Consider the following 131,069-nt stretch of genomic DNA (forward strand, 5'->3'; position numbering starts at 1 on the left):
AGCTTGTATGCCGGGCGGAACGGCTGGAGCTCGCATTATGCTGTCGGCAGGTAACACACTGCTGCATCACCGTTTTGGCAACGGCTGACAAATGCGAGACGTAGAAATACCGGCCTAACAACTTTTCCAGTGACTCCTGACCTAGATGGCATTCCAAACACGAGTATACAGAGGTCTTTGGAAATTCAGGATCACTGATGATTAAAACAAGATAGGAGTTGAAGCTTATCTTTGTTTAAAAAATCCTTTGGTCTTGGGATAACAAGATAATGTAAATATGGCTTAAAGGAGAATCATTTCAAAAACAAAACAAAACAAGGAAATGAAAAATAAAATTTATGGCCTGGCACAGTGCCTCACGCCTGTAGTCCCAGCACTTTGGGAGGCCAAGGCAGATCACGAGGTCAGGAGTTCGAGACCAGCCTGGCCAACATAGTGAAACCACGTCTCTACTAAAAAAAAATGGTGGCTCACACCTGTAATCCCAGCACTTTGGGAAGCCAAGGCTAGCGGATCACGAGGTTAGGAGATCAAGACCAGCCTGACCAACATGGTGAAACCCTGTCTCTACTAAAAATACAAAAATTAGCTGGGTGTGGTGGCAAGGGCCTATAATGCCAGCTACGTGGGAGCCTGAGGCAGGAGAATTGCTTGAACCCGGGAGGCAGTGGTTGCAGTGAGCTCAGATCGCCCCACTGCACTCCAGCCTGTGCAGCGGAGTGAGACTCCACCTGGAAAAAAAAAAATACAAGAAATTATCTGGGCCTGGTGGCGGGTGCCTGTAACCCCATCTACTCGGGAGGCTGAGCCAGGAGAATGGCTTGAACCGGGGAGGCAGAGGTTGCAGTGAGATGAGGTTGTGCCACTGCACTCCAGCCTGGGTGACAGAGCGAGACTCCGTCTCAAAAAAGAAAAAGAAAATTTAAAAATCCTTAAGTGTGACAAGCTTCAAAAACAGAAAAAGGGTAGAAAATTTAAAAAAGGAATCTTTGTATAAATAGAAAAAATGATTTTCGGAGGGCTTTGAAAATTTTTTTTCTAAATCTTATATTGCTTTTAGGATTATCTTTCCTCATTGAAAATCTTTTTTTAAAAAAATATATAACTAGCGAAACTGTCCCCCAGGGTTAACAAGAATTCATACCTGGTTCTGGACAGAAATATAGTTCTAACTGTGAAAGGAAAGTCAATCACAGGACCCCACACTGCCTCAGGCAAACCTGCCTCTCACTTTATTCCTAAGCAAGATTGCTACGAAGATAACAGGAAGCTACCTACCTTCCTCACCATTTCCCCCACAGGGAAATTCCTTGAGGGCCTCAAGATCTTTACCTTAAAACAGTTCTTTTGAATTTCACCTGGCAAGGTAAATTGGTAGCTCATCTTCACAGGTATGGGACAAAGGACAGAATTCAGTCAGCCCTCTGCTGACCTGCGACAAATGTATATCTGATTGCTTCCTCTGCCTTATTGTTTATTTATTTATTTATTTTTGGCTTATTTCTGCAAGACAAATGCCCTATTTTTTATGCAAAAATGTAGATTCACTGAGCCAGACTAAGGCATAAGTGACTATTCCTCTACCCGCCTCTCACATGTAAATTGTGTATTCACTGAAAGGCTGTTCAAGGACTCAAAAGAATGCAACCTTTTGACCAGGCACAGTGGCTACTGTCTGCAATCCCAGCAATTTGGGAAGCCCAGGTGGGTGGATCCCTTCAGGCCAGAAATTCAAGACCAGCCTGGCCAACATGGCGAAACCCTGTCTCTACTAAAAATACAAAATTAGCCGGGTGTGGTGGCACATGCCTGTAATCCCAGCTACTGGGGAGGCTGAGGCAGGAGAATCCCTTGGACCCAGGAGGCCGAGGTTGCAGTGAGCAAAGATAGCACCATTGCACTCCAGCCCAGGCAACAGAGAGAGACTCCGTCTTAAAAAAAAAAAAAAAAAAAAAAAAGAATACAACGTTGTGCCTCGTTTCCTATGACCTGGAAGCCCCCACTTTGAGTTCTGCCTTTCTAGACCAAACCAATGTACATCTTACAGATATTGATTGACGTTTCACATCTGTCTTTTTCTTTTTTGTTTCTTTTCTATTGTTTCTAACCCTCAGTATTCATATCATGTCTCTCTAAAATGTAAACACCAAGCTATGCCCTGATCACGTGGGGCACATATCCTCAGGACCTCGTGAGGCTGTGTCTCAGGCACGTCCTTAAGTCTTGGCAAAATATCCAGCCTGGCCAACATGGCGAAACCCTGTCTCTACTACAAATACAAAAATTAGCCGGGCGTGGTGGTGCACGCCTGTAATCCTACCTAATCAGGAGGCTGAGGCAGGAGAATCGCTTGAGCTCGGGAGAAGGAGGTTGCAGTGAGCTGAGACAGTGCCTCTGCACTCCAGCCTGGGCGACAGAGAGAGATCTGTCTTTAAAAAAACAGAAAAGAAAACCTTGGCAAAATAAACTTTCTAAATTAGTTGAGACCTGCCTCAGATACTTTTGGGTTCTTGTAACTAAGCATTCATCAGGCTGCACTTTAGCCCGCTTCCTAGTAACTGAAAGTCCCGTAGCCGTAGATACTGACCATTTGCACCCCTATTGTTCCCACAGATAGGATCTCTGACGTTAGAATCATAAGGCTTTCGTTTAAGACTTGCTTAAGATGTAGGCCGTGTGTGGTGGCTCATGCCTGTACTCCCAGCACTTTGGGAGAATGAAGCGGGTGGGTCACTTGAGGCCAGGAGTTTGAGACCAGCCTGGCCAATATGGTGAAACCCTGTCTCTCCTAAAAATGCAAGGCCGGGCGTGGTTGCTCACGCCTGTGATCCCAGCACTTTGAGAGGCCGAGGTGGGCGGATCACCTGAGGTCAGGAGTTTGAGACCAGCCTGACCAACATGGAGAAACCCCGTCTCTACTGAAAATAGAAAATGAGCTGGGTGTGGTGGCACGTGCGTGTAATCCTAGCTACTCATGAGGCTGAGGCAGGAGAATCAATTGAACCTGGGAGGAGGAGGTTGTAGTGAGCCAAGATTGCACCATTGCACTCCAGCCTGGGCAACAAGAGCAAAACTCTGTCTCAAAAAAAAAAGGGGGGGGTTGAGGCTGGGCGCGGTGGCTCACGCCTGTAATCCCAGCACTTTGGGGGGCCAAGGCGGGCGGATCACGAGGTCAGGAGATCGAGACCATCCTGGCTAACACGGTGAAACCCCATCTCTACTAAAATACAAAAAAAAATTAGCCAGGTGTGGTGGCGGGCGCCTGTAGTCCCAGCTACTCGGGAGGCTGAGGCAGGAGAATGGCATGAACCCGGGAGGCGGAGCTTGGAGTGAGCCACTGCACTTCAGCCTGGGAGACAGAGCAACACTCCATCTCAAAAAAAAAAAAGAATTGCTTAAGATGTTTTCCAGATTCTGAATTCCAGCAGAATGGCTGACACTAGACAGTTTAAAGCCCCTTTGCAGAGTAACCAAGTCAACATGAGAATCCAGGTGTCTGTCTCCAACCTGCGTTTTTTGACCAATCATTGATGCCCACACCTTGGTCCACTTCAAACCTCTTAAGATCCCCAGCCCCAGACTCCTGAGGGAAGCAGCTTTGAGGTGTCCTCTCCTCTCCGCATTCCGCAGCATTAGGACGACGCCTCTCTCTCTCTGCTGGAACCCTCCATCAGTGTTTGGACTTGTGCATCAGGCAACTGACCTGTTAAGGTCACACCAGCAAAAGCTGAGCTAATGGTGTTATTTCCATCAAGCTGTTAAGCCTCTAACGATTTTTATCAGGCAAGACTTTGTGGTCCTGTCATACCGAAAGTAGTGCAAGGGTACACCCCTCTGTAGCCGACCAGAATATGCCACTCCAAATGCGCCTCTTGGCATAGGATTATTATTATTATTATTTTTATGAGATGGAGTCTTACTCTGTATGCCCAGGCTGGAGTGCAATGGCGTGATCTCGGCTCACCGCAATCTCCACCTCCTGGGTTCAAGCGATTCTCCTGTCTCAGCCTCCCGAGTAGCTGGGATTACAGGCATGCACCACCACGCCCAGCTATTTTATATTTTTAGTAGAGACAGGGTTTCTGCATGTTGATCAGGCTGGTCTCGAACTCCTGATCTCAGGTGATCCACCTGCCTCGGCCTCCCAAAGTGCTGGGATTACAGGCGTGAGCCACCATGCCTGGCCCGGCATAGGATTATTTTGAGCTGATTATTTTGACAGCCAGCAGACACAGGAGTCCTGGATACAGTGTATAAATTACCCTTTTGTAAGGGAAATCTACATTTATAAAGGAATCTCCATTGGTCCCAGCATCTTCCTCTTCGTATCAGGAGGAGGAGGATTCTAAATCACAAGAGACATCATCTGCATAACAAACCCTGCCCTTGTTGACTCCACTGTTCTCCTGAGGGTCACTTTCCCATACCCTGCCTCCTCCTTATCTTCTTCTTTTGTTTTAGCAGAAGATGGTATTTAAGCCCAAATTCTTTTTTTTTTTCTTTTGAGACATTGTCTTGTCTCTGTCACCAGGCTGGAGTGCAGTGGTGTGATCTTGGCTCATCGCAACCACCACCTCCCAGGTTCAAGCGATTCTCCTGCCTCAGCCTCTCGAGTAGCTGGGATTACAGGCATGTGCCACCACACCCGGTTAATTTTTGTATTTTTAGTAGAAACGGGGTTTCACCATGTTGGCCAGGCTGGTCTCGAACTCCTGACCTCAGGTGATCCGTCCACCTCGGCCTCCTGAAGTGCTGGGATTATAGGCATGAGCCACCGCGCCCAGCCTCAAAATTCTTTTTTTGAGACAGGGTCTCACTTTGTCGCCCAGGCTGGAGTGCAGTGACCCGAACACAGCTCACTGCAGCCTCCCAGGCTCAAGCAGTCCTCCTACCTCAGCATCCCTAGTAGCTGAGACTACAGGTGTGCACCACCACGCCCCACTAACTTTCTTTTTGTATTTTTTATAGAGACGGAGTTTTGCCATGTTGCCCAGGCTGGTCTGGAACTCCTCAACTCAAGCGATCCACTTGCCTCAGCCTCCCAAAGTATAACCACCCAATGAGTTCACCTTGCCTGCTATCTAGACAGCTGATTTATCAACACGGGGGAACTGAAATAGAGGAAGAGTAATTTACCAGGGCCAGCTATGCGGGAGACCAGAGTTTTATTATTACTCAGATTACTCAAAATTACCCAAGAATTTCGGGATCAGAGATTTTTTTGTTTGTTTGTTTGGGACAGAGTTTCACTCTGTCACCCAGGCTGGAGTGCAATGGTTCGATCTCGGCAACCTCTGCCTCCTGGGTTCAAGCAATTCTCCCGCCTCAGCCTCCTAAGTAGCTGGGATTACAGGCACACCACTACCATGCCTGGCTAATTTTTGTATTTTTGTAGAGACAGAGTTTCGCCATGTTGGCCAGGCTGGTCTTGAATTCCTGATTTCAGGTGATCCACCCACCTCGGCCTCCCAAAGTGCTGGGATTACAGGCATGAGCCACTGTGCCTGGCCTTTTTTTTTTTTTTTTTTTTTGAGACAGAGTGTTGCTCTGTCCCCCAGGCTGGAGTGCAATGGTGTGATCTTGGCTCACTGGAACCTCCACCTCCCAGCTTCAAGTGATTCTCCTGCCTCAGCCTCCCGAGTAGTTGGGATTACAGGCACCCACCAGCATGCCCAGCTAATTTTTGTATTTTTGGTAGAGACAGGGTTTCGCCATATTGGGCAGGCTGATAATTTTTGTATTTTTAGTTGAGACGGGGTTTCACCATGTTGGCCAGGCTAGTCTTGAACTCCTGACCTCAAGTGATCTACATGCCTCGGCCTCCCAAAGTGTTGGGATTACAGGCATGAGCCACCGCACCTGGCTGGAGATCAGAGTTTTTGTTTTTTCTTTTTTTGAGACAGAGTCTCGCTCTGTCCCCCAGGCTGGAGTGCAGTGGCACGATCTCAGCTCACTGCAAACTCTGCCTCCTGGGTTCACACCATTCTCCTGCCTCAGTCTCCAGAGTGGCTGGGACTACAGACGCCCACCACCACGCCCGGCTAATTTTTTGTATTTTTAGTAGAGACGGGGTTTCACCATGTTAGCCAGGATGGTCTCGATCTCCTGACCTCGTGATCTGCCCGCCTCAGCCTCCCGAAGTGCTGGGATTACAGGCATGAGCCACCGTGCCTGGCCCAGAGTTTTTAAGGATAATTTGGTGGGTAGGGAGCCATTGGGTCAGCAATGCTGATTTCTCAGGTCGGAGATGAAATTACAGGAAGTTGAGGCTGTCCTCTTGGGCTGAGTTGGTTCCTGGGAGGGGGTCAGAAGACCCCATGAGCCAGTTTACTGATATGAGTGGTGTCAGCTGATCCATTGAGTGCAGGCTCTGCAAAATATCTCGAGCTCTGATCTGACGTTTGACAGTAGTGATGTTATCCCCAGGAGCAATTTTTGCAGCCTCCAGCTGCAAGACTCCTAAACAATAATTTCTAATCTTGTGGCTAATTTGTTAGTCCTGCAAAGGCAATCTAGTCCACAGGTGGGAAGGGGATGTGTTTAGGGAAAGGGCTCTATTGTCTTTGTTTCAAAGCTAAACCATAAACTAAGTTCCTCCCAGAGTTAGTTCGGCCTCCACCCAGGAACAAACAAGGACAGCTTGGAGGTTAGAAGCAAGATGGACTTAGTTAGGCCAGATGTCTTTCACTGTAACGATTGCCTCACTTATAATTTTTGCAAAGGTGGTTTCAAAAGGGCTGGGATTACGGGTGTGAGCCAACACCCCCAGCAGAAGCCCAAATTCTATGTCACCTCTTTAAATTTACTCATCCCTGAGTTTCTCCATTATCCCTGAGAGATACATGCTAATAAACATCCATCTTTCTCCTGTTAATTTGTCTTTTGTAGCAGGGTCCCCAGTGAGAACCTGGAAGGGGAGAAGAAAATGAGGAATTTTCCTTCCCCGACACAGTTAAAAGAGAAGAGCTCTGGCGGGATGAAGACCTGGGCCTGGAGCGTGTCTTGAACATGCCCAGCGGTTTTCTCCCATGTGAAAGGAGCTGGAGAGATTTCTCCCATCTCTAGAATTCCATGAACACATTCTGTTCCTTAATCTTTCCACTGATCCTGACTGATAATTGCACATACACAAAAGTGCACTTACTTGTAGATGCTAGGATATGTGGAGGTAGGGACAGTATTCCTAGTATATGTAAGAAGGGTATATATATCCAGTATCCTAGTATATATATCTAGTCACACATGCAGGAAGCAAGAGAGGCAGCTGACGCGGCCACCAAGGGAGGGGCCCCGTCCAGACCAAGCCCACAAGCTTCTCTTTCTTTTCTTTTCTTTTCTCCTTCCTTCCTTCCTTTCCTTCCCTTCCCTTTCCTTCCTTCCTTCTTTCTTTCTTTTTCTTTCCCTCTTCTCTTCTCTTTGACGGAGTCTTGCTCTGTCGCCCAGGCTGGAGTGCAGTGGTGCCATCTTGGCTCACTGCAAAATCCGCCTCCCAGTTTCAAGCAATTTTCTGCCTCAGCCTCCAGAGTAGCTCGTGCTTGTCACCATGCCCGGCTAATTTTTGTGTAAAAATTGGCCCCACGAGCTTCTTTCTATCCTCAATGAAAATACGTTGTGGCCGGGAGTGGTGGCTCACGCCTGTAATCCCAGCCCTTTGGGAGGCTGAGGTGGGCGGATCACCTGAGGTCAGGAGTTCAAGACCAGCCTAGCCAACATGGTGAAACCCCATCTCTACTAAAAATACAAAAATTAGCCGGCTGTGATGGTGCATGCCTGTAATCCTAGCTCTTCAGGATGCTGAGGCAGGAGAATAGCTTGAACCTGGGAGGTGGAGGTTGCAGTGAGCAGAGATGACGACATTGCACTCCACCCTGGGTGACAAGATCAAAACTCCGTCTTAAAAAAAAAAAAAAGAAAGAAAGAAAGAAAAGAAAATATGTAGTAGAAACAGCAACTGTGTTGGCTGGACACAGTGGCACATACCTGTAATCCTAGCACTCTGGGAGGCTGAGGCAGGCAGATTGCCTGAGCTCAGGAGTTGGAGACCAGCCTGGGCAACATGGCAAAACCCATCTCTTTTAAAAATAGAAAGGAGAGGGCCGGGCGTGGTGCATCACTCCTGTAGTCCTAGCACTTTGGTAGGCCAAGGCTGGTGGATCACCTGAGGTCAGGAGTTTGAGACCAGCCTAAGCAACATGGTAAAACCCCATCTCTACTAAAAATACCAAAATTATCTGGGTGTGGTGGCATGTGCCTGTAATCCCAGCTACTTAGGAGGCTGAGACAGAAGAATCGCTTGAACCTGGGAGGCAGAGGTTGCAGTGAGCTGAGATTATGCCTCTGCACGCCAACCTGGGTGACAGAGGGATACTCCGTCTCAAAAAAAAAAAAAAAAAAGAAAGAAAGAAAGAAAAAAAAAGGAATAGTAACTGTGTTCTCAAATATCTCACGAGATGGTAAACGTTCATTTCAGCACAATTAGGAAAACAGCCAAGAATGAGGTGGCAAGAAGAGAAAGGAATTTTTTCAGCTTGATGCTCCTTTTCGTGCTAACTGTGCACTGCCCGGGCACAGGAGGCAGGGCGCCAGCTCGCCTCCCTTCCCTCCGAGCATTCCTCTGTAGCCTAGAGAGGGGCCCACCATCCCTCCCGTCCCTCCCTCTAGTCTCCCCTACCCCACTCCTCATCCAAGCTGAGAGGGGGCACATTCCCTCCAGTGAGGGTCCAGGCCCGGGGGGCCTGTGCAGGCAGGAAGGCAACCTGCCCACATAGCACTGCTGTGAGCAGGTAGGAAGCAGGACCGCGGGGATTAGGAGGCACCTTCTCTGTGCCTGATTTAAGCTGCACAGTCCCTCCAGGAAGCGCCAAGGGTGAGAGGTCATTGGGACCATGGGCCTTCCAGGATTGTCCTACTGTGGCCTTGGTGTCCACAGTGGGAAAGCAGGCAACGGTGCCATGTGTGGGTAAATGTCACTAAAGCATACGCCATGGTGAGGGTCCAGAGACAGGAATGCATCCTGCATTAGTCAGGGTTCTCCAGAGAAACAGAACCGATAGGATGGAGATAGATGTACATAGACAGACAGTGAGAGAGGGAGAGATTTATTTTAAGAATTGAGACTGGCAAGTCTGAAATTTGCAGGGCAGTCTGGAAATTCTAGCAAGAGATGATGATGCGGTGCAGCGTGAGTCCCAATTCAAAGGCAGTGTGGGGGCAGAATTCCTTCCTTCTTAGGGAACCTCAGTCTTTTCTCTGAAGGCCTTAAATGGATGCATGAGGCCCACGCACATTATGGAGGGTAACCTGCTTCACTCAAATCTACTTAGTAAAATGTTAATCCCATCTAAAAACATCTTCACAGACACATCTAGGGTGCTCTGTGACCACTGAGCCAGGCACCATAGCCTAGCCACATTGACACATAAAATTAACCAGCCCAGGTCCCAAAGCTCAGGAAGTATCATCTTGTCCCAGGGCAGATAACCCCACGTCCAGTGCCACCCGCACACCCCATGGTATTGGAGTTCCTGCTCATCGAGCTTCCTCACCTGTCTGAGCACACCTGGCTCAGGTGCAGCCGTTGTCCATCAGAGACCCGGAGCCTTCTCTTGCTCTCTCCATCTGGGCTCCCCAAGGCTTTGGTCTCTTCCATTGCTGACTTGCCCTGTTGAGCTGCGGCTCATCATATTTCTCTATTGTTGCCGTAGTTTTTGTGTGTGGAATTTTTTTGTTTTTATTTTTGTAGAGACGGGTCTTACTATGTTGTCCAGGCTGGTCCCAAACTCCTGGCCTCAAGCAGTCTTCCTGCCTTGGCCTCCCAAAGTGCTAGGACTATAAGTGTGAGCCATGGAGCCCAGCCAGTTAATCATGTTTCAACTGTTCATTGACTTCATTGAGAAATTACATATTTTGGCTGGGCACAGTGGCTCATGCCTGTAATCCCTACATTTTGGGAGGCCAAGATAGGAGGATCCCCTGAACCCAGGAGTTGAAGACCAACCTGGGCAACATGGTGATATCCTGTCTCTACAAAAAAATACAAAAATTAGCTGGGCATGGTGGCACACATCTGTAGTCCCAGCTACTCTTGAGGCTAAGGTGGGAGGATCACGTGAGTGCGGGGAGGATGAGGCTGCAGTGAGCAGAGATCCTGCTACTGCACTGCAGTCTGGGCAACAAAGTGAGACCCTGTCTCAAAAAAGAAAAAAAAATCTAATTTCAATTAAAATACAATTAAAAAGAAGGCCAGGCTCGATGGCTCATGCCTGTAATCCCAGCACTTTGGGAAGCTGAGGCAGGTGGATCATTTGAGATCAGGAGTTCAAGACCAGCCTGGCCAACATGGTGAAACCCCATCTCTACAAAAAATGCAAAAATTAGTCCATTGGTAGTGGCATATGCCTGTAATCCCAGGTACTCGGGAGGCTGAGGCAGGAGAATCATTTGAGCCTGGGAGGCAGAGGTTGCAGTGAGCTGAGATCATGCCACTGCACTCCATTCTGGGTGACAGAGTGAGACCCTGTTTCAAAAAAAAAGAAAATTATAGCTTTGAAGAATTGGCTTTTTTTTTTTTTTTCCTGAGACAGAGTCTCGCTCTGTCGCCCAGGCTGGAGTGCAGTGGCGTGATCTCGGCTCACTGCAAGCTCTGCCTCCCGGGTTCACGCCATTCTCCTGCCTCAGCCTCCCGAGTAGCTGGGACTACAAGCGCCCGCCACCACGCCCGGCTAATTTTTTTTCTTTTTTTTTGTATTTTTAGTAGAGACGGGTTTCACCGTGTTAGCCAGGATGGTTTTGATCTCCTGACCTTGTGATCCGCCTGTCTCGGCCTCCCAAAGTGCTGGGATTACAGGCGTGAGCCACCGCACCCCGCTCGGCTTTTTTTTTTTTTTTGAGACAGGGTCTCAGCTTTTTAGTCTGTCACCCAGGCAGGAGTGCAGTGGTGTGATCTGCGCTCACTACAACCTGTGCCCCCCAGGGCTCAAGCAATCCTCCCATCTCAGCCTCCCAAGTGGCTGGGACCACAGGTATACACCACCACACCCAGCTTTTTTTTAAATTTTGTTTTGTTTTGTTTTGAGACAGAGTGTCTCTCTGTCACCCAGGCTGGAGTGCAGTGGTGAGATCTCGGCTCACTGCAACCTCCGCCTCCTGGGTTCAAGTAATTTTCCTGCCTTGGCCTCCCCAGTAGCTGGAGCTGGGAATACAGGTATGTGCTACCATACCTGGCTAATTTTTTTTTTTTTTTTTTCTGAGACGGAGTCTTGCTTTGTTGCCTAGGCTGGAATGCAATGGCATGATCTCAGCTCACTGCAACCTCCACCTCCCAGGTTCAAGTGATTCTCCTGCCTCAGTCTCCCGAGTAGCTGGGACTACAGGTGTGTGCCAACACTCCTGGCTAATTTTTGTTTTTGTTTTTGTTTTTCTTGAGACAGAGTCTCACTCTGTTGCCCAGGCTAGAGTGCAGTGGCGTGATCTCGGCTCACTGCAACCTCCGTCTCCCAGGTTCAAGCAATTCTCCTGCCTCAGCCTCCTGAGTAGCTGGGATTATAGGCATATGCCACCACGCCCAGCTAATTTTTGTATTTTTATAAACATGGGGCTTCACTCCTGACCTCATGATCTGTCTGCCTCAGCCTCCCAAAGTGTTGGAATTACAGGCGTGAGCCACCGTGCCTGGCCAATTTTTGTATTTTTAGTAGAGATGGGGTTTCACCATGTTGGCCAGGCTGGTCTCGAACTTCTGACCTCAGGTGATCCACCCGCCTCAGCCTCCCAAAGTGCTGGGATTACAGGAGTGAGCCACTGTGCCCGGCCCTAGAATTGGCTTTTATCAGTTAATAAACTTGAATGATTTGGAGACTAATTAGAGTGCACACTAATACAATATTTGAACAGTTCCAGCTGGGTGCAATGGCTTATGCCTATAATCCCAGCACTTTGGGAGGCCGAGGTGGGCGGATCACCTAAGGTCAGGAGTTCAAGATCAGCCTGACCAACATGGAGAAATTCCGTCTCTACTAAAAATACAAAATTACCCGAGTGTGGTGGCACATGCTTGTAATCCCAGCTACTCGGGAGGCTGAGGCAGGAGAATCGCTTGAACCCAGGAGGCGGAGGTTGTGGTGAGCTAAGATCGCGCCATTGCACTCCAGCCTGGACAACAAGAGGGAAACTCTGTTTCAAAAAAGAAAAAAAAATTGAACAGTTCCTGGCATGAGATGTATGAGATATTGGAGCAGTGTGTGAGAATGAACTCCACGCAAAATCAAAAGCAGGTGAGGGCCAGGCACGGTGGCCCAGGCCTGTAATCCCCGCACTTTGGGAGGCCGAGGCGAGTGGATCACCTGAGGTCAGTCAGGAGTTCAAGACCAGCCTGGCTAACATGGCAAAACCCTGTCTCTACTAAAAATGCAAAAATTAGCTGGGTGTGGTGGTGGGCACCTGTAATCCCAGCTACTCGGGAGGCTGAGTCAGGAGAATTGCTTGAACCCAGGAGGCGGAGGCTACAGCGAGCCGAAATCAGTGCCTTAGTTTTCAGTGCTTCTCGTTCATTTTTCTCAGTGAAGCCTCTCAGATCCTAACCATCCTTTAAGAACAACTCAAGTTCCTCCAATGTCATTTTCAAATACTCCCCCATGTACCATAGCTCTGGTGTGTGCTGTGCCCCATCTGGTTTACTGCTATCTTTATTTCCTGTGCCCCACAAGTGAGTGCTGGGATTACAGGCATGTGCCACCACGCCTGGCTAATTTTTTGTATTTTTAGTAGAGATGGGGTTTCACCATCTTGGCCAGGCTGGTCTTGAACTCCTGACCTCATGATCCACCTGCCTCCGCCTCCCAAAGTGCTGGGATTACAGGCGTGAGCCACCGCGCCCGGCCTACTGCAACCTGTTTTATTAGCAAGGTCTTTATGACCTCTATTGTATCTTGTCCTGACCTCTTATATCATCCTATGACTTTGAATGCCTTAACTGTCTGGGAATGCAGCCCAGTAGGTTTCAGCCTCATTTCACCCAGCTCCTATTCAAGATGGAGTTGCTCTTCTTCATACGCCTCACATATTTTTCCTTTTTTTTTTTTTTTTTGAGACAGGGTCTTACTCTGTTGCCCAGGCTTCAGTGCAGTGGCATGCTCTCAGCCTACTGCAGCCTCGAACTCCTGGGTTCAAGCGATCCTCCCACTTCAGCCTTCCAAGTAGCTGGGACTACTGGTGTGCACTATCACACATGCTAGTTAAAAATTTTTTTTCTTCTTTTGTAGAGACCGGGGTGGGGGTGTGTAGAGGGTAGTGGGGGATCTCACTATATTGCCCACACCGGTCTCAAACTCCTGGCCTCAAGCCTCCCGAAGTGCTGGGATTGCAGGAATGAGCCACCGCACCCAGTCTGGTCATGTCTTTCTTTTTCTTTTTTTGAGACAGAGTCTCGCTCTATACCCCAGGCTGGAGTGCAGTGGCATGATCTCGGCTGACGGCAATCTCCGTCTCCTGGATTCAAGCAATTCTCATGCCTCTGTGATACCCTACCTTGTTTTAACCTGAGTGACCCTCTCCTAGGAGACAGAGAGCTGGACAGACTCCACTTCAGTTTCTTCACTGGCAGCCCCATTTCACCTCCCTCCCTTAAGGCATAGCTAGTGTAAACTCAAAGCACATCTGGGAATGCACCTACTGATAAGATATTGAGGCAAGCCGCACTAGCAGCTCCTGGGGACAAGCGCGGTGGATGGCACCCAAAACCCCTGCATTTATCTCTTTGTGATAGTTTAAGCCCCCGCACCTGGAACTGTTTATTTTTTTAACCGCATTTGTAACCAATTAATTTTTTAACTTTTTGCCAGTTCTGCTTCTGTAAAAATTATTTCAGCTAAAATCCCCCCTCCCCTATTTAGACCATGGTATAAAAACAGAACTAGCTCCTTCCTCGGGGCCGACAGAATTTTGAGCATTAGCTGCGTCTTGGTTGCTGGCTAATAAAGGACGCTTTAATTTGTCTCAAAGTGTGGCATTTCTCTATAACTCGCTTGGTCACAACACCTCAGCCTCCCAAGTAGCTGGGATTATAGGCGCCTGCCACCATACCCAGCTAATTTTTGTATTTTTTTTTTTTGAGACAGAGTTTTGCTCTTGTTGCCCAGAATAGAATGCAGTGGCCCAATCTCTGCTCACTGCAACCTCCGCCTTCCGATTTCAAGTGATTCTCCTGCCTCAGCCTACCAAGTAGCTGGGATTACAGGTGCCTGCCACCACGCCCAGCTAATTTTTTTGTATTTTTAGTAGAGACGAGGTTTTACCATGTTGGTCAGGCTGGTCTCAAACTGCTGACCTCGTGATCCACCCGCCTCGGCCTTCCAAAGTGCTGGGATTACAGGCGTGAGCAATTTTTGTATTTTTAGTAGAGTTGGGGTTTCACCATGTTGCCGGGGCTGGTCTTGAACTCCTGATCTCAGATGATTTGCCTGCCTTGGCCTCCCAACATGCTGGGATTACAGGTGTGAGCCACTGCGCCCAGCCTAGTCATGTATTTCTATAAACAATTATATGTGCCTTTTTACTTCATGTATCTATTTTCCCAAGAAAAATGTTAATAAATCTGGCCGGGTGTGGTGGCTCATGCCTGTAATCCCAGCACTTTGGGAGGTCAAGGCGGGCGGGTCACCTGAGGTCAGGAGTTTGAGACCAGCCTGGCCAGCAAGGTGAAATCCCGCCTCTACTAAAAATACAAAAATTAGCTGGGCATGGTGGCAGGCACCTGTAATCTGAGCTACTTGGGAGGCTGAGGTAGAAGAACCGCTTGAACCCAGGAGGCAGAGGCTGCAGTGAGCCAAGATCATGCCAGTGCACTTCAGCCTGGGTGATAGAGCAAGACTCCATCTCAAAAAAAAAAATTAACAAATATTATAGGAAACATGTTGTAAAGAAAATAGACAGAATGGCTGCTTATTTGAATTAAAATGTACCTGTTTTTTTTTTTTTCTTTTTTTTTGAGACGGAGTCTTGCTCTTTCGCCCAGGCTGGAGTGCAGTGGCGCAATCTCTGCTTACTGCAAGCTCTGCCTCCTGGGTTCATGCCATTCTCCTGCCTCAGCCTCCCGAGTAGCTGGGACTACAGGCGTCTGCCACCACATCCGGCTAATTTTTTATATTTTTAGTAGAGAGGGGGTTTCACCCTCTTAGCCAGGATGGTCTCGATCTCCTGACCTCGTGATCCGCCCGCCTCGGCCTCCCAAAGTGCTGGAATTGCAGGCGTCAGCCACCGAGCCCAGTTTGTTTTTTTTTCTTTAGAAACCACTTTGGTGCTCAACACTGGGAGAAGGCCCCCTGTGGCCACACAGGTGTGGTTGGAGGCAAAGGTGGATTCACAGGGAAGCAAATGAGTCTTCGCCCCCTGTAAAGCCCCATACCTACCTCACTTTGAATTATTTTCCTAAGGACTCCTCACAGTATGCAAGTTTCAGGGCCCAGCAAACTTGGCCCATCCCTCTAGGAGAAGACCACTGATGGTGCATCTGTCAGGGGCACTTGAACCAAAGCGACTCCATCTTGAATAGGGACTGGTTAAAGTAAGACTGAGACCTACTGGGCTGCACTTCCAGGAGGTGAAGGCATTCTTAGTCACAGGGAGAGATAGGAGGTCGGCACAAGACACAGGTCACAAAGACCTTGCTGATAAAACAGGTAAAGAGGCCGGCCAAATCCCACCAAAACCAAGATGAGGATGAAAGTGACTGCTGGTCGTCCTCACTGCTCATTATATGCTAATTATAACACATTAGCATGCTAAAAGACACTCCCACCAGTGCCAGGACAGTTTACAAATGCCACGGCAATGGCAGGAAGTTACCCTATATGGTCTAAAAAGGGGAGGAACCCTCAGTTCCCACCCCTGTTCAGGAAACCTCATGAATAACCCACCCTGTGTTTAGCATATAATCAAGCGCTAACAATATATGTATAAGCTGCTGGGGGAGGAAGGCAGGGCAGGAAAGAAAAACAAGCAAACAAACAAACAAGTATAAGCAACTGAGCAGCCACACCGCTGGTGAGCCTGTGGAGTAGCCGTTCTTTTATTCCTTTGCTTTCTTAGTAAACTTGCTTTCACTTTATGGACTTGCCCTGAATTCTTTCTTGCTCAAGATCCAAGAACCCCCTCTTGGGGTCTGGATCAGGACCCCCTTTCTGGCAACACATCCCAGCCTTTCCCCTTTTTCTGAAGACAGACTTCAGAAATGAAGAAAAAGAAGGGTGGCTGCTCACGGTGGGTGAAAGGGCAAAGCAGCTGGCAGAGAAGGAACCTAGCTGATGACCCCAGAGCCTTCTGGGCCCAGAGTGGGATGGCAGAGCCTGGGCTTCTGTCTGCCCTGGACTTGCTGCAGCTGCTTCCTGGGCTCTGGGTGACCATGCACTCAGGTCCTCCTGTGGAACTCCTGCTGTCTTACAGGCCAGATGCAAATAAATGAAAGCTTCAGACTGGGGGCAGGTCTAGGTGTGGCCAGAGAGCCCCGGGCTGCTTCCTGGGGCCTGAACAGCATGTCACAGGGCCCCTGCCCTGCTGAGAAGGGCCCAGGCTGGGGGTAAGGTTCTGCTGTCGCTGCCTTGAAATTCTTCACTGTAATTTCTGAGCCAGGGACTTTGTCTTACTGGAATGGGGTCTCAATCCAGATCCCAAGAGAGGGTTCTTGGAGTTTACACAAGAAAGAATTCAGGGAGAATCCACAGAGTAAAGTGAAAGTGAGTTTATTAGAGAAGTAAATAAACCAAAGAATGGCTACTCCATAGGCAGAGCAGCCCCAAGAGCTGCTGGTTGGCTATTTTTATGGTCCTTTTTTTTTTTTCCCCCTAGAATCCGTTCCTGAATTATTTTGGTTATTTCTTGATCATGTGCTAAACAAGGGGTGGATTATTCATGAGTTTTCTGGGAAAGTGGTGGGGAATTCCCAGAACTTAGGATTCCTCTTCCATTTATTTATTTATCTATTGGAGATGGAGTCTTGCTCTGTCACCCAGGCTGGAGTGCAATGGCGTGATTTCGGCTCACTGCAACCTCTGCTTCCCAGGTTCAAGAGATTCTCCTGCCTCAGCCTCCCAAGTAGCTGGGACTACAGGCGTATGCCACCACACCTGCCTAATTTTTTGGTATTTTTAGCAGAGATGGTGTTTCACTATATTGGCCATGCTGGTCTCCACTCCTGACCTCAAGTGATCCGCCCACCTTGGCCTCCCCAAAGTGCTGGGATTACTGGCGTGAGCCACTGCGCCCGACCCCTTTTAGACAATGTAGGGTATCTTCCAAACGTTGCCATGGCATTTGAAAACTGCCATGGCGCTGGCGGGAGTGTGTTTTACCAAGCTAATATATTATAATTAGTGTATAATCAGCAGTGAGGAAGCCCACAGGTCACTTTCCCCGCCATCTTGGTTTTGGTGGGATTTGGCCGGTTTCTTTACTGCATCATGTTTTATCAGCAGGATCCTTGTGACCTGTGTCTTGTTCCGACCTCCTATCTCATCCTATTACTAAGAATGCCTTAACCTCCTGGGGGTGCCGCCCAGCAGGTCTCAGCTTCAGTTTACCCAGCCCCTATGGAGTCTCTCTGTTCCAACACCTCTTGACACTTGCGTCTGCATCTTGCAGTAGGCTCTGCAGATATGCTCAGTCTTGAATACTGAGCTTTTTTTGTCCCCTTGAACTTCCCTCCTTCGGCAAGTATCTCAGGGCCTCCCTCTTGTCCACCCTGCGGCCCACCATCTTTCTGAAAGAGGCGGCTCTGCAGCTGCACAGCACTTGGCCAAGACCTCCTGGCGGTGTGGACCTCTGAAGACACAGGAGGGATGTCCTCCGAGCTGTTCATGCCTAGACTTACCCCAGGCTCCCTCCAGCAATCAGCTCCAGTCCCGGGCCTGCCTGCCTTCCGGGAGGAGTGGGGGCCCACAGAGCTGCCCTTCCCCCGCTGTGTATGGACTCAAGGCACTGACGGCACTCGGTGGGCCACTGCGTAAACGGATGTTTCTGCAGTATTGAAGTCCAGTCAGGCAAACCGTGTGCATTCCTACGCACTGGGGAATGTGTCGCCCTTTCCTTACATCTTGGAGACCAAAGCCACCATCTGCACTTGTGGGTACATTGTGGCAGTGGTCGGTTAGGGTGGTCTTTCAAAGCACAGTCTGAAATGCAGACACTTGTGGGCGTCCCCTAAGGCAGGTGCCCTTTACCCGGAGGCCGCATTGGTCGCCTAGACCCGCAAGGCTCACCTGGGCCGAAGGTGTGGTCAAGCGAGGCCAAGTAGCCCAGAGGCCACCCCGAAGCACCTGTGGACATCATGAGTCCTTGCTGGGGTCCTCACACCGAGGGAAGACAGCGCCCAGGGTAAAGCCTCAGTTGCTAAGCACTCGCGCTGCAGCAGGGGGGGAGGCACGTGAGCATCCACTGTGCCGCCCAGGCCCGTGCCCACCCGGGCTCCGGAACCTGGGGAGGAAGGCTGCGAGGCTCCCGCGGGCTTACATTCAAACCGGGCACACACAGAATGGGGGCCTTCGGCTACGGGACGCCCGGCGGTGGGGTTACGGATGGTACAGCTCTCCCTCCCTGCGTGCTCGAGGCAGATGGTTTCGCCCGGCTCCACACACCTCTTCTGGGCGGCAACCGAGGGCGCGCAGGGGGCGAGACATGCGCTGAGGCCACGCCCCTACTGCATAGTCATAAGGCGGGAGGCTCTGCCTTCGGGGCGGGGCAGACAGCTCCTCGCGCTCGGGCGCGGCCGTTTGGGGGCACGGCCTAGCTCCTAGAGCGGGCGGGGCTGGAGGCGGGGCCGGCCACCGCCCGGTTCCCGCCCTCGCTCTCCTCCCACAGCGATTAGGCCCCGCCCCGCGCCCGCCGCCGCGCAGGGAGGGGCGGGGCCCGTCTCCGGCAGGCCCCGCCCCCTCTCTGAATATTGATGCGGCGCGCGTCGGCGTCGCCCTCCTCCCATTGAGCGAGGCTGTGTCGCGTGGCCCAGCGTCGGCGTGACGGTTGGACGCGGGCGCGGCACTGCGGGTCCCGATTGCTGCAGCCGCTTGTCAGTGTGATGAAGATTGGCACCCAGGTAAGCTGTCACTCAACCGCTCCGCCGCCGCCGCCGCCGCTCTCGCCGCCGCCGTCCCTATCAATCACACCGACCCGCGGCCGCCGCCCGCCGCCGCCGCTGCCGCCCGGGTCTGGAGGGCTGGCGCTGCCCCGGAGGGCCCGCATTTGACCCGCCGCCCGGGGCAGGGGGCGGGGAGGGGGCGCGGGTGGGGGAGGGGAGCGGGCACCCTCGGGGGAGGGGGCGCCTTCCGCCCAACCGGCGCGGGGGCGCGCCCAGTTGGTTTCTCAGTGTGGGTTGAGGGACGCGGAAATTTCTGGAAGGCGCCGCCGCCGCCGCGCTGGGCCCGATCGAAGCGCGCGCTCCTAACCGTCCCTTTCGGAGTGCGGCGCGCGCCCCGGCGCGGGGCGGGGGCGGGGGCGCGCGGAGCCTGGCGCGGGCGGGGCGACGGGCGTGAGGGCCGGGGGCGCGCGGCGGGGCGGGGTCGGGGCGGGCGGCGCGCGTGGGGCCGGTCGGGTCCGCGGCCTCGCGGGGTTCTCAGGGCCGGCGGGGCTGCTCGGAGGGTGCGGGGCGCGCGGCGGCGCAGGCGGGAAGATGGCGGCCGCGACCCCGGCCCCGGCCTCGGCCTCGGCCGTGGCGAGCGCGTGGGTCGGGGTCCTCGGGGCGGTGGGCGCGATGGGGCTCGTGGCCCTCAGCCGGGCGCCGGCGCGGGAGCAGCCCGGGGCTGCTCACTGACTGCAGTGTTTGGGGCCGGGTGCTGGGGAAGCGGTTCCGGCGTCCCGGGAATTGGTGGGAAGAGCCGCTTGTGTCACACGGGTCGTGGAAATGGATGACAGGAAGTGCCGGGCAGGGTCTGGGCGCCCTGTGGGTTTGCACCTTCCTTGTGAGGGAAATCGTGTCACTTAACGAAGAATGAAGAAACGCAGAGTCTGCTTTATGTCATCCTCGTGGCTCTCGAAATGCCTTATTTGGACAGTGGCTCTGCGACCGGACCAGTTAGGGCCTCCGTTCCGATGGCCGATTCCTGACGGGAGGCCCGAGGGTCCGGGAATGGCGGCCTCCTGAGGTCGGGCCCAGGGCAGGCCAGGCTGAGCGCGACGGCGGGGCTGCAGCCCTGGGGGGTGTTCCACCTGTGTGAGGGGTTCTCTTCCAACTCTACAGGAGTTTGCTTTTCAAAACAGTAGATGGTTTTTCCTTAGGAAGTGGTTCCTCTTCAGGATGAAAGAAACCCCCAGCTTTAGTTAGGTCTACTTTCATGATTTTTCCTGGCATACTGAAAAATAGGCTTTCTCTAAACATAAAGAAGAATCGAGGTGAAATGTGAACCTCTTTGCCAGTATAGTTATTGGTGATGCTCTTGCATTTAGTCATAATTTGGAAGATGGCAGGCTGACTGAAATGAGCCTTTCATCACTCTGCTTAATTTAGAGTGATTTGTGAATCCTTTCCTTGTACACAGGCGTACCTCAGATAATTCGAGTTCTAATCCAGACCACCGCAGTAAAATAAGTATTGCAGTAAAGCAAGTGACACAACAGTTTTAGGTTTTTCAGTGCATATAAAAGTTGTAATTACGGTATACTACTTAAAGTGTGCAGTAGCAAGCGTATCTATAAAAATGTGCTTACCTTAATTTAAAAATATTTTAGTGCTAAAAATACTAATGATCATTTGAGCGTTTAGTGAGTCCTGCTCGTTTTGTACTTGGACAATCTTGCCTCAGTGTGGATGGCTGCTGACTGATCAGGGTGGTGGTGGCTGTGTCAGTTACTTAAAATAAGGCAACAGTGAAATTTGCTGATTGATGGACTCCTTTAATGAAAGACTTCTTTGTAGCATGTGATGCTGTTTTCATAGCATTTTAACCACAGGGGAAATTCTTTCAAAGTTGGAGGCTATTCTCAAACTCTATCACTGCTATCCACTAAGTTGATGTGATATTCCAAATGTTTTGTTGTCATTTCCACAATGCACAGCGTCTTCACTAGGAATAGATTCCATTTCAAGAAACCACTTTCTTTGCTCATCCGTAAGAAGCAACTCTTCATTGTTTCCACCACATCTGCAGTTCCTTCCTCCACTGAAGTCTTGAACTCCTCCAAGTCATCACCAGGGTTAGAATCAACTTCTTCCAAACTCCTGTTAGTGTTGATATTTGACTTCCTTCCATGAGTCATGAATGGCATCTAGAATGGCAGATTCTTTCCAGAAGGTTTTCAGTTTACTTTGCCCAGATTCATCCGAGGAATCACTACCACAGCTATAGCCTTACAAAATGTATTTCTTAAATAATTAAGACTTGAAAGTCAAGATTACTCCTTGGATCCATAGCTGCAGAATGGATGTGGTGTTAGCAGACATGAAGACAGCATTCATCTCCTTGTGTACATCTCCATCAGAGCCCTTGGGTGACTAGGTGCGTTGTCAGTGAGCAGTAATATTTTGAAAGAAATCTTTTTCTGAGTAGTGGATCTCAACAGTGGGCTTAAAATATTCAGTAATGTGTTATTCCATTTCCAGAGCACAGGCAAGAGTAGATGTAACATAATTCTTCAGGACCCTAGGATTTTCAGAATGGTCAAAGACCATTGGCTTCAGCTTAAAGTCACCAGTGACATTTGCCCCTAACAAGAGAGCCAGGTTGCCCTTTGAAGCTAAGCACTGAGTTCTCTCTAGGTATGAAAGTCCTAGATGTCATCTCCTTCCAAAGGAAGTCTGTTTTGTCTATATTGAAAATCTGCTTTTTCGTCTCGCTGCCTTCATCAATGGTCTTAGCTAGACCTGGATAACCTGTTGTTGCATTTGTGTTAGTTAGCACTTGCTACTTTACCTTGTACTTCCGTGTTATGGGGACAGCTTCTTTACTTAAACCTCATGAACCAGCCTCTGCTGCTTCCAACTTTTTTTTTTTTTTTTTTGAGATGGATTTTCACTCTTGTTGCCCAAGCTGGAGTGCAATGGCGTGATCTTGGCTCACTGCAACCTCCACCTCCCGGGTTCAGCAATTCTCGTGCCTCAGCCTCTGTAGTAGCTGGGAGTACAGGCAGCTGCCACCACATCCAGCTAATTTTTTGTATCTTTAGTAGAGACGGGCTCTACTAAATGTTAGCTAGGCTGGGACTTCTGACCTCAGGTGATCCACCTGCCTCAGTCTCCCAAAGTGCTGGGATTACAGGGGTGAGCCGCCATGCCTGGCCCCCAACTTTTCTTCTGCATTTTCCTCATCTCTCTCAGCCTTCATAGGATTGAAGAAAACTTGGGCCTGGTTCTCGATTAGGCTTCAGTTTAAGGGAATGTTGTGGCTGGTTTGATCTAATCAGACCACTCATACTTTCCCCATATCACCAATAAGGCTGTTTAACCTTCTTTCCCTCCCTCTCTTTCTTTTTTTGAGACTATTGCCCAGGTTGTAGTACAGTGATATGATCATGGCTCACTGCAACCTCTGCCTCCTGGGTGCAAGCAATTCTTCTGCCTCAGCCTCTCAAGTAGCTGGGATAACAGGTGTGCAGCATGTGTGCAGCTAATTTTTGTATTATTAGTAGAGGTAGAGTTTCACCATGTTGGCCAGGCTGGTCTCGAACTCCTGACCTCAAGTGATCCGCCCGCCTTGGCCTCCCAAAGTGTTGGGATTACAGGTGTGAGCCAACGGACCTGGCCATTTTCTTATTCATGTGTTCAGTGGAGTAGCACTTTTAATTGCCTTTAAGTTTTCCTTTGTTCTGAGAGGCGATTTAAAATTTCAAAAATTTGTATATATATTTTTTTAATTTCAAAAATTGAAAAGAAACTTACTTTGCATTTACAACTTGGCTAAATTTTTTTCTTTTCTTTTTTTTTTTTTTCTTTTTGAGATGGAGTCGCTCTGTTGCCCAGGCTAGAGTGCAGTGGCGCGATCTTGGCTCACTGCAACCTCTGCCTCCCGGGTTCAAGTGATTCTCCTGCCTCAGCCTACCAAGTAGTTGGGACTATAGACGTGAGTCACCATGCCTGGCTAATTTTTGTATTTTTAGTAGAGACAGGGTTTCGCTGTATTGGCCAGGCTGGTCTTGAACTCCTGACATCAAATGATCCACTCGCCTTGGCCTCACAGAGTACTGGGATTACAGGCATGAGCCACCGCACCCAGCCCTTTTTTGTTTTTTTTAAAGAGATGAAGTCTCCCTATGTTGTCCAGGCAGGTCTCGAACTCCTGGCCTCAAGTGGTCCTCCTGCCTCAGGCATGATCCACTGTTCCTGGCCTTGGCTGTGTTTTTGAGAGATAGGGTCTCATTCTGTTGCTCAGGTTGGGATGCAGCGGTGAGATCATAGCTCACTGCACTCTTGACCTCTTGGGCTAAAGTGGTTCTCCCACCTCAGCCCCCTGAGTAACTGGGACTACAGGGATGTGCCACCATGCCCAGCTAATTTTGAAAAATTTTTGTAGAAGTGAGGTCTCATTATGTTGCCTAGGCTATCTCTTAAGTTCCTTTCCAGAATGGTGAATCCTTTCAAGCAGCCTTCCTGCCTTGTCTTTCCAAAGTGTTGGGATTACCCGTATGAATCACTGTTCCTGACCTGGCTAACTTTTTGATTCAAGAGTCCTAGCTTTTGGCCCGTCTTGTTTTTGGCATTTTTTTTTTTTTTTTTAGTTGGAGTTTTGCTCTTGTTGCCCAGGTTGGAGTGCAATGGCATGATCTTAGCTCACCGTAACCTCCGCCTCCCGGGTTCAAGCAATTCTCCTGCCTCAGCCTCCTGAGTAGCTGGGATTACAGGCATGTGCCACCATGCCAGGCTAATTTTTTTGTATTTTTAATAGAGATGGGATTTCTCCATGTTGGTCGGGCTGGTCTCGAACTCTGGACCTCAGGTGATCCACCCGCCTCGGCCTCCCAAAGTGCTGGGATTACAGGTGTGAGCCCCTGCGTCCAGTGACATGACTTTCTAACCAAGCTGGGTTTTGATTTTAAGTGGGAGGTGGTGTTTCTGTTCCTTTCACCTGAACACTTAGAGGCCATTGAAAGCTTATTAATTGGCCTAATTTCAATATTGTGGTGTCTCACAGAATAGGGGGGCCCACGGAGAGGGAGAGAGATGGGCAGAACAGCTGGTCAGTAGAGCAGTCAGAACACATAGCATTTATCCATTAAGTTCTCTGTCTAATATGGGTTTGTGACACGCCAATAAAATTACAGTGTGAACGTCAAAGATCACTGATCACAGATCCCCGTAACAGACATAATAATGACAAAGTTTGAAATAGTGAAGAATTACCAAAATGTAACACAGAGACAAAGTGAGCTCCTGTTTTTGGAAAATTGGCACCAATAGGCTTGCTTTCTCCATACAGGGTTGCCACAAATCTTCAACTTGTGAAAAACATAATATCTGCTGAGTGCGATAAAGCAAAACACAATAAAATGTAAAATGAGGTGCTTATAGCCGGGCGCGGTGGCTCACGCCTGTAATCCCAGCACTTTGGGAGGCCGAGGCGGGTGGATCACGAGGTCAGGAGATCGAGAACATCTTGGCTAACCTGTGAAACCCCGTCTTTACTAAATATACAAAAAATTAGCCGGGCATAGTGGCGGACGCCTGTGTTCCTAGCCACTTGGGAGGCTGAGGCAGGAGAATGGCATGAACCCAGGGGGTGGAGCTTGCAGTGAGCCGAGATCGCGCCACCGCACTCCAGCCTGGGCGACACAGCGAGACTCCGTCTCAGAAAAAAAGAAAAAAGAAAAATGAGGTGCTTATAGTCTATTGAATCTAAAATGCAGCAGTGTGTTATACCACTACAGATGCTCCCAGGGCCTCCTGGCACGCTGCTTTCTTACCCCATCAGTGAAGGATGCTTTTCACTTCAGACATTTAAAAGTGTGCCTTAGAACTGATGAAACATGGTCAGTGAAGTATGACTTGTTTCAAAGATTAACCTTCTGCGCTTATGATCTAAGTGTCAGCAGGTTCTGTGGTAATGATACTGGGTACAATGCATTTTGTTGGGATTCCTGTATTCTAGTTTATATGTAGTTAACGTTTCTCTGGCAGTAACTTTAGAAAAGTACTACTTGTGAGGCCAGGTGTGGTGGCTCACACCTGTAATCCTAGCACTTTGGGAGGCCGAGGTGGGTGGATTGCCTGAGGTCAGGAGTTTGAGACCAGCCTGGCCAAGATGGGGCAACCCCTGTCTCTACTAAAAATACAAAATTAGCTGGGTGTGGTGGCAGGAGCCTGTATTCCGAGCTACTCGGGAGGCTGAAGCAGGAGGTGGAGGTTGCAGTGAGCTGAGATTGCGCCAGTGCACTTCAGGCTGGGCGACAGAGCAAGACTCCATGTCCGAAAATAGAGAAAAAAAAATACTACTTGTAAATAGCAGAAATAGAAAGGTGCTACTTATGAGAAGTAACATCCTATTTGCGGCTTACACTTTTGTTGCAAATTGTTAAAACTGTCTGAAACTGTTTAGAAGGACAGCCTGAAACTGCTAAAGTGATGCAAAGCATAGACTCTGGTGGGGGAGGGGGCGTCTTAAATTTTCATGTCTGCTTGGCCTCTGGGGGCCTCTTAACAACATTTTAAAGGAAATAAATAGATTAAGAAGAGAACAAATTATTTTGAAATACAGTTATCAAAATACTATATTGAACCAAATTGGTGATAGTCCCATTTATTAGCTTAGTAACCGGATTGAGCTGTGGTTCTGGTAATTCATTTGGGAGTAGTGATGAGATTTCTGTGACGCTCTAATGCTTTGGAAAATACCTGTCGCTGTTCCTGCTAAAACTCCAGGGCTTATTGTCTGCCTTTATAATTGAAGGAGTGCTACATTTCAGCTAGAAGTTTTTGCCTTTTATCATTCGTGTTCACAAATACCAAGTTGATTTGCTCTCAGCCTATCCATTTGTAGGAATATATGTGTGTCCTTTCTTTACTTCCTCAAGTGATTATATTGATAACAAAAGAGACAAGGAAATAAAAACAGCACAGATAGGGGAACGCAAAGCCTAACAGTGTGCGCCCTTGGAGGTGAGGGTGAAGAAAGTGGCTGCAGGCCCTGGGAAGTGCCATCTTGCATCTGTGTGCAGCACTGAGTGGATAGCTGATGGTTCTGTCTTGTGTACACTGTTCAGGAGGACATGTAGAGTGGACATATCACATAGAAAAAGGTCAGTCTGGAAACTGTTAGGAGAAGCACTCAAGGGCTGAGAGGCGTGGTCCTTGGTGGAAAGAGGCAGCAGGCCTGGTGCTGGTGATGCCCTGCTCATGAGAGTGTGCAAAGTCTGGAGCCTGGCCTGTTCCTGCCCTTGGCAGATGGTAGCTCCTTGTTTTGGATTGTTAGCCCCTGCAAGTTTAGTTACTGTTTCTGAAGATTCACATAGAAGGCAGTGTGGTAATTCAGTCAATGTGTTGTCTGGCATGTGGTATAAAACTCCTGTTTAAAGCTCTGGTTCTAAGGCCATGCCTCAGGGACTTCAGAAGGGGACAGAGCAGCTTATTTTATTTTCTTACTTATTTTATTTAATTTTAATTTTATTTTATTTTGAGATAGGGTCTCACTTTTTCACCCAGGCTGGAGTGCAGTGGCGCGATCTCGGCCCACTGTAGCCGGGAGCTTCTGGGCTCAAGTAATCTTCCCGCCACAGCCCCCAAAGTAGCTGGGATTACAGGCACGTGCCATCACGCCCAGCTAATTGTACTGTTTACTGTCTGTGATTGACGCTGGAATGATTGGCTGTTTTAGTCGGGTTCTCAGGGTGGCAGGGAGCAGGCTGACTTCAATTTGGGTGGGTGGTGGGATAGGTGGTTCAGGATCATGCAGGGATAAAGAAAACAGGAGTCTATGGGATCCTTGGGACCACTGTATTGTTGCTGGGCCTCTGGGCAAATGGAACCATGGTTTGCGCTCTGGCAGGATCCAGTTCTGCACCAGGGCTCTTGGCCTTCGGCTTCAATTAGGTGGTTGCCCTCCACTGTCTGTTCCGTCTGCACACTCCTCTCACAGCGGGGGCTCACCCAGCCTTACCTGCCCTGTACTCTCCCTTTCTCAGCACCCACCTCAGAGAGAGTGCCTGAGCTCTTTCCCCTCACACTACCTCCCAGGCGCTGACCTTTGGGCTGGGGGCTGGCCTTGGGTGTTGCGGGGCTGCCTGGCCCAGGGAGTGGTGCTTGGGGAGGAATGAGCTTCTGACACCTGCACAAGGAAGGCCCCGTTTGAGCAGGGCCTGCCAGTGGGGTTGGGTCACTCAAAGGGGCTGTGGATTGGTAGGTACTATGATTGCAGTTTCCAGAACATAATGCCTGAGTGAGAGCATGTGTTTACATGTTCTCTCAGACATTTTATGAAGGTTTGTACATTTTTTTGCATTAAAAATGTTAGGAATTTAACTTGACAAGAAAAAGGAGCATAAGGCCGGGTGCAATGGCTCACGCCTATAATCCCAACACTTTGGGAGGCCACGGTGGGTTGATCACCTGAGGTCGGGAGTTCGAGTCCAGCCTGAACAACATGGAGAAACCCTGTCTCTACTAAAAATACAAAAAATTAGCCGGGTATGGTGGTGCATGCCTGTAATCCCAGCTACTCGGGAGGCTGAGGCAGGAGAATCACTTGAACCCAGGAGGTGGAGGTTACGGTGAGCTGAGATCGTGCCATTGAACTCCAGCCTGGGCAACAAGAGTGAAACTCCATCTCAAAAAAAAAAAAAAAAAAAAAGAAGTTTAATAAACATTAAATTGCTAAACTTTACATTTTTCTAAATTTAGTTACGTATTTGAGCATACTTTTTTTTCCCCCTACAAAACAGGGGCTTGCTCTGTTGCCCAGGCTGGAGTGCAGTGGTGCAGTCTTGGCTCCCTGCAACCTCTGCCTCCCGGGTTCAAGCAATTCTCCTGCCTCAGCCTACCAAGTAGCTGGGATTACAGGTGCCCACCACCATGCCTGGCTAATTTTTGTATTTTTAGTAGAGATGGAGTTTTACCATGTTGGCCAGGCTGGTCTCGAACTCCTGACCTCAGATGATCTGCCCGCCATTGCCTTTCAAAGTTCCAGGATTACAGGCGAGAACCACTGTGGCTGGCCTTTTTTTCCAGTTTTTTGTTATGGTAAAATACACGTAACAAAATTTACCATCTTAACCATTTTCAGTGTGCAGTTCAGTGGTGGTAAGTTCATTCATACTGTTGTACAGCCATCACCACCATCTGTCTCCAGAACACTTCATCTTGTAAAACTGAAACTCTATACCCTTTAAACACTGCCTCCCCATTTCCCCTCCCTGAAGCCCCTGGCAACCACCATCCTACTTCCTGTCTCTGAATTTCACTACTATAGGGACTTCATATAAGTGGAATTATGTAGTATTTGTCTTTTTGTGACCAGCTTAGCTCATTTACCATAATGTCCTTAAGGTTCATCCATGTTGTAGCGTGTGCCAGAATTTCCTTCCTTTTTAAGGCTGAATAATACCCCATTGTATGGATATACTGAATTTGGTTTATCTATCCATCCCTCAACAGACACTTGAATTCCTTCTACCTTTTGACTATTTTGAATAATAAAACTGTGAACCTGAGTGTGTAAATACTTCTCTGAGATCCTACTTTCAATTTTTTTGGATATAGATCTAGAAGTGGGATTGCTGGATCATACTGGAATTCTGTTTTTAATTTTTTAGGGAACCTCCATCCGATTTTTCACGACAGCTGTACTGTTTTATATTCCTTTTAATTTAACTTATTTTTTATTTTTCCAAGGACCCAATAAGGAGGGAGTATCAGTTTACATTCCTACCAACAGTACAAAGGTTCCAGTTTCTCCGTATCTTCGCCAACACTTAATTTTCTTATGTGTTGTTGCTTTTTTTTAATAGCAGCCATCCTAATGGATATGAGGTGGTATCTTATTGTCATTTTGATTTGCATTTCCGTAATAATTAGTGATGTTGAGCATCTTTTCACATGTTCATCGGCCATTTACATGTCTTTGGAGAAATATCTCTTCAAGTCCTTTGCCCATTTTTGAATTGGGTTTCTTACATGCATGCATGTGTGTGTGTGTGTGTGTGTGTGTGTGTGTGTGTGTGTATGTTTTAAAGAGACAGGGTCTCACGATGTTGTCCAGGCTGGTCTCCAACTCCTGGGCTCAAGTAATCCAGTAATACTCCTGCCTCAGCCTCCCAAGGAGCTGGGACTTAAATACATGTGCCCCTGTGCGTGGCTATGTTCATACATTTTTACATATTTATTAAGCTATATTGTGTTATGCTTTTAGTTGGCATTTTAGTGATTTTTAAAACATTTATATAATCCACACATTTCTCGTTTTAAAAATTTAAGGTCTCATACACTTTTGTGAGTCCAGTTTTTTTTTTGAGACAGAGTTTCGCTCTTGTTGCTCAGGCTGGGGTATGATGGCACGATCTTGGCTCACCACAACCTCCACCTCCCGGGTTCAAGCAATTCTCCTGCCTCAGCCTCCCGAGTAGCTGGGATTACAGGCATGTGCCACCCCGCCTGGCTAATTTTGTATTTTTAGTAGAGACAGGGTCTCTCCATGTTGGTCAGGCTGGTCTCGAACTCCCGACCTTAGGTGATCTGTCTGCCTTGGCCTCCCAAAGTGCTGGGATTATAGGCGTGAGCCACCATGCCCGGCCAGTTCCAGTTTTTTGTATTATTTTATGGCCATGTTCTATGTTGTGGAGCCTTTTGAGTATTTAGGTTTTGATGCTTTCTGTGTTTTGCCATCCGAAAGCTGGAGTCCCTCTGACCCCCACCAAGCTTAGTGCTGACAGGGAGAGTAGAGGGGGTGGCTGCTGTGCAGGGAGGGAGTGCAGGTGCCATTTCCACAGTGCCGTGTGCCCAGTGCAGGCAGTGCCTGAGAGAGAGGCTGTCCGTGGGAAAGGGGTCCTTGCCTCCAAGGGTTAGGGTTCCTCATTTTCTTTCTTTCTTTTTTTTTTTTTTGGAGATGGAGTCTCACTTGCTCTGTCGCCCAGGCTGGAGTGCAATGGCACGATCTCGGCTCACTGCAACCTCTGTCTCCCGGGTTTGAGCAATTCTCCTGCCTCAGCCTCCCGAGTAGCTGGGACTACAGGCGTTCACCACCATGCCTGGCTAATTTTTGTACTTGTAGTAGAGACAGGTTTCACCATGTTGGTCAGGCTGATCTCGAACTCCTCACCTCAGGTGATCCACCCGCCTCGGCCTCTCAAAAAGTGCTGAGATTACAGGCGTGAGCCACTGTGCCTGGCCCCTTATTTTCTTTTCTTTTCTTTTTTTTTTTTGGGGGGGGTTTTTTTGTTTGTTTGTTTTGAGACGGAGTCTCACTCTGTCATCCAGGTTGGAGTACAGGGGAGTGACCTTGGCTCACTGCAGTCTCCACCTCCTGGGTTCAAGTGATTCTCTGACCTCAGCCTCCTGAGTAGCTGGGATTACAGGTGCAAGGCACCACACCTGGCTCATTTTTGTATTTTTAGTAGAAATGGGGTTTTGCCATGTTGGCCAGGCTGGTCTTGAACTCCTGACCTCAAATAAGTTGCCTGCCTTGACCTCCCACAATGCTGGGGATTACAGGAGTGAGCCACCACGTCTGGCCAGGATCTTAAAACTTTGATGCAAATTTAAATTTACCAGCTGTAACAGACCATCCAGCTCAGAGTCTGTTAAAACAAATTGCAGGTCGGGCGTGGTGGCTCACGCCTGTAATCCTAGCACTTTGGGAGGCTGAGGTGGGTGGATGACTTGAGACCAGGAGTTTGGGATCAGCGTGGTCAACATAGCAAAACCCCATCTCTCCTAAAAATACAAAAAAATTAGCTGGTCATGGTGGCGGGTGCCTATAATTCCAGCTACTCAGGAGACTTAGGCAGGAGAATTGCTTGAACCTGGGAGGTAGAGATTGCAGTGAGCTGAAATCGTGCCATTGCAGTCCAGCCTGGGCAACAGAGCGAGGCTCTGTCTCAGGAAAACAAAACAAAAAAAAAATTTAAAAAAAAAATTGCAAAACCATTAAAATGTAAAATACCTTTGATACTAGAATTTTGTTTTGTATTTAGGGGACATATGTGGGCCTTTGGGTTAGAAATACTTTCTGATACAGATTTTAACAGGATTTACGATCTATGATTTTATTTGAATATTACACTTCAAATGATACCTCGCCAAACCTTGTTTGAAAAATAAAGTGATGGCTGGGCGCAGTGGCTCATGCCTATAATTCCAGCACTTTGGGAGGCCAAGGCGGGTGGATCATGAAGTCAGGAGTTAAAGACCGTCTTGGCTAAGATGGTGAAACTCCATCTCTACTAGAAATACAAAAATTAGCCAGGCATGGTGGCAGGTGCCCGTAATCGCAGCTACTGGGGAGGCTGAGATAGGAGAATCCCTTGAACCTGGGGGATGAAGAGTGCAGTGAGCCGAGATCATTCCATTGCACTCCAGCCTGGGTGACAGAGTGAGACTCAGTCTCAAAAAAAAAGAGTGATTTCTTGACAAATGTTTTCCTCAGAATGAGTCATTTATTGACTGACATCTCTTTGGAATAGGAGCTGTGGAAGCCAGGGTAGAAGACAGATGGACAACTGGCTTGTGCTTTCTGAACCACAGGTGCCCTAAAACTTCTCACACACAAAATGAAAGCTCACTCAACTGTCATGATGTATAGTTAGTGTCCTAAAAGGTGTCCTGGAGAAGGTATTTGGGGAGGACTGGTAACAAACACAACACCTAGAGATGCGGTCTCTGGATCTGACTGTTGTGTTGTCTTCAGTTGTTTTCTGGCTTTATAAATGCCTCAGTGTTACTGTTTGCTAGAACTGGAATTACCCTAGAATTTCCAGTGGAATTGTGGCTGCTCCTTCGTCAACACTGCTCTGGGTAGCAGCTAGGAGGTGGCACTGTGGGAGATGGTCCTCTGCTAGGTGTGGCACCTGGTGAGGGGGATGGGGCTGTGTGGACTCCTCCAGCAAGGCAGCGTCTAGTATATTACATTACAGTACACAGGATAGTGTCACCAAACTGAGTTAGAGAGCACATTTTAGGTGGATTTAAAGAAGTATACTCAGGCCAGGTGCGGTGGCTCACACCTGCAATCCCAGCACTTTGGGAGGCCAAAGTGGGCAGATCACCTGAGGCCAGGAGTTCAAGACCAGCCTGACCAACATGGAGAAACTCTGTCTGTACTAAAAATACAAAACTAGCTGGGCGTGGTGGCGGGCGCCTGTAATCCCAGCTACTCGGGAGGCTGAGGCAGGAGAATCGCTTGAACCTGGGAGGCGGAGGTTGCAGTGAGCTGAGATCGTGCCATTACACTCCAGCCTGGGCAACAAGAGCTAAACTCTCTCTCAAAAAAGAAAAGTATACTCTGATTTTCTGACTCCTCTGGGTACTAGAAAGAGGAAAAGAAAGTCTAGTAAGTTTTTTAAAAAGTATCACATCTCTTTGAACAGCTATAATTTTGGTCAGGGATTGGCTAACCACAGGCCTATGGGCCAGATCCCACTGACCTTTTTTTGTATGGCCCTAGGGCTGAGAATGACTACTTTTTTTTTTTTTTTTTTTTTTTGAGATGGAGTCCCGCTCTTTCACCTGGGCTGGAGTGCAGTGGCACGATCTCAGCTCACTGCAAGCTCTGCCTCCCGGGTTCACGCCATTCTCCTGCCTCAGCCTACAGAGTAGCTGGGACTACAGGTGCCCACCACCACGCCTGGCTAATTTTTTGTATTTTTAGTAGAGACAGGGTTTCACCGTGTTAGCCAGGATGGTCTCAATCTGACCTCGTGATCCACCCGCCTCGGCCTCCCAAAGTGCTGGGATTACAGGCGTGAGCCACCACACCCAGCCTCTACATTTGTAAAGAGCTGTAAAGAAAGCATATGTAATACAGACAGTATGTGACCCACAAACCTGAAATATTTACCCTCTGGCCCTTTACAGAAAATGTTTGCTGGTCACACCTCCCACATCTTCAGTTTTTCTTTGTTTGTTTGTTTTTTGTTTTTTGTTTTTTTTGAGATGGAGTCTCACTCTGACACCCAGGCTGGAGTGCAATGGCCTAGTCTCAGCTCACTGCAACCTCTGCCTCCTGGGTTCAAGCAATTCTCCCTCCTCAGCCTCTTGAGTAGCTGAAACTACAGGCGCATGCCACCACACCCAGCTAATTTTTGTATTTTTAGTAGAGATGGGGGTTCACTATGTTGGCCAGGCTGGTCTCAAACTCCTGACCTCGTGATCCGCCTGCCTCGGCCTCCCAAAGTGCTGGGATTACAGGAGTGAGCCACCATGCCTGGCCAGCCCTCAGTTCTTACTTGGACCAAATCAAAGTTGGTCTGGATCTAAATGGAATCAAATAGCAGAACTGTTGAGAGATATGAAAAACACATGGGGATTTGGTGAGCTGCTCTCCTTCAGCTGACTCATGCTTTGCTGTGATTGCTATACGGTGTTGTCTATGTAAAAGTCGACCCTAAAGAAATAGCTCTTAAATCACATTAGAATTATAAAGGAATATATGTGAGTAGTTCTAACAGCTGAAGTCTAGAACTCTGCTTCAGTGACTAGTTCTCATTGAGCGCTGGGACACGCTTTGCTGAGAGTCACTGTGGAGGGTCAGATTCTTTCCGGTGGCTCCCATGCTTCACCGAGAGCAGTTGTGCTGCTGACCCCTGAGGCCACCGGGACAGCAGGGCAGGCTCCTTGGTCAGGGCTGGCCCAGGAGCAGAGTGGGTTGATGAGAGGGAGCCTGGTACCTGGGACACTGGTCAGGGTCTACAGGCTGGGGACCCTGCGGGCTGGGTGAGAACCCCTCACTGGTCTTTGGCTTCTCTGGCTGGGGACCCTGCGGGCTGGATGAGGACCCCCTCATTGGTCTTGGGCTTCTCAGGACTTCTTTCTTTGTAGAATCTTCCTCATCCCTTCCTTTTTCTGTTTGATGTCTCTTTCCTCATTTCTTCTGTAAAATAAATTTTAAAAGGGACTGAATAATTTCCAACTCTTTTTTTTTTTTTTTTTTTTTGATAAAGGGTCTCACTATGTTGCTGGTTTTGAACTCCTGGACTCAAGGAATATTCCCACCTTGAGCTTCCAAAGTGCTGGGCTTACAGATGTAAGCCACTGGGCCCGGTCTACCCCGACCTGTTTTTTTCAGTTTTTTTCAGCTTTTGTGACAGTTTTCTTATGGACCTTTTGACTGGTCAGGATAACATTGCCTGGGGATGTATTTTACTTGATTGCTTAAATTATGTTTCTGTTTCAATTTTTTTTTTTTTTTTTTTTTTTTTTGAGTCAGTCTCGCTCTGTCAACCTGGCTGGAGTGCAGTGATGTGATCTCGATTCACTGCAACCTCCACCTCCAGGGTTCAAGCGATTCTCTCAAGTCTCAGCCTCCTGAGTAGCTGGGATTACAGGCACGTGCCACCATGCCTGGCTAATTTTTGCATTTTTAGTAGAGATAGGGTTTCACCACGTTGGCCAGGCTGGTCTCGAACTCCTGACCTCAAGTAATTTGCCTGCCTCAGCCTCCCAAAATGCTAGGATTACAGTCGTGAGCCACCGCCCCCAGCCAAAAAGCAGATTTAAAATGTTAGACAAGCTGAACTCAAGGTGGAAGCATCAGATAGAGTAATATTAACATATCATTTACAGGTATAGTTAATAATCATGGGCAGGCATGGTGGCTAACACCTGTAATCCTAGCACTTTGGAAGGCTGAGGAGGGCAGATTGCTTGAGCTCAGGAGTTTGAGGCTAACCTGGGCAACATAGCAAAAAACGCTGTCTCTACAAAAAATACAAAAATAAGCCGGGTGTGGTGGTGCATGCCTGTGGTTCCAGCTACTCCGGGACTGAGGTGGGAGGATTGCTTGAGTGAGGGAGGTCGAGGCTGCAGTGAGCCACATGGTGCCACTGCACTCCAGCCTGGGCGACAGAGCCAGACCCTGTCTCAAAAAAAAAAAAGAAAAAAAATAAGCGGACACAGTGTGCCTGTAATCCCAGCCACTCGGGAGGCTGAGGCAGGAGAATTGCTTGAAATTGGAAGGTGGTGGTTGCAGTGAACCGAGATCACGCCACTGCACTCCAGCCCGGGTGACAGAGCAAGACTCCGTCATAAATAAATAAATAAAAGTAATAAATAAATGATTAAGTAAGTAAGTAACGATCCATTGTGGTTTTGTGGAAACATCCATGTTCACAGCTGGGGTCTGGTCAGTCTGCATAGTGGAGCACACTGCTAGGACGCATCCTTAGCAAGTGAAAAAAGTGAGGCTCAGAACTGTAGAGTATAGCCTTTTATCTAAGGAAGGCAGATGAAGACTGGCTTATGATAAAGGTGCTAACCCCCAGACTAGTAAAAATGGGGTTCCCTGTGGAGTAGGGAAGGGGCAGTGTTATAAGTTGGATTTCTGGCCGTATCTGCTATAGTATTGATCGTGGAACTCTAGGGGAGGAAAGATGTTTTCCTTCTACCCATCTTAGGTTCATTGGCTGGGGCTCCTGGAACAGAAGACAGATTTACAAAAGAGAAAGGCACACAAATTTATGTAATATAAGTTTTACATGACATGGGAGCCTTTATGAGGAAATGACCCAAGGAAATGGTTAAACCTGAGTGGTTTTGTGTTAGGTTTGATGAGCAATGAAAAGCTATGGAGAACTATGATAGGAGGAGTGTGAGCTAAACGCAGTGAACTGGGGGAAACTTAGCAAGGTCTGTTCAGATTTCTCTCTGTATCCTTCTTTGGAGGTCAGCATGTTTCCTTCCCCCATAGATAGGGAGGGCACTTCTCACATGAGGGTCTTACCACCTGCTTCGGGGGAGGGTCAGAAAGTCCTTCCTAGGTTTCGTGACCTGCCTTAGGAGAGAAGGGTCAGGGAAGGTCAGAGAGACGTTCCTGCACAAGCTGCTTCTCAAATTCTTTCAGCTTCAAATATTCAGTGTGCCCAGGTGCCACGTTTTGGGGTAGCATGTCCTGAACCTTGTCAAAACTATATGAATGTTTTAATATAGTTTTAAAATAAAATGAAGTCAAAAGTTGGGGGGAAGTAGTCTTTAAAAATTGAAAGCAGCCAGGCACTGTGACTCACACCTGTAATCCCAGCATTTCGGGAGGCCACTGTGACTCACACCTGTAATCCCAGCATTTCGGGAGGCCAAGGTGGGAGGATCGCTTGAAGCCAAGAGTTCGATACCAGCCTGTGAAACAGCCAGACCCCGTCTCTACAAAAAAAGAAAAAAAAAAAAACCTGAAAGCAAAATGAATAAAAATAACCAAACCAGAAATTGAGTTGGTGGCTTAACTATACAGAGAGGAATTATTTCAAGTGACTTCAAAACAAATTGTATTGGCCAGGCGTGGTGGCTCACGCCTGTAGTCCCAGCACTTTGGGAGATCGAGGCAGTCGGATCACGAGGTCAGGAGATTGAGACCATCCTGGCTAACACGGTGAAATCCCGTCTCTACTAAAAATACAAAAAAAATTAGCCGGGCATGGTGGCGGGTGCCTGTAGTTCCAAATACTCGGGAGGCTGCGGCAGGAGAATGGCGGAGAATGGCGTGAACCCCAGAGGTGGAGGCGGAGCTTGCAGTGAGCCGAGATCATGCCACTGCACTCCAGCATGGGTGACAGAGCGAGACTCCATCTCAAAAAAAAAAAAAAAAAACCAAAGAAACAAATTGTATTGTACATCCTAGCAGGGTAAATCCTAAAGACAAAATAACTAAAAAGACACCCTGGGCAGTTTTTAGTACGTGAATTGTTGGTAATAACATTTTAACTTATTTATTTATTTATGTACTTACTGACTTACACTTACTTTTTGAGGTGGGATCTCGCTCTATCAGCCAAGCTGGATTGTGCCACTGCACTCAGCTTCCAAACCTTCGCTATTGCTGGGAGATGCACTACTACAAATAAGCCACAGGACATCGCTTTCTTCAGACCCTGCAGAGCATGTTACACTCGTGTGGCTTTGGAAGCTGCATTCTGGTCACAGCTGAGCGTCTTTCGTGGTGCTTGCCTCATGAGCCACCTGCTTCATCAGCTCACTCTGTGTTTCCCATTTTGAATAATGCTGTAATTCATAGGTTGAATTGATGTAATTCACTGTTGCAGGCACCAGAGTTGTACAGATTGTTGACAGGTGTCCTGTCCTTGTGAGTTCGACCTTATCTTAGAAGCACAATTATTTTATCGTCAGAGGTCAGGTTGCGTAGAAGAAATAGCAGGGCTTTGGAGCTGGACAGATTGAAGTTACCCAACCTCTGGTACATCTGTCCCCTCAACAGCGAAAGAAGGACAATTAACCTATCTGCGTTTTCTAGAGTAGTCTGGTCACGACTAGTGTGAACCCCCCGGTCACACTGTTAGTGGCAAAAAACCATTTTATTATGTGGACAAATTCTGTGGACCCGGAATATGGAGAGGAAGTGGCCGTCTCTCCTCCAGGATGTCTGAGTCATCAGCTGGGACGACTCAGCGGCTGGGGGTGACGTAATGACTGAGGAATGGCATCTTCTGGAGGCGCTTTCTGAAATTTGTCAGCTGGAACATGAGCTGGGGATACCGACCAGAGCACACATGTGCAGACTCCATAGGACCTGGGCTTCCTCACAGATTAGAGGAGGTCTTCACAGCACTGGGGGCTTCCTCACAGCATTGGGGGGTTTCCTCACAGCACTGGGGGGTTCCCTCACAGCACTGGGGGGTTCCCTCATAGCACTGGGGGGTTCCTCACAGCACTGGGGTGCTCCCTTACAGCACTGGGGGGGTTCTCTTCACAGCACTGGGGGGTTCCTTTATATCGTTGGGGAGGGCTCTCAAGCATTGAGGGGTTTCCTTTGTATCACTGGGGGGCTCCCTCACAGCAATGGGGGCTTCCTTACAGTATCGGGGGCTCCCTAATAGCATTGGGGGGCTTCCTCACAGCACTGGGGGGCTTCCTCACAGCACTGGGGGGCTTCCTCACAGCACTGGGGGGCTTCCTCAGCATTGGGGGTCTCCTTTATATCATTAGGGGGCTTTCTCATAGCAGTGTTGGAGGGGGCATTCCTCACAGCAGGAGGCTTCCTGGTAGTCGGACTTCTCACATGGGTGCTCAGGGCTCCAGAAGGGAGTGTCGCTATGAGCAAGATGGAAGCCTCCTCGCCTTTTCTGACCCCGCTCTGGAGTCACCATCATTTCCACTGCATTCTCTTGTTCTCAAGTGAGTCACTCAGGTCAGTCTAGATCGCAGAGGAAGGGACAAAGACCTTGTGTCTGGATGGGAGAAATGCCAGAGAGTTGGGGGAAGCACTGGCCTTGGCATGTGGTAGACATGGCTCTGTCTGTCCTCACTGCCCCTTTCTTCCCCTCACGAAGCCCCATTCTTCTCCTGACACTCAAAACGCTGACTGAACGAATGTCCGTCTCGCCTCCGCGGGGCCTACATCAACAGGACTCGCAGGCCGAGCTTCCAGGCGCCTTGAGTGGCTGGGCCGGGCCTCCACGCGGCCCTGCTGCGGGGTTAGGTGGGAGCGAGACTGGCCCCACTCCTGTTGACTGTTCCACCAGCACCTTCAGTTTGTGGAAGTGGTTGTGTTCAAGGAGATTTTTGTAAAAACATCACAATTCTAAAACTTTATGCATTTTTGGCATTTAAAAAGCCCTAGCAAGTCTACTGCCTTATTTCTCCTGCTCCCTTGGCCTGTGGGTCTGTTCCTGTATGTTTACCCACTTTTTTTTTTTTTTTTTTTTTTTTTTTTTGCTGTTACTGTGGCTTTGTAGTATATTTTAAAATTTGGTATTCCCTAACTCTTTTTTTTCTTTTTGAGACAGAGTCTCATTCTGTTGCCCAGGCTGGAGTGCAGTGGTGCAATCTGGGCTCACTGCAGCCTCCGCTTCTGGGGTTCAAGTGATTCTCCTGGCTCAGCCTCCAGAGTAGCTGGGATTACAGGCATGCGCCACCATGCCTGGCTAATTTTTGTATTTTTAGTAGACACGAGGTTTCACCATGTTGGCCAGGCTGGTCTCAGACTCCCAACCTCAGGTGATCCACCGGACTCAGCCTCTCAAAGTGCTGGGATTACAGGCGTGAGCCACTGCACTCAGCCTTTTTTTTTTTTTTTTTAAGGCAAGGCAGGGTCTCCCTTTGTCACCCAGGCTGTAGTACAGTGGTATAATCATGGCCCACTGCAGCCTCGACCTCCCAGACTCAAGTGATCCCCCTGCCTCAGCCTCTCAAGCAGCTGGGACTACAGATATGTGCCACCACACCCAGCTAAATTTTTTGATTTTTAGTAGAGATAGGGTCTCACTGTGTTGCCCAGGCTAGTCTTGAACTCCTGAGCTCAAACGATCCTCCCACCTCAGCCTCCCAAAGTGCTGGGATTACAGGCAGGAGCCACTGCACCCGTCCTCTTAGCTCTTTTAAGGGTAACCTAGCTACTCACAGACCCTTTATTTCTGCATTTACATTTGAGAGCAGTTTTATTTTATTTTATTTTATTTATTTTATTTACTTTTGAGGAAGTTTGACTGAGATTATATCTGCATGATTTATTATTTATTTATTTGAGACAGAGTCTTGCTCTGCTGCCCAGGCTGGAGGGCAGTGGCATGATCTTGGCTCACTGCAACCTCCACCTCCCGGATTCACGCAATTCTCCTGTCTCAGCCTCCTGAGTAGCTGGGATTTACAGGCATGCACCTCCACGCCTGGCTAATTTTTTTTGTATTTTTAAGTAGAAATGGGATTTCACCATGTTGGCCAGGCTGGTTTCGAACTCCAGACCACGCCCGCCTCAGCCTTCCAAAGTGTTAGGATTACAGGTGTGAACCACTGAGCCCGACCATATCTGCATGATTTATAGATAATAACATTTACTGAGAAAACCAGTGAAATCTCTGTAAACTGTTAGAACCACAGGAGGATCCAGAACAGTTGCCAGATAGAAGTTCAGTCTACACAAACCAGTGATACTTCTACTGGCAACCCACCATAAAGTGTAACTGCTTTTGAGACAGTGATCAGAAAACCCATAAAGTGTTTAGGAATTAATCTAAGAAGACCGTCCAGAAAGAAGACCATCAGACTTAATCATGGATGAAGGTACGGGTCTGATAAATGAAGAAGATCTCGTGCTCATGGAGGGGGATGATCTGTTGTTATAATGATGTCTCTTTTCCCCAGATGAGTCCGTAAATACATTTAAAAAGTGTTATAAAGTTGATCAAGCATGGCGGCTCATGCCTGTAATCCCAGCACTTTAGGAAGCTGAGGCAGGAGGAGCGCTTGAGCCCAGGAGTTTGAGGCCAGCCTGGGCAGCATAGTGAGACACCGTCTCTGTAAAAAATACAAAAATTAGCTGGGCTTGGTGACACACGCCTGTAGTCCTAGCTACTAAGGAGGCTGAGGTGGGAGGATCGCCTGAGCCTGGGAAGTTGTGGCTACAGTGAGCCATGAATGTACCACTGCATTCCAGCATGGGTGACAGAGTGAGACCCTGTCTCAGAATAAAATAAATAGTTTCTTGACAGCAGAGACATTGTTTTGTTTGCTGCTCTATCCTCAGCACTTAGAACAGCCAGGCATAAGGAAGACATTCAGTAAATATGTGTGGAATGAGTGAGGGGCTCGGTGAAGTGTGTGTAGAGTTGTATGCCCTGCCTTCTCACTGGACAGTGACCTCAAACTCTTTCCCACTCTGCCTCGTGTGTTGTGATCGCACGATGGATGAGTGCAGCTGACTTCCCTGTTCCTTGTCGATGGATGGGTAGATTTGTTTCCAATTTTTGTTATTGTGAATAAAAACAAACCTTTAGCATCTAGATTTTCTTGCTAAAAGTTTTTAATGCCCTTTAAAATGAGGCTTTGACACAGAAAAGATTATTTAAGATTATTTTAAAATCAACATTTATTAATGTAGAGAGTTACAGGCTTGGTTTTCCTCTATTTTATATAGAAGTTGCTAATTTTATTCTCTTTATAAAGTTTAGAAAATTTATTTTGAGGCAGAGTCTTGCTCCGTCACCCATGCTGGCGTGCAGTGGCCTGATCTCAGCTTACTGCAACTTCCGCCTCTCTGGCTCAAGCCTTCCTCCCTCCTCAGCCCCCCAAGTAGCTGGGACTATAGGCACAACACCACACCCGGCTAATTTTTGTATTTTAATAGCAATGGGGTCTCACCATGTTGGCCAGGCTGGTCTCAAACTCCTGGCCTCAAGTGATCTGCCTGCCTCAGCCTCCCAAAGTGCTGGGATTACATGTGTGAGCCACCATACCCAGCCAAATTTAGTAAGTTTTAACTTTCACCTTTAAGACAGCCTTTGAACAACTTAAATTATCAGGCCATATATATATATATGGTCTGATTTTATATATATATATATATATATATATATATATATATATTTTTTTTTTTTTTTTGAGACGGAGTCTTGCTCTGTCACCCAGGCTGGAGTGCAGTGACACAGTCTCAGCTCACTGCAGCCTCCGCCTCGCCTCCGGGGTTGAAGCAGTTCTCCTGCCTCAGCCTCCTGAGTAGCTGGGATTAGACACCCACCACCATGCCCTGCTAATTTTTGTATTTTTTTTTTTAGTAGAGATGGATGGGGTTTCACCATGTTGGCCAGGCTGGTCTCTAACTCCTGACCTTGTGATCTGCCCACCTCGGCCTCCCAAAGTGCTGGGATTACAGGCGTGAGCCACTGCACCCAGCCAATTTTTGTATTTTTAGTAGAGATGGGGTTTCACCATGTTGGCCAGGCTGGTCTCTAACTCCTGACCTCAAGTGATCCACCTGCTTCGGCCTCCCAAAGTGCTGGGATTACAGGCGTGAGCCACCATGCCCAGCACAAATATAAAATTTTTAATGATACTTCCATTTACAACTTAAATACCCTTATACATTATAAGCACTGTATATATCCGACCGTACAAGTAAAACCTTCTTAAGTAAATCTGATGATTTAAAATTATTGGCCAGGAGCAGTGGCTTACGCCTGTAATCCCAGCACTTTGGGAGGCCAAGGTGGGCGGATCACTTTAGGTTAGGAGTTCGAGATCAGCCTGGCCAATATGGCGAAACCCCGGCTCTACTAAAAACATAAAAATTAGGCCAGGCCTGGTGGCTTACACCTGTAATCCCAGCACTTTGGGAGGCCAAGGCAGGCAGATCACGAGGTCAGGAGTTCAAGACCATCCTGGCCAGCATGGTGAAACCCCATCTCTACTAAAAATACAAAAATTAGCTGGGCGTGGTGGCAGACGCCTATAATCCCAGCTACTCGGGAAGCTGAGGCAGGAGAATTGCTTGAACCCAGGAGGTAGAGGTTGCGGTGAGTTGAGATCATGCCATTGCACTCCAGCGTGGGGAACAGAGTGAGACTCTGTCTCAAAAAAACAAACAAAAAACACCCACAAAAATTAGCCGGGCGAGGTGGTGGGTGCCAGTAATCCCAGCTACTCGGGAGATTGAGGCAGGAGAATCACTTGAACCCGGGAAGCGGAGGTTGCAGTGAGCTGAGATCATGCTACTGTACTCCAGTCTGGGCGACAGAGTGAGATTCTGTCTCAAAACAAAAAAAACAAAACAAATTATTTACATAGTGCATCTCAAGTTCTCAGACTTTGCTCTCAGACCTGGGGTCACTACCTGGTTCTTGTCACTGCTGTGTTCCCAGTGCTAAGAAGTTTGCAATCTGCAAACTCGAATACATGAGGGAGTATTCACCATCTTAGTAAATTTCTCTCTGGTACTTTTTAACTAAAAAAGAAATGTCTATAATCAGTAACTTAATTACACATAAATTGGAATCAAGGTCAGAATCTAAGATTAATTGGCCATTTTCTTAAATACTACCAACACCTTTAAATGCCAAAGGCATAGATTATTTTGAAGCTAAAGACGAAAATATTAAAACCTAAGCCATTCATAGGGGCTAAAGACACTAAGGCAATAATGAAATTGTCTCCGATGAGTAGGGCTTCCCTTCCAGGGCCTCCCCCAGCCCCTCTACCGTACCTGCTTTCTCATTCTCCCTGGACTGCATGGCCGCTGGCTTCCCTTCCCACTCATTCCTCTGATCTGAGCAAAGGAAAACACCACCACCTGGTGGGATTCAGCCAGTCTGTTAATATCAGCTTCCTTTCTGAAAAACTTTCCCTATTCCTACAGAATGCTTAAAAATATTAAGATGCCAGCCTGTTAAGTTCTGTCTATTTTTCATGTTTTTGTCGGCCTTTAAAGTCACAACACTAAAGCTTATATTCTTAGAGTGGTTTTGAGACGAGCGTAAGTTTTTTTTATGGCTGAGGTACATATGGTCAGACTGCTCTCCAAACCTGTTACGCCACGTGGTCAGACTGCTCTCCAAACCTGTTACACCACCTTGTGACCCATAGCGCTGACTCCTGTGGAGTTCCAGATTTGACTTCATCTTTGCTAGCAAAGAGCATTACTTTTGTTTTAAATTTAATAATTGCTACATGGAAAAGGATATATTATTTTAATTTTTTAATTTCTTCAATTACTAGCAAGTTCTATTTCTGTAAGTGAAGGTTGGACAGTTGTGTCTTCCTCATTTTAGTCTGGACAGAGCTCTTAAGGTGACAAGGAACTTTAATAAATGGTGTGTCTTCTTTTATTGGGTGAAACTGTAGAAATGAAGTAAACAAACTATAGAAATAAAGTCAACAAACTGTAGAAATAAAATAACTGTGTCTGATGCTTAAACACTGTGGTATTATAGTACATTGGATTGGTAATTCTTTGGGAATTTAGAACCTCGTGTTATGTTAAGAAGTTAAGACACTGTTGTTTGAGTTTGAAGATCAAAGAAACTTATTTTTTTGTGTGGAAGCGGGGAAAGAAATAGAGATCAATTGATTGTCTCTAAATCTCAGGTCAGCCTTTGGTTTTTATATAATGCCGAGAAAAGCAGTTTTTGATCAAGATGAACCTGCTGAGCCGTCATCCTTCAGTTAGATGCTTTTAGTTCTTTCCCCATTAATGATAGATTTCACTTAGTCAGATGCTGTCCTGGGCCTGCCTGTATCTGAGTTGGTTGACAGAGGTCCTGCCCTCAGCACAAGATTGTCACCCGAAGCCTCAGAAGTTGTGCTGGGATGAACCTTGTAAATTCTACTGGAAACCATTTGCCTGATTGCAGGAACCAGTTGGTTTTACTACCAAAATGTGGTTTATCCTTTTGCTGGAGAGTGGAATTTAGCAAGGAGCTCCACAAATTATAGTAATGAATTTACAAATGGCTCTTCCACATGAATAGCGCCTTCTTGAGCGGGCAGAGCCATCTACGGCAGCTCCTCTCCGGCCTCTTTGGTGTCTGGTAGGAGGGCCGGCCACCTGTTTTTACCAACATATGTTAGTCCTAAAGAGTTGCCTTTTTCTCTTTTAATTCCTTGCATAGAATTTCCCTGATCTGTTGTAGGGAAAACACATTTTCAAAGCTTTTGAAGCAAATGTGAAGGTTTTTCTTTAGAGTGATTATACCAATATATATCAGATAAAGAAGTTTTAATTTTTTAATTTTATTTATTTTTTTGAGACAGAGTCTTGCTCTGTTGCCTAGGCTGTGCAGTGGTGTCATCTCGGCTCACTGCAGCCCCCGCCTCCTGGGTTCAAGCTACCCTCCTGCCTTAGCCTTCTGAGTAGCTGGGATTACAGGTGCCTGCCACCACACCCAGCTACTTTTTTTTGTATTTTTAGTAGATACGGGGTTTCACCATGTTGGCCAGACTGGTCTTGAACTCCTGGCCTCAAGTGATCCACCCATATTGGCTTCCCAAAATGCTAGGATTACAGGCAAGTGCCATTGTACCTGACTGTTTTAACCAGTTTTGTTAGAGAGAAGGACTACCAATCTATACATTTTGAAATTCTGACTTTTCCCTCATATTATGAACATTTTGAAAGACAATCTGAGAGTAGAATCTTGATTATCTGCCATCTAGATTCAACAGTTGTTATTTATGTTTATATTTTTGTTGACCCATTTGAAAGTAACTTTTGGATATCATGGTCATACAACTAACTATTGTAGCACGTACTTCTCAAAATAATGATATTTATGCTGTGAGCTTATAGCTTTATCACACCATCAAAATAACCCTCAGTCTCTAATAGTATATAATACTATATATTCACATCTTAAATTTCCTTAAGTTGTCTTTTACAGTGTTTGTTTTTGAAACCAAGATCACATACCACATTTGGTTGTTGTTTCTTTTCTTTTCTTTTTCTTTTTTCTTTTTTTTTTTTTTTTTTTTTTTGAGATGGAGTCTTGCTGTGTCGCCCAGGCTGGAGTGCAGTGGCGCGATCTTGACTCACTGCAGCCTCCACCTCCCGGGTTCAAGCGATTCTTCTGCCTCAGCCTCCCCAGTAGCTGGGATTACAGGTTCCTGCCACCATACCCGGCTGATTTTTATATTTTTAGTAGAGACAGGGTTTTACTATGTTGGCCAGGCTGGTCTCGAACTCCTGACCTCAGGTAATCCACCTGCCTCAGCTTCCCAAAGTGCTGAGATTACAGGTGTGAACCACCACACCTGGCCGTTTACTTTTATTTTTGCCAGTTTCTTTATAGAGTGTCTCTCAGTTTGGGTTCCTGGATGTGTCCTGAGGATTGGACTCACAGCTTGCATTTTAGGAAGGACCGCACAGAAGCCAGTACAGTGTATCCTTTTTATCGCATCATTGTTTTCCCTTTGTAATTAATAAGTGTCCTGAGCCTGGTGCTGTGGCACATGCCTATAATTCCAGCACTTTGGGAGGCGGAGGTAGGAGGATGACTTGAGCCCAAGAGTTCAAGACCAGCCTGGGCAACAGAGTGAGATCCCTGTCTACAAAAAAATGCAAAAATTAGCCAGGTATGGTGGCATGTGCCTGTAGTTCTAGCTACTCAAGAGACTGAAGTGTGAGGATTGCTTTAACCTGGGAGGTTGAGGCTGCAGTGAGCCAGAGTCTTGCCACTGCATTCCAGCCTGGGAATAGAGCAAGAACCCATCTCAAAAAAATAAAAAATGAAATGTATCTTGTGGCAGGTACTTTGAGATTATGTACATTTCCTGTTTCTCATACTTTCACAAACTAGTGTTAGCATCCATTGATGATTCCTGTCTGAAACGGCTTACTGTGGTGGTTGCCGAATGGTGATGTTTGAAAGCTGTCGTCATCCTCTACACATTAGATAACTTTTGTATTTTAGAGCTTTTCCTTCTCCCCATCTATTCATTTATGTATTTATATTTTTAAAGAAAAACTTATTCTGACCCTTATTAAAGATGGCAAGGCACTTAGTGCTTTGGGAGGCAAGGCAGGACGATAGCTTGAGGCCAGGAGCTTGAGACCAGCCTGGGCAACATAGTGAAACCTCATGTCTACAGAAAATTTTAAAAATTAGCCAAGTGCAGTGGTGGTGTGAGCCTGTAGTCCTAGCTCCGTGGGAGGCTGAGGCAGGAGGATCACTTGAGTCCAGGGGTTCGAGGCTGCAGTCAGTGCACCATGATTGCACCGCTGTACTCCAGCCTAGGTGACAGAGCAAGACCTTGTCTCAGAAAAGCAAGACAAAGGGCAGGCTGTTCAGGATGATCATGGTAGGTATAGGGACTGCTGCAATGGGATTGTGCAGTGGGGGAAACCTAGGAGCAGGAATGGGGGCCGTGGATGGAAAATTACTAAGAGGAAACATCAGGGTGAAGGGGGTTCTGGCTGAACTGACCTAACAGGATTCTTGTGGAAGGCAGGCCAGGGAAGGCCGCTAGCGTCACTCCTCTGGACCATAAACACTCGGGGAGTCGCGATCTCTCCTGAGCAGTGCACTGGTGCCAGCTTTCCAGATGTGTGTGTAAGTCCATCATCCTTTAACCAAGTTTGCTTAGAAAGCCTAGATGGTGAGACTTAAAAATGGAGTCTCACCATGGACAATTCTCATAAAGAATTGTCTCCCAAAAAAGTGGCTGACTGTGTTGTGGCTGTATTGTTATAGACCTTCTCAGATGTGTTTGCTGCAAGTTTTGTTTAGTTGGAACTCTTTGGAAGCTAGCACAACTACATAGAAACCCATATTTCTATGGTTTCTATGGGTCATAGCCACCATGCTCAGCTAATTTTTTTAAAAATTTTTTGTAGAGATGGGGTCTCGTTCTGTTGCCCAGGCTGGTCTTGAACTCCTGGGCTCAAGTGATCCTCCCACCTCGGCCTCCCAAAGTACTGGGATTACAGGTGTGAGCCTCTGTACTCAGCTAATTTAGCTAGTTTTTGTATTTGATTTTTTTTTTTTTTTTTTTTTTTTTGATATAGAGTCTCTGTCATCCCGGCTGGAGTGTAGTGGCACGATCTTGGCTCACTGCAACCTTTGCCTCCCAGGTTCAAGCGATTTTCTTGCCTCAGCCTCCCAAGTAGCTGGGACTACAGGCATGTGCCACCATGCCCAGCTAATTTTTGTATTTTTAGTAGAGATGGGGTTTCGCCCTTTTGGTCAGGCTGGTCTCGAATTCCTGACCTCAGGTGATCCTCCCACCTCAGCCTCCCAAAGAGCTGGAATTACAGGCATGAGCCATAATGCCTGGCCCCATATGCTGTTTATTTCATTTTTCCCAAGCAAACTAGGACTTAGAGATGGTTTCACAAAGCCCTGCTGACTCATTTTCAACACCTCTCCACAGGACTAGTGCTATGCGTCAGCAGACGCTGCCTCTGTGGGGATGGAGGTTGACTCAGACACAGAGCATGGCCTTGGGAGCCTTACGTTCCAGCAACCACTTGACTAACATCATAAAAATAAAAATTGTAAAATATTTTGTCAACTGTGCATCAGCCAAACAAAAAAAAATTAAAATTGCCTAAAGTGGAACAAGGAAATATGGGACGAAGTCAAGCAAATTATGTGTCCAAAAATGTTTAATGTCAGTGATTAGCTTCAGGAAGCATTTGTATTTAGTGCCTATTGACATCAGAGACAGCGCTAGTAGTTGGGGATGCAGCAAGACGGGCCCCTGGCCCTTAAGGAACTTGTAGTCCAAATAAACAACTGAAATACTGTGGGGCTGAGCAGAGGGTGCTGTGTGAGGGCCCAGCAGGGACAAACTTAACCCCAGTGTGGGTGAGATTCATCAGGAAGGCTCTCTGGAGAAGGTGATGTGGGCGATGCATGTTCCCCACCTAGCCATGCCGAGAGGGAAGTGTGTCTGGGCAGAACTATCAGGCTGGGGAGGACCCAGGGGCGGGAGAGAACCTGGCATGTTGGGGAAGCTAAATGTGGTGATTGGTTTGTTTATACAACTTGGAGTGTGGAAGGGGGTCAGTGAGGGGATGCTGATGCCTGAGGGTGAGGGTTGGGCAGAGGCAATTTTAAGCATGTGAGTCACATGATCAGATTTCCACTTTAGAAAGCTTGGAGAATGGGTCTACTCAGGTAGCTCACACCTTGTGTTGTCCATTTTCACATTGCTGATAAAGATGTACCCAAGACTGGGCATTTTACAAAAGAAAGAGGTTTAATTGGACTTACAGTTCCACATAGCTGGGGAAGCCTCACAATCATGGTGAAAGGCAAGGAAGAGCAAGTCATGTCTTACATGGATTGCAGCAGGCAAAGAGAGGAGCATGTGTGTAGGGGAACTCCTCTTTTTAAAACCATCAGATCTTGTGGGACTTATTCACTATCATGAGAACAGCACAGAAAAGACTTGCCCCCATGATTCAACTACCTCCCACCAGCTCCCTTCCATAGTGTGGGAATTCAAGATGAGATTTGGGTGGGGACACAGCCAACCATATCATTGTGCCCCTGCCCCCTCCCAAATCTCACAATCACATTTCAAAACCAATCATGCCTTCCCAACAGTCCCCCAAAGTCTTAACTCATTTCAGCATTAACTCAAAAGTCCACAGTCCAAAGTCTCATCTGAGACAAGGCAAGTCCCTTTTATGTATGAGCCTGTAAAATCAAAAGCAGGTTAGTTACTTCCTAAATACAGTGGGGGTACAGGCATTGGATAAATACAGCCATTTCAAATAGGAGAAATTGGCCAAAACAAAGAGGCTACAGGCTCCCATGCAAGTCTGAAATCCAGCAGGGCAGTCAAATCTTAAAGCTCCAAAATGATTTCCTTTGACTGCATGTCTCACATCTAGGTCATGCTGATGGAAGAGGTGGGTTCCCATGGTCCTGGGCATCTCCACCCCTGTGGCTTTGCAGGATACAGCCTCCCTCCCAGCTGCTTTCATGGGCTGGCATTTAGTGTCTGCAGCTTTTCCAGGTGCATGGTGCAAGCTGTCAGTAGATCTACCATTCTGGGGTCTGGAGGACAGTGGCCCTCTTCTCACAGTTCCACTAGGCAATGCCCCAATAGGGACTCTGTGTGAGGCCTCTAGTGCCACATTTCCCTTCCATACTGTCCTAGCAGGGGTTGTCCATGAGAGCCCCGCCCTTGCAGCCAGCATCTGCCTGGACATCCAGGCATTTCTGTGTATTTTCTGAAATCTAAACGCAGGTTCCCAAACCTCAATTCTTGACTTCTGTGCACTCGCAGGCCCAATGCCACGTGGAAGCTGCCAAGGCTTGAGGTACCCTCTGAAGCCAGGGCCCGAGTCTACATTGGCCCCCCTTTCAGCCATGGCTGGAGCAGCTGGGATAAAGGGCACCAAGTCCCTAGGCTGCACACAGCACAAGGACCCTGAGCCTGGCCCATAAAACCAGTTTTTCCTTCTAGGCCTCTGGGCCTGTGATGGGAGGGGCTGCCATGAGGACTTCTGACATGCCCTGGAGACATTTTCCCCATTGTCTTGGGGATTAACATTAGGCTCCTCATTACTTATGCAAATTTCTGCAGCCAGCTTGAATTCTCCTCAGAAATGGGATTTTCTTTTCTTTTTCTTTTTCTTTTCTTTTTTTTTCTTTTGAAACAGAGTCTCACTCTGTTGCCCAGGCTGGAGTGTAGTGGCGCAATCTTGGTTCACTGCAACCTCTGCCTCCCAGGTTCAAACAATTCTCCTGCCTCAGCCTCCTGAGTAGCTGGGATTACAGGCGTGCACCACCACGCCCGGCTAATTTTTGTAATTTTAGTAGAGATGGGGTTTCTCCATGTTGGTCAGGCTGGTCTCAAACTCCTGACCTCATGATCCTCCTGCCTCAGACTCCCAAAGTGCTGGGATTACAGGCATGAGCCACTGCTCCCAGCTGGGATTTTCTTTTCTATCACATTGTCAGGCTGCAAATTTTCCAAACTTTCATTCTCTGCTTACTTTATAAAACCAAATGCTTTCAACAGCACCCAAGTCACCTCTTGAATGCTTTGCTACTTAGAAATTTCTTCCACCAGATACCCTAAATCATCTCTCAAGCTCAGAGTCCCACAGGTCTCTAGGGCAGGGGCAAAATGCTGCCAGTCTCTTTGCTAAAACATAACAAGTCACCTTTGCTCCAGTTCCCAACAAGTTCCTCATCTCCGAGACCTCCTCAGCCTGGACTTTACTGTTCATATAATTATCACCATTTTTGTCAAAGCCATTCAACAAGTCTCTAGGAAGTTCCAAACTTTCCCACATTTTCCTGTCTTCTTGTGAGCCCTCCAAACTGTTGCACCCTCTGCCTCTTACCCAGTTTCAAAGTCACTTCTACATTTTTGGGTATCTTTTCAGCAACACCTCACTCGTGGTACCAATTTACAGTGTTAGTCCATTTTCATGCTGCTGATAAAGACATACCCAAGACTGGGCAGTTTTCAAAAGAAGGAGGTTTAATGGAGTTAAAGTTCCACATGGCTGGGGAAGCCTCACAATCATGGCGGAAGGCAAGGAAAAGCAAATTATGTCTTACATGGATGGCAGCAGGCAAAGAGAGGAGCGCATGTACAGGAGAATTCCTCTTTTTAAAACCATCAGATCTCATGTGAGACTTATTCACTATCACGAGAACAACATGGGAAAGACTTGCCCCCATGATTCAATTACCTCCCACTGGGTCCCTCCCACAATACGTGGGAATTCAAGATGAGATTTGGGTGGGGACACAGCTAAACCATATCATGACTGTAATCCAGCATTTTGGCAGGCTGAGGCAGGAGAATTGCTTGAGCCCAGGAATTCAAGACCAGCCTGAGCAACATTGTGAGACTTCATCTCTCACAAAATAGAAAAAGTTAGCCAGCATGGTGGTGTGGGCCTGTAGTTCTGCTATTTAGGGGGCTGTGGTGGGAGCATCTCTTGAGTTCAGGAAGTCGGGGCCACAGTGAGCTATGATTGCACCACTGCAGTCCAGCCTAGGTGACAGAACAAGAACCTGTCTCTAAAAAAGGGAGAAAAAAAGAAAGCTTGGAGAATGGACTGGAAGAAGGAAGACTAGCGGCTCATACAACCAGGTAGGAGCCTACCACCATCAAGGTGTGAGGTGATGGCACTAAACTGGAGCCACTGCACTGGGGTGCAGGGGAGCAGATGGAAGGGAAATTGGAGAGAAAGCGGAGATTTGGAGGAGAGCCAGGTTATGGTCAAGGCAGAGACCTGTTAGGAGAGGTTCAGTGACAAGTTTGCAGATGTGTAGGGTCTCTGTAGAACAGTGGTCTTGGGGAAGAGTTCGTGAAGTGTTTTCCTCATATTTTAATTGCATGTATTCCATTTCATGGGTCGCCGTTATCTGTTATACCAGGCTTCTGTTGAAAGTGGTTTCCAGCCTTTTCTGTTACCAGTGGCTCCCATGCCATGTTGCAAGGGTGTACCTGTGTTGATAGGATTGCCCCGGGCTGTGAGATTGCTCGGTCACAGCCTTCTCCTTGCAGGCTCTCCCGCTCATCGGCAGCACCCTCAGCCCCGCTCTTCCTTGGCAGTCAGCCTCCTCTTCCTTGGCACTCAGCTGTCCTTGCTGTGGCTGGCGCTCCCACATCCTTGGTCCTCCTTCTCCACGTGGCTTTGGGGGCACCACCTGGTTCTTTTGTTGTCCCATGGCAGTTCTTCATCCTGTGCTGTGTCCTCCTGTCTCCCTGAGCTCCAGACTGTCTTCTGGCACAGGCTGTTCTCTCTCTTCCTGGATGGTCTCATAAAGTCTTAAGGCTTTAAACACATTAAATATCTAAAAATAAAGTTGGCCAGGCTCAGTGGCTCATGCCTGTAATCCCAGCACTTTGGGAGGCTGAGGCAGGTGGATCACGATGTCAGGAGATCGAGACCATCCTGGCTAACACGGTGAAACCCCATCTCTACTAAAAATACAAAAAATTAGCCGGACGTAGTGGCGGGCGCTTGTAGTCCCAGCTACTCGGGAGGCTGAGGCAGGAGAATGGCGTGAACTCGGGAGGCAGAGCTTGCAGTGATCTGAGATCATGCCACTGCACTCCAGCCTGGGTGACAGAGCAAGACTCCGTCTCTAAATAAATAAATAAATAAATAAATAAATAAATAAAAATAAAGTTTTAGCCACCCACCCTGGCAGATTTATTTTTAGTATTGTAGGGACAGGGTCTTGCTATGTTGCCCAGGCTGGTCTTGAACTCCTGAACTCAAGTGGTCCTTCCACATCAGCTCTCAAAGTGCTGGGATTACAGGCGTGAACCGCCATGTCCAGTTAGACATAACTTTTTGGAGGACACAGTTACCCTCTACATGTACTAACTATACTTTGATGGTGGCCAAATCTGTGTTTCTAGGCCAGACTCTCTTGCTCAGAGTTTTAATGTGGGTGTCTGAGAAGCATCTCAAACTTAAAATGTCCCCAACATGCCCTCCCCTCCCAGGCCACAGAAGCTGCTCCCATTGACTGTGGCCCCACTCTTGTACCCATTGACTGTACCTCCTCTCTTGTACTCATTGACTGTGCCCCTCCCTTGTAGCCATAACTTTGCCCCCTCCCTTTTACCGCATTGACTGTGCCTCCTGTGCCCTTTGATTGCACCCCCTTAATGGCTCCAGGATGATGCTGTTGAGGGTGAGTCCCAGCTCAGCCTCTGGCCATCGTGGTGGGTGAGGCCACGTTGCTCAGGCTTCTCAGGTGTAACTGACATCACAGCAGTGCCTCCCCCGGATGTTGTGAGGGCAGATTGCACTAAGATGGCTCAATGTGCTCAGGAGGCGACCTGGCTGCTGCCACGGCTGCTGCTGTTCGCACTGGAGTCCTTGTTCCTTTTTCTTTCATTTGTTTGTTTTTGGAGATGGAGGCTCACTCTGTCACCCAGGCTGGAGTGCAGTGGCACGATCTTGGCTCACTGCAACCTCTGCCTCCTGGGTTCAAGCGATTCTACTGCCTCAGCCTCCCGAGTAGCTGGGACTATAGGCGCATGCCACCATGCCCGGCTAATTTTTGTATTTTTAGTAGAGACAGGGTTTCACTGTGTTGGCCAGGCTGGTCTCAAACTCCTGACCTTGTGATCCACCCGCCTCGGCCTCCCAAAGTGTTGGGATTACAGGCGTGAGCCACTGCCCGGCTCCTTGTTCCTTTGAACTGTCTCGCTCGGGACAGGATGGTAGTCCTTCCACATCCTGCAAGGCTTGGACAGGATTTCTTCCCATTGAACACTGTCTCCTAAAGTGCTGCTTTCCTTGGGGAACTTTGCTGTTCTTGCTAGCGCAGAACAAGTGGCACAACCGCCCTTGACCTCCACATGACCTTCTCAGGGCAGCCCAGACTCTAAATGTCTGTGACCTGCACCAGCAGTGGCGAGGCCGTGCCGGCCGTGGTCCAGCCCAGCTGCTCTCCCCTACTCCGCAGTGCTTTTCCATACCCACGCTGCAGGTGCTGGTCACGTTCCTGCTCCATCCTTCCAGCGCAGAAGTGGCATTTTGTGGCTTTCTGTTGTCATGAAGCAAGTGCGCCACCACTTATGTGCGTGTGTTTATGAGCATGCCCATCTCAGTCTCCCTGAGCGCCTCTTTTCCACCCCTGTCTCAGGCCTCTGTGTTAGCCGTTCCCTCTCTTTGAAACACCAAACTCCCTGATCTCAGCGTGTCTCTCCAGTCTCGGCGTAACAGCATCTTCCCAGCGAGGCCTGCTCCGACCACACAGCCCAGGAAAGCAGCCCAGGCCCCCTCTCACTTCACCCTGTGCCCATTCTTGACCCTGTGTATTGTGTCTCCCCCTTGCCTGGTTTGTGTCAGGAAGGCAGAGGCCCTGCCTGTCCTGCTCATTGCCGCACCCCAGGCCCAGCATGCTGCCTGGCATGGGCAGGCATTGACTTGATATTAGCTGGGCAATGAATGACAGTGACTGAAAATGTAATAGCAAGTCAGGGCCTAGCACAGGAAAATAAGTGATTGCTATGTAAGTGAAGAGTTGCTAAGTAGGATTTGGGTCATAACATACTGTTAAGGATAATTTTTTTGTTCTCTACATGTGAAAATATGTATTTTAAAAAATTAGATGTTATGGGCCGGGCACGGTGGCTCATGCCTGTAATCCCAGCACTTTGGGAGGCCGAGGTGGGCGGATCTCCTGAGGTCGGGAGTTCGAGACCAGCCTGACCAACATGGAGAAACCCCGTCTCCACTAAAAATACAAAATTATCCGGGCATGGTGGCACATGACTGTAATCCCAGCTACTAGGGAGGCTGAGGCAGGAGAATCGCTTGAACCTGGGAGGCGGAGGTTGATGTGAGCCGAGATTGCGCCATTGCACTCCAGCCTGGGCAATAAGAGTGAAACTCGGTCTCAAAAAAAAAAAAAAAAAAAGGATGTTATGGAATGAGGGAGACAAAAAATGCTCTACGACTATTAACTGATGCTTTTCTGGTTTTCTTCTCCAGACACCATTTGCTTTTCACTCAAGATGATTTGATGTCTTATAAAACTCTGGTGAACCATGATGGCTACACAGACATTAAGTATAGACAGCTATCAAGATGGGCAACAGGTGAGCTTGAACTTGATTCTGCATTCTAATTACAAATCAACCTGGTACTCAAGCATGGACATTGCTTTGTATACTTGCAATTCAATTGCCATGAGGTTGCATGCTAAATGTTAGTGTATTATGCATTTATTGTACATTCGTGTTCAGAAAAAAAAGTCATAGAATAATACTATTTCCTTAACTGATACCAAGATTGCCAGGAATCTTGACTTCCCTAAGTCATATGCCAGTTTCTTGGGAATTTACCTTTTTAATGTCAGTGTTAATTAGCACTGTTACTTTGAAAGAAAACCCGGTTGATTTTCATGATGACAGATTCCCATGTTGACTGGTGGCTCTTCTGAGTGTCTAACTGGATCAGCTTTTGAATGGGAATCTTGTAGCCTCGTCTCCCCCGTTGTAGGCATGAGAGGGGCTGTCCCAGTAATGAATTTGCAGGGCCCCAGTGCTTCATCTTTGTACCTTGCTCATGCTTGGATGGTTGTGCCATACACGGGCAGCTCTCCATTGCCCTCTCACCATAGATGAGACTTTGTTCTCCTGGAAGCTGTGGTGTTTTGTGCTTTTGAGTATCTGAGTGTTTTGTGTTCTGTGACCTGAATGAATTGAGGAGCAGGTGGATCGAGGCTTGGCTGAGGCCCTTGCGGTCTTTCTTGGCCTGCGATCTTGTTAAACACTGTGTTCTGAACCCACTGGCATTTGGCTCATCATCCCACTGACTCTGGAGCCAGTGAAGGGATTTGGCCCTGCCCTTTACTTTCCTGCCCAGCAGGCAGGGGCAGTGCAATGCCCCCCCTCGGCTCTCCTCCCCACCTCGAGGACTTCGGTGGCAAGGATCAGGCTCCGGATAACTCACTGGAGCCATACTGGTGAGGTCTGAGGAGGGGTTAGGAGCTGAGGCGCTGGGTCCCTCTTTCCCTGGTGGTTAGTTTTACCAACCAGTCCTTGTTCAGTTCCTGTGGCAGAGATTTTTGTTGGTGGTGGTGGTGGTGGTAGTGTTTTTTTTTTTGCTTTGTATAGCAATTAAAGGAGGGAAATTCTGTGATGTAGTCAGCCTGCTTCCTTAGCCTAGAAGTCCTTAGTCCTTTGGTATTTCCAATTGACTTTTTTTTTTTCTAAAATACAAATCTAATAATGTCCCGCCTGAGCTCTCCAGTGGCTCCCTGTGGATTCCTGTGGGTTTCATGCAAAAACTGAGCTGCCCTGTGGCCCGAATCGCCTGGCGCCTCTGGACCCCAGGCCACCCCCAGCATCTCTGCCTGGCATATCTTGGGCACCTCTCTGCCTGCCCTGGAGCACCGGTCCTCACTGCTCCCATCACTCTTCTCCCTCCTGCCTGCCAGGTCTTTGCTCCGACCCCACTGCTGCCTGCTGTGCACCAAGGCACGGTGACCACCTCCAACACAGCCTGGCTGCTACCAGCCACCTCCTCCCAGGCAGCTGTGCCAGGTGCAGATGACACCTGGAGCACTGCCCTTTTCATACCCGAGTGTTTCCCAGGGCCTGGGAAGTGTTTAATCAGCATTATTTTAAATAAACATTGAAATATATCTGCAGCGTAGGCCTATCATAATTATTTTGCCGTTTTTCCAAGGTTGAACATTTAGGTTTCTCTCTTTTCACAATCATTTTTTTTTTTTTCAAATACTGAAATGAATCTTTTAAGGCTTCTTGTTTATTATTATTTATTTATTTACGTATTTATTTATTTTGAGATGGAGTCTTGCTCTGTTGCCCCGGCTGGAGTGCAGTGGTGTGATCTCAGCTCACTGCAACCTCCGTCTCCCAGGTTCAAGCAATTCTCCTGTCTCAGCCTCCTGAGTACCTGGGATTACAGGTGTGTGCCACCATGCCCAGCTAATTTTTTTGTATTTTTTGTAGAGACAGGGTTTCACCATGTTGGCCAGGCTGATCTTGAACCCCTGACCTCAGGTGATCCGCCCACCTTGGCCTCCCAAAGTGCTGGGATCACAGGCTTGAGCCACTGTGCCTGGCCTTTTTAAGGCTTTTTATACATGCTGACAGATCGCCTTACACAAATACTGTGTGCACTTAGGCTTTATTGCTTTTATTTTTTTTTTTTAAGAGAAACAAAAACAGTTTTCCTAATATGTGGTACCATTTAAAGGCAGCAGAATAGAAGTCATCTTATTCCAAAAACAAGACGTTGGAGGGAAGAGAGCACAGGGCTGGAGGATGTGAGAGGCGTCCTGTGGGGGTGGGCGTTCATGGCTGGCCCCCAGCCTGTCTGGACAGTGGGGATGGCCCCACTCCCATGAGGTCTCCCTGCTCCCGCTGCCCCAAGCTGCTTCCTCAAGGGGCAGAAGCATGGCCAAATCCACTGCGGGAGAAATGGCCCGTCCTGGTCCTGAGGAAGCTGAGGTCAGGACAGTCTAATCTGCTGCTCACAGATAACTAGAAGTTTAATTTCACGAAATTTTGTTTTTGTAAACTGATTTTTTTTAACTGTTTAAATATTTTTTACCTAAATGACAAAGGCATTGCTTGTTTAAAGCAGTTTAAATGATAGTATCTTTTAAGGCTTTAAGTAAACACAGCTGGCCTTTTCCTTTCTGAATGCAGTGACATTTTTATGGCTATGTATTGCTGAGGTTTGAGGGTAGATATGGGAGAAGTTCAGCCCTGTCCCAAATATGTAGCATATGGGGTTAGGTTGTGTCTGTGACATGGTAAGAAGACCTTGGACTATTTGTCTATGCTTCTCTGACTATAATATTACTACGCGTGAGGAGATATACCAATAGATGAAGGAGTAGATTGCATGTGTGCTGTTCTCTTCATTAGGCCATCGCCAGTGTTATTTTAAAATCATGAGCATTTCACAGACATTGGTTATCTCAGTTCTTAAGCAGTTTGGAAATTTTACCTTTATTTTAAAGTGCATTAAATTCAAAGCTGTTTTGTTGGTAGTATTCTTTACATATGATTGCAGTCATACTGCTATCTGGCAATCCCCCACTCCGACTGCATTCCTGTTGGAGCATGGACTACCTCGTAGTAGTTTGTGTTTGCTAATAAGAATTATCTTCCTCCTTTTACAGATGCAAGTAGTAACAGAGTTAAAGACAGAACAAGATCCAAACTGCTCTGAACCCGATGCAGAAGGAGTGAGCCCTCCCCCTGTGGAGTCTCAGACCCCGATGGATGTGGACAAGCAGGCCATTTATAGGTAGTGCCTGGGGTGCCGGCTGTGGGGGCCTCAGAGGAGTGAGGAGCGTCCACAAGTTTGTTAAAAGGAACACTAGAACTAGTAGCGAGGCAGAGTTGTGAGGTACCATTATGATGTGATAACTGCTCAGCTGAAAATTTTCTCAGATTAAGATGTTATTTCTGGCCAGGTGTGGTGGCTCACGCCTGTAATCCCAGCACTTTGGGAGGCTGACGTGGGCGGATCACTTGAGGTTAAGAGTTCCGAGACCAGCCTGGCCAACATGGGGAAACTCCATCTCTACTAAAAATACAAAAATTAGCCAGACATGATGGCACATGTCTGTAATCCCAGCTACTTGGGAGGCTGAGGCAGGAGAATCACTTGAACCGGGGAGGCGGAGGTTGCATTGAGTTGAGATCGCGCTATTGCACTCCGGCCTGGGCAACAAGAGCGAAACTCTGTCTCTCTCTCACACACACACACACACACACACACACACACACACAAAGATGTTATTTCTAATACCTATAAAATTTTAGAATATAAATCTATAAATTTTGTGTAACCTTCCGAAAAGAAATATTCAGATACAGATTATTTTATGGAGAATTCTACCAAACATATAAAGAAGAAAAGAGCAGCAAGTCTGCATAGTCTCTTTCAGGAAGTAGAGGAGGAGGGAAGGCTTCCCAACTCACTTTATAATTTACATCACTCTGACACTAAGACCAAAGACAATACCAAATAAGGAAAATACAGGCCAATATCCTTCATGAACTTAGATGTAAAAATCATCAATAAAATATTAACAAATCAATTCTAGCAATATGTAAAAAGAATAATACGTAGCGACCAAGTCAAGTTTTTCCTGGGAATGTCAGACTGGTTTAGTATTTAAAAGTCAATCAGGCCGGGTTCAGTGGCTCACACCTGTAATCCCAGAACTTTGGAAGGCCAAGGCAGGTGGATCACCTGAGGTCAGGAGTTCAAGACCAGACTGGCCAACATGGCGAAACCCTGTCTCTACCAAAAAATACAAATATTAGCCGGGTGTGGTGGCGCATGCCTGTAGTCCCAGCTACTCTGGAGGCTGAGGTGGGAGAATCACTTGAACCCAGTAGGCGGAGGTTGCAGTGAGCTGAGATCATGCCACTGTACTCCAGTCTGGGTGACAGAGAGTGAGACCCTATCTTAAAAAAAAAAAAAAATTTTTTTTAAGTTCAGCATAGAATTATATATAACTCAGCAATTCTATGCATATATGTATACCTAAGACAAATGACAAAAGTCCACACAAAAACGTGTACGTGAATCTTCATAGCAGCACAGCCTATCATGGCCAAAAGCTGGAAACAGTGCCCATGAACAGACACATTATGGCATCTCCATGCAATGCAAGAATATTTAGCAGTAAAAGGAATGAAGTGGCAGGCGCGGTGGCTCATGCCTCTAATCCCAGGACTTTGAGAGGCCAAGTCGGGCAGATCACTTTAGGTCAGGAGTTCGAGACCAGCCTGGCCAAAATGGCGAAATCTTCTCTCTACTAAAACAAAAACTAGGCCGGGTGTGGTGGCTCACGCCTGTAATCCCAGCACTTTGGGAGGCTGAGGCGGGTGGATCATCTGAGGTCAGGAGTTTGAGACCAGCCTGACCAACATGGAGAAACCCCGTCTCTACTAAAAATACAAAATTAGCCGAGTCATGGTGGTGCATGCCTGTAGTCCCAGCTACTTGGGAGGCTGAGGCAGGAGTATCGCTTGAACCCGAGAGGCGGAGGTTGTGGTGAACCGAGTTCATGCCATTGCACTCTAGCCTGGGCAACAAGAGCGAAACTCCATCTCAAAAAATTTAAAAAAATTAGCTGGGCATCATGGTGTGTGCCTGTAGTCCCAGCTACTTGGGGAGGCTGAGTAGGAGAATCGCTTAAACTCCGGGGGACAGAGGTTGCAGTGACCCGAAATCGTGCCACTGCACTCCAGCCTGGGCGACAGAGTGAGACTCTGTCTCAAAAAAAAAAGGAATAAAGTACTGCTGATACCTGTTAAAACACTGGTAAGCCTTGGACACATTATGTTGAGGGAAACAATCCAGACACCACGGTCACATGTTAGACGATTCCCATTTAGACAAAATGTCTAGAAGAGGCAAATATATAGAGATAGCAAGTAGGTTCTAATAGGCTGGGGTCTGGGAAAAAATGGAGAATGACTGCTACTGGATACAGGGTTTCTTTGCGGGGATCATGGAAATGTTCCAAAGTTGATGGTGGCAATGGCTGTGCAACTGTAAAAACCGTTGAATTGCATACTTTAAATGGATGAACTGTGTGGTATGTGAATTTTCACCCAACAGAGGTGTTACGTGAAGTAGTGCAGGCGTACATGCGAAGACATTCTCATGGAGATGTAGAATGTAAATGGATTCTTTTTTTTTTCTTTTCTCCTCAGGCATCCACTATTTCCATTATTAGCTTTGTTGTTTGAAAAATGTGAACAATCTACACAGGGCTCTGAAGGCACAACTTCTGCCAGTTTTGATGTAGACATTGAAAATTTTGTAAGAAAGCAAGAGAAGGAAGGGAAACCTTTCTTTTGTGAAGATCCAGAAACTGACAATTTAGTAAGTAAAATAAATTTTATTTTTAGTTTTCAAAATGTGAAATCTATTCATGAAATTTTAGGCTTCTAAGTAGAACTTTAGACTACTTGTAGTTCTGCTAAAGGGAGAGACTCATACAACTCTAAAAGAATTAATTTTTATGGTGTGTGTAATGTGGATATCCCCAAGTCTTCCAGCCTTCTCTAGGTATCTTTTATTTATTTAGTTTTTATTTTTAAATTTATTTTATTTTTGTAGACACATCTTACTGTGTTCCCCCAGATGGTCTCAAACTCCTGGCCTCAAGCAGTCTTCCCTCCTCAGTCTCTCAAGGACCAACCTACCCTTTCCTTTAAAAATCAAATAAAATAGGCCAGGCATGGTGGCTCACACCTGTAATCCCGGCATTTGGGGAGGCCGAGGTGGGCGGATCACAAGGTCAGGAGTTTGAGACCAGCCTGGCCAACATGGCAAAATCCCATCTCTACTAAAAATACAAAATTAGCCATGCATGTTGGCACATGCCTGTAGTCCCAGCTACTTAGGAGGCTGAGGCAGGAGAATCACTAGAACCCAGGAGGCAGAGGTTGCAGTGAGCCGAGATTGTGCCACTGCACTCCAGCCTGGATGACAGAGCGAGACTCTGTCTCAAAAAATAAAAAAATAAAATAAAATAATTTGAGCCTCCATGCCAAATGGACACGGGCATTCAGTTCTCTGCACAGTGTTTGTAAAGGTCCGTGGGACTGGGGTGTTCGGGCGGCATGTCTGTGACCTGCGTCTGTCCTTGGTTTATCATGGACATGGACATGGACACAGACTTGAGCTGTATTCTCCAAGACAGCTTTTTTTTTTTTTTTTTTTTTTTTTGAGACGGAGTCTTGCTCTGTTGCCCAGGCTGGAATGCAGTGGCGTGATCTCAGCTCACCGCAAGCTCCGCCTCCCAGGTTCAAGCCGTTCTCCTGCCTCAGCCTCCCGAGTAGCTGGGACTACAGGCGCCCGCCACCACGCCCGGCTAATATTTTTTGTATTTTTAGTAGAGACGGGGTTTCACCGTGTTAGCCAGGATAGTCTCGATTTCCTGACCTCATGATCTGCCTGCCTCAGCCTCCCAAAGTGCTGGGATTACAGGCGTGAGCCACCACGCCCGGCGACAGCTCTGTCTTGAGGCTGACAGTGATTTGTGATGCTCTCCTCCCAGGGCCAGGGCTCCAAAATCCAGCGTTTTCTGTGCTCTCCAGAGGCAATGGAGAACGTCTTGGTTCCATCATCACTGGATTGCTCTGAACGAGCTGCACCTGAGGCACCTGTACAGCGCTGTCAGCTTGGTCTGGGCAGGCCACACTCTCTGGGTCTGCTCTCCTGCCAGAGTGTAACCACGTGTTTACTTCTCGAGCTGGGTACACAAAGATCCGGCATCAGGGAACCTTCACTGGATTCCCTTCGAGCCATCTTGGTCCCATATCAAAACCCTGGTTAGGGCCTTCACAGAAAAGATTTTTGGAAAACTCATTTTTCCTGAATAAATTGCTGAGGTCTTAGTTTTTAAGAAAATTCTCATTATATACTTGATGCTTCCCACCAAATAGATTTTGTGGGTGAGTTATCTGACTTGGATCTGTCTCCTCCTCTCTGAGATGAGACTAACAGTGCATGCTCTTTGGGTGAGGATCCGACGCTCTCTCCACCCCTGAGTCTGTGGTCCGCATCCATCTTCCCATTGGCCCACACCTGGCTTGGCCCAGTGAGTAGAGCACAGGTGTCCTCTGCACCCCACCAGGCTGGCAGGGACCAAGGTTCCCCTGACTGGTGAGGGTTTAGCACAGGGCCTAGCTGAGTTTGACACTCCATCGTTTTTGTTATTAATTGATTCATTTATTCACTGCATAGATACCTACGAATTATTACCACCAGATTTACAGGCGAAGGAGATGGGCTTCGGAGCTACTGATTCATAGGCAGCTGGTGCTTATGATAATGGCTGCGTTATTGATATTAGTTATCTATTGCTGTGGGACAAATTACCCCAAAATGTAGTTACTTAATATAAAACTATACAACTTTGGCCAGGCGTGGTGGCTCACACCTGTAATCCCAGCACTTTGGGAGGCTGAGGCAGGTGGATCACCTGAGGTCAGGAGTTCGTGAACAGCCTGACCAACATGGTGAAACCCCATCTCTACTAAAAATACAAAAATTAGCTGGGCGTGGTGGTGCACGCCTGTAATCCCAGCTACTCAGGAGGCTGAGGCAGGAGAATCACTTGAACCCGGGAGGCAGAGGTTGTAGTGAGCTGAGATCGCACCACTGCAGTTCAGCCTCCAGCTTGGGCAACAAGAGTGAAACCCTGTCTCAAAAAAACAAAACAAAACAAAACAAAAAAGATGTAACTTTTAGAAAAATCGCAAGAGAAAATCTTGAGGATCTAGGACTAGGCAAAGACACCAAAATGGAACTTCATGAAAATGTAGCACTAGCCTAGGGTGAGTGTGGATGTAGAAACAGGAGTAGATGAGGGTGAGTCACTTGTCCTGCCTGCCACAGAGCGAGTCAGTGGAAGGGTTAGGCTTCGGCTCACAGCCCACACACCTAGCACTGGGATGTGCCGAGGTCACCACCATGCGCCTTTGTCTTCCCTGCACACCAGATGCAGCCAAATACCAAAGCCCAGGTCAGTGGCACTGGAACAACACATCAGTTTAGAGGATTTCTGATGTTATTCCACTTTGGTTATTGGCAATAGAGATGGTTCCATCTAATGACTAAGAACTGGTATGTAGGATCATGATAACTTAACAATAATGCTACCTTTTTCTCTGAAAGTCTTCATTTTCTCTGCTCTAGATGGTAAAAGCAATCCAGGTTTTGCGCATTCATCTTCTTGAGCTGGAAAAGGTTAATGAACTCTGCAAAGATTTCTGCAGTCGATATATTGCTTGTCTAAAAACAAAAATGAACAGTGAAACTCTGCTGAGTGGAGAGCCTGGAAGCCCGTACTCACCGGTGCAGTCCCAGGTACTTACGTTTGGGGGTCTCGCTTTCCCTCTCTGCCACTGTGAACATCTGCATTGAGTCATGAGACCACCAGCTCTTTCAGAGTTCACTGGGTCGTCTTAATGACTTTCTACAAGAAGGACCCTCTAGGTCTCTGACCCCAGCCTGGTTTGGGAATGAACTCCCTCAGATTATGAAGTGAGTCCTCAATCTGCATACTGGGCCCCTGGTCCCATGTTTATGGAAGGCACAATTCCATTCATTTCTTTCTTTTACTTCTTCTTAAAATATTTTACTTATTCTTTTGAAAAATTGTGTAAAATATATATAATATAAAATTTACCATCTTAGCTATTTTAAAATGTACAGTTCAATGGTGTTAAGTTTATTCACATTGTTGGGCAACCATCAACACCATCCATCTCCAGAACTTTCTCATCTTCTCAAACTCAAACTCTGACCCCATTAAACACTCATTCCGGATTCCCCCTCCCCTAGCCCCTGGAACCCACCATTCTACTGTCTGTCTCTGTGAATTCGATAACTCCACGTCTCTCATGTTAAACGGAATCGTACAGTGTTTGTCCTTCTGGGTCCTTTGCTTGTTTCATTGCGCAGAATGCCTGTAAGGTTCATCCATGAGGAAGCACTATTGTGTTTTAGCCATTCTGATGATGTGTAGTGATATTAATATTTCTTTGTGGTTTTAATTTTCATTTCCCTGATGGTTAATAATGTTGAACATTATTATACCCTCTGTGTATTTTCTTTGATAAAATGTCTGCTGCTTATGTCTTTTGCCTTTTTTTTTTTTTTTTTTTTTGAGACGGAGTCTCGCTCCGTCACCAGGCTCGAGTGCGGTGGCGCGATCTCGGCTCACTGCAAACTCCGTCTCCTGAGTTCACGCCATTCTCCTGCCTCACCCTCCCGAGTAGCTGGGACTACAGGTGCCCGCCACCACGCCCGGCTAATTTTTTGTATTTTTAGTAGAGATGGGGTTTCACCGTGTTAGCCAGGATGGTCTCGATCTCCTGACCTCGTGATCCGCCTGCCTCAGCCTCCCAAAGTGCTGGGATTACAGGCATGAGCTACCGCGCCTGGCCGTCTTTTGCCCATTTTTTAATTGGATTTTTTTTTAACTTCTGAGTGTTGAGAGTTCTTTGCTTATTGTAGATACTAGTTCTCTGTTGGATATATGGTTTGCAAGTGTTTTCTCCAAGTCTATAGTAGCTAAGTATTTTTTTCATCCTCTTAACAGGCCTTTTTCAGAGCCAACCTTTTTAATTTTAATAAAGTTAAATTTATTAGGTTTTCCTTTTATGGATCATTCTTTTGGTGTCAAGTCTAATAACTCTTTGCCTAGCCCTAGATCCCAAAGACTTTGTCTTAAGTTTTTTCCTAAAAGTTTTTAAATAGAGACAAGGTCTCACTATGTTGCCCAGGCTGGTCCCAAACTCCTGGGCTCAAGTGTGAACCAGCATGCCTGGCCTCAAAAGTTTTATAGTTTTACATTTTGCATTTAAATCCGTGATCCATTTTGAGTTGATTTTTCTATAGAATAACTTTCAAAACTGAGCACATTGTTTCCTCCCACCCTGTGATTCCTTTTCAGAATTGTTTTCGCTGCTCTGGTTCCTTTGCCTGTCCACATAGATTTTAGACTGCCCGTGTCTAGAGCTACGAAAACATCTGTCCACATAGATTTTAGACTGCCCTTGTCTAGAGCTACGAAAACATCTGTCCACATAGATTTTAGACTGCCCTTGTCTAGAGCTACGAAAACATCTGTCCACATAGATTTTAGACTGCCCTTGTCTAGAGCTACGAAAACATCTGTCCACATAGATTTTAGACTGCCCTTGTCTAGAGCTACGAAAACATCTGTCCACATAGATTTTAGACTGCCCTTGTCTAGAGCTACGAAAACATCTGTCCACATAGATTTTAGACTGCCCTTGTCTAGAGCTACGAAAACATCTGTCCACATAGATTTTAGACTGCCCTTGTCTAGAGCTACGAAAACATCTGTCCACATAGATTTTAGACTGCCCTTGTCTAGAGCTACGAAAACATCTGTCCACATAGATTTTAGACTGCCCTTGTCTAGAGCTACGAAAACATCTGTCCACATAGATTTTAGACTGCCCTTGTCTAGAGCTACGAAAACATCTGTCCACATAGATTTTAGACTGCCCGTGTCTAGAGCTACGAAAACATCTGTCCACATAGATTTTAGACTGCCCGTGTCTAGAGCTACGAAAACATCTGTCCACATAGATTTTAGACTGCCCGTGTCTAGAGCTACGAAAACATCTGTCCACATAGATTTTAGACTGCCCGTGTCTAGAGCTACGAAAACATCTGTCCACATAGATTTTAGACTGCCCTCGTCTAGAGCTACGAAAACATCTGTCCACATAGATTTTAGACTGCCCTCGTCTAGAGCTACGAAAACATCTGTCCACATAGATTTTAGACTGCCCTTGTCTAGAGCTACGAAAACATCTGTCCACATAGATTTTAGACTGCCCTTGTCTAGAGCTACGAAAACATCTGTCCACATAGATTTTAGACTGCCCTTGTCTAGAGCTACGAAAACATCTGTCCACATAGATTTTAGACTGCCCTTGTCTAGAGCTACGAAAACATCTGTCCACATAGATTTTAGACTGCTCTTGTCTAGAGCTACAAAAACATCTCACTTAGCATTTGATAGGAACTGCATTATACCTGTATATCAGTCTAGGGAGAATTGACATCTTTACTGTGTTGAGTCTTCCAATCCACAGGTATGGCATGTCTCTCCATTGATTGACAACTCTGATTTCTTTCATCAGTGCTTTGTAGTTTTTGACACATAAGTTGTGTACATGCGTTTTTAGAATTATACCCAAGCATTTCCTGTCCTGGCCTGTGCCATCTTGAATAAGAGTGGCAAGAACAGACATCCTTGCCTTGTCACCGCCTTAGGGGATACCTTTCAGTCACTCACTCACTGTTGATGATGTTGGTTGCAGGTTTCTTTCTAGATGCTCTTTATCAAGTTAAGGAGGTTCTCCTATATTGCTTTTTTTCTGAGAGATTTTATTTTGTTCAATTTTGTTAAATGCTTTTCCAGCATTGATTGATATGATTATGTGATTTTTCTTCTTTAGCCTGTTAATAATAGACATTACATGGATTGGTTTTTTGAATATTGAACAAGCCTTCTATTCCTGGAATAAACTCCACTTGGCCATGGCACATAATTCTTTTCATATGTATTCTTGAATTATATTGGCTAATATTTTGTTCAGCATTTTTGTCTATATTTGTAAGGGATATTGGTGTATAGTTTTCTTTTTCATACTGTCTTTGGTTTTGGTATCAAGATACACAAACTTACATAAAATAGATTGGGAAGTATTCCCTCTGCTTATTTTTTTCTGGAGATTATGTAGACTTGGTGTTAGTTCTTAAATGGTTGAGAAATAGAATTGATCTATTTCACCTAAGATGTTAAATTTAGGAGTTTTGAGTTGGTCTAGTATTCTCTTCATAGCCTTTTGGTGTTAGCAGGGTCTGTAGTGATCTCTTCCTGTTTTATTTCTGATATTGATCTTTTGTGTCTCTTTTTTTTTTTTTTTTTAGTCTTTCTAGAGGTTTATGTAATTTTCAAAGAACAGTATTTTGTTTTATTGATTTTTTTTTTGGTTTTTCTGTTTTCAGTTTCATTGATTTCACCTTGATCTTTATTATTTCCTTTCTTCTGCTTTGGGTTCATGATGTTCCTCTTTTTCTAAGATCTTAAGGTGGGAGCTGGGATGACTGATTTGACTAGCTTAACTTTTATTACAACCTAATTAATGTGGCAGGCTTTAAGTGTAGCCGCTAAGCTTACACATCCGCTTGATGGTGGCCCACAGAGTCACCGCCTTAGGGTGGTGTCCCCTTATGCTATTTAACTGCTCACATGTGAGGGCACGTGAGTGTGCCAGGCCCGGCACTGGAGGCCCCTCTCCCTTGCCAGCTGCCCACCCAGGCTCACAGTCAGTGGATAAAGTGGCCCATGTGGATCTAACCCCAGATGCGTGGAGTCCTTCGTGGGGCATGGACGAACATTTGCATGGGGCTCGCTGTAGGCCGGGCACAGTTCCAAGCACTGTACAAGCCAGAACACCGGGGAAAGCCAAGATCACACTTAGTCTGTGCCGGGGTCAAGAGCCAAGGTGGGTGCCAGGGGCTGACTCCCCAGCACAGCTTGGAATACCTCAGCCCTGGTCACTTCCAGTGCCTCCCAGGCCTGTGCTATAATCTCTTGAATGTTCTTATCGGTCACGGAGAGCTTGGTTCATGGAAAACTCAAGAGTCCACCAAGTCAAGTCTAATGAAAAAGATGTGTGATCAGAAAGCAGGGTCTTCCTCGTCATACTCCTGGGCTGTAAGGCACGTGGAATATGGCAGTGAGATGAAGATAATCTTTTGGGAGCCACAGTGCAGGCTGACGTTGCAGGCTGGCTTGTTGTGTTTAATACACAGTTGTACATCTCTTGCTTTCCGTGTGTGCTGCGTGCATTCTGAAGCCACGTCATCTGAGGATGCTCTTTCCCTCAAGCTTCTCTTTCCTTTTTTAATGGTGTCATTATGCTACTTATTTTAAAGTTTTAAACATGGGTTTTCCATTTTCTAGTAATTCCTTCAACATGTGTGTTCTGACTTGCAGCAGATTCAAAGTGCCATTACAGGCACCATCAGCCCTCAAGGAATTGTGGTGCCGGCGTCTGCACTACAGCAGGGAAACGTAGCCATGGCGACAGTGGCAGGTACGATGACAGAAAAATGGACACACTCTCCATGAGTTTTTGCAGAAAATGGTCCTGTGTGTTAGAATGACAGTATAAATATAATTTCAAGTTAATGCCATTTTCTAATATAGCAATGTTAGAAGCTAGAGGTCTCTGAATACCTCCTTCTTGTTAATACTCAATAACAGATATTTTATGCAGATTGTGTTTCTTTGTTTCTCTACCAAAAATATATTGGAAAGAAAAAAGGTTTTATGTAGGAGTTGAAAATATACACCAAAAACCAGTTGTCATTTTCAGATAACATAGTTTTTTATTGTACTTTTAATAGCACCATGAAAATCTTAAGTTTTATAATTAATTGATGACAAATAAAAATGCAGTCTTAGCATTGGTATTACTTGTAGAACAAAAACCATTATAGGAAAGGACAGATTCCAGAGTTCCCTGGTGCGTAGAGAACATTGAAAACACAAAGCATCATGGAAATGGGACACAGCGACGAGGGAGGGGTAGAAATTTACACCAAAGACCTCACATAATAGCACAAAGGGAAACCTCAGTGGGGAAAAAAAACCACCGTTGATCCAAAAATGTAACTAGAATAAAATAGTTATTATTTGGTACCCTTGGCCAAATCCTTAACGTGCTAATTTTAGGAAAAAGTAGAAAGCAGAGGCTAGCAAAAGGAAGGGAGCCCTCACACCCCAGGTCAGTTAGTGGTGTCTGAGCCGGGCTGTGTGGGCTGCCAGGCACATAATGCCTGCCCACCTGCCCACCAACTGCTGCAGGTGCCCGAGTAGCCCACCCAGGGAGTTTGTTTTGATACTTTATAGTGACAAGTCAACTGGCAAAGGATTGTTGATCTTTTGAAATGATCGAAAATCTCATCAAACTAGGGATTTTATTCCTTTTGTAAGTATATCAAGAAGAGGGCTAGTCGCAGTGCCTCACATCTGTAATCCCAGCACTTTGGGAGGCCAAAGTGGGAGGATCAGTTGAAGCCAGGAGTTAGAGACCAGCCTGGGCAACAAAGCAATGTCCCTGTCTCTACAAAAAAAAAAAAAAAAAAAAAAAAAGAAGAAGAAGAATGGTTTAAATCATTGAGACTTAAAAGCAGCCTCATATTTTTATTCTCCCTTTCGAGGTGGCACAGTGTATCAGCCTGTCACGGTCGTCACTCCCCAAGGCCAAGTGGTCACACAGACATTGTCGCCTGGGACAATTAGGATCCAGAACTCCCAGGTGCGTGCGCCATTTTATGGAAGGCTTTGGGGGCGAGTGCTGCCTACATAGGGGCACAGGTAGAACAAGCATGAGCCCTTCCCTCTGCCTGAAGAGCTTTGTCTTGTGTAGCAATTTCTGGTTTCTCTGAATGTCAGTGTTTTGTTTCTTTGTACTCTTATCTCTCGCATTGTAGAGAATTTGTAAAGTTCAGAAAATTCTGAAAGAACAGGAAAAAAGTCACTCATAACCACCGCCCCCCCACCCAACACACACACACACAGTTATCCAGTGCTAACACTGGATCATGTGCGCGTCCACCAGGGGCAGAGGTCTTGTAGGCACACACTCCCCAGGGTCCCCACAAAGGGCACAGCAGAACTGCCAGGCAAGCTTTTCAGACCAGTGAGCCTGGCCCACACCCCCATCATGACAATGTTGTCGGGCCAGGGCTTTCAGGCCTCTCTGTCGCCCAGGCTGGAGTGCAGTGGCGCTATCTCTGCGGCTACCGAGCCTTGCCTGTCTTTGGTGTGTGTTATCAGTTCTTACTTTAAGAACATTGATTCTGGGCCGGGCACGGTGACGTCTGTAATCCCAGTACTTTGGGAGGCCAAGGCGGGCAGATCACGAGGTCAGGAGTTCAAGACTAGCCTGGCCAATATGGTGAAACCCTGTCCCTAAAAATACAAAAATTAGCTGAGTGCAGTGGTGCATGCCTGTAATCCCAGCTACTCGGGAGGCTGAGGCTGGAGAATCTCTCGAACCCGGGAAGCAGAGGTTGCAGTGAGCCGAGATCGTGCCACTGCACTCCAGCCTGGGCGACAGAGTGAGACTCCATCTCAAAAAAAAAAAAAAAAAAAAAAAACATTGATTCTGGCCAGGTGCAGTGGCTCTCGCCTGTAATCCCAGCACTTTGGGAGGCCGAGATGGGTGGATCTCTTGACGTTAGGAGTTTGAGACCAGCCTGTCCAACATAGTGAAACCCCGTCTCTACTAAAAATGCAAAAATTAGCTGGACGTCGGGTGCATGTCTGTAATCCCAGCTGCTCGGGAGGCCGAGGCAGGAGAATCGCTTGACCTGGGAGGCGGAGGTTGCAGTGAGCCAAGATCGTGCCACAGCACTCCAGCCTGGGCAACAAGAGCGAAACTCCATCTCAAAATAAAATAAACCAAAAAAAAACCACATTTTTTTGAGACTTTGCAAACCTAAAAATGAGTTTATTTTGATCTCATATTTGATATGCAGTCTGTTTACTTGTAGAATTCCGGGTTGAAAATCCTTTCTACCCAACGTCGAGAAAGCATTACTTTTGTGTTTTGTTTTTCTGAGACAAAGTCTCGCTCGGTTGCCCAGGCTGGAGTATAGTGGTATGATCTCAGCTCACTGCAACCTCCACCTCCCAAGTTCAAGTGATTCTCCTGCCTCAGCCTCCCAAGTAGCTGGGATTACAGGTGTGTGCCACTATGCCTGGCTAATTTTTGTGTTTTTAGTAGAAATGGGTTTCACCACGTTGGCCAGTCTGGTCTCAAAATCCTGGGCTCAAGCAGTCCGCCTGCCTCAGCCTCCCAAAGTGCTGGGATTACAGGCGTGAGCTACCGCACCCGGCTCTCAAGAAGGTTGGTGTTCTTTTTTCCAATCTTTTGTGTTTTTCTCATCTTTTAGAAGCTTCTCCTTTTTTGCAGGTGCTCTGATTTTTTTTTTTTTTTTTTTAAGAGACAGGGTCTCGCTCTGTTACCCAGGCTGGAGTATAGTGGCACAAACACAGCTCACTGAAGCATTGACCTCCCAGGCTCAAGCAATCCTCCCACCTCCGCCTTCTGAGCAGTGGGACTACAGGCATGTGCCACCTTGCCCAGTTAATTTTTAAATGTTTTTGTAAAGACGGGGTCTCACTGTGTTGCCCATGCTGCTCTTGAACTCCTGGGCTCAAATAGTCCTCCTGCCTTGGCCTCCCAAAGTGCTGGGATTACAGGTGTGAGCCACTGTGCCTGGACTAAAGTTAGGTTTATATGTGAGCTCTTAGAACAGGCTGACCTATCCATGCTGCGGACCCTACGGAGCGATTTTGCTTCCTTCCTTCCTTCCCTGGTCTGTGCAGTGCGCAGTGGCAGCATCGTCTCAGTAGGGCACCTGGGGAGGGAGATGCTGTGTGAGGGAGGCCGTGCCAGGGCCTGGAGCACGGCCTTGTAACGAGCAGATCTTCTCTCGTGTTTTGTGAGAAGGAATTTAACAAAGAAATGCCATTCACATCTTTTTCTTTTAAAATCAGGTTGGCAGAGTAGCCTACCCTTTCCTGGGTGACAGAAGGGAAGGTCCGTATCTCTAGTGCCTGTGGAGGCGTCGGGAACAAGGAGTCAGCCTGTGCCCTCCCGTTCTGTAGCCTCTCTTTCTGTGTCTGTTTCTGTTTCTTTCCCCTCTGCTCCCCTGGCATGTCCTGCTCTTGAGAGTTGGATTTTCTGGTGTCCCTGTTCATTCTCATTGGTTCTTGACATCCCTTTTCGGCTGGGAGGTCACATGTTCTCACTGACCTCGCTGCAGGAAGCACAGGTGGGAACAGGTGGTAAGTCAGAGGACCATAGCATTCCTGCCTGCAGAGGATGGGCTCTGAGCCTCCCTGCCTGAGAGGCCTCTGCAGAGCCAAGTCACTAGTGCAAAGACTTATCATGTGCCAGCCTGGGCAACAGGGCGAGACCCTGCCTCTACAAAAAGTAGAAGAAATTAGCTGGGTGTGGTGATGCGTGGCTGTGGTCCCAGCTACCCAGGAGGCTGAGCTGGAAGAATCACTTGAGCCCAGGAGTTCAAGGCTGCAGTGAGCCGTGACGGCACCACTGCACTCCATCCTGAGTGACAGAACAAGATCCTGTCTCAAAAAAAAGAAAAGCCCGGTAATGTGGAGGGAGCCATGTCCTGAAACATCAGTCCACACAGGGTTCCCGTGCATGGGCCTCGACTACAAGTCATTTCCCTGTCCGATCCTTGGCTGTTTTCTCCACCTGCAGTTGTAAGTACTTGGATATGTGAGAATTTCCTATGCTTTCTAATGTTATTTTTCAACTTTAAAAGCTTCAGTTACAGTTAAACCAAGATCTCAGCATCTTGCATCAAGATGATGGTTCATCTAAGAACAAGAGGGGCGTCCTGCCAAAGCATGCCACGAACGTGATGCGGTCCTGGCTCTTCCAGCACATCGGGGTAAGGACGGCTGGGCCGGCCCTTGCCTTGCAGCCCTCTGCGACGCTTGCTCTCTGGCTTATGTGTCATGGAAAAGGGTTACTTCTCTGGGCTCAGAAAATCAAAGGCCTGACTTTCAGGACTTCGTGGCATGTCCATAATGTGGGGAGCGTGGGGCACTGCTGCAGGGAACTTGAAGGGCAATGAGGGCCTCCGTGAAGGAGCACCCGGGCGCATGTGAGCTGTACACGGTGTGTCCGAGACAGCCCACCACGAAGGGTGATGGGGTCAGGTGAGCCAGAAAAGTGGGCAGAGAATGGTTGTTCTTGGGCAGCAGCTGGGGAAGTTGCTGTGTTGCTGTGTGTTGGATTGACAAGGAAGCTGAGATGGGTTAGAGACATCGCAGGGCTGGGTGCACCCACAGGCGGGCCACTGGGTGGGCGCCTTTCGCTGGAAGCGAGTCTGTCCCACAGGGAACGCCGGTTTGCCCAGCGCATGTGCACCCGGCTTCCTCCCCCGGGCCATGACCGCGTCTTCTCCCTGTCCCCAGGACATCTTAGGAAGCGCAGTGGTGGGCCTGCTTGCTGAGTTGATGGGGGAGACCTGCTCTGCACGCTGTGTGGCACCCTTGCTGCCAGCCTGCTAATCCAGGGCAGGAGAGAGCAGGCAGGGCTCTCCTGGGACAAGCACAGGGAGGCCGAGGCGGGAAGGCAGACGCCAGTTTGGCTTGGCCCTAAGTTTGCCCTTCTGCTCCGCTGTCGCCACTGATTGTTGTGGGGCTGTGGCCATATCCGCCTGTTTCCCAGCCTCCTCCTCCTCGGCTTTCTGCGCCGCATCTGCCCTGCCCTCCCGCTGTCTCCTCTCCAGGGTGCCTCCACTGGGGCTGAGGCCTGTTTGTCCTCAGCACTCTGTCCTTGCCCTCCCCTGACTGTGGGCCCCTGAGCCCGTGGCCATCTCGCCGTTTCGTGGCCCACTTTCCTCTGGCTGCCTCGGGCTCCTCGGTTGAGGTTAGGGTCCACGGGAGTGACTGGCCCCAGGGCTTGAAACTGGTGGGTAGTGTTGCTGAGTGGTCCTGGGAGGAGAAGGGCCCTCTCTGGGCAGGAGCCTGGGCTGCGCCTCTTCTGCTTGCCTGCCTTGGCCTCTTGGTCTCTACCGAGCCGCTTCCATGGGTGTAAAAGGTAGCAAGCCGCACATGTCAGGAGAAAGACGTGCTACCTGTGAGCAGCGGGGCTGCTGCGAGAAATTGGTCCAAAGAGATCAGTCACAAGAAAACAGAAAGATTTGTGTGTAAGAATGTTAGTGTTGTTCAGTATAATCATGGAAAGCAGGTCGGCATGTAGATGGGGACGTACAGGTTTGATGGAGTATCATACGGATAGTTAACGTGAGGAATGAGGGCTGTAAGCGGTCGGGAGGTTTAGTGAAGGATAGGAAGTCAAAAGGCAGCATGTCGGTATATTTACACACATTGCGATTATTACAGCCAATCAGTATATGTATAACATAATGATAGAACAACACCAAGTGGTGGGATTGGGTGAGTACTCTCCTTTCAGGTTTCCTTTAATGTTTTAATAATTTCTCAAACAACAAACCCTGCTCATCATGTCCAGTGAAGATGCCGCTTTTTTTCCTGTGGGGCGTCCTCAGTCCCTCCTCACCCTCGTTTCTTGGCAGCGCCGACCCCCTGTAGTTTCCCGCATACTCTGGGGCAGCATCTCTGGCCGTTTGGTGTTTTCTGCTCGTGTGCTCGTGTTTCCTGCCCTGTTTCTATTTTATGAGCTTTTTAAAGAGGGAGAACAGTATTTCTGTTTCCATGACCTTGAGCTCAGAGCCACACACTCACTGATGGAGTCAAGTTGAGTCACACTGCCAGTTAGTTTGAGGAAACAAACCCATCACTGCTGAGGTACATCCGAGGCTGCTCCGTCCCCGTGTGATGGGCAGGGGTGTTTCCACGCCACACTCAGTGTTCCTTTCACATCAAAGCCAAAGTAAACTCCACTGCTGACTTCGCTGGTGCCGTTCATTCTCTTGGGTCCTTGTTGATCCCAAATCAGGGACTTTAATGCATTCAGGTTTTAGAGTAAATGTCGTGTTGGTTTCCACATATAGACAGTCATCAATCTTGGAGAAATTATTTACCATAGCTAGAAATCATTTTCGGTTGGTACTTCTGTGAGTTTTGCTATTTAGTTCTGGTTGGATTTTTTTTTTTTTTTTTTTTTTTTTTTTCCCTGCACTCCCAGGCTGGAGTGCAGTGGCGCGATCTCGGCTCACTGCAACCTCCGCTTCCTGGGTTCAAGCAATTCTTCTGCCTCAGCCTCCTGAATAGCTGGGACTACAGGTGCGTGTCACCATGCCCGGCTAATTTTTTGTATTTTTAGTAGAGAAGGTTTCACCGTGTTAGCCAGGATGGTCTTGATCTCCTGACCTTGTGATCTGGCCACCTTGGCCTCCCAAAGTACTGGGATTACAGGCGTGAGCCACTGCACCTGGCCGGATTTTTTTTTTTCCCCAGATGGCCAGGCTGGTCTCGAACTCCTGACCTCAAGTGATCCACCTGCCTCGGCCTCCCAAAGTGCTGAGATTACAGGCGTGAGGCACTGCACCTGGCCCTCTGGTTGGATTTTTTGTATGTGAAATGTTTCAATCATACATAAAAGAAGAATAGCATAGCGGGCACTCCTGTCACCAGCCCTGGGTTCAGTTCCTTACTGACAGCACAGGTGAATCCAGCAGAGATCTCATCCCAGGAAAGCCATCGATGGCATCAGCTCATCCCAGTGTCAGTTGATTCTTGTGGTACCCATGATGGAAACTCGTTCCCCGGCCTGCCTGGCCATTTCCTACTCCACCTGTTTCACCAGCTATGGGATGGGGGCAGTTTGTAAACACTTCATGCCTCAGTCTCCTCTTCTGTAAAATAAAGACAGTGACAGTGACCGTCTCAGCAGCTGCTTCTGAGGAATCAGTGAATTATTATAGAATGGACCAAGGTAATTGAAATGTGCTGTGTGTTGCTTGTGGCAGAGGCTCCCGGGCCAGAACGCATCCATCCATCCTCTTTACATGGATGTAGTTTATTGTTCATAAGTTAAAGTTCAATAAAGTTGATACAGAATCTATAGATTGTATCAAGCCTGGCGTAGACTCACCGCTGGACTGCATAGCTGCTCCTCGTGATGTCGCTGCTGTTATCGTCACCGCTGAACCGTTAGCCGTGGGGGGTGGTCCGCCTTGGCCTATGCGCTAACCAGCCACTGCGGCACTAGGACATTCCTGGGGCTAGGAGAAACACTTTGTTCTGTGAGACTACAGTTAGGTTTTGGCTAGAAGCACTGTTAATGTTACCATTATTTTCTGATGATTATGTAATGCTCACATTTTGCCTAAATCGTCTTGATTTCCTTTGTAAACTCGAAGGCCATGGTAACCCTCCTTTTTATTTTCAGCATCCCTACCCAACAGAGGATGAGAAAAAACAGATTGCTGCTCAGACAAATTTGACACTACTCCAAGTCAACAACTGGTAAGGTGCCCTGCTTCCTGAAATCATGCTGTCAGCACGGTAGAGCGCTTGGAAACCCTGGCACCAATACATGGTGAAATCTTGCTGAAAATAGGAGATCTCTCTTTTTCTTTTTTCCCAATTGAGACAGGGTCTTGCTTTGTTGCCCAGGCTGGTCTCGAACTCCTGGCCTCAAGTGATCCTCCCACCTCAGCTTCTCAAAGTGCTGGGATCATGGGTGTGAGTCACTGCGCCCGACTTAAAATATGAATTCTTTTAATGGGCAATGGGAGCAGGAGACTTAGGAATAAACCAGGTTCAACCTAAGTTTTCATATCAGTACTTCATTATGGACTGCATCCTGCCTGCCTCTTTAGAACTGTTTCTCTAGGGTGCTACTGTCCCCAAGCCCCACATTCATACAAAACTGTGATGGGTTGTTAGTGGATGAGCCTCTGGATGGTGGGAGGCCAAGAGTGAGAGAGGCCCTGCCCCATGAGGGGACCCTCTGCCACTCTTTCTTGTGGGGGTCCTGCTCGACAGAAGAGTCTGGGAGCCATTCCTAGGAGAGAAACACCCAGGAGGACATTTCATAAAACGTCCTCTTCTAGTCCTGCTGTCAAACATTGCTGTGGACACTTAGACTCTGGCCAGATGTGTTTTCTTCAGTAAGGGCTTGTGCATGTTCCTAGGTGGCACTGAAGTGGGGAGTGGTCTTCCATTTTGGTTATTAGTCACTTGTCACATTTTTTAAATTTACTTATTATTCAGATGTAGGAAACAATTTCAGCTTAATAAAATTGGCATGCATAAAAGAAGAAAGCACAAATTCTTCCAGTTGTAAACATTATTATCTTTATCTTAACTGTGCTAAAATATGAACTTGTTGAAGTTCCAGCAAGAAAGTCTTCGTCTTTGTGCAGTCGTGTGTGCGGGAGGTATGCTTCGGGGTTGCACGAGTACTTCCATGATCCTGCATTCTTGCCATTCTTTTAGATTTGGGTAGTCACAACAGAATATACTATTTGCGTTATTTCCTGTTAAATCTTTTAAATAGAATATTAACAAAAATTTAAAGATTCTGAGCATGTTGTTGCTGCAGTGGTTGTTATATACTGCTCATGTGCTTGTTTTCCTAGAGTCTATGTGTAAACCACATACTTTGGTTGGGGCACACCTGTGGTCGGTGGGCTGAAGGGGGAAGGATGCTTCTCTGCATGTGCTGGTGCCCCGTCACTGCTCAGCACCCTCCTGCTTTTCTTCATTCATGATTTCCTGGTGTTCCCTGACTTGCTACTATGTTGCATAACGAATTGTCTTATCTAGGTTTAGTATCAACTTTTAATTTTTAGTAATAATAACAGTTTAATAATATAACTTAAAAATTCCAAATTTCTGAAATCTTTAATATTTGTAGCTACTTTTACTTTTTGTGACTTTCTTTTCTTTTGTATTTACAAACATTACATCTTGGAGTGAGATATACACACCCGTCATTAGTTCATGCCTCTGCTGGTAGCAGCTTTGAATAAGAAGGATTTAAAAACACATTACAGGCCGGGCGTGGTGGCTCACACCTGTAATCCCAGCGCTTTGGGAGGCTGAGGTGGGCAAATCACGAGGTCAGGAGTTCGAGACCAGCCTGACCAACATGGTGAAACCCTGTCTCTGCTAAAAATAGAAAAATTAGCCGCGTGTGGTGGTGCACACCTGTAATCCCAGCTACTCAGGAGGCTAAGGCAGGAGAATGGCTTGAACTTGGGAGGCAGAGGTTGCAGTAAGCCAAGATCTCACCATTGCACTCCAGCCTGGGTGACGGGGTGAGACTCGGTCTCAAAAAAAAAAAAAAAGAGAAAACAACCAACACATTACAATAGCAGTGGGGCCTTCCCTCCCAGGTCTTGTTGGGGTTGTGGGTGGCCATGGAGCTTGTGCTGCAGGGATCACCACGTTCCTCTAAATGAAGCATGGCGGGATCCGATCTGCTTCATTATTATTAGACCGTGTGCTAATATAATTGTAGATATTTTTAAATCTTGGACTTTTAAAATTAAGCAACCTTAGAGCTGATCCAGTTCTAGTTTTGTTGTTTTGCAGAGGGGGGCATTAAAAAAAGAGAGAAGTTGTCACAGTGACAAACCAGAGTAGAATCTGAGTCTAAAAGTAATGCTTTTGTTTCCCTGATATCGTGAACATGGCTACTCAGCTATCCAGATAGAGAAGTCTAGCTTTTAATAGATGAGCAATGTGTGACTCTAGCAAGAGGTCAACTACTTTATCATTCATGTTACTGAAAAAAGAAGACAGAAACGAGGCCTTAAGCATGGTTGGTATTGCTGCTTCTGCATTAGGTTAGGGGTAATGCGTGAATCTGGACGGGTTCTGGTTTGATAGGTGCTTTCATGGGACAAATGTTGTTTTTCCTTCTGTTTCTTTCCATTGCAGCTCTTTTTGAAGCAAAGTGGCCCAGTCGGTGGCGTAGGGTGGTGGGAGCAGCAGAACGCATGTCTGGGTTGCTATCTTTGTCCTCCAGTCACTGCAGGAGGAAAAGCCGGCCTGGGGATTTGAGTCTTCTTGCACTTTCTCACATTTAAAGGCAACAGCTCAGAGCATAAGAATGGGAACTGAAGACAGCAGCCTTTAATCTTAATGTATTTTGAGATTGCTATCATACTCATTTGATAGGAAACAATGTCCAGCCTGCCTTGCCAACCTGTGACTGTTGGGCCGGGTGCAGTGGCTCACATCTGTAATCCCAGCACTTTGGGAGACCAAGGCAGGCAGATCACAAGGTGAAGAGATCGAGACCATCCTGACCAACATGGTGTAACCCCCTGTTTACTAAAAATACAAAAATTAGCTGGGCGAGATGGCGGGCACCTGTAGTCCCAGCTACTCAGGAGGCTGAGGCAGGAGAATCACTTGAACCCGTGAGGCGGAGATTGCAGTGAGCTGAGATCGTGCCACTGCACTCCAGCCTGTGTGACAGGGCGAGACTCCATCTCGAAAATACAAAAACAATGTCCAGCCTGCCTTGTCAACCTGTGATTGTTGCTGGTCTCGTTCTCTGTGGGGTCTTATCACAGGCGTGAGTTCCTAGTTTGACAAGAGTCGCTAACGTCTGTCAGGGATTTCATCACTGCTGGTGCCTATGTGCTGTGCTAGCCACATGTCTAGGACCACTGGATGACTTACGCCTTCAGTCATCTAAGAAACAGCTCATCATTGGGAATGGTTTTTGAAAAGATGCAGCTCTTGCCTTCGATCGTGCTTTGTGGTGAAACAAGAGGAGGTGGCAGTCCCATTCTCTGATGGTTCAGACACGTTGCCGTCCAGAGGCTCGGCCACATTGGTGATCTGGTGACGTCCAGACGAGTGCAGACTGCCCGATCGTCTCAGGCATGATGCCACTACAGAAAGTCTTGCTTTTTTAACATTTTTCTTCCTTAGGGAAAATAGTGGCAGATTCACAAATTCAACAGCATCATCTATGTTGTTATGAGTATCTAGTTCACCAACATGCACGAAAGGAGTTGAGGCAAAAAAAAAAAAAAGTGCCATGGACGAGTTGGTCCTTATCTGCATGATTTTTACAACAGGCTCTGTGTTTCTGGGCATTTAGAGAATTTAGAATAGCTGTTGAGTCCTCTTAAGTAGTTATTACAGTGGAGAACTTGAGTCGTTCTTTGTAGCGTGGTTCATAGAGCAGCGTGTTTGTTAGAAGGATTTGTTGATCCTGTATAGGGTCTTTACGAAGACTGTTTTCATGGAAGCTTCTCTTTGTCGACTCCAGGTTCATCAATGCCAGAAGACGAATTCTTCAGCCAATGTTGGATTCAAGTTGTTCAGAGACCCCCAAAACAAAGAAAAAAACTGCTCAGAACCGGCCAGTTCAGAGGTTTTGGCCTGACTCTATTGCATCAGGAGTCGCACAGCCACCGCCGAGCGAGCTCACCATGTCGGAAGGTACAGGTGGACGGCCAAGGCCAGACATGGTGGACCATGGGGTGGGGATTATGAACAAGAGGCCTGGATCAGGCCTGTTAGCTGTGAGCCTCAGGTAATGTGGTGAACAAAAGTACGTGGTTCTCTTTCTTTGCAACTAAAACATGAGGAAGCTGCATTGTGGGTGCATGGGAGCTCTCAGTAAGAGTTAGGAGCACCAGTGGTAGAGAATGTAAAACACATGCTAGAGATAGGAAATCATTAATTCTGTCTCGAAGACACAGTCACGGACCGTGGATCTTCTCCTTTGCTTCTGTGTTTGCTCTCCTTTTCCCTCCGACTCCGGGTGTGGAGGAGGGACTTACCCCCTTCTCACCATGTGGCTTCTTTCTCTTCATCCTCCACACGCTTCTCTTGTTTTGGCTTATTCCCTGTGGCTCTGCCCTCCATGCCCTGACAGGCAGCCATTCGGATGTGTGTTATAGGCATCTTTCTGTTTGCATGAGGTCTTCATATTTTGGATGGTTTTGTGTGCATGTGTTTTTGGTTTTTTTTGTTTGTTTGCTTTTTTTTTTGAGACGGAGTCTCACTCTGTCGCCCAGGCTGGAGTGCAACGGCGCGATCTTGGCTCACTGAAACCTCTGCCTACCAGGTTCCCGCCATTCTCCTGCCTCAGCCTCCCGAGTAGCTGGGACTACAGGTGCCTGCCACCACACCCGGCTAATTTTTTTTATTTTAGTAGAGACGAGGTTTCACCATGTTGGCCAGGATGGTCTTGATCTCCTGACCTCATGATCCGCCCGCCTTGGCCTCCCAAAGTGCTGAGATTACAGGGGTGAGGCACCCCGCCTGGCCTGTGTGCGTGTGTTTTTAAGTGTATGTAAATGGTGGTATTTCCTCTTTCTCTTTTCTGGCAGCGATAGACCCTTATTCAGTTAGGAAAGTTTGGGGCGGTTCTTTCTTCAACCATATTTGCTGACCTTCCTCCTGCAGCCCTTTTCAGGGACTTCAGTGCCTGTGTATTCGGTGGTGAAAAGTTTCACACAGTTCCTGATGTTCTTTCCAGTTTGTTAGATTCTCTGTGTTTCATTTTGGGTGATTTCTGTGACTCTCCTTCCGCCGCACTAATCTTTTCTTCTGTACTGCTTCATCTTATGCTTATCCCGTCCAGTGTGGTTTTCATCTTAGACATTGTAGTTTTCATCTCTCCAGAAGTTCTGTTTGAGTCTTTCTGTCTTTCATGAGTCTACTTAAGTTTTGAACACACAGAATACAGTTGCTGCCACTGTTTTGATGTCCTTCTCTGCAGATTCTAACATCTGTCGGCTCTGGGTCAGTTTCAGCTGATTGATTTTCCTCCTCATGATGGGTTTCCCTGCCTCTTTTCATGCCTGGTCATCTCACTGGATGCCAGGCATTGGGAATTTGGCCTTTTGAGGTGCTGGATGTTTTCGTATTCCTGTAAGTCTTCTTGAGCTTGGCTCTGGACTGCAGTTAGGTCACTTGGGAGCAGTGTGATCCTTGTGGGTGGTCCCCAGCAGTGCTCAGGCTAGCACGGATTATCCCAGCTGAGGCCAGACCTTCCTGAGTTCTCCATCCAGTGCCTGCAGACAATGAGTTTTCCAGGCTACCTGTGTGAGCGCTGGGCTCTGTTCTCTGTAGTCTTTTCAGATGGTTCTTCCCCCAGCCTCAAGTCAGTTGCTTGAAGCAGGTGCTGATGGGTTCTCCACTGAATGCGCAGGTGACTTTCCGTGGGGGGTGCTGGCCCTCAGGTTAGGATGGGTTGTGAATCACACTGATTTTGTCTCCATTTAGCCTTTCTTGAGTTGTGTTACGTGCATTTAAACCAGAGTGTCCTCAAGTACTGCTGTGGCTGCATCCTTTAGGTTTGGATGTGTAGTGATTTCTTTAAAGAATGTATAGCTAGAAAGTTATTCTCTTTCTTTCTCCCTCTTTCTCTGTCTCCCTCTGTCAGAAAAGGCAATACCTATCTATTGAGGAAAGACATTCGAGCAAGAATATTCAGCGAAAAGTAAATCTCTCTTCCATCTGGCTTCTGCTTCTCCAGAGACAATCATTGTTACCAGTTTCCTGTACAAGCTCCAGTACATACATAATATGATATTGTACGCACAGACATGAATGAATGAATGTGTATCTCTTTAAATCTTTTTTTTTTTTTTTTTTTTTTTGACAGAGTCTCGCTCTGTCGCCAGGCTGGAGTACAGTGGCACAATCTCAGCTCACTGCAACCTCCGCCTCCTGGGTTCAAGTGATTCTCCTGCCTCAGCCTCCCGAGTAGCTGGGACTATAGGCACATGCCACTACACCCAGCTAATTTTTGTATTTTTAGTAGAGATGGGGTTTTACCATATTGGAAAGGCTGGTCTCGAACTCCTGACCTCGTAATCCACCCACCTCGGCCTCCCAAAGTGCTGGGATTACAGGTGTGAGCCACCATGCCCGGGCCTCTTTTAAAATTTTACCCAGATGTTAGCATATCACATAACACTGTCTCTACTTTCTTTCATTACTTATTAATACATCTTGCAGAGTTTTACAAATTAGTAAATGTTGGTCCACTGTATTGTTTAGTAGCATCATAGCATTCCATTGTTCAATGTTTTGTTTTATTTTATTTTTTTGAGACAGGGTCTTGCTCTGTCACCCAGGTTGGAGTGCAGTAGAGCAAGCTTGGTTCACTGCAGCCTGGACCTCCTGGCCTCAAGTGATCCTCCCACCTCAGCCTCCTGAATAGCTAGGACTACAGGCATGCACCACCATGCCCATCTAATTTTTAAATTTTTTGTAGAGACGAGGTCTCCCTGTGTTGTCCAGGCTGGCTGGTCTGGAACTCCTGGGCTCAAAGGATCCTCCCTCCTTGGCCTCCCAAAGTGCTGGGATTAGAGTTGTGAGCCACTGTGCCTGTCCTCTCCATTGTTGAGTGTTTTTGATTTGGGCCTTGCTCATGGATATTTGGGCCATTTCCATCTTCTGCTATTAGGTTTTACAACAGGCACTGGCATGTGACAAGATTTTCTTTTCTTTCACACAAATCTTCCTTCCTCTTTCTGTATTCTCCTTTTCACTTTGTTTCTCTGCTATATTCTTCTTGTGTGTCTTTCTTCTGTGTTTTTGGATTTTTTGTTATTACGGTACCTTTTGCTTCACGAATCTGTGTTCTGTTTCTCCTGGTCTCCACTGAAGTTGTTCTTAGGCCAAGGGTGGTCTGAGGCTGATTTCAGAAACAGTTTCTTTTTTCTTTTCTTTTTTTTTTTTTGAGATGGAGTCTCACTCTGTCGCCCAGGCTGGAGTGCAATGGCGCAGTCTCTGCTCACTGCAAGCTCCACCTCCCGGGTTCATGCCATTCTCCTGCCTCAGCCTCCCGAGTAGCTGGGAGTAGCTACAGGCGCCCACCACCACGCCTGGCTAATTTTTTCTATTTTTAGTAGAGATGGGGTTTCACCGTGTTCGCCAGGATGGTCTTGATCTCCTGACCTCGTTATCCTCCCGCCTCAGCCTCCCAAAGTGCTGGGATTACAGGCATGAGACACCGCGCCCGGCCCAGAAACAGTTTCTTAAATGCCTGTTGAACATTGCCTAAACATATATAGGTGTTTTTTTTTAACTTTAGGTCAAACAAGCAAACAGCACCCAATTGAGTAATAAAGTGTTTTTCTGCGAGTACTAATTTAAATAATGACACACCTTCATCCTGCTGCAGGAGCTGTTGTCACCATCACCACGCCCGTGAACATGAACGTGGACAGCCTTCAGTCTCTGTCCTCGGACGGGGCCACCCTGGCGGTGCAGCAGGTCATGATGGCAGGGCAGAGCGAGGATGAATCTGTGGACAGCACAGAGGAGGACGCAGGTGCCCTGGCCCCCACCCACATCAGCGGGCTGGTCTTGGAGAACAGTGACTCCCTGCAGTAGGGGCAGGAGCAGACGCACCTGACTTTTTAGAGTTTGCACAGCAAACATTTTACACAGTTTTATTTCTAATATGTTTTATATGTAGATATAGAAGAGTGCACTTTTGTATTTCATAGTAAGCTTAAAGCGCGTCTTTGCCGGTGCAGCGACTTCTTTCAAGTGTGTGTGTGTGTGTGTGTGTGCATGTGCACACACGTGTGTGCGTGTGTGGATTTTTAAAGAAATTCTTTAAAGGTTTAACGCTAGATTGTGAGGAATGACACACCACTCCCTCCCCACCTTGAATCCCTAATTAGATTAAGGAATAGCGCTGCCATTTTCTAAACCGTGATGCGGTTTTCACTTAGTTCTGTGGTTCCAGCAGATCTCAGTGGGCTGGTTTATTTGTGTGGCCCATGGATTTGAAAGAAGCTGCTGCACCCGAAACTGCCAGTGTGCGGTGACAACGGCACACGCCTAGACTGAGTGTGGTTTCATCGTGAGTGGATGGACGGCAAGCTTAGCAAGCCTAAGTCCCCTCATGTTCAGTGAGCCTGTTTCATTTGCTATATAGAAAAAGAAACTCCTATTTTTACCTTGCTGGAATTATTGGATAAAAAAGCTATTTTTATAAATTCGTTATGAATTGGATGATGACTATATTGAGGATAAAATTTCTAGAGAAGAAACAATACATGCTTGCTATTAATATTTCAATTTGGAATGTTCTGAATTGACCAAATTTAATGAACCTGCCCAAAGTTAGCTACCGTTCCATGGTTCTTTGCTCTCCCAGGGTAGTGATGAACATTTACTACTATAAAAGAAACAGCTATTTAATGAAATTTTGATATCTGCAAATTTTTGTTGATATGTAATGCTCAGATTGCATTTTACACTTGATCTAAACATATATCGAAAGGTATCTGCTAAATAGGACTTCGGGTAAGTGAGGTGAAATGGTAGCCAGTGATCCTTTAGGAGCTCTCACCGTACATACTCCAGTCTAATTTAAATCTGACCACAGTTGCATGGTTGCTTTACCATGTTAGCTGTGTATTGTTTTAGAAGTTTTAACTTCAAAATATGTCATGCACAGAATGTTTATTATAAACTAATATAAAATGTGCTCTACCCCATTGGCTCAGAGCTAGGGCAAACAGCAGATATTCAGACTTTATTACTTAACTAGCAGACATCCCTGGAGTCCCAGCGGTGAGTTGGTTTGGCGAGGGCGCCTCGGCAGCCCCCACGGGTTGGCTCCTACGTTTGCGTTTGTGGCTGGTCTCCTGGTGTCAGCGTTCTCTTGTACGTTGTTGCTTTCGACTTTTCAGAGCCCTCCTGCTCACTTGACCACATGAGATTTGGAATAACTGTAGGACTTCTGTTTCCTGGTAACAAGATGAACCGAGAGAGTGGGCTGGGTTCTGTTTTCTTTGGTTTTGATTTGTTTTCATTTGTTTACTTAGGAGTGGTGCTTTTTCTCAGAAAACAGGCCACGGTGTTTCATACAGAATGTCTTCATATCATCTGAAATGGTATGGCTGAAGTTCATTTGTTTACAGGGTCGGGAACGTCTTCAATTCTTGAGATTCAACAGTAATGATTGGCTGTAAGCCAAGGGACATTTTAAGCTAGTGAAGAGTTTTTTCTGGAATTGACTTTTCCCAAAAGAATATATTAATTGAGGTTAAGAAGTCAGTGGGAAACACACAGAAATTTATTTTAAAATCTTTCAGGAGCTTTAACTGAAAGACTTGGTTATCAAGTCTTTTGGGGAGAGAATGACATTTTTTTTTTGAGACAGAGTTTTGCTCTTGTTGCCCAGGCTGGAGGGCAATGGTGCGATCTCAGTTCACTGCAACCTCCACCTCTTATGTTCAAGCAATTCTCCTTCCTTAGCCTCCTGAGTAGCTGGGATTACAGGCATGTGCCACCACGCCTAGCTAATTTTGTATTTTTAGTAGAGACGGGTTTCTCCATGTTGGTCAGGCTGGTCTCGAACTCCTGACGTCAGGTGATCCGCCTGCCTCAGCCTCCAAAGTGCTGGGATTACAGGCGTGAGCCACTGCGCCCGGCCGAGAATGACATCTTAAAGCCACCATTGCGTTCCTCATTTGTGAACTGTTTTCTCATATTTTAAGTCAAGTCTACAAGATCATTTTTAACTTAAGTTCCAACTTTGTTGGACTTCTTAAAATAAGCACCCATGAAAGCCAGCCACCCCTTCCTCCTTCCCTCACCACCCTCTGTCTCTTCATCCCTCACCACCCTCTGTCTCTTCATCCCTCACCACCCTCCATCTCTTCGGCTGCCTGCTCTTTAGTGTAGATTAGTGGAAGCCATTCACAGAATGTAGACTCATGTATAGGTCACTGTTTCTTTCCCCCACTAGAAATCACATTGACTAAGCAGTGGATTGAATTTAAGAGTGCTGCCCCTGACCAGAGTGCGTACCTCTAGTTCCAGCTACTCGGGAGTCTGAGGCAGAGGATGGCATGTGCCAGGAGTTTGAGGCTGCAGTGCACTATGCTTGCACCTGTGAATAGCCACTGCACTCCATCTTGGGCAACACAGTGAGACCCCCATCTATAAAAAGAGAGCACTGCCTGAACCTTGGTGGCACTGGGAAGCTCTGGCCTGAGAGTTAAACATCCATGCTGAATGGTACAGTGTGCATTCTCTCCAGCTGAAAACTTTCTTCAACTTTCCTTAATTCTTACTAAATTCAGGAGGAATAAGATAAAGATCACTTAGAGAAAGGGTGCTTATGGACATAACCTGAGTTTCTTTTAACCTCTCTCCAATGGGTGCTTTTAACTAGTTTCTACATGGCAAGCCATTTCAGTTTGTAAAATCACTGCCCAGCATGTTTGAGGTCAGTTGGCACCTTAAAACACCTGTTCTCCAGCCCTTGGACAGTGGAGAGAATCTGTAAAAGTGTGACCCCTCTAAGATTTCATTTTAAATGATCAGATTCGGTCCCAGTTTTATTCTTGTTGAGTTTTTCCCTACGAAGGCTCCCTTTGAATGTGTCTTGAGACCCAAATTTAGCATGTTGCTATTATTCCTGCCCTGCACCTGTGGAGCAGGAGTGGCAGGGCGGCTGTGCTGGGTTCCAGCTTGCTCCTGCCGAGGGACTAGCTTGGCCTTTGCGCTTTGATTCCAGATAGTAAGATGAGTGGAAGTGTTTATCCAGTATGCAAAAGAAACTCTCACAGCTAAGGGCTCCGGGAGTTGTGTCTGTGTGACCTGAGAGTGATCCGTCTCCTGCCTGTGTGAGGTAGCAATGGGCACTTTTCATTGAGACTAACTCCAGGGTGCCCAGCGGGGGTTCTGCCCCTTGCGAAGGCCCATTCCTGGCACTTAGAGACAGAAAGAACTCAGCAATCTTTCGTTCTAGTTATATTCGGTCTTTGAAACTGACAATCTTTGAAATGTGAATACTGTAACAATATGTTTTCTTGGATTGTTGTCTTTAAAAAGGATTTTTGTGAAGCAATTGATTTATCAAAGCAAAAAAATTAAAAATAGAAACTTGCTTTATGGATGTTTTATTTTATAAAGCTCATGTCACCAAAAGCTGCTTTTCCATTTTATGTAAAACATTGAGAATGTTTTCATGTTTTCTGGTGACATGTAGGGTCTGTAGTCACCCCTGCCTATTGAGAAACTAGGACCACACTGCATCAGACTAGTCAGGTCCATTTACATGTCCAAGAATCTTTTCTTAAATTCCTTACTTTGTTCATTCATTGGCTGTTCAGGCAGAAAATGGAAACAGGTAGCTTTTATGTTTTTTATTATAGTTTTCCATAAATCTAATTATTCTGATAGTTACAAGAAGATAATGATTCATCAGTAAGGTAACATAATATAGTAAGGTAACATAACCCTTTTATAGTTCATATTATAAATTTTCATGACAAGAAAGTTCCTGAAGATTTAAAGATACATTAAAACAATTTCAGAGGGTTTTAAATCTTTGTTGTCCAGAGTGTTATAACTCCCAACAACTGTTCATGCTTAGAGGCTAAAGTCAGCAGACTTAGTATTTTAAAAACCACATCCAAAATTGTGAGTCTTGTTGGTGATTAGTAGTGACAGCTGACTGCATTGTTTCAAGAAATGTTTTTCATTGGTTTACAGAAAACTGAGGCACTGTGTTGTGTCTCCAGCTCCCTTAGTTCAGAGGTGAGAGTACGGGCATGAACTTTATTAATGTGGGGCCTCAGGCAGCCCCAACCTCTCTAGGCTTCCAGGGCTTCATTTGTGAAAAGGAAGAACTGGCTTATAAGGTTTATTCTAGCCTTACAGTGATGTTTATGACTAATAAGATTCTATCTCTCCATCTAAAGACTGATGAGGAAGTGAGTAATGTCTAGCAAATCCAGAAAATAAGAAATATTTGGATTAAATATTTAGTGTTTCACACTTTTTGAATTATATGAATGTCATAAGTAATGTCTACTGTTTTTAGCTTTCATGCCATTCTATTATATATACTCTCAGAAGAAATTATTAGTACAAGGCCGGGCTTGGTGGCTCACGCCTGTAATCCCAGCACTTTGTGAGGCCAGGGTGGGCGGATCACCTGAGGTCAGGAGTTTGAGATCAGTCTGGCAAACATGGTGAAACCCCATCTCTACTACAAACACAAAAATTAGCCAGGCATGGTGGCAGGCACCTGTAATCCCAGCTACTCAGGAAGCTGAGGCAGGAGAATCTCTTGAATCCGGGAGGCAGAGGTTGCAGTGAGCTGAGATTGTCCCACTGCACTCCAGCCTGGGGCATAGAGCGAGACTCTGTCTCAAAAAAAAAAAAAAAAAAAAAAAAATTCTTAGTACAAATTATTTTTGCCCTTGTACAGTGAGATATTTTTACCTTCACTAAGACCTAGGATAGTTGTTTAACTATCATTGTTTATAAAATCTGCGAGACTAGTGACTATATAGCATCTAAGCACATGTGACTGAAAGCAGTGAATGCTGGTCCCGGGGTGGCATCTGGGCCTGGGACCAGCTTTCCCCAATCCCACGTCTTCACCACGCAGCCCAGGTCGGTTCTGGCACCTGCAGGCTCCTCTCTGCCAGGCCCCCTCAGGTCTAGCTTTTGTAGTCTATAAAGGACTAGTTAGTGTTGCTTACTTGAATAATTTGTAAGTATTCTGTATAAAAATCATATTTAGAAGGTGTTATCTTATACAGATGTTTCCATTCTTTATCTCCCACAGCAACCCACACTCTCACGGCTTCTGCTGCGGGAAGCGCTCCTTCCTGGGATTGCCTGGCACAGTGCAGCTGAGAACTTCTCCACCTTCGCTGGCTGCTCTCCTCTAGCTCCACGGTCTCTAAAACCCAGTCTACACTAACACACGAGACAATGTAAACTGTTAAGGGCTTCACAACTTATTTCTGACATGGATTGTTGTGTTAAGATAATATGAAAGAAAACTCAGTGAATATAAAGTAAAATATTTTAAAATATAACTGATTTTTCTACAGGCCATTTTCTAAAAATGTCTAAGCAACTAAGGACTTCAACCCCGTAAAAAGCAAGAATGGTTTTAATATAAATCAGGAATTCTAGGCCAGGCGTGGTGGCTCACACCTTTAGTCCCAGCACTTTGGGAGGCTGAGGCAGGCAGATCACCTGATGTCAGGAGTTTGAGACCAGCCTGGCCGTCACGGAGAAACCTGGTCTCTACTAAAAATAAAAAAATTAGTCGGGCATGGTGGTGGGTGCCTGAAATCCCAGCTACTCGGGAAGCTCAGGCAGGAGAATCACTTGAACCCAGGAGGCGGAGATTGTAGTGAGCTGAGACCACGCCACTTCACTCCAGTCTGGGCAACAGAGCAAGGCTCTGTCCCAAAAAAAAAAAATAATAAATAAATAAATAAGGAATTCTTTTATTCCAGCATCTTTCAAAAGAAACATTTTAGGCCGGGCGCAGTGGCTCACGCCTGTAATCCCAGCACTTTGGGAAGCCGAGGCCAATAGATCACAAGGTCAGGAGTTCCAGACCAGCCTGGCCAGTATGGTGAAACCCCATCTCTACTAAAAATATAAAAAATTAGCTGGGCATGGTGGTGCATGCCTGTAGTCCCGGCTACTCGGGAGGCTGAGGCAGGAGAATTCCATGAACCCGGGAGACAGAGGTTGTGGTGAGCCGAGTTCGCGCCACTGCATTCCAGCCTGGGTGACAAGCGAGACTCCGTCTCAAAAAAAAGAAAGAAAAAAGAAAAGAAACATTTTAGTGATGGCTTTAGTTGCTTAGACATTTTTAGAAAATGGCCTGTAGAAAAATCAGTTATATTTTAAAATATTTTACTTTATATTCACTGAGTTTTCTTTCATATTATCTTAACACAGCAATCCATGTCAGAAATAAGTTGTGAAGCCCTTAACAGTTTACATTGTCTCGTGTGTTAGTGTAGACTGGGTTGTAGAGACCGTGGAGCTAGAGGAGAGCAGCCAGCGAAGGTGGGGAAGTTCTCAGCTGCACTGTGCCAGGCAATCCCAGGAAGGAGCGCTTCCCGCAGCAGAAGCCGTGAGAGTGTGGGTTGCTGTGGGAGGGGAGATGGCAGGAGGACATGGGGCTGGGCAGCCGGGAGGGACTGGTGGCCTGGGAGACAGCAGTGAAAAGGAGAGGGGAGAGCAGAGGCAGGCGCCATGGGTTCTGGGCATGGCCGTGAGCCACTGGAAGATGATATGGGAGCTTATCTTTGTTCCCTTGGGGAAGAAGGCTTTATTTTGAGACCTCAAAGGCATAAATCCTAAGGCAAAATATGGGTGATTTGGCCAGATCAAAATTCAGCTTTTCCCTGCATTGGAGGACACAGAGGACCATTAACAGGTGGTGACTGAGAGGAGCACTTTCCTCGTTCCTTCTTTTTAATGGATAAAGCCGGCAAGGAGCCAGTGTTTAGGGGGATTCCTGCAACTCAGCAAGTAACCAGCCAGAAGTCTCTAGAACCATGACAGTGGATATTAATAGTTCATTGAAAGGAGACCAGATGACCAAGCAGCATGTGAAGACTGCACGGCCTCGCCACGCCCAGGGATTGTGAGCTGGAGCCCAGGCGCGTGCCGCCCCATCTGCCGGCTGCAATGAGGAAGCTGGGATTGGGGATCTACAGAAACGGGAACTTGTGTGGTGCTGGCGAGAATATCACGGGGCCAGTCATTTTGGAATGAACCTGACAGGACAGTCACGTGTCACTTAACAATGGGCTGTGCTCTGAGAAATGCCTCTGTAGGGGACTCCATCACCGTAGGAACATCACAGTGCATTCACACAGCTCACTGTACACCCAGCCTGTGCGGCTTACCCCATTGCTCCCAGCCATGGGCCTGTGCGGCACGTGACCCTGCTGAGTACCCTGGGCAATCGTAACATGATGTAAGGATTTGTGTGTCTAAACAGCTAAATTGGCCGGGTACTGTGGCTCACGCGTGTAATCCCAGCACTCTGGGATGCTGGGGCAGGCAGGTCACTTACGCTGAGGAGCTCGAGAGCGGCCTGGGCAATAGAGTAAGCCTTTGTCTCTACAAAAAAATGTAAAAATTAGCCAAGCATGGTGGCTCACGCCTGTAGTCCCAGCTACTCAGAGGCTGAGGTGGGAAGACGTCTTGGACTCAGGAGGGAAAGGTTTCAGTGAGCTGTGATTACACCACTGCATGCCAGCCTGGGCGACAGAGCCAGACCCTGTCTGAAAAAAAAAAAAAAAAAAAAAATGCTAAACAAAGGTACAGTAAAAATAGAGTCTAAAGTGTTAAAAATCGCACCGGGCACTTACCAGGAGCTGCTTGGGTGCATCAGGGAGTGAGTCTGAGTGAGCGTGGAAGCCTAGGATGTTACCGTATGTACTTACGTGCGCTGGCAGCACGTCAGGCTTGCTGACACCGGTACCGCCACAAACACGGGAGATACACTGTGCTACATGCTATGAGGACAGGGACTTCTCAGCTCCCATTGTAACCTCACGGGACCTCCTTGGTCTGCTCAGTCCGTTGTTGGCTGAAACATCGTGGGCGGCACAGACCTGTGCAGAGATGCTCACTGCAGCCTCGCCTGTGGTGACAGGGGTTACAGAAGCAGCATGGACACCCCCGTGGAGGGGAACGGAGTGAGCTGCTGGGCATGTTGTGGGGGTGTGGCTGTGCGACAGTTGGCACGGGACATTCTTGAGTCTGCTTCTGTCAATAGCTTTATTTTGTGGCAGTGCATTGGCTGTTGTTTCTCTCATAGTTTATTGAATGCCAGGGTTTCTTTGTAGAACAGTGGAGACCAACATAAATAGTCCTCATGCCCAGAAACAGGCACTCTCCTTCGGACAGGCCCTGGGTGGGTGTGGTCACCAGGTGAGTGGGCTGTGAGCTTGGGGCTGCCTTCATCCCTGCAGGCACCACAGGCTTCTGATTCTTCCAGCAGTGGCCATAGCCAGCCTGTGCATGGTGTGGGTGCCAGAGTGGCCCTGCCCCTCCTTAGGTGCCAGCAGGCCTTGGATGCTGCGCTGTGCCTGGTGTCTGCTGCTGCCCTCCCTGGCAGAGGGGTACTGCTGCTTGCTTCCGGCTCCTTGGCGTGCCCCTGGCCCAGCCTCCATCGCAGGTGGGTCCTGTACCCTTGGGTTGCAGGGCTCTTGCCCACTCCTGCCTCTGCTGCCAAACTCTGCCCTATCTCTGGACAGTGGCTTGGGCGGGAGAGTGTCTGAGCCAGGGCAGGCCTTGAGTTGAAAATGTTTTCTGCTTCTCCCCGGTGGCTCTTTACCTGGTAGAAGGAGGGAAGGGCTGCAGGTTCCCTTTCCTGCCCTCTGGCAGCTGCCAAACTCAGGGAGGGGGGGCGGGGAGGCCTTTGCCGTGCACTCCGGAGTGCACACGGAGCTCTGTGCGTGGTCTGAGAGTTCAACAGAAATGGGAATGACGAAGGGGAACAGTGGGGTTGGAAATGGTTTTTACTTAGAGTTGAAGGCATTGCCTTTTACCTTGAGCAACGTAAAGGCGTTCTGATTCCTGATTCTCTGTATGGAAGGATTCTCTCGGGCAGTGTCCAGGGTCTTATGGCAGGAATGACATCTCCAGTCCCCTGTCCCCCTCTGGAATTTTGCCTATCCAGGGGATCCCCCTCTCTTGACCCTGGGGAGGTTTATGTGGCCTGCTGGGGCGGTAATTGCCATGTGATTGACGGGTTGAGGGGGCTCATGCTTGGCTCGGGTGCCATGTTGGAAGGAAGCCCAGGCCGCGGGGACAGGCTGTGCAGGTGTCCTGTCTGCCAGCCCGTGTTGACCACCAGCTACACACAAGTGAGCCTACAGGCACCTCGAGCCACCCCAACTGATGAGCAGAGCAGAGCCCAGCCGCCCCTGTGAGCCCCGCTCCAGATACAGATGTGTGAGCAAAATAAATGTTGCCACTGTCTGAAGTCACTTTTCTGGGGGTTGTTGTTAAACAGGCTTAGTGCCTGAGGCGGGACTCTGTGGCCGGTTCTTTGTCGTGTCACGTTGGGCCTTGGCATGGGCCGTGCCCATTGTGTGCTGGGCCATGTCAGCCCTGCACCAGCCTTCCTGGGGCCTGCCATGGACCCATGCTGCCCGCCGGCGATGCTGGTTCTGGATCCAATCACTGAGCCGGGGGTGTTAGACCCATAAAGAAGCAAAGTTTAGGGGGAGCTTGGAAGGGAGTGGGCTGCCCCGGGCCTCTTCACCCGACGCCAGTGCCACCTTGGTATGAGCCAACAGAGAGGGCTGTGCCCCAGGTGTGGGGTTGTGGGCAGGAGCTGCCCACTCAGGCTCTCTGAGGTCTTTGAGTCGTTCTCTCCCAGTTCAGACTTCCCTCCAACAGCTTCCCAAAGCTTTGATGGAGCTGTCCTGAGTCACGTGCACAGCCTTGCTAGCTGCAGCCTAAAGAGACACTGAGCACACGGTTCACATTTCGAAAATGATGCTTTAATCAAATATGTTAAGGTAACTTTTTTTTTTTTTTTTTTTTTAAACGAGTCTTGCTCTGTCACCCAGGCTGAAGTACAGTGGCATGATATCGGCTCACTGCAACCTCTGCCTCCTGGGTTCAAGCAGTTCTCCTGCCTCAGCCTCCCAAGTAGCTGGGATTTACAGGCGTGTGCCACCACACCCAGCTAAGTTTTATATTTTTAGTAGAGACGGGGGTTTCACCATATTGGCCAGGCTGGTCTTGAACCCCTGACCTCAGGTGATCCACCCACCTAGGCCTCCCAAATTGCTGGGATTACAGGTGTGAGCCACCGCTCCCAGCCAAACTAAATCTTAAGAGAACACTTTTTAAATGTTATTTCAGTGCCAGTACTTGCTTCAATTAAGCACTCATTAGTTAAAAAGAATGCCAGCCTCCATCTGAGCCCCACCAAGGCCTCACTGTCCCTCCTGGCAGGAGAAGCCAGCAGATATGCCCTTGAGCTGAGGGCTGTCAAGGATGTGGTGGTCCAAGGCATCCCTGGACTCACTGCCTGACAGGCAAGGACAGCCTCTGCAGAGGAAGAGGCTGAACACTGGACAGGGGTGCCTGCCACTCCACAGGGCCTGTCCAGTGCCTCTCCTGGTGGGTGAGTAGCAGGCTCGCTGCCTACACTGGGCCCACCACCACCAGGGCTGTGCTGCAGGTTGCAAAAGGCCCAGCGGCGCCCGAGCCACTCCTTGTCTGGTGAGGAAGATGCCCAGACACAGGGCAGCTCTCAGCACGGGAAAGGAAAAGCCTGACCTTTGGGCCACATCACAGACACTTGGTTGATTTAATAAGACTGAATCGTGGCCGGGCATAGTGGCTCACACCTGTAATCCCAACACTTTGGGAGACCAAGGCAGGTGGATCACTTGACCTCAGGAGTTTAAGACCAGCCTGGCCAACATGGCGGAACTATCTCTACCAAAAATACAAAAGTTAGCTGGCATGGTGGTGCACGCCTGTAGTCCCAGATACTTGGGAGGCTGAGATGGTAGGATCACTGGAGCCCAGGAGGTGGAGGTTGCAGTGACCCAAGATCGTGCTACTGCACTCCAGCCTGGGCGACAGCTCCAGACCTTATCTCACAAAAATCCCACAAAAATCCTGAATTGTAAAGCACACTAATAGACTAGTTCTGCATGAAAGTACTAAAAGAAAGGATTATAAACCCAGTGTTCCTCAGATGCAGTCTTTAGGACTTAAACAATGGCCTGTAATGAACTGCATCTGTGTCCCTGTGAGTGCGCCTGCCAAGCCTTTGAAGCCATGTGTTGTCTTAGGTGGGTTGCATGTCTTCTTGCACTGCTGTTTTTGCTAGACATTTGCTCACAATCCTTTTTTACATTTTTAAACAAATAGCACAAATATGAACTTGGGCTTGGACCAAGACAGTAGTTCTGAGCTTAGTGAAATTCACAGCACTAGGGTGAAGTCACTGGGCACGGCAGTCTCTTGCTGACAGCCTGTGCTTTTATTTGACATCATCCTTCGCCTGGCTTCTGCTGTCACTCTCTTGCGTGTAGGTTTTGTAAGCATTGGCACTTTCAATGATCCCTTCTGGAAACCAGCCCCCGCCTGAGCTTTCAGGAATGTATCTGTTTCCACCACCTTTCAGCGATTCTTCCTGCTCCCTTTGCCAAGGTCTGTTTCTCCAGGATTGGAGGGGGTCGTGTGAATCAGCCCAGATGCTTTCAGCAGCGAACAAGAGGCCCCAGCACCCGGCTTCCGCCCCAGGAGGGTGTTGGTTCTTTGGCATCTCTGTGGCCATGGGATGCCACCATAGCAGCCAGGGCCACACCAGGGGATGCTGTTGCTCCCAGCCCTCTCAGCAGAGCCCCGGGACCCACCCTGTGTGGACTGCTGAGGTCAAATGCCCACCTAGACTAGTGACTGGCCAGGGAATGGCATGTACCCATTGGCTTCTGTCAACTGAGGTCAATCCCTAGTCCCTGCTCCCACCTTCCCGTCGTCATGGCTGTGGGAAGAGACAAGGAGACCTGAACTGTTGGGAATGAAGAAGGGGATGGATGCTGAGTAGATCGACATCCATGACCCTGGGTTTCCTCCTTCCCCCACCTCGAGGGCTTTGGCAAGATTAGACAAGTGTGTAAGGAGAAGGAGCGGGCCTGGCTCCCCAGAAGCTGAGCAGTCAGGGCCTGAATGATTTGAATGGGATCCAAGTAAACCTCATGGCCCCACATGGCGGAGTCTCTGCATGGAATCCAGCCAGGACTCATGACCCTGCTGCCTCACAGGCCTGGCACAGCAGTGCCTGCTAGTTCCTTGCCTCTGGTGGGTAGGGGACTGATTGGTCCTGCTGATGGCAGCAGCGGGCCATCTTTGGAGCAAAGTTGGAGCTAAGTTCAGGTGCTGTCACAGCCTGACTGGGTGTGCACACGCTTGGGGCAATGCTGACATGCCAGCCCCTTGCCACCTCGGCCCCCTCTGGACTTTGGGCGCTGATAAGCATAGGAGGAAAGCCAAGTGGGGGCTGAGGGCAGTTTGCTGCTGGCCTGCAGGCACCCTTGACACCTACAGCCCGGGCACCATGAATGGCAGCAGGAGGCAGACAGGTTCCTGGGTGGAAGGGGGCAGGTTCTTGGTGAGGCCCCACCTTCAGGCCAGGAAGGGCTTGAAGGCTGGGGGCCCGGCGGCCAGTCCTGTGGACTGGAGTGGGAACTTATAGGGCCTTTTTCGGGCCTGACCATGGCTGCCCTTGGACCAATTGGCACAACATGCACTTCCTCCCCTTTGAGGCCCATAAAAGCCCCAGGCTCAGCCAGAGCTGGGCAAATGTTAGGATGACCACATGCAGACAGGAGCAACCCACTCTAGGGCCCCCTCTTTGCTGAGAGCTGCAGAGATGATGGAGAGATGACAGGGAGATGATGGGATGACCAGCTGCAGAGAGGAGCTACCCTCTCTACTGATAGCTGAACACTTGTTGGGATGACTTGCCTAACCCTTTCTGCTAGGAGCTGAACAGAGGTTGGGACACCCTGGCTGCAGAAAGGAGCTGCCCCCCTGTGGGTTTCCTCAGAACTGCTCTATCACTCAATAAAGCTCCTCTTCATCTGGGTCACTCTCCACTTGTCTGCATACCTCATTCTTCTTGGACAAGAACTCAGGACCTGCCAAATGGCGAGGCTAAAAGAGCTGTAGCATAAACAGGGCTGAGATGTACCCTTTGCTTGCCACATTACAGGTGAAGTGAAGGAGAGAAGAGCTGCGGCCCTTTGGGGAACCCGGACCTGGGAGCTCCCCAAGCCAGGGCTGTGATTCCCTCTTTGGGGCCCTGTGGTTCCTGGTGTCTCTAAACTTTTGAGCACCACCATGTTCCCCAGTGCCAGCTGTGGAAGCTGCTTGCAGTGTGCTTGGTCTGGCCGAAGCCTCACAGGGAGCCGGCACCTATAGCTGCTTGCCCTGCTGAAGCAGCTGGCATGTCTGACTGTGCGCAGTGGCTAGACCCCATGCACGGTCACAAACGCCTCGCCATTCCATGCCTGACTTGCCCTTGGCAGGCATGGGACCCAGGCCTGTAGTGTGAGCCGAGTGCAGCCTGCCAGCCCAAGTGGGTGAAATGAGCCCAGTAGGCCTTAGCAAAGGCGCCCCAGCCACAGAAGTTTTGGCCAGAAAAACGACAGCCCAAAGATCTCATAACACAACGGCATTTTCTCTCCCAGTTTGCAGTGCTTCCGTGTCTCTCGGTGCTGCGGTGTCTGCTTGCAGCTCAGCGTCTGTTCGAGCCCATCTGTTCACACACTCCTGTCATCCTCCTGTGTCTGTGAAGTCTTAAACCTTTAGTTAAGTCAATACATGTTCGGTGAGATGCAATTCTCTATTTTATTCACTAAATTAAGACTAGCTGACATGTCTTTGTTGTTATTCCACATTACATAAATTCTACGTATTTCTAAACTTAAAAAAATAATGTAGCTGGGTACGGTGGCTCACGCCTGTAATCCCAGCACTTTGGGAGGCTGAGGCAGGCGGTCACAAGGTCCAGAGTTCGAGACCAGCCTGGCCAGCATGGTGAAACCCCCATCTTTTTTAAAAATACAAAAATTAGCCAGGCATGGCGGTGTACGCCTGTAGTTCCAGCTACTCGGGAGGCTGAGGCAGGAGAATCGCTTGAACCCGGGAGGTGGAGGTTGCAGTGAGCTGAGATCATGCCTCCAGTCTGGGTGACAGAGCAAGACTCCATCTCAAAATAATAATAATAATAATAATGTTAAATAAATAAAAATAAAAAAAATAATGTAGGGAACCTTTAAAAATCCTGAGGAGATAGCCCACACACCACTCCTCGCCCATCTTGACCATTGATGTTGGCCTTATGAGGGCCAGGTGTGTGTTCCTGGGCGTGGGCCCAGGGAGTCTGCGATTTTGACCCTAATGGGGACCGATCTGCACAGCTGAGCCAGCCTCTCTGCAGTCACCGTCCCATCCATGGCAAGCCCCCCATACTTTCTTCTCATGGTCAAGGGTTTGGTGACGCAGCTATGAGCAACTCCTGCTGGCCTGTAAAGCTCGTCTGTCCTCAGTGTTGTGGCCTCTGCTGTGAGAACATCCGTCAGGAGACAGTGAAGACCTCCACAACTGTGGGCTCAGTGGGTCAAGAGCATTAGCGCCCCGAACCAGGGGCTGACTCAGACCCTACGTCATGGGCATGTGTCCCCAGCTAGGAAGTCCTGAGCCAGCCAGGGTGCTCCTGCAGGAGACAGCACCAGCTGAACCACAGCTTGGCCTCTGGGGAGGACTCACAGGCCACGAGGTGGTGGTGCTTGTGGCTGCTGTGAGTGCCTGCCCCAGAGAGGGGCTGTGTCTGTGTGCTCACCAGCAGCTCCAGAGCCTGCCGGGCTCAGCAAACAGACGTTATGGTGCCCCTGATGGGGGAGCAGCCCCATGCACAGGTGTGCACCTACTGACTGTGCAGAATTGTGACTCTCAGGACACTTCCGTAACAATGACCATTTTGACTGCATTGAGAATGACTAGCCTTGGCCACTTCCCCTGCATTTTGTGTGGAGCCCAGGGCCTGGCTCACTCCCATTGTGACGGTGCGTGAGACCCTTGCAGACAGCCAGGGGAGATGGCAGCCTGAGATTGCTGCAGCAGGGACAGTTGTCATTTAACGTCACTCTTGAAGATCATTTTTGAGAATTTGCGTGTTTGGGGTTTTTAGTATGGCCTCAAATAGATTGAATTGTCATTGCTATAGCTCTGGAGCTGAGAAGTTGTTCGTGCCACCCCACACTGGGGTGGATGGGGCCCGTGCTCTGCCCTCCCTGAGGCTCACTCACTGTGCCCTGTCCTGGCTTCTCTCCTGCCTCCCTGATCGGCAGGCTCCTAGGGGCTCCCCGAATATCATCATCCCCTGGAGCCGCAGAGACCCCCACAGCTCCCTGCTTGGCGCTCCTCTGCATCCCGCACAAGCTCCCCCTTCTCCAGTTCCTGACGCGCACCCCTGCCCTCTGCAGGTGCCGTGTACGGGCCCTGCCAGCCTCCGAGGCCCACAAGGGCTTCTGGTTCAGGAAGGCTCTGTGGTTACCTCAACTCCAAACCCTCTCCACCCCCACCCCCAAGCAGCATGCTGGCACCCTAGCCCCAGGCATCCTGAGAACACCAAGTGCCATTTCCTGGAAGAGGAAATGTTGTTTCTGCCAAGAAGTTTCCACGCCTCTGGCCTATGATTGACTGACTTGCTTTTGATACCCGTTCAGGAGAGGTCATGCCTGTCTCCTTCCTCTACCTGCTGGCCTGCCCTGGCTCACTTGGCTGGATAGTGGGAAACAGGAACTTTTCCACCGGCCCTAAGCAAAGCCTACTCTCCAGAGACTGGCAGAAAACCAAGTGCCTGAGGATAGCTGGGTGCGGGGAAAGCTGGAGGCTCCTCTGGAGCCCTGTAGCGGGAGTGCCTTCCCAGTCACTCTGGGAAGCCCTGTCCTCTCCTCCCACCTGTCTCCCTGCCAGTGTCCTCCCCCAGCAGACCTGCAGGAACAACACCGTCATGGGGGCCCGAGTGTCGGGGACCTCCCAGGCCAGCACTACAGCCCAGCACAGATGCCACCAACCTGCGGAGAAAAGCCCTTGTTGGTGTCCACAGCAGCTCTGTCTCCATCCTTTAGGTGGCTTGTTGCCAGGGCATAATTCAAGCCATTGCTGAGATGCCCAGAGACCAAGAACATGAAGCTGGCCAGGCTCGGTCATTAGGAAAGCCCTGGGCATCAAGACCTGTCCCCTCACAGCCGCTACAGCTGGCTGGCTGGATCCTTCAGGGTGGGGCTGCAGTCATCGTCTCATGAGCCACAGCCGAGAGGTGTCATAAGCAGCTGCAGAGGTTTGTGGAGGACATATGAACAGCCACCCATCTGGAGTCAGGGCTGCTGTGGACAGGTGTGCAGGTTGTGAACTGTACAACTCCATGCCTCCATCCCTCAGAGTCTACACCTGGATGGGCACCTGCGGCACCTCGTGTGGACTTCTCAGCTCTCCTCTGTTTTCAGTGTTCCTGGCTGGGCAGGACGAGCAGATCCTGCACAAAGAGCAGCCCTCACCCCCAACTACATTCTGATCTGCGTGACCCCCCGCCATCCTCAGCAGGCCCCTGGACCCCCGTCCTCACCCTCCACACCTCCCCAGCCCTCCCACCTGCACCTGGACTGCACCAGCCACACTCCTGACTCAGGCCCTTGCCCACCTGTGCCTTCAGCCAGGCATGCTTTCCCCAGGGCCCGCCGGGCAGCCCTGAGCCTCTGCCCAGCCTCTGCTTAGATACCACGTCTTCAGTGAGAGCTGCCCCCACCTACGCATTGTGGTAAAATGTACCACCTTAACCATTTTTAAATGCATAGTTGAGTAGGGTTAAGTATGTTCACGTTGTGTAACCATCGCCACCATCCATCTCCAGAACTTTTTCACTTTCCCGAACTGAAACTGTTCTCAGTCAACAATGATTCCTCATCCCATTCCTCAGCCCCTGGCAACCACTGTTCTCGTTGCCTCTCTCAGTTCAGCTGTTCTAGATTCTTTACATAAGTGGGGTCCCTCATGCAGGATTCGTGGGGTCATGTAGGGTTCGTGGGGTCATGCAGGGTTTGTGCTGTTGTAGCACGTGGCATGGTTTCATTCCTTTTTAAGCTGAATCATTGTCTGTTGCCCGGATAGTCCACATTTTGCTTCTCCATTCATCTCCATGAGGTAGATCTTATCTCCATTTTGTAGACATGGAAATTGGGACGTATTGCCTAAGAACCCTCAACTGATAAGTGGCAGAGTTTGGATTCAAACCCAGATCAAACTGGGTCCAGGGTCGTGGCTTTTTTCCAGACTCGTCCAGCAAGTGCCAAGGCTGGGAGGTGCTCGTCAACAGGCACTCTATGTTGGCCAGGCTGGTCTCGAACTCCTGACTCAGGTAATCCACCTGCCTCGGCCTCCCAAAGTGCTGGGATTACAGGCGTGAGCCACCGCACCCGGCCTAACAGGCACTCTGTGCCCGGTGTGTGTGTGTTGGGGGTGGGGAGTGCTATGGGCTAGATTGTGTCCCCTCAAAACTTACATGTTGCAGACCTAACCCCCACTACCTCAGAATATAACCTTATTTGGAGATAGGGTCTTTAAAGAGGTGATTAAAGCTAAATGAGGCCATTAGACCCTAACCCAGTGACTGGTGTCCTTACACAAAGGGTAATGTGGACACAGATGCGGAGAGAGAATGCCCTGCTAGGATGAAAGCGGAGAACAAGGGGGTGCTTCTCCAAGCTAAGGACCACCAAGCAGGGCCAGCAACCCGCAGAAGCTGGAGAGGCCTGGGACGGAGGTTCCCTCAGCCCCAGAAGGAGCTGTGGCATTAAACAGTTCAAACTTGCTGGGTGCAGTGGCTCACGCCTGTAATCCCAGCACTTTGGGAGGCCAAGGCAGGAGGATCACTTGAGCCCAGGAGTTAGAGACCAGCCTAGGCAACATGTAAAACCCTGTGTCTACAAAAATTAGCCGGGTGTGGTGTTGTACACCTGTGGTCCCAGTGATTCAAGAAACTGAGGCAGGAGGATCAGTCGAGCCCAGATCAAGGGCACAGTGAGCCGTGTCCACACCACTGCAAAGTGCAAGACCCTGTCTCGTAAAAAAGAAACACTATAAGCTATGCACTACCTTGTATGGAAAACGTTGCAACCCTGTCAGACTTCTCTGCCTCTATGTAAGCGAGACCTTCCCTTCCCACTCTGGAGCGCTGCCCCATTCTTTTCGAGTCTGTTTCCCGAGTGATGGTTCCCAAGCTTTAAGCTTGAATAAACCCTGGACTTCATTGTGTTTTATGAATCTCATCATTCAGGGTTGATGGAACCATCCCTGCCAACACCTTGACCCTGGATTTCTGGCCTCCAAGTCTGTGAGACAGTCAGTTGTTGAAGCGCCCAGTGTGGGGCACTTTGTTACAGCAGCCCTGGCGGACTCACACTGGGCCACACGAGGAAAACCGAAGCTGAAGCTCGAGGGCATTTAGGGCCCACCTGGATGATCCAGGAGTGTCTCTGCAACTCAGGAGCCTCAGCTTCACACCTCCTGGACTCTTTTTCCAAAGAGGGCCCATTCACAGGTTTCAGAGATTAGGGCCTGGTAGCTTTGAAGGACCACCATTCAGCTCACCAGAGTTCTACTGTTTTAGAGGGGAAGGGTAGACAGGGTCTCCCTCTGCCCCCCAGGCTGGAGTGGTGCTCATCTATAAACTTACTTGCATCCATATTTCCAGAAACTTGCTTATGCTCCTTCCCTCTCTCCCTCCTTTTCTTCCTTCCTTGCTTTTTTTTTTTTTTTTTTTTTTTTTTTTGAGACAGGGTCTGGCTCTGTCACCTAGGCGGGAGCAGAGTGATGCAATCTCGGCTCACTGTAGCCTCCACCTCCTAAGCTTACACAGTTTTCCCATCTCAGCCTCGCAAGTAGTTAGGACGACAGGTGCACACTGCCACGCCTGGCTAATTTTCGTATTTTTAGTAGATACGGTGTTTCCTCATGTTGCCCACGCTGGTCTTGAACTCCTGAGCTCAAACAATCCACCCACCTTGGCCTCCCAAAATGCTGGGATTATAGGTGTGAGCCACTGCGCCCAGCTGCTTTTTTCTTTTTGTAAGTATAGATGTTATCTATCAACATCCTTCTGTGGAAAAATGAAGATTCTTCCTCTCCCATGCTCCTCTCCACTAGTAGGAAATATAATTCCATTCTCGGATTCCTTCAAGACAGTTTTATAATTGAGAATAGATTAATATCCAGTGTTTACACGATTATGATGAAGCAATTATTATTCCTAGCCTAATCATGTTATGTAATTACATTTCTTACAGAGCTCCAATATTTTTCCCCCCCCTTTTTTTTTTTTGAGACAGAGTCTCGCTCTGTTGCCCAGGCTGGAGTGCAGTGGCATGATGTCGGCTCACTGCAAGCTCCGCCTCCCGGGTTCACGCCATTCTCCTGCCTCAGCCTCCTGAGTAGCTGGGACTACAGGTGCCCGCTACCACGCCCGGCTATTTTTTTGAATTTTTAGTAGAGACAAGGTTTCACTATGTTGGCCAAGATGGTCTCGATCCCTTGACCTCGTGATCCACCCGCCTCAGCCTCCCAAAGTGCTGGGATTACAGGCATGAGCCACCACGCCCAGCATTTTCCCCTTTTTTTTGAGACAAGGTCTTGCTCTGTCACCCAGGCTGGAGTGTGGTGGTATAATCACAGCTCACCGCAGCCTCAATCTCCCTGGTTCCATCAATCCTCCTGCCTCAGCCTCCCAAGTAGCTGGGACCACAGGCACCCACCACCATGCCCAGCTATTTTGATTTTAATAGAGATGAGGTCCCGAACTCATGGACTCAAGTATGTGTGTTGAGTCGAGTCCTCTCAAAGTGTGTCTGCTTCGGCTTCCCAGAGTGCTGGGATTACAGGCATGAACCACCGTGCCTGGCCTCTTTGTTTTCTAGGTTCTGATGCAACTCCCAACTCTCCACCAGGCATGCAGATCTCTTGATAGGCTCACAGCACTCTGGCGACCTCCTGATTTCCTTATCTCCCTTGAAGCATCACTCCTGTCTTTTTTTTTTTTTTTTTTTTTTTTTGAGACAGGGTCTCCCTGAGTCATCCAGGCTAGAATGCAGTAGTGCAATCATGACTCACTGCAGCCTCCAACTCCTGGGCCCAAGAGATCCTAATGCCTCAGCCTCCTGAGGAGCTGTTTTCCTTTCTTTTTTCTTATAGAGACAGGGTCTCCCTGTGTTGCCCAGGCTGGTCTCTAACTCCTGGCCTCAAGCAATCTTCTCGCCTAGGCCTCCTCTGTCCTACTGCTGCTGGACTCACGGTGGCCCTGGGACCTCCTGTGACACCATTTCCTCTCCTGTTTTTACTCCCTCCTTTTGGTGGCGTGTGTTCCTGGGCAGAAAGGCTGCCCTGCATGATGGAAGTGTGTCTCCTGCCTCCAGTGCTAAGTGAGAGGGTGCTGGCCTCAGGGCTTCCAGCCTGCATTCCTTCCTCTTCCGGATTTGGTCAGGTTTCATCTCCTGGTTTCCCTGTGTGCTGGAGGCTGAAGCTGATTCCTTTCTCATCCCAGGCCTCCCTGTGTGAGCTGGGCTTTTCATCCTTTTTTGGGAGTGTTTTAGAGTTCTCATATCTTGAGTGACCTCACATTTCACAGTGATGTTCACCGTGTAGATCTTTAGCCATCCATTTTGCTGGGCACTGGGTGGGCCTCTCGGTCTGCAAAGTCATGTCTTTGAATTCTGGGGCAGTTTTGTAAATTATTTCATTACTGAGATCCTTCCTTGTTTTCTTTTTGGAACTCTTACTTGCCACATGCTGGGATCCAATAAGCTCAAAGAATTCCACACACAAAAACATAAGGACAAATACATCAGGACACATCATAATTTCCAAAACAGTATTGTAAAAGAACAAAGCTGTAGGACCCATACTTTCAATTTCAAAACCTACTACAGAACTACAGTAATCAAAACAGTGTGGTACCACCATAAGGCCAGACACACAGATCAATGGAATAGCACTGAGTTTAGAAATGAGCCCATACATCTGTGAGCAAGGGTGCCAGGCCATTCCATTGGCGGGGGAGCATCGTCTCTTCAACAAAAGACGCTGAGACAGACAGACATCCACAAACTCCCACGTTAAACCATCTATAAAAATTGACTCAAAATCGATCAATGAGCTAAATCTGTACAGCTCTTAGAAGAAGACATAGGGGTACATTTCCATGAACCTTGGATTTGCCAATGGATATGACACCCAAAGCATGAGCAACAGGAAAAAAAATAATTTTGACTCCATCAAAACTAAAAACTGCTGTGCATCAAAGAACATTGCGAAAGTAAACAGACCGGGACCAGTGGCTTATGCCTGTAATCCCAGCACTTTGGGAGTCCGAGGTGGGCAGATCACTTGAGGTCAGGAATTCAAGACCAGCCTGGCCAACATGGTGAAACCCTGCCTCTACTAAAAATATTAAAAATTAGACCAGGCGCAGTGGCTCACACCTGTAATCCCAGCACTTTGGGAGGCCGAGGCAGGTGGATCACAAGGTCAGGAGTTTGAGACCAGCCTGACCAACATCGTGAAACCCCGTCTCTGCTAAAAATACAAAAATTAGCCAGGCATGGTGGTGCATGCCTGTAATCCCAGCTCCTGGGGAGGCTGAGGCAGGAGAACTGCTTGAACCTGAGAGGCGGAGGTTGCAGTGAGCTGAGATCGCACTACTGCATTCCAGCCTGGGTGACAGAGCAAGACTCTGTCTCAAAAAAGTAAAAAATAAGAAATACAAAAAATTAGCTGGGCGTGGTGTTGGGAACTTGTAATCCCAGCTACTTGGGAAGCTGAGGCAGGAGAATAGCTTGAACCCAGGAGGTGAAGGTTGCAGTGAGCCAAGATCACACCATTGCACTCCACCCTGGGCAACAGAGCAAGACTCCATCTCGAAAAAAAAAAAAAAAAGTAAAAAGATAATCTACAGAATGGGAGAAAATACTTGCAAGTCTTATGATAAGGGCTTAGTATCCTGAACATATAAAGAGCTCCTACAACTCAACAAAAAGACAACCCAATTTAAAAACAGGAGATGGACTTCTCCCAAAATATAACCAACAGGCACATGAAAAGATGGTCACTCAACATCACTAATGATTAGAGAAAGGCAAATCAAAACCATAATGAGACACCTCTTCATACACACTAGCATGGCTATAATAATTTAAAACAAGAAAATAACAAGTGTTGATAAGGACCTGGAGAAACTGGAACCCTCGTGCACTGTTGGTGAGAATGGAAATCGGTGCGACCACTATGGAACACAGCTTGATGGTTCCTGAAAAAATAAACATGGAGGCCGGGCACGGTGGCTCACGCCTGTCATCCCAGCACTTTGGGAGGCTGAGGCAGGCGGATCACCTGAGGTCAGGAGTTCAAGACCAGCCTGGCCAACATGGTGAAACCCCGTCTCTACAAAAATACAAAAATTAGCCAGGCACAGTGGCGCACACTTGTAATCCCAGCTACTCAGGAGGCTGAGGCAGGAGAATTGCTTGAACCCAGGAGGGGAGGTTGCAGTGAGCCGAGATTGTGCCATTGTACTCCAGCCTGGCAACAGAGCAAGACTCCATCTCAAAAAAAAAAAAAAAAAAAAAAATTAAACATGGAGTTACCACATTAACCAGCAATGCCACTCCTGGGTACACACCCAAGAAAAGTGAAAAGAGGTGTCCAGACATACTCGACCATGAAGGTGACAGCAGATTACTCACAAGGGCTGAAAAGCAGAAACAACCAGGTGTCCATCACCGATAAATGAGGAACCAAAATGTGGTCTATCCACACAGTGGCTTGTTATTCGGCCACAAAAAGAAACCAAGTACACGTGCTCTGACATGCGTGAAAATACCATGCAAAGTGAAATAAGTTAGACACGAGGCCACAATTGTGTGATTCCATTTATATGAAATGTCCAGAACAGGGAAAACCTATTTTAGACAACAGAGACACAAAGTCGATTAGCAGTTGTCGGGGAAGGAGGAAGACGGGAGGGGAAATGATTGCTTCATAGGGTGATGACAGAATGTTCCGGAATGTGACAGAGGCGATGCCTACACAACTTTCTGGATGTACTAAATACCGCTGATTGTTCACTTTAAAGTGATTGGTTTGCAGGTTATTTGAATTTCATCTCAATTAAAAAACCCAAACACTCAAACTGCTCCCGCCAGCTCAGCCCCGAGCAGACGGCGCTGCCCGTGGAGGATGCTGAGCCACCCAGGCTTCTCCCCGCCCCCTTCCTGGGCTCTTCTCTCTTTTGCCTTTGATCCACTCTGCCCAGTCATTGCCTGTGTTCATCCTACCTGGCCGACTTCTCTCTCAATATTTCCTTGGTGAAACATCCTAAGAGGAAGTTACATTAGAGAAGATCACATATTTCATCTCATAGGCCGTAAACAGGGCCATTTAGGAAGCCGTGGGTTAATGAGGGGAGACGGATGCTCCGCGCCGTCTGCAGGGATAACGGGTGCCAGGCCAGGCAGTTACCAATCACGTGTGTGTTTAGGGCTCAGGAAAGCGAAGGAGAAGTGGGCGAGGGTGGCGGGCCCGCTCCGCACCGCTCAGCGCTCCGGACTTCACTTCCGGTCCCGCTCCTGGGCGGCCACGAAGTTCAGCAAATCAATGGCGGTGACCACCCCGAACACCATCTGCCGCTGACTGGACTTCCCGGTGCTGTGGTCTGAGGGGAGAACGAGGCAGCGGGTTTGCAGGCGCCGTGGGAGGCTGGGCGGGCTGCCGCGGGGCAGGAGGCTCCTGAGGGCCTGGGGCACCATGAGGGCCCAGCGGCCAAGGCTGTGTTCCTTTTTTTTTTTTTTTTCTGAGACAGGGCCTCACTCTGTCCCCCAGGCTGGAGTGCAGTGGTGCAGTCTTGGCTCACTGCAACCTCCACCTCCTGGGTTCAAGTGATTCTCGTGCCTCAGACTCCCGAGTAGCTGGGACTTCAGGTGCACATCACCACACCCAGCTAATTTTTGTATTTTTAGTAGAGATGGGGTTTTGCCACGTTGGCCAGGCTGGCGTCGAACTCCTGACCTCAAGTGATTCGCTTGCCTCGGCTCCCAAAGTGCTGGGATTACAGGCGTGAGCCACTGTGCCTCGCCAAGCCAGTGTTCTTCTGATATGAGCCCCATGAGCCCCAAGGCCAGGCTCCACCCACCACATGAGCCCCACGGGCCCCAGACCAGGCTCCACCCACCGCACGAGCCCCACGGGCCCCAGACCAGGCTCCACCCACCGCACGAGCCCCACGGGCCCCAGGCCAGGCTCCACCCACCGCACGAGCCCCACGGGCCCCAGGCCAGGCTCCACCCACCGCACGAGCCCCACGGGCTCCAGGCCAGGCTCCACCCACCGCACGAGCCCCACGGGCCCCAGGCCAGGCTCCACCCACCGCACGAGCCCCACGGGCTCCAGGCCAGGCTCCACCCACCGCACGAGCCCCACGCCAGGCTCCACCCACCGCACGAGCCCCACGGGCCCCAGGCCAGGCTCCACCCACCGCATGAGCCCCACGGGCTCCAGGCCAGGCTCCACCCACCGCAGGTCAGGACGCACCTTTCCCTGGCCCACCGGCTGAGCTGAGGCGCTCATGACTTCAGAGCCGGTGTGGGCATGAAATTCAAACCCGCTTACAGGGCACAGTGGCTCACTGGCTCACACCTGTGATCCCAGCACTGTGGGAGGACAAGGTGGGAGGATCATTTAAGCCTGGAAGTCTGGGACCAGCCTGGGCAACATATTGAGACCCCGTCTCTACAGAATATTTTAAAAAATAAATTAGTCGAGCATGGTGGCACACGCTTGTGGTTCCACATACTTGGGAGACTGAGGCAGAAGGATGAGTTGAGCACAGGAGGTCGAGGCTGCAGCGAGCTATGATGGCACCACTGCACTCCAGTCGGCAACAGAGCAAGAGCCTGTCTCTAAAAACAGACAAAAACCCCTCGCCACCACGGGCAGCACACAGCTTCCATCTCTGGCCTGATTCGGTCTTCACCCCTACTGCTTTCTCCTGGCAAGCGTAGACTCGGTGTTAATGCTGGCCCAGGCTCCCATGCCACATACCCAGACAGGGCTGTTGTGATGGTTAATTTTAATACAGATTAACGGGGCCGTGGGAGCCCAGGCGTTGGTCACACATCGTTCTGGGCGTGTGTGAGGGGATTCTGGATTAGCACAAGAGTCAAGAGGCAGATAACGTGTGCTACTGTGGAGGGCCTCACCCAAGCAGTTGAAGGCCTGCATAGAACCAAAGGTGGAATTTCCTGCCTTGGGGCTTGAACTGCTGGCTCTCCAATCTCCTGCCTGCCGCCTCACCCTGCAGATCTCAGGGTTTGTCAGCCTCCGTGATCTCATGATCCAGTTCCTTAACACAGATCTCGTTCCCCCTCTCTCCCCACTCCCCACATATCCTCTTGGTCCTGTGTCTCCACGGGACCCTACACCAGCTGTCATGACACACAGAGGGGTGAGCAGGGTGGGGGTGAGGAACATTGAGGCAGAGCCCTCGGAGCCCGTCCCCCCTCCGCCACGGCTGTCACTCCTCTCTTTGTTGGCAGAGGTCCCTTGGGGTGGCCCACTTAGAGCCCCAGGAAAACATAGGGAACCCAGATGAGATCAGCTCCTTGCGTTTCAGGGAAACCGAGGCACAGCAACTGTTGGAGAAGGGAGCCCTGGGAGCCCTGAGTGCTACAGGCTTCTGCGGCCCTGGCAGCCCGGCCCTGAGGCAGTGAACCAGGGCTGGCCAGGGGACTTTCCGACAAGGGCCAGTTGGTGGTATTTTAGGTCTTGGGGGCCGTGCCGTCTCTGTTATGAGCATGCAGCCCCGAAGTGCTCGAAAGCAGCCACAGAAAGTGGTGACAAGCATGGACATGCTCCAGGAAGACTTGATTTGGGGACCCTGACATTGGAATTTGCACCTTTTTTTTTTTTTTTTCTGAGATGTTCAAACACAAGTAAATATGAGATTAAGAGGGGGAACCCTCCTACCCAAGCTCGGGGGTGGGTCCAGGACCCTGAACGGCCTCCATTTGCCGTGGGGAGGCTGTGACTCTGAGCCTGAGAGCCATTCTGAGGGGTGGGTGATACCTACCTGCAGGCCCCCCCACCACGCCTGCCCAGGCCTGGTCCTGCGCTGCAGAGCCAAGGACAGGAGATGGGGTTAGACTCGGGGCCGTCACGGACCAGCCTCAGCCGCGGAGCGCTCACCCACGGCACACAGGCCTGGCAGGTGGGCAGGCTCCGGGCTCCAGGGCCCCTCCCAACTCTTCCCTGTGGGCCCCAGGCCCAGGGCTGCCATCTATGACCCAAAACCTGCGAGCGACTGTCCTGGCCTGTGGGGATGTGGTGGGGACGCCCAGGGATGTGCTCAAGAGTTGCAAAACCTCGTGAGCTCGCTGGGAGCGGGGCTCTGAGGACAGCCCATCAGTGGCTCCTCTGAGACCCACATGGGGCTTCCATTCAGAGCAGCCCTCCGAAGGCCAGGAGGCTGTTGGGGCAAAGGCTGCCTCTCCAGAGCTGTGGGACATGGCCAGGGTCAGGACTTGAAACCCTTCTAGATGTTTCTGGGCTTGTCCCTGAGAATCCCCAAGACTGCTGGCCTCCCCGGAGGCAAGGGGCCTGGACTGCTGAGCCCCTGCATGCTGGACCAAGGGCCTTACCGAGTGTGGCCTGATGAGGGGTCCCTGAAGGAATCACAGGTGCAGCCCACCAGCCCGGGGCGTGTGGGAGGCCCGGGCATAAAGACTGGGTGTCACTGAAGGTCGGCACCACCCACTCCCCTAACACCCCGCAGGGGATGGGGGCCCAGCTGCTGCCCATGGCAGAGGCCAGGCTTGGTGGCCTGACCCCAGTGAGAACCCCATGCACAGAGCAGGGCCCCACTCACACTGGATCTGCTCGTGCACCACCAGGGCGAAGTGGTCCATCTCCAGGATGTGCGAGAGCCTGCCCAGCGTGTCCGTGAGGCGGATCTGCAAGGGAAGTGCGGTCAGTGGCAGGGGGGACACGGCCCCACGAGTTTTCTGTGGAGTGAGAGGAGGCGCAATGGTGGGTCCTGCAAGGCCTACCCGGGAGGCAGTGGCAGCCAAACATGAGAAATGCATGGATTCGGGTGACGTCTCGGGTGTGTGTGTGATATGGGAAAGAAGTCAAATTAGCTCCTAGGTTTGGGCAGAACCCTCAGCCTTTCCAGTGTCAAGAGCCACACCTGCATGTCCCAGGGGATCCGTGTGGAAGGTCACACAAACTTTCCTGGGCCACCCTCAGGGCAGCAGAGGGTGGGTGTCTCAGGACAACCATGGAGTCTGACCAGCCCGGCAAGGAGCCACCGTGGGCTTCTCCTGGAATGTTCTAGCTCTTGTTGGATAACCAAGTGCGTGCACAGGCAAATGAGGCTGGGCATGAGAAGGACCCCGGCAGACGCCGCATGGTGCCGGGGATGGCCTCTGAGCGCGAATGACCTCAAGTCCCCAAAACACGGCTGGTGTGGATGAGCCCGCACTGATGAAAGCCTCCTCTCCGGCTGCTGCACTTGTAAAGTGGGTGCTTCTCAGCTTCATAGTTTGAGGGGTGCAGCCAGCTTCGGCCTAAGTGGTGTTGAGGGTCGAGGAACCAGCACCCCCACACGGGAAGCGCCATGTCCTGCCTTCGAGGCCGGGGGGACTCGGACACCCTCTGGGGTCCCAAAGTGCCTGCGTACCTGTTTGAACTGCGTGTAGGTGTAGGTGACTGCGCACCTGTTTGAACTGCCTGTGGGTGACTGCGCACCTGTTTGAGCTGCCTGTAGGTGACTGAGCACCTGTTTGAGCTGCCTGTAGGTGACTGCGCACCTGTTTGAGCTGCCTGTAGGTGACTGGGTACCTGTTTGAACTGCTTGTAGATGACTTTACCAACTTGGTCTGACGGCTGCACCTTCCCGGCAAGCAGGGACGACAGCATGTTCCCAAGCGTCACCATTCCCAGGATTACCCTGTGGGACGGGGGCAGGCAGGGGTCAGCGCTCATACCTCACCCCTCCCAGGACGGTGGGGCACACCCTCAGCTGCCCCGGGGAGGAGCACTCTCTGGCCACACATGGAAGTCCTCTGCCGCGAGCCTACACACGGCAGGAACCAGGCTGGGCCCTGACGGGGAGAAAGAAACCAAGAGTCCTTGGACCCGTTCAGCCAGGGTCGAGGGTGACCAGCCGTCAGGTTTCCGCAACGTGGGGCTCTCAGTGGTCATTGGGCATGTGTGCCAAGGCTTTCTGCTGTCAGACATGTCCTCGGGGCATCTCTCTCCTGACCCCCAGGTGGGCCCAGGACAGCCTGAACACAAAGGGTGGGTGGGCTGAGGTCTGAGGGACTGGAATGAGCATGGCACCCTTGCCCCAGGCTTCTCAGGGACCAGCAAGGGGCCTCCAACGCCCTGAACGTCTGCATGGGGCAGCCCAGGCAGGCCTATGAGCCCAGCTGTGGGGTCTGCATGGCTGCCCTGTCCAGTGACACTGATGGGGTGCAGCTGGACAGGCAGAGCCCAGGACTGAGCTCTGGGCAGGGGCTGAGACTGACCCCGCCTCGTCCACCACGGGCGCCTGGTCGAAGCCCTTCTCCCGGAGGATCTCGATGGTGTGCTCACAGGTGACGGTCGGGAGCACGGTCAGTGGGGCTGACAGGCTCAGCTCCTGAACTCGGAGGTGCCACCACCTGAGGGAAGAGGGCAGGTCGGGGGGATCAGGATAAGGACAAACGCTCTCACACACCCGCCAGCAGCACCTCAGCAGGAGGCCACGGGGACCGCTCTCCTGCCTGTCACACTGGGCAGGGCCAGCACAGGCAGCGGGTCTCTGGCCGAGCGGTCTTACCAGGGCTTCTTCTCCGTGAGGTCCTCCTCCTTCAGAAAGCCCTTCTGCAGCATCCACCTGTCGCTCAGGAACTTGGTCCTGCGGGATGGGGGAGTCACCGAGGCCCCGCAGGGCCCCACCAGGCCTCCGCCCCTGCTGAGGGGCACGCACTGCCTGCCCAGCCCCTCTCCTGGACCTCACTGGTGCAGCAGAGACCCCCAAGTGCTGGCTGGAGGCCCCAGGGGGAAGCCTGGGGGCTGGACTTCCACCCCCCATGGCCAACAAGCGTGTGTGAGCATGCACACAGCCATCACTCAGGCACTCAGATAAACATGTCCTCTCATGCTCGCTCTTTGCCCCTCGCACACTCACATACACGCACAGGTACACATGGCAGGCTGGCCAAGTATGTGGGGAGATGGTGTTCTTGCACTGACGGGGGTGGGCAGGAGCCCTGCACAGGACAACTTGACCTTGGGCACCAGATGTGAATCACCCCACACTGGGGAACCCAACTGGGGGCACCCACCAGCCAGGCCTGGCCCTCCAAGGGCAGCTGAGCTCTCGGGAGCTGTGTAGCCCCTGCAGCTTGCAGGCCATGGAGGAAACCCTGCAGGTGCAGGGGGCAGGGTGTGGGGGTCTCTAGACACCCGCCCTGGTACCGCCTCCGGAGACCAGGTGCAGAGCAGCGCCAGTCTCAGCCTGGCTGCCCAGTGACCAGCGAGGTCTGTGGCATTACTAACCGAGGGGCCTCTGGGCAAAACAGTCATAGCAAGTCCTAGGGGGCCACCTGGGCAGCAGGGCTCTTGCCACCCGGGCAGCACTCGGTTCCAATCTGGAGTTTGGCGGAAGCAGCAGAGGAAGTCAGGGTGGATAGGAGGTGGCACAGGGCCCAGCCCAAGAGGACGTCAGTCCATGTGGCCAGGGCTACCCCTTGGAGCTCATGGACCCCAGAGCAGTGAGGGGGGCAGACACCAGAGAGGGAGGGACAGGAGGAACAGAGAGGGAGACACCGTCTTTCATGCCCCTCCCGTCAGGGCTGTCACTGCCAGTGTGCATTGATTTTCACAGCATTAAGAGGCTGGGAAGCCCCACAGCGTGAGGGCACGCGGGCAGGAGAATGGAGGCGGTGCTCGCAGGGCCCGGCTGGCCTCCTCCCCTCCCAGCTCTGGCTGCCGGCTCTCAGATGAGGCGTGCGAGGCATCCAGAAGGGTGGCAGGACGGAGAGGAGCAGGGACCTGGGAGGGAAGCCGTGTCTTACATGTAGTTCCGCACTGAGTCAGGCAGAATGACCACGCAGCGCTGGCCCTCCTGCAGCTCCTGCGCGGCCTTCACAGCCACCGCCACCGTGCTGCCGGCACTGCCACCTGCAGAGAGGGCCACGAGTCGGACGCGCCAGGGTGAGCGTGCGTGGATGCACGCGTGTGCATGAATTGTGCACGTGCACGCATGGGAGCACGTCAGACATGCTCTGAAGGATCCGTCAAGAGGGGTTGCCTCGGGGAGAGGGGCTGGGAGGACCCCACTTCTCCGTGAGCATCAGCTTCTTCCTTGTGCACCATGGAGTTTTCGTGTCCACTCAGGGCTTCATAATGAGCTGGGGTGGGCACTGGTGCCAGGGAAATGCCTGCGGTGGGGCTGCGGCCCCTGGCAAATCTCCCGGCCCTGAGCCGAGAGCCAGCGATGCTACGAGGACGGAGCCCCCAGCACCACGCCTGCAGGCTGCCTGACTGCACACTGGGCTCTGCTTTATAAACAAGAGACTAAGGCTCACAGTGACACCAGCTGTTCCTAGGAGCCCTGAAGTCAGAGTCAGAGGCGTCTTCTCTGGGCTTAGTTTGAGGGTGCACACAGCAGTCGGGAAGGTCTAAGTCTGCACCAGGACCCGCACAGGAAGAGAGGCACCCTCCCCTGTAACGGGGCCCATGGACCTGCTTTCCAGACCCAAAGGCAGGGGCTTGTTTCTCCACCAACACGGGGAACAGGGAGACTGAGATAGGAAGGGCCCAACGATTATGGGCACCAAGTCACCTTTCATGACAGATTCATCTGGAAAATGCTTTTCTTTGCTTTTTTTTTTTTTTTTTTGAGATTGAGTTTTCGCTTTTATCACCCAGGCTGGAGTGCAATGGCATGATCTCGGCTCACTGCAACCTCCACCTCCCAGGTTCAAGCAATTCTCCTGTCTCAGCTTCCCGAGTAGCTGGGATTACAGGCATGCAACACCACACCCGGCTACTTTTTTTTTTTTGTATTTTTAGTAGAGACGGGGTTTCGCCATGTTGGCCAGGCTGGTCTTGAACTTCTGACCTCAGGTGATCCACCCGCCTCGACCTCCCAAAGTGCTGGGATTACAGGCGTGAGCCACCGCGCCTGGCCAGAAATGGTTTTTCAATCAAGACTTTCTTCCAATCTCTAGTTTGGGGCTCAGCTATCGGGGGACTTGGCCATGCTGAGGGCTGGTTTCCTTCCACTTTCCCTGTCACCACCCCCAAAGTGACATGACACACGGAATGCACATGTTTTGAAACCTCATATGTCCCTGCCTGGGTTTTAGAAGCTGGTGTGTGCTCTCCGAGTCCCCAGAGGTCTCGATCAACTGTGGTCCCTGCAGGGCCTGTGTGGCTGGCTAGTCAGTGGCATTGCCAGCGGCCACCTGGTCTGTCCACTCCCAAGCAGGTGAGCAGAGGGGCACGGGGTGGGGGGAGGGTGAGTGGGGTTGATCCTGGACAGCCTCAGGCTCCAGTTCCCCTCCCCAGCTGCTCCAGGGTGCTCGCAGCACCCAGTCCTGGCCATGGGCCCCGTCAATGCAGAGCCACCGCCCCAGGGGCCCTGGTGGACTTGCTTAGAAACAATAAGTGCCATGAGAGCTTCAGCCTTGTTCGAGAAACACATTCTGGAAGGCAGCTCAAAGCCCCGCCCCATGGCCTCCTGCTCTCACCCGAGCAGGTGACCACACTGGGCAGGTGAGGACCCAGGCAGGCAGACAACACCTGAGGCTCGTGGCCGCCGCAGTGACACTCCTCAGAACTGCTGTCTTACACGTGCAGGTCTGTGGCTGACAGAGGGTGCGCCTCCAGCCATCCCCGGTGCCCCCAGCCATCTCTGCCTTCCCCGTACCCCCGTGCTCACCACCCACTCACCACACAGCAGCCCCTCTTGCGCGATCAGCATGCGGGCAAAGGTGAACGCCTCCTCGTCGTTGCTCTTGAACCACTTGTCCACCACCTGAGCAGGACCCCACCACAGCCCGTCAGCATGGGAGCCACTCCCACGTGACCAAGGGGGTGAACAGCCTCGTGGTGGACCCCATGTCTAGGCGGCAGGACCCCAGAGGTCACGCCCCAGCCTCTCCCCCGGGATCGGCACGTCTGCAGACTTTCCAGTTCCAACACGTTTTGCAGACAGCAAAACTGCCTGCAACTGAGCATCCGTGTGACCCACATCTGCCCTTCGGTCTCTGCTCTCCCTCAGGCCAAAGTCACCTTTTTGGCTCTTAACAGAGTTTTCTGGGGCCTTAATTTTCCCACGTTTTCCCTGCTCCCTGCTCCCTGCCTGTGCCACCCGGGCTACCTCCCTTGGTGAGGTCAGGCCACATGTGCGGACATCGTCCCCCAGTCTACTTTGTCTCGATCTTCGAGACCAGCTTCTCACCACGCGTGCGGGGATTGCCCTTCTGTTCCCTTCAGTGGAGAAGCCGGCTGGGGCCCAGGGTCAGCCAGGCTCCCCAGTGTGAGGGTGAGTTACAGGCTGCACCGGCACTGGGGCCGGGCTCTGGACTCGACTTACCGTCCTGTCCAGCACCGTGGGGATGAAGTCGTAGCCGATCCCTTCCACCTCATAGGTTGTCTGCTCTGTCTGGTTCAGCTCCTCTGGCTCCGCGAGGATGGACCCTTCGGGATCCACCCCAATGATCTGCAGAGCGCGCAGCTTCAGGGCTCAAGGCCAGCAAAAGCCCTGCCTGGACATGCCTCGCTATTCTATGATTGGAGTGGCCAATACCGCCGTTAACAAGTGCCTGCTAACGATCTGCCCGTGGGTGGTGGCCTGTTCCCAGCCTCAGAGGCAGGATGAGAAACCCAAGAACCCAGGCTCCAACTATTAAAGTGATAATGACCTCATCTGGACTAAATGTACAGTGCAGGGCGCTCAGAAGTGAAGGCAGGTGCCTGGGAGGAACTGACCTCCCCGGGGTGCTTCTCGGAGCGGGGCCCCCAGGACAGCCCAGACAGACCACCCTGCAGCAGAGCAGCAGAGCCTTTGGGGACAAAGGGCATTGCTGGGCAGTGACGACTTTTTCAAGGGCAAGCAACAGGGAGAGAACGCTCTTGTCTCATCAGCAGGACCTTTCTAGGCGCCCCCCCTCCTCAGACCTGCTCTTAACCCCGAGTCCAGGAACCCTCCCCCAACTCCCGCAAACCCCAGTTGAGGGGCAGACTCAGGACCAGAGGACTTAGAGCTCCTGGCTGATCCTCAGAGGCCCCCAGATGGAACTCCGACCCCCCACTCAGCGCAGGAAGCCTCTCCAAGACACTGGCTGGTGAGCGAGCACCCCGCCCCAGCTCCTTTGGGTCACGAGCTGCTGGTCCCTTATCTGTCAAGCACTGTCTTCCCAAACACCTCCCAGGCAGCGCGGAAATACTGCGGGAGACAGCATGCTGAGCAGATTGTGAGGAATGAGATTCAGCTCAGAAGCCAGGGCCACTCTGCATTGCCCCTCCCTGGCCCGGCCACACCACTCACCCTGCATCCAGGACACTTCTCCTTCAGCTTCCTGGCAATGCCCGTGATGGTGCCGCCTGTGCCTACTGAAGCCACCAGCATGTCCAGCTTCCCTGGTGGATGGATAACATTCTTGGGTCCCCGCCTGGCCAGCCCACCACTCATAGTAATAATCATTGAAAACACACTTAGCCCAAACCACGGCGGGTGACCAAAAAGTTCAAAAGAAAAACTTCTTCTCCAGTTGGAGCAGCCCTCGTTGCTGCCCTTGGTCCGTGAAAGCCTCAGAAACAGGCAGCCTGGAGCACCCCAGCCCAGTCTTTGCTCAATGACACTCGGCCCCTAAAACCGCCATTTGGCTGGATGCAGAGACAGGACCCTGTCCGGGGGGTGCAGGCGCTGAGGGCGGGCAGAGGGAGGCTGTGAATTAACCACCTCCGTGGGCTGTTGGATGTTTGCGTGGTGTGAGTGAGTTAACTGAATTTACACAGGAAATGGAATCAGTCTTTTAGGCTTCAGCGCAAACTCGCTGGGCGCTTACACTGCTGGCCGCCAGCGCGGGCATCTGGCGGATAAGTCACAGCAGGGAAAGACTCAGCCAGGCGGAGCAGCTTGGGCACCCATGCTGAGACAGGACTGTTTTTGCCAAATAAGAGAGTTCTCACACATAAAGCCCAAACAAGCAAATGCCTGGACCTTACAGCCCGGCTCCTGGGCACGGACTGAGGGTGTACTCCAGCCCATGCCAACACCGGATTCCCAATAGGAAGCCAGGGTGCCAACCTCCTGGCAACTTGTCTCTAAAGGGATCTCTTGGGAAAACCTCAGTACCAACCCCCACAGGCCTTCGCACCGAGTCCCTGGAAAAGGGCCCAAGGAGCCGGCCTCATGCTTGTAACAGAGAGTGAGCTCATCGCAGATGTCACCAGCCCTGTTCTGCAGATGAATCTGATGCCGAGTCAGGGCATGATCCCAAATGAAGTCCAAGCTGTGAGCCCAGCACCAGCCTGGGCCCTGAACAGACTCGCTCTCTGCATTCTCTGCAGGAGGAGCCCCTGCAGACACGCAGAGATTGCTGGGTAAACAAATATAGCCCTGCCCTGTGTTTGCTGTGACAGGTAAGCCACAGGCAGAGGCCAAGAGGGCACAAGGGAGGGAGGAAACTGTTCTAGAGAAATGCTCTAGAAAGCATTTCACAGAGGGAACATTTGAGCTGGGTTCTGAAGGGTGAATAGGAGTTCACCAAGGAGAGGGCAAGAGATTTGTACACTCCCAGGCAGCCAGGGATAAATGCAATCAAGATGGACAGAGGGACGCACCCTCACACTGCTGCAGGATCTCATCAGCGGTGGTGTCATAGTGAGCCAGGGGGTTGCTGGCGTTGCGGTACTGCATAGAAAGAGAACAGAACCCGTGAGCTGGCCCCCGACACCTCAGTCACCCCCACATCCCTGACCGAGACCCTCCTAGGGAACGCCTGTCTCCAGGCCCCAGGCGCCTCACCTGGTCTAGGATGTGAGAATTGGGGATTTCGTTCTTCAGCCGCCAGGCCACCCCCACGTGTGACTCCGGGGAGTCGAACCTGGCATTGGTGGGCGTCCTCACAATCTCAGCCCCCAGTGCCCTCAGCACGTCCACCTGCAGGAGGGAAAGCGGTGGCCTGCACCTTCCGCCTGGCCCAGGCACCCTCATCCCCTGCCCTATGACCCCGCCCCTGGCCACAGCCACCCACCTTCTCGGAGCTCATCTTCTCTGGCATCACGATGATGCAGCGATAGCCCCTCACAGCCGCAGCCAGGGCCAGCCCAATCCCTGAGGGAACACAGAGGGTGAGAGGGACCCAGTGACCCCAAGCCCTGCCCGCCCCTGCCTGGGACACAGGGGCACACCCCGATGCCGGTTCCCCTAGGGCCCAGGGAAGAGGGTTCTGTGGGATTCCAAAACTGCCCAACATAGCTGCTTCTGCCTTCAAGTGCAGAGGGAGAAAGACTGCCAGAGGCGGAAATAAAAGGTACACGTCAAGGAGGGGGAGGCAGTGGTGCAGGACAGGAGATCTGGTTCCTCTGGGCCCGGCCGGGTACACAGGCACAGGAACAGCAGACTCCGGGTGCTCGTCTTGTGTGCCAGGCACTGCCAGGTGCCATTGCCCCGACAGCATCGGCACTGGCCCCGAATGCTGGTCAAACGAAGCTAGGTTGGGACACAGGCCGGCAGCGGGTGCAAGATGCCAGGGAGCAGGCGGCCAGGCGGGCCAGCACATGCAGCTGCAGCTCAGCCATCCCCCCTGGGTCCTGGCAGGCTCGGCATGGGTAGGGGACAGCCAGCCCCGGCCACCCCGGCTGGGCCCGACACCCACCGGTGTTCCCGGATGTCGGCTCGATAATCGTGTCCCCGGGCTTCAGCGTCCCGTCGCGCTCAGCATCCTCAATCATCCGCAGGCTGATGCGGTCCTTCACGCTCCCGCCCGCGTTGAAGAACTCACACTTGGCCACTGAGAGGCAGAGATGAATCACAGAGGGGACCCCCTGACCACCCCCCATTGATTCCTGCTCACCCCCCCATTACCTGATACACCCCAGGATGGGGGACGGGCTTGGGGGTCTGTGGGTTCTGAAAAATTGCCACCTCTCCACTCACCTCCCCTACACCTGCACCTGGGCACTAGCCTATCAGAGCTTCTCCCGCTGCAGCCCATCCTACCGGTCCTGCAGGGCGCAGAGCAACTCTGTGGGAACCCGAGAGGCATAAGCAGCCCTCACTGGGGGGCGCTGCAGAAAACCCCGTCCCCCCACCCACGAGCTGGGATTGTGGCGGGCAGGCGCCTGGATTTGGGTCCCCTACACCCCTATGCCCAGCCATACCCGGCGGCCCCTGCCAAAGCAGCTTGATGTCCTGAAGCCACGGCGCTGGCTTCCCCATCGGATGGGGGCTCGCATACTCTCCCTACAGCCTCCCATCGTCCCCCTTCCCCTGTGGGGCGTCACCTGCCCGGGGAAGGGCTCCCTGCGTGGTCCCCGCACAAGACCAAGGCCTTCACTTGTGCGTCCTTCCTTACTGCAGGTCCGCTCTCCCTCTCCAGCTCTTAAAAATATTTAGTTTTTATGAGAGAGAGACTGGGCTGCATGAAATGTGATTTGAGGGACCGGGGACCAGCCTGCAGCACCTCAAAATTTCTGAAAGCCACCACCAGACAGGTGTTGCCCCTAGAACTAGGACGAGGCACTGTGTGTGGTGGGGAGGACTCCCCGGGTCTGGCCCTCCACAGGCCTGCGTTCCGGGACCCCTCTGGGTCCCATACTGTGAAGCCCTCAGTGAGATCATTCTCACTAGCGCCTGGGGGCCAGCTCCGAAGCAGAAATCAGAGCTGGTGGCCTCGGGCTAGCCACGTGACCAACCTGACCCTCGGTGTGTCTGTCTGTAAAACGGGCATTCCAAAACCTACTTCAAGGGCAACTGCCAAGTTTAGACATCATCCCATACGGAGCACAGTGAGCCAGCCACACTTGCTGCGTACGAGTTAAGGGTCCCTATTGTCTGACAAATGAGCACAGAGCCGGCCCTGCTGCCTTGGGGGTCTCTGTGAAGGGGGCTGCTCTGATGCAGCTCCGAGATTTCCTTCCCTAGACGGGGGCAGAGGAGGGCCAGGCTCCCATGAGGCCCCTGCTGTGAATCGGCGATCGGTTCCCAATGCACCGACCCCTGACTTCCTTCCCCCAGCGCCTGCCCCAGCTCTCACATGTGCCCCGGCCGTGACATTATAGCACCTCGGGATGAAAAAGTCCCAAGCCATGTTACTGGTTCCCTCTCCTTCCCACTCGAACTGCACCCCTCCATCTGGCCCTGTCGCGGGGTTCTCCGCGGCACCCTTCCTGCCGCCCTCCGAATTCACATGGCCTTGGTCATCTGAAATACGAAATTCCGTCCCCGCCTTGTCCCCAACGCCTCTGCGCCCACAGCTTTCTCCGTGACGATGCTGAGGTCTACCAGGGCCCTGCGCTCTTGGTGAAGAGCGACCCTTAGGAATTCCCTCCACCCTCTTGAGCCTGGAAACTGCGTCCTGCAAAGAAATGCCCTTCCCCGGAGGCCTCAGACCACACCTCAGGTGACCCCCTGTACACCCAGGACAAGGCCAGCCACAGACCCTCCAGATTCCCGTTTTCTGTCTCATAAATGATGAGCTGAACTGTCTGTCCCCACGAAGCTGGCAAGACAGAGGTAACTGCTCCCTGGACAGCGGGTGGCTCATAGCACGTGCTAGGACCCGTCCACTGCTCCTTAGGAGGCATGACGCTAACCCTCCCCACCTGCTGGCTTCTGCCTTTGACCCTCACCCAGACCTTCACACCCTCGCTGCTGCCACTCCGGCCTCAGTTCAAAGGTCACCTGTTCATTCCCTGATCCATCTGCTGGGGAGCCACTTCGGTCACCCTCTGACACAATGCCCTGTTGTGTGTTTTTCCCAAACTTAAGCTGATATGTTCTTGGCCACTCATTAACCAGCGTGTTTTCTGATCCCAGGGCCTTGCCTAAGGGACCCATCCCAGGACCTCCCAGGCCCACAGAGCTCACGGAGCCCAGTGTAGATGGAGGAAGCCCCTCTCCAAAGCCAGGGCACTCACGGAGCTCACACTTCAGGCCGAACTTCTTCCCAATCTTGTTGATTCTGACCATAGGGGTGTCCCCGATTTTCTTCAGAATATCTGGCAAGATTTTTGGAGATTTTGCCCTGAAACAGAGGAGTCCACAATTATTCAGGAAAAAACAAAACAAAACAAAATAGTACCAACCCTGGTAGACGTTGTCTTACACAAATCAACACTTGAAGAATTGGCAAAAAAAAAAAGAACTGGCTTTATCTGGGTGGTGGTTACACAAATCTGTACACAGATACACCTAACACACACCCCACACACACGCCTGAAACACACATACACACACATGCTTAGACATACAAATCTATAAAAAGCAAATCATGCCTGTGGTTTATTTGCACCAATGCCAGCTTCCCAGGTTTGAAAATGAACATACAGTCGTGGCACATGTTGTTAGTGGGAAGCTGGGAGAAGGGTAAAAAGGATCTATTATTTTTGCTACTTATTGTGAGTAGTAAATTATTTCCAAATAAAGAAGTTAAAATAAGCAAATACTGACTCCAAAACAAAGGTTTAGGTCCACCTTTTCAGAAAGGCTTTACTGGAGAATGACATTTCCTTTCATCTCTCAGCATGTGACCATAGGAAGCAAAAAAGTGAAGTGCTGACCTCAGGGCAGAGACTCCTTAGACCAGGGACAATGGCTGCAAAGTGCAGGCGGGATGTCTAGCCCTGCACAGAAAATGTCAGGCATGTGGCAGACACAGAGCCCTGGCAGAGGCGCTGTCGGCCAGGCTCGTGATGCTCTGCCCTGCAGCATCTGGCTGTGCAAACTCTCAAACCCTGGTCCAGGTGGTTTCCTAAATGGCCTTCATGCCCCTGCCATCCTCCCCCAGGGAGATGCCAATGATGCCCCCTATCTATCTGCAGCAAGCTCACCACGTGCTCATCTGGGAACACGCATGGCTTACAGCGGTCTCCAGACCCGCAACCCCTCCCTGGCCCTTGCAGCTCCGATGACACCCCGTGGCTAACCCTGAGCCCCCTCTTCAGCACAGGCACCTGCTAAACAGCCAGGGTCCTTGGGTCCTGCCCGCCAGGAGGCGACACTTAGACCTGGGGTGAACCCAGCTCCCAGAGGTCCTGTGCCATGGAGGGAGTGCCACATTTGCAGGGAGAGCTGCCCTGAAGGCCAAAACAGGCGCCAACAAGAGCAGCTGGAGTCCAACTGCGCCCTTCCCAGGGAGCAGAAGGCAGTCCTGCCAGGTACCCAAACTGTACAGGGGCCAGGAAGGCTCCCTCGGAAGCAGTTCTCAGCGGAAGGGAACCAGGCTTGGCAGGTGTAGAGAGCCAGGGCCAGGTGGAAAGCCAAGCCCCCGGGTGACAGCGCCGGGGATTAGTTCATAAACTCAGTTCGGGCATCCGGCCAGCCAGGCGGGAAGAGGCCCGCCTCCCTGCAACAGGTGTGCTGACTCAGCACTGGGCCTCGGTGGCTGTGAAGATACCTGAGAAGTTTGCAGAGGTGGTCAGGGCCAGGCCCAGAGCACTTAGCAAGATAAAGGATCTGATTTGCAGGGATAGCCCTGGAGCCCCTTATCTCAAGGACTCCCACTTCCACAGCCCAAGAGGCTCCTGGGAGGACGCGCCACACTGTCCTAGAATGAACCTCCAACTCCTGACCCACCTCTGCAGCACCTCCCCGCAACGCCACTATTCTCAGGGGCCCTCTGACTGGAGACAAGCAGCATTGGCTCTGCATCTCAGGATGGGGGTGTCTTCGGAGGATGAATGAGGCCAGTATGTGAGGTGCAGGTGCAACGCCATTTACAACCTGGAGGGCATCGTCTCCACCTCATGCCCTAGAGTTAGGAGCTCACGGAGCCCTCAGGAATCCGGCCTGTCTTCCCTGCCCACTCCACCCCCCAGCAGCCACTCCCGACGTCACCGGGCCTCTCACCCACTGCTCTCTCAGGTTTGTCTTGGCAGCAAGAGCCCATCCTCCTGGCTGCCCAGCCATCTGCTTGGCCTCCTGAGCTCCCAGCACTGAGTATGTTCAACACTCAGACCTTCTGGGTTTGTCCACTGTCACTTCTTTCTATTGCTGCACTGAGAGTACACCCAGCCACCCCCACCCATTCTGAACTGTAAATCAACAACCATAAATGCTGGTAGTGGTGTACACAAAATAGGAATCATAATCCCAGCACTTTGGGAGGCTGAGGTGAGTGGATCACCTGAGGTCAGGAGTTCAAGACCAGCCTGGACAACATGGTGAAACCCCATCTCTACTAAAAATACAAAAATCCGCTGGGCGTGCTGACACATGCCTGTAATCCCAGCTACTAGGGAGGTTGAGGTAGGAGAATCACTTCCTAGGAGGCAGAAGTTGCAATGAGCTGAGATCACGCCACTGTACTCCAGCCTGGGCGACAGCGAGACTCTGTCTCAAAAAAAAAGAAGGAATCAAACATCTAAGAAGCACAGTCTTTGATCTATTTGTTCTCCTCCAAGGAGGTTACACTAAGGAAATAAAGATAATCCTAAGGCTTAGTGAGCTTGATTTCAGTTTCATGCTGGGGTAGGGATTTTTGTTGATTTGTCTTTTCCACTGATAGATCTTCTGCACCTTGAGCAGGGCATGAAATGCACAAGGCGCTAAGGAAAGACTCATTGGCTAAATGAATGTGTAGAATCTTCTATTGCAGTTATGTAAAATGAGGTAACTGCAAACATCTACCCCGTAGAGGGCTTACAAAATGATGGCTTCTTCACCGAACAGTCTGTGCCACCAGAAAAACAGCCCTCGTGGAAAAATATGTAATGCCTACGGGAAATCTTCATGACCTAGAGTTAAAGGAAAAGTGCAGGCTGGGCCGGATGGTGGCTCACACCTGTAATCCCAACACTTGTGGGAGGCCAAGGCGGGCAGATCACTTGAACCTAGGAGTTCAAGACCAGCCTGGGTGAAACCCCGTCTCCTAAAAATACAAAAATTAGCTGGGTGTGATGGTGGGCACCCATAGTCCCAGCTACTTGGGAGGCTGAGGTGGGAGGATCCCTTAATCGGGGGAGATTGAGGCTGCAGTAAGCCATGATTGCACCACTGCACTCCAGCTTGTGTCTCAAACAAATAAAATAAATAAAAGAGTGCAGGCAGGATCCTGGTCACTCACCTCCAGTGAATGCACATGTGCAGCCACAGACCGGGCAAGGCATGTGACCTGGGCACATTTATTTATTTATTCCGGAACTACTTGCTGAGCATCCACTGTCTTGCCAGGCACTGGCCTAGGCGCTGGGCTGCAGCATAAGGAGGCCTTGGCCTCTCAGAGCCTCACCTACACAGCGTGCCCCCACCCCCAGCTCCTCAATCCAGAGTGACTACAGGGGGTTACACCTCATGTCCTCCTGGCTGTGTGGTGTCCAGGTAACAAACTCCTGCCCTCCAGGTTATGGATCAGCCCTCTTGTGATCAAAAGCAGGACTTACGGGGCAGTGTGGTGATGCGGGGACTCGGAGGCAGGCCGGCCCAGCTGCCAGGTGCACCTGCTCGGAGCATCGGGCCGGATCCACAGGGGCTCCTTGGCTTCCTTATCCTCTGGGGGCCCCTTCTCCAGGCTCCCCTTCGCTGAGTGTGGCCCTGAGCGGTGGGGGCAGCCTGCGGGCCCCACTTCCGCCTGGGGGGTCTCAGAAGGCATGCTGGGACCTGGCAAAGCAAGGAGAGAGGCGTCGGTTCAGGCTCGGATGCTGTGGGGTTCCAGCGAACCCTGCTGACCTGGCCCCCTCTGGGAGGGGTGCTCTGCTCCCTTAGAGAAGCCGAGGAAGAACTGCACAAAAACACAGGCACCAGCCCTGTGGGCAGCCACTTGGCCATTTCTCTCTTATAGGCATATGCCAAAAAAAATGGAAGCAGACAGTTGCTTGGGCCGAGTGCGGTGGCTCACGCCTCTCATCCCAGCACTTCGGGAGGCTGAGGCAGGAGGACCACTTGAGTCCAGGAGGTCAAGACCAGCCTGGGCTCCAGTCCCGTCTCTATTTAAAAAATAAAACAACAACAACAACAACAAAACAGATGCTTGCACACCCGTGCTCACTGCTGCACTATTCACAAGTCAAAAGGTGGAGGCAGCCCACGTATCCGCAGACGGATGGACGCACACAGTAGGCTCATACACACGCTAGAATATTACTCAGCCATAAGGGAAACGAATTCTGGCACACGCTACAACACGGATGAACCTCACGACGTTATGCCAAGTGAAATAAGCCAGACACAAAAGGACAAATACTGTGTGATTCCACTTCCACGGCGAGGCACCTGGGACTCTCGAATGCCCCTCTATGTCTGGCAAATTCATAGAGATAGAAAGTAGAACAGAGGCTACCAGGGGCTGAGGTGAGTGGGGAAGGGAGGGTGATTGTTTAATGGGTGCAGAGGTTGTGTTGGGGATGATGAAAATGTTCTGGGTGGAGATAGTGACGGTGGTTGCATCACACTTAATAATGGTTACAGTGATAAGTGTTATGTATATTTTACCCAGGATTAAAAAAACACACAAGCACCTTGAAATAGATGAGACAAAAAAAAAAAAAAAAAAAGGAAGAAAGAAAAAAGAAAGCCAGGCGAGGTCCCATCTGCTGCCCTTCCTCTGTGGGGACAAGGAACCCATGACCACCTCCCACCTCGCCTTCTTCAGAGGGCCCAGGACTGGACTCAGCCCCGCTTCACCCTCCTTTGATTCTCCACATTCAACAGGAAGACTAAGTCCACAGCCGTCACTCACCAGACAGATGGTGCTGACAGTTCAGCACTGTTCAAACTCTGTAAGGAGACAGCGACAACGGAATCTGTCATGGGATCCTGGAATAGAAAAGGGGAGTGAGGAGAAAACTCTGCAAATCTGACTCAAGCACGGACTTTGGTTGATGTCAACAATGGTTATGTGATCGTAGAATTGGCTCATTAATTGTAACAAATAGGTCCCGCGCGGTGGCTCACGCCTGTAGTCCCAGCACTTTGGGAGGCCGAGGCAGGCGGATCATGAGGTCAAGAGATCGAGACCATCCTGGCCAACATGGTGAAACCCCGTTTCTACTAAAACTACAAAAATTAGCCAAGCATGGTGGCGCGCACCTGTAGTCCCAACTACTCGGGAAGCTGAGGCAGGAGAATCGCTTGAACCCGGGAGGCGGAGGTCAGTGAGCCGAGATCGCCACTGCACTCCAGCCTGGCAACAGAGCGAGACCCCGTCTCAAAAAATAAAAATAAAATAAAATAAATAAAGTAACAAATATACGACATCAGTTTAAGATCTTAATAACAGGGGAAACTGGGGGAACTCTATTTTCTCAATTTTTCTGTAAATCTAAAACTGCTCTTTTTTAAATTTTCGAGACAGAGTCTCACTCTTGTTGCCCAGGCTGGAGAGCAGTGGTGTGATCTCAGCTCACTGTAACCTCCACCTCCCGGGTTCAAGCAGTTCTCCTGTCTCAGCCTCCTGAGTAGCTGGGATTACAGACGCCGGCCACCACACCCGGCTAATTTTTGTATTTTTAGTAGAAACGAAGTTTCACCATGTTGGCCAGGCTGGTCTCGAACTCCTGACCTCAGGTGATTCGCCTGCCTGGCCTCTCAAAGTACTGGGATTATAGGAGTGAGCCACCCCGCCAGGCCTAAAACTGCTATTTTTTAAAAAGCCTATTAAAGAAAAAGTTGCGGAAGCCGGCTGCCTTTGGAAGCCCTAGGAGTATGCTGCTCAGGTGGTCTCTGCGCACAGGCCCTACGCAGGCCTCAGCTTGGCCTCCTGGACTTCCCAGCCTCCCCTCCACATTTGCAATTCACCAGGCCGGTGGCCAAAGCGGCTTCAAACGACCCTGGAGGGTGGTGCTTTCAAGGTCTTGGGACCACGGACTCGTCTGAAAATCCGAAGGCGTTGGATCTTCTCTTCCCCAGAAAAATGCACCCGCTTTCAGAGGTTCGTGTCCCACGCTTTTCTTTCTATCCCAACCTTGTAAGAAGCCGCCGCCGTGAGCGGAGCAGCACCTTCCTCCGCGGGTCGCGGGAGTCACCTGCGGGAAGGGACTCTCCGTCTGGCACAGGCCCTGTCTGGCCTGGGGCGCGCACGCTCCGCCGCCGAATCTTCCAGAAAGCCGTGGACCCGAGGCCCCGGCAGACGCAGGCGGCCCAGCGCCTTGCTTTTAGCCCCTCGCCTCGCCCTGGAGCCCTCTCCTGCAAGGTAAGGGACCGCCGGGAACGCAGATCGCAAGCCGTCGGGGCTCTGTAGAACTCAGAGGCGCTCGGCGGAAAGCTCGCCAGGCGACCCAGACCCGAACCCGCGGGCTCCCCAAGAGGACAGCGCCGGGCGGCCGGATGCACGTGCGTCCCGGGAAGGCGGGTTCAGCTGGCATCGCCCGGCCGGCTCCGTTCGGTCCTTAAACCACAAGACCCCCTTGGGGTCACGACGTTCCCGGGGCACCCCTGCATGCGCGCGCCAGCACTCCCGGAGGGGCCTGGGGAGGGCCACGCGCACGGAGAACGGGAAACTCCTCTAGGTTTCCCGGTGGGAGATCCAGACCCTACTGAGACCCGGAAACCGCCGGCCACTCCGCCTCCGGAAGCGACACTTTGGGACAAAGCTGGGGACAAGTAAGCCCAGAAGATCCTCGGGAAGCCGAGAGTTTCGCGCTCCGCTCTCCCACCACCCCCTCCGCCTCCCGCTTGCATCCTCCAGCTCAGCTGCCGTCTCGCCTGGGGCTCAGGGAAGTGAGGTCCCAGGAAAGCCTCCATCCCCCGAACGCAACCTGGGCAGAGCCCCGCGTCCCTCCCCCAGCGGGCACCCACCCCGCGTGCCGCCCGCGCAACGACAGCGTTTACCGCCACCCCACACGGTCCGCCGAAAAGGGCGATTTGCAAACAGCCATTTCCCATCCACAATGCAGCGAAAACTCAATGCTGGGCACCGAAACGTGCATCTCCCCTGGATTCCCACCCCATGTCCCCGCTCCACGCTCCGGGACTCGCCGCCAGTGGGGTCCACTCCGCCGGCACGGGGGCTGGGGTGGGAGCCCGGGGCCACGTGCACGGTCAGCCCCCATCTTCTGGGCGGTCAAGACCGCAGGCGTGGGCGCCGGTGGGGCGGGGGTCTTGGGAGACCCTGTCTCGTCGCCTTTCAGTGCAGATGATGCAACTCTGGGCGGAGACGCGGAGAGGGAAACCGGGACCCAACTGAGATCCTCTGTCCAGAGAGGGGAGCGAGTCTCGGTGGGGCCGGATCTCACCTGGACTGATACATGGAAAAGAGGGGCGAGCGGCTGCCCCGACTGCGGCGAGGCGGAGACGGCGACCCTGGGGTGGCGGCCTCGCGGGGACCCACGGCGAGGGGAGCAGGCGGGCGGTGATTGGCGGAGAGGCGGGGGCGGAGGCCGGCGCCCGCCAATGTCTCGTGGCAGAGCACCCGCCCCGCCCAGCCCCTCCTCCCCCCCACCCAGCCCGGGCCCCTTCCCCCCACCCCTTCCCCTCCCCCCCACCCCTTCCCCACCCCGCCGCAGCCTGGGACCCGCGGGCCTGCCGGACCCCCGCCCTCCCCGGGACCCTGGCATGCCCCCACCCCAGTCCGCCCGCCCCATTTCCACGCCCTGTTGATTCAACCGCAGACCCGGGTCGCCGCCCCCTCTCCCGCCTTCCTCTTCGCCTGCCCCCGCCCGCCCCGGGTTCCACCCACCCCCACCCGCGGACCCCGGTGGTGTCCTCTACCTGGTGTTCCGATGCTGTTTTACTTGGTTAACTTCTTGCCCTTCGGGAATTTAAGGAACCTTTACTGATGAGCTTGAAACGTGCGTCCTGGTGGGTGGGGGGCGCTGCGTGTCCTCGAGGACCGACCCCGAGGGCGTGTGTCGCGGGCCCGGGACGGGGGCGCCGCGTCGGGGCGGGACTCGATGGCCGCGCTCTGTGGCCGCCGGACGCCGTGCGCAGCGCCCCGCGTGACCGCGCCCAGAGCCGGGTCCGAACCCCGAGCCGAGGCGCAGAACAGTCGCCTTGCGCGGCTCCGGTGCGGCCCACGGCCAGGGGCTGCCGGGCGCTCGCGGGGACGGGGCCGACGCCGCGCAGGGTGGTAGCAGGGGCGCCCCGCGGGGCTCCTTCGCCAGGTCCCGGAGGCCGCGGGCGGGGCCGTTTCCCAAACATCGTGCTCTGGACTTTCAGAGGCTGAACCTGATCCCCCCGCCCTATGGCTAAATGGGGGATCCCAGGCCCCCGAGTCTCCCCCGGGACCTGCAGCGAAGGACACGGACGGTGCCCATCAGCTCTGGGCAGAGGAACGTGCTGCGCCTCCGCAGCGTCCCCGGCTCAGGTCAGAGCGACGCTCCGCAGCCTCCTCCGGCCCGCGCGGCTCCGCCGTGGTCTCTGCCACGTGGGGCTCACAGTGGGGGAGGGAGTGAGAAGTGAATTAGAATTAAATGTCCACTGGCAGGAACTGACACGAAGAACAATAAAGCCGGCGACGTGGGGAGGGGACAGGGATGGAGTTACATCATGAAGGCTCTGGAAGGTGGCATTGGAGGCCGAGATCGTGCCACTGTCCTCCAGCCTGTGCGACTGAGCGAGACTGTCTCAAAAAAAAAAAAAAAATTCTGTCCAGCCTTTATAAGAAGAGAGACATGGACACAGACACGCGGAGAGAAAAAGGCCATGTGGAGATGGCGGGAGA

General features: G+C 49.9%; 2 protein-coding genes and 1 long non-coding RNA gene across 20 annotated transcripts; 1 reads left to right on the forward strand and 2 right to left on the reverse strand.

Annotated features, from left to right (window-relative positions):
* Positions 1 to 5,560: 5,560 nt before the first annotated feature.
* On the reverse strand, positions 5,561 to 18,418 carry LOC129052334 (uncharacterized). The gene is made up of 3 exons (XR_008517340.2): positions 18,249 to 18,418; positions 9,546 to 10,516; positions 5,561 to 9,257 (listed from the first exon to the last, which is right to left on the reverse strand). It is a non-coding gene; the product is annotated as an uncharacterized LOC129052334 (long non-coding RNA).
* Positions 18,419 to 18,505: 87 nt separating this feature from the next.
* PKNOX1 (PBX/knotted 1 homeobox 1) lies at positions 18,506 to 87,719 on the forward strand. Of its 4 annotated transcripts, none has more exons than XM_024239296.3 (11): positions 18,506 to 19,078; positions 54,756 to 54,862; positions 57,925 to 58,052; positions 60,482 to 60,653; positions 63,477 to 63,647; positions 68,329 to 68,428; positions 69,558 to 69,655; positions 72,699 to 72,827; positions 76,262 to 76,338; positions 80,111 to 80,283; positions 83,987 to 87,719. In XM_024239296.3, the coding sequence occupies exons 2-11, from the start codon at positions 54,812 to 54,814 to the stop codon at positions 84,196 to 84,198; spliced, it is 1,311 nt and encodes a 436-aa protein (XP_024095064.2). In that variant the 5' UTR covers positions 18,506 to 19,078; positions 54,756 to 54,811; the 3' UTR covers positions 84,199 to 87,719. The 4 variants fall into 4 exon arrangements, with proteins under 4 accessions (XP_024095064.2, XP_024095065.2, XP_054398571.1 ...); XM_024239297.3 differs by having other exon boundaries at positions 18,918 to 19,078; positions 68,332 to 68,428; XM_054542596.2 differs by lacking the exon at positions 18,506 to 19,078 and adding an exon at positions 38,775 to 40,114.
* A 19,394-nt stretch (positions 87,720 to 107,113) lies between these two features.
* Positions 107,114 to 130,774, reverse strand: CBS (cystathionine beta-synthase). 15 transcript variants are annotated; one of them, XM_054542592.2, is made up of 19 exons: positions 129,643 to 129,731; positions 128,434 to 128,593; positions 127,149 to 127,225; positions 125,854 to 126,070; positions 122,392 to 122,498; positions 120,129 to 120,263; positions 119,505 to 119,584; positions 119,276 to 119,410; positions 119,092 to 119,161; positions 117,794 to 117,885; positions 116,840 to 116,965; positions 116,194 to 116,278; positions 114,312 to 114,417; positions 113,072 to 113,149; positions 112,779 to 112,913; positions 112,090 to 112,198; positions 111,116 to 111,200; positions 110,321 to 110,362; positions 107,114 to 107,908 (listed from the first exon to the last, which is right to left on the reverse strand). In XM_054542592.2, exons 4-19 carry the CDS (start codon positions 126,060 to 126,062, stop codon positions 107,805 to 107,807), a joined length of 1,698 nt encoding a protein of 565 aa, XP_054398567.2. In that variant the 5' UTR covers positions 126,063 to 126,070; positions 127,149 to 127,225; positions 128,434 to 128,593; positions 129,643 to 129,731; the 3' UTR covers positions 107,114 to 107,804. The 15 variants fall into 15 exon arrangements, with proteins under 15 accessions (XP_054398567.2, XP_054398566.2, XP_063576891.1 ...); XM_054542591.2 differs by having other exon boundaries at positions 128,373 to 128,593; XM_063720821.1 differs by lacking the exons at positions 110,321 to 110,362; positions 128,434 to 128,593 and adding exons at positions 127,499 to 127,615; positions 128,207 to 128,433 and having other exon boundaries at positions 129,643 to 129,728.
* Between the last annotated feature and the right edge of the window lie 295 nt (positions 130,775 to 131,069).

The sequence above is a fragment of the Pongo abelii genome, chromosome 22, assembly GCF_028885655.2.
Source record: "Pongo abelii isolate AG06213 chromosome 22, NHGRI_mPonAbe1-v2.0_pri, whole genome shotgun sequence".
In the NCBI taxonomy this organism is placed as follows: Eukaryota; Metazoa; Chordata; class Mammalia; order Primates; family Hominidae; genus Pongo; species Pongo abelii.

Bases quoted from the DNA above. Each gene is read 5' to 3' on its own strand.
- CBS (XM_063720819.1), bottom strand. From the start codon at position 126,062: ATGCCTTCTGAGACCCCCCAGGCGGAAGTGGGGCCCGCAGGCTGCCCC. The intron at 120,264-122,391 runs GTGAGTGCCCTG...TCTGCCTCTCAG, and splicing joins CGGCCTGAAGTGTGAGCTCC to TGGCCAAGTGTGAGTTCTTC. The intron at 107,909-110,320 runs GTAGGTATCACC...TTCTCCCCTCAG, and splicing joins CGTGGTGGGGGGGCCTGCAG to ACCACAGCACCGGGAAGTCC.
- PKNOX1 (XM_024239296.3), top strand. From the start codon at position 54,812: ATGATGGCTACACAGACATTAAGTATAGACAGCTATCAAGATGGGCAA. The intron at 58,053-60,481 runs GTAGTGCCTGGG...TTTTCTCCTCAG, and splicing joins GACAAGCAGGCCATTTATAG to GCATCCACTATTTCCATTAT. The intron at 63,648-68,328 runs GTACTTACGTTT...TCTGACTTGCAG, and splicing joins ACTCACCGGTGCAGTCCCAG to CAGATTCAAAGTGCCATTAC.